At 46.3% G+C, this 144,179-nt stretch overlaps 1 protein-coding gene, 1 non-coding gene and 2 pseudogenes across 2 annotated transcripts; 3 read left to right on the plus strand and 1 right to left on the minus strand.

The window, feature by feature from the left end:
- Positions 1 to 1,123: 1,123 nt before the first annotated feature.
- LOC128043634 (aldo-keto reductase family 1 member B1-like) lies at positions 1,124 to 2,036 on the minus strand (annotated as a pseudogene).
- Positions 2,037 to 65,993: 63,957 nt separating this feature from the next.
- Positions 65,994 to 112,716, plus strand: STEAP3 (STEAP3 metalloreductase). The gene is made up of 5 exons (XM_052656625.1): positions 65,994 to 66,046; positions 90,359 to 90,858; positions 92,465 to 92,992; positions 101,594 to 101,758; positions 109,892 to 112,716. Exons 2-5 carry the CDS (start codon positions 90,379 to 90,381, stop codon positions 110,171 to 110,173), a joined length of 1,455 nt encoding a protein of 484 aa, XP_052512585.1. The 5' UTR covers positions 65,994 to 66,046; positions 90,359 to 90,378; the 3' UTR covers positions 110,174 to 112,716.
- Positions 78,806 to 78,884, plus strand: TRNAS-GGA (transfer RNA serine (anticodon GGA)). Its single transcript has one exon. It is a non-coding gene; the product is annotated as a tRNA-Ser (tRNA).
- Positions 112,717 to 114,694: 1,978 nt separating the features above from the next.
- LOC128043847 (ergosterol biosynthetic protein 28 homolog) lies at positions 114,695 to 115,118 on the plus strand (annotated as a pseudogene).
- The last annotated feature ends 29,061 nt before the right edge of the window (positions 115,119 to 144,179 follow it).

Consider the following 144,179-nt stretch of genomic DNA (forward strand, 5'->3'; position numbering starts at 1 on the left):
TGGCTGTAATCACCATCTGCAGTGATTTTGGAGCCCAAAAAAATAAAGTCTGACACTGTATCCACTGTTTCTCCATCTATTTCCCATGAAGTGATGGGACCGAATGCTATGATCTTAGTTTTCTGAATGTTGAGCTTTAAGCCAACTTTTTCGCTCTCTTCTTTCACTTTCATCAAGAGGCTCTTTAGTTCTTTTTCGCCTTCTGCCATAAGGGTGGTGTCATCTGCATATCTGAGGTTATTGATATTTCTCCTGGCAATCTTGATTCAAGCTTGTGTTTCTTCCAGTCCAGTGTTTCTCATGATGTACTCTGCATAGAAGTTAAATAAGCAGGGTGACAATATACAGCCTTGACATACTCCTTTTCCTATTTGGAACCAGTCTATTGTTCCTGTCCAGTTCTAACTGTAGCTTCTTGACCTGCATACAGATTTCCCAAAAGGCAGGTCAGGTGATCTGGTATTCCTGTCCCTTTCAGAATTTTCCACAGTTTATTGTGATCCACACAGTCAAAAGCTTTGGCATAGTCAAGAAAGCAGAAATAGATGTTTTTCTGGAACTCTCTTGCTTTTTCCATGATCCAGCAGATGTTGGCAATTTGATCTCTGGTTCCTCTGCCTTTTCTAAAACCAGCTTGAACATCTGGAAATTCATGGTTCATGGATTGCCAAAGCCTGGCTTGGAGAATTTTGAGCATTACTTTGCTAGCATGTGAGATGAGTGCAAATTATGCAATAGTTTGAGCATTCTTTGACATTGGCTTTCTTTGGGATTGGAATGAAAACTGACCTTTTCCAGTCCTGTGGCCACTGCTGAGTTTTCCAAATTTGCTGGCATATTGAGTGCAATACTTTCACAGCACACACAATTCAAATACTCTTATCTAAATTAGTATTTGGGTTGCGTGTTCCCCAACTGGACAAGAAGGGCAAAAGAAAACTATAGAGACTTCCAGTCTACTGATTCTGCTCTTTGGACCCAACACCAAGCTGGCTGAGCCCTCGCTGGTTTGTCTGGAAGTCGCTGACCCACCACTGAGGGATACGGGCCAAATTACCCTACACACAAGAAGAGTGAGGTGGGAGACAGCAGGACACTTGGGCAAGGGCAGGTGCCCACAGCTTCAAAACTCCTCGTGAAAGGGATAATCCCTGTGGGAGGCACAGCTCACCATGGCACAGGCCCTCCAGTTCCTGTTGTAGCTGAGCAAGGTGGTAATATCCTCCTTGCTCAGTTCAAAGTCAAAGATCTAGAAGTTCTCAGCAATGCATTCAAGTGTCACCAACTTGGGGATCACGATCAAGTTCCTCTGCATGGGGAATCAGATCAGCACCTGGCAGTGGCTTTGATCCTGGGATCCTCCAGTATGGAAGGGTCTTCCAGCTTGGCCCAAGGGCCTGTCGGGAGAGCCTAGGGGACTGTAGGCAGTCACCACAATCCCTTTGGAGTTGCAAGACTGGATTAACTTCTCCTGAGTGAGGTATGGGTGGCACTTGATCTGGTTAACCGCCGGCTTGTATTTTAAGCCAAGTTTGTTTAAGATCTTCTCCACTTGGAGATGGTTAAAGTTGGAGACTCCAATAGCTTTCACCAGCCCTTCGTCCACCAGCTCTTCCATGGCTGTCCAGGTATCCAAGAAATCTTTCTCACTGGGAATCACGTTGCAGTCCTCATCCAATGGGAAGAGTCTCTCCCAGGCTTGAAGCCCATGGGCCAGTGGATGAGGCAGAAGTCCAGGTAGTCCCGCTTCAGCTTCTGGCAGGCACCTTTCACAAGTCCTTGTTGTGAAATATGCACCACAGCTTGCTGACAATGAAAAAGTCCTCACACTTCATGACCTTCTCCTGGAGCTTCACCTGGAGGGCCAACCTCACCTTGTTCTCGTTCTGGTACATGTGGGCACAGTCAATGTGATGGTACCCAAGATCAACCGCCACCTTCACAGCCTCCACCACTTTGCCTGGAAGGGACTTCCAGGTGCCCAACCCCAAGATGGGCATCTTTGTGCCAGTGTAGAGCACAATGTGGTTGGCCATGACTGCTGAGATCCACTGACTGGGATCAGAGGACCATCGTACATATTTTTTAATAATTTTATTTATTTTGCTGTTGTTGTCTAGGTGCTCAGTCATATCTGATTCTTTGCAACCCCATGGACTGCAGCACACCACGCTTCCATGTCCTTCACCATCTCCAGAGCTTGCTCAAACTCATGTCCATTGAATCAGTGATGCCATCCAACCATCTTGTCCTCTGTCATCTCTTCTCCTCCTGCCTTCAATCTTTCCTAACATCAGGGTCTTTTCTAATGAGTCAGTTATTTGAATCAGGTGTCCAAAGTGCTGGTGCTTCAGCTTCAAGATCAGTCTTTCCAATGAATATTCAGGGTTGATTTCCTTTAGGATTGACTAGTTTGATCTCCTTGCTCATTTTGTCTGCTCTGGATCTTGGAAGCTGTGCAGGCTTTTCTCTAGTTGCAGTGCACAGGCTTCTCTTGTTGTGGAACACCGGCTCTAGAATGCAGGCCCAATAGTTGTGGGACAGGCGCTTTGTTGCTCTGTAGCATGTGGGCTCTTCCTGCAACAGGGGTCAAACCCAGTTCCGGCACTGGGAGGTGGATTCTTTACTACTGAGCCACCAGGGAAGCCCCTTTCTTATATATTTTTAAAGACTTTAATTTTTAGAGCAGTTTTAGGTTCCCAGTAAAATTGAGAGAAAGGTACAGAGGTTTCTCATGTGCCCCTGCCCCACATGTACACAGCTTCCCCCATTAGCAACATCCTGCACCAGAGTTGTGTGCTTCTTACCAATGATGAACCTGCACTGACACATCATTATCATCCAAAGTCCATGGTTTACATGAAGATGCAGTCTTGGTATTGTACATCTTATGAGTTTGGACAAACAGATAATGCCTATTATCCACCATCAGAGTAAAGACAGAATATTTTCACTGCCCTAGAATTTCTCTGTGCTCAGCCTCTGTTTTTCTTATGCTTAAAGATAGAAATAAAACAAGAGCTAGGAAGATCAAGTGACTTGCCTGGGGGTTACACAACTGGAAAGTGACAAATCCTACCTTGGATTCATCTCTTCTGACTCCATATCCAGTTTTGTTTTGTTTTTCCTCGAGCCATGTGGATAGGGGAGCAGGAGACAGGACATGCAGGAAGAAGAGAGAGGGCTGTTGGGGAGGGGGAAAGGGGTGGAAATTTCCAGAAAAGAGGCAAGGAAAATCAAGAGGGGCTGAGAATGAAGTAATAAGAGGGGCCGCAAATAATTACCCTAAAAAATGGTTGAAAATATTTTTAAAGTGACATTTGTTAAAGCAGTTCCTTGCGATCTTTTATATAATTATGAAACATTGGCACCATCTTAGTGTTGTTATCCAGGGAGATTTAGTCCATGACTGAAGACCCACTGGAGGGAGCCCTGTGCAAAATCACAATGGCCATCACAAAAATGACAGAGCAGCCTGGTGAGGGGCCAGGGTGAGGTCTGCTCTGGGGCTTCCCAGGTGGCACTAGCGGTAAAGAACCTGCCAATGTAGGAGATGATGATAGACACAGATTCAATCCCAGAGTTGGGAAGATCCCCTGAGGAGGGCAGAGCAACTCACTCCAGTATTCCTGCCTGGAGAATCCCATGGACAAAGGAGCCTGGCAGGCTACAGTCCATGGGGTTGCAAAGAGTCAGACACAACTGAAGTGACTTAGCACACACGCACATGGTCGGCTTGAGGCTGAGGGGTAAACAGAATACAAGAATTGTGTAATGAATTAAAACTCTTTAAAGACGTGCATGTGAACAAGAGCAGATAAGATGGGGAAAATAAAAGAAGTTGTTTTTAGAGTGATGATCTTAGATAGGTATGGTCCTTGCTCCACCAGTTTCCTTTCCTGCTGTGATAAGGCATCTTTGCATACCCTCAGCCCTGAGGTCTGGTCCAGGAACTGTAACCATCTCCCCCAGCCCAGGATCATCTCTCTGCAGTGTTTTCAGAGCCCAGACCAAGGATGGGGATGAGGGGCAAGGGAAAACCCTCCCATCTCTGAGGTTATCCTTGTCATGAGGGAAGTGAACATCTGACCTAGCTGGGCTGTCAGAGAACAGATCTGGGTAGCTAGGAGATGTCCTTCATGAATGGACCACCTCCCTCCCAACTGCCAGGTGATGACAGCTCCCTTCACTGAGAGAGGAACAAGGAAATCCAGTGACTGGAGGATAAATCCTGAAATGATGGGGGCAGGCTAACCCCAGGCCAATTGTCCTGGAAAGGAAAGGTGATAGGAGAGCAGGGCAAGATTCTTCTAGAAGTATCCTGATATTTGCATGTCCTTATAGCACTTGTACTAATGTTCACTTAACGTTTATATCAACTCCCTTTTAAAAATGTTTTGGTTAACCACAATGAGGTACCATCTCACACCAGTCAGAATGGCTGCTATCAAAAAGTCTACAAACAATAAATGCTGGAGATGGTGTGAAGAAAAGAGAACCCTCTTACACTTTTGGTGGGAATGCAAACTAGTACAGCCACTATAGAGAACAGTGTGGAGATTCCTTAAAAAACTAGAAATAGAACAGCCATATGACCCAGCAATCCCACTGCTGGGCATACATACCGAGGAAACCAATATTGAAAGAGACACATGTACCCCAATGTTCATCGCAGCACTGTTTATAATAGCCAGAACATGGAAGCAACCTAGATGTCCACTGGCAGACAAATGGATAAGAAAGCTGTGGTACATACACACAATGGAATATTACTCAGTCGTTAAAAAGAATGCATTTGAATCAGTTTTAATGAGATGGATGAAACTGGAGCCTATTATACACAGTGAAGTAAGTCAGAAAGAAAAACACCAATACAGTATACTAATGCATATATGTAGAATTTAGAAAGATGGTAACAATGACCTTATATGTGAGACAGCAAAAGAGACACAGATGTATAGAACAGTCTTTTGGACTCTGTGGGAGAAGGCGAGGGTGGGATGATTTGAGAGAATAGCATTGAAACATGTATATTATCATATGTGAAACAGATCACCAGTCCAGGTTCAATGCATGAGACAGGGTGCTCAGGGCTGGTGCACTGGGATGACCCTGAGGGATGGGATGGGGAGGGAGGTGGGAGGGGCGTTCAGGACGGGGAACACATGTACAACCATGGCTGATTCATGTCAGTGTATGGCAAAAACAACTACAATATTGTAAAGTAATTGGCTTCCAATTAAAATAAATAAATTAATTGAAAAATAAGTAAAAATGTTTTGGTTGTACTGGGTATTCATTGCTAGGCACAGGCTTTCTCTAGTTGCGATAAGTGAGGGCTCCTCTCTTGCCGCAGTGCACAGGCTTCTCATTGCGGTGGCCTCTCTTCTTGCCGAGCACAGGCTCTAGGCCCATGGGCTTTTGTAGTTGTGACACATGGGGTCTAGAGCATGGGCTCAGTAGTTGAGGCACATAGGCTTAGTTGCCCCACCACATGAGAAATCTTCCCAGACCAGGGAAGATTCTTAACCACTGGATGACCAGGGAAGTCCTCAACCCTTTTTAATTAAGTACTTTCACCTGTTCAAAAATACCTACCCTAAATGGAAAACCATAAAACTATTACTAATAAATGAAAAAAGAAAAAACACATTCTCCCATAATCTTCTCACTTACTTCCAGTGGCTTGGGCACCATGCTTTGGGAATGCTCATGAACCGAGAAGTACAGGGAAGAGCTCTGGAATTCAGCAGACTGGGGTTCACCATCAAGGAGCAGACGTTGACTCCTCCAGCCTCAGTTTCCACACCAGTAACAGAACACCTTCTTCTAAAGAGTCAGTGAAGCCACAAGAAAGTTCATGGCTCAAAATGGACCTTCTCAGCAAGAAGTCAAAATAAGACAAAGTTCCTTTCTATTCCTGAACCCAGAGCTCTTTGTATATGGAGAAAAGAAGACAAGATGAGTTGGTGGGGGTGGTGGCTCGTCTTCCCAGTCCAGGTCTAATGGGCCATCAGCATTTCTCTTGGACACTGAGAAAGGAGGAAAACTCAAAGCTCAATACAAGGCATGACATCTCAGACACTGCCAGCCTCCCCACAGGGGACAAACTTTATGTGCTTCAGTAGCCATCCACTTGTCACTTCCCCTCAAGCCTTCTTCAAGCCCACTTAAAGCTTCTTAGCTTCATGATCTAATCCTCTGGTTATCTGATGTAATTTCTGCTTTCTCTGATGTAATTTCCAAAACATGCCCAGTTTTTCTGCTGTCTGCTCACTTTCCATCCTGGGCAAGGACCCTTTGGGAGGCTTCTACCTGGCTGTCCTCTGCCGCCCCCAGATCAGTCCATATCTACCCCCCGCCTCCAGAGTGGTTAAGACTCTGCCTCACTCACCCAGTGCTATGGAGGGTCTCCTCACCTCCACCCTTGATGCGTGGAAATGGTTCCTATCACGGTCCCAGGACTTGTAAGTAAACCCAACCCATGCACACATCTAGACCCTCAAGTCTCTGGACAGTGCACCACCTTTCACATCGCAAGGCACATAGAGATCACAGGGCAAGCTGTTTTCACCTGGAGGTGATTTGCCCCTCCTCCAAGGTTAGAGGAAGCCAACATTTCCGCCCCCAGAGCCTCCCAGCACCTGGGGCTCAGGTGGGAAGCTCTGCTCTGCGGCATCCCAGATGCTCCCCTGCACCTCCCTTGAAAGTGCTTCTCTCCCAGAGGGTGGGGCCCTGCACTCCTTACCTATCTCCAGGAGGCAGAGCCAGGCTTACATGATTAGGGACAGCCCTCAACATACTGCTTACTTTTTTGTATATGGACTAGAGAGCCTGGTAGGCTGCAGTCCATGGGGTCGCTAAGAGTCGGACACGACTGAGCGACTTCACTTTCACTTTTCACTTTCATGCATTGGAGAAGGAAATGGCAACCCACTCCGGTGTTCTTGCCCGGAGAATCCCAGGGACGGGGGACCCTGGTGGGCTGCCATCTATGGGGTCGCACAGAGTCGGACACGACTGAAGCAACCTAGCAGCAGCAGACATTATAAAGCACATGCAAAAATTATGTTAAAGCGGAAGATGTGCTCAATCGTGTCCAGCTCTTTGCACCCCTAGGAACTGTAACTTAACAGGTTCCTCTGTCCATGGAATTTTCCAGGCAAGAATACTGGAGTGGGTAGCCATTCCCTTCTCCAGGGGATCTTCCTAATCCAGAGATTGAACTTAGGTCTCCCACATTGCAGGCAGATTCTTTACCATCTGATCCACCAGTGAAGCCCTGGTAAAGCATAAAAAGGCTTTATTTTCTCCATACTTGTCTTCAGTCAGACTCTGTCCCTGCAGGACATCTCAAGCAGATGTCCAGTCCTATTAAAAGCTTTAGTCTCATATTCACTTAGTGACTATTTCCTCTGCCCTTGGCCAGCCCAGGCCAGGCCTCTGGGCTCTGCAGAAAAATGAGCACAGAGGCTCTGCACTTCACGCCCATGCCTCTCTCCAGTAAGGCCTTTTCTCCCTCAGAGGTTGGCCTCCAGAGGAGGGTGAGGGAGAGGTGTGACCGTCACTTGCTGACCGGGTGCTATGCTACCCCCTCTCAGGCCATCTGTGTAACCAGGCACCTACCACATCTCAGACACTCTGCTCTGTGCTGGGGCAGTAGGAAGAGGAGGCAGCCCAGACAGATAGCAGCACATCCTTGCTCTTCACCAGCTCCTGGAATGTAGGAATATCTTCAAGCAGGGAGGCTAAGCCATGCTGTAGGGAGGCAGGCATCCACTCTCAGGGTTATTTCCTGCCACTCCACATACTGTCCCCACACCCCTCTGCCCCATTCTTCAGCCAACTGGAGGCTGCAGGCAGCTCTGTGAATACAGACTGATCACATACTGCCCCCCAAGATTCCTTTTGAGCAAAAACACATCATCACAGGCACCCACGCTGCAGGACCAGTGACCCACACCACCACCCATCAAGCCACATATGAAAGATTAGACTAAAAAGCTGAACACTCTCTCCTGGATTAGAAGACTCAATATTGTTACAATGCCCATACCAAAAATCCCAATGACACTTTTAACAGGGAAAAAAATACCCTAAAATTCATATGGAATCTCAGGGGATACCCCAAAGTCAAAACAATCCAGAAAAAGAACAAAGTTGGAGACCTCACGCTTCCTATACTACAAAGCAACAGTAATCAAAATGATATGGTACTGTCATAAGGAGAGACATGTAGACCAATGGAACAAAATAAAGAGCCCAGAGATAAACTCTTGCGTGGACAAATCATCTTCAACAAGGGTGTCAAAACCACACGATGGGGAAAGGAGAGTCTCTTCAATAAACGGTGTTGGGAAAACTGAATATCCTCATGAAAAAGAATGAAGTTAGACCCTTACCTTGTGCCATATATTGATAGAAAAATTAATTCAAAATGGATTAAACATCTAACTGTAAGACCTAAAACTGCAAAATTCTTAAAAGAAAAACACAGAGAAAAATTCTAGATTAGATTTGGCAGTGATTTCTTGGATTTGGCAACAAAAGCACAGGCAAAAAAAAATGTATATATATACAAGTGAGATCACATCAAAGTTAAAAACGTCTAACAGTAAAGGAAATGGTTGGCAAAAAGAAAAAGCAACCAGATTGGGATAAAATGTTTGCCAACCATGTATCTGATAAGGGGCTAATATGAAAATTATATAAAGAACTCGTAAAACTTAATACCAGAAACACCCCTAAACAATCTGATTTTAAAATGGGCAGGATCTCCCAGGAGGTATAGGGGATAAGAATCTACCTGTCCATGCAGGAGACACAGGTTTGATCTTTGGTCCTGGAAGATTCCACAACTAACCCTGTGCACCACAACTACCGATCCTGCCCTCTAATGCCTACAGGTCACAATTACTGAAGCACATGCACCTATCACCCATGCTCCACAAGAGAAACCACCACAGTGAGAAGCCCACACACCCCAACAGAGTAGCCCCCACTTGCCACAACTAGAGAAAGCCTGGGCATAGCAACGAAGACCCATTGGAGTACAGTTGATTCACAGTGTTGTGTTAGTTTCAGGCGCACCCAAAGTGATTCAGTTACACACACACGTATAATTCATCCTTTTTAAGATCCTTTTCACATATAGGTTACCCCAGAATACTGAGCAGAGTTCCTTGTGCTATGCAGAAGGTCCTTGTTGGTTATCCATCTTTTATACGGTAGTGTGCGTGTGTGTTCACCCCAAGCTCCTGATTTATCCCTTCCCTCACACATTTTGTTTGACTTTATTTAAAATGGAAGAATGTGGAGGGAGGCAGGAGGCCATGGAGATCTATAGAGGAGGAAACTGAGGTTCTGAGGGGTGAAGCAGCTCCATACCCAGGGCTCACACCATTGCCACCAGCCCTGGCCCCACCTCCGCAGACCCTCTGGATACCCCAGGTTAGGGTGGAGGTAGACACAGGACGATGTTGGTTCCAGGTTGCCTTGCCCTCCCAGCAACAGCATTGGCAATTTCCCCTCTTCCAAGAAACTATTTTCTTAAAAGAGCTGAACTTTCTTTCTTTCTTTTTTTTGGCTGTGCTGGCTCTTTGTTTCTAAGCACACTTTTTCTCTAGTTGTGGCAAACTAGGGCTCCTCTCTAGTTGCAGGGTGTGAGCTTCTCATGTGGCGGCACCTCCCGTTGCAGAGCACAGGCTCTAGGGTGTGTGGGCTTCAGCAGATGTGGGCGTGGGCTCAGTGGTTTTGGCTCCTGGGATCTAGAGCCCTGGCTCAGTAGTTGTGGTACACAGGCTTAGCTGGCCAGCAGCTTGTGGGATCTTCCTGAATCAGGGATTGAACCCATGTCTCCTGCATTGGCAGACAGATTCTTTACCACTGAGCCACCAGGGAAGCCCCTGAACTTTATTTCTATAAAGAGCATTACACGCTGAAATTTTGAAAGTAAAATGACAGCATAAGAAAATAAAAGTCAAATGGGTTGGAAAAAATTATTGACAAAGTTTTCCACTTTACTATGCCAAGAAGATGACTTCTCTAATTAGCCTTCAAGTAAGGAAATATCAAAGATAATTGCTGTCCTAATTCTATAATCACATAGCAGGGGGAAAAGGGAAAAGGGAAGAATTTACAACATATGATGATGCATTTGAAAAGGAAGTGGGTGTATGAGCATATATATTTGTATATGCATAGAATATTTCTAGAAGAATGCACAAAAAACTGGTGACATTCATTGCCTCTGGGAAAGTGGTGAACAGGCTGGTGGAAGGATCAGGGAGACAGGTAAAAAAGGACTGACTTCATTATAAACATTTTGTAATGTTTGGTTTTTCTGTCATGTGTATTATTACTTTTTTCCTTCGAAGGAGATTTTGGTTTAGTTTGTTCTCTTTTGTCTGAGAAGGTAAATATTATCAACAAAAGAAATGACAATGACTTAGTCATAGTCTCACATCATATCAGCAGATTTACTGGGAGTTTAAATGCAAATGAGAGGTGGCCCTAGACTTGGCTACTGAATGGCACAACTATATTACCAAAGACCAGGTCCTTTCTATCCTATTCTACTCTCTAAGTGTGTAGACTTAGTTCTCAGACTTCCTGTTCTTAAGAGCCAGGCTCTTTTATATGATAAAAGAAAACAATTCCCCAAGGTAGGAAAGATGCTATCTCTTCCTCTCATTAAAGTCCCTCAGCAGATGTACCCATATATCTCACTGGCCAAATTATGTCACATGTCCACACCCAAACTAGCCACTAGTTTGGCTTGGTTTTTGATGTATTGAATACATTTTGTATATATGTGATACAAATTCTTCATGTGAAACTATCTAAGCTCCTTCACCCACAGTCCTAGTGGTCACACAAAATTCAGAGCATTCAAGGGTTTGCGGGCTCTACAACAGGAAATCACTTTGACCAAAGGATATTCATAAGATGTCTCATTTCATCAAAGGTACTGTTGACCAAGAAGTTTCATTTCATCAAATGTACTGCTGACCAGCTTGTCAGTGTCCTCCATCAGCTTCTTTACATGATGAATTCTTCATCAACCCCTCTCCACTCTTTGATTGAAGGCCTTTTCTTCAACTTGTATAGCTTTTGGCCAGAGCGCTGGGGGCCCATGTTAACAAAGTGTTCCATGTCACTAGTCAGGAAAAGGGACCACCTCAGACATCTTAGACTTGGGCTTCCCTCATGGCTCAGTGAAAAAGAATCCGCCTGCCGATGCAGGAGACACGGGCTCGATCCCTGGTCTGGGAAGATCCCACAGGCCTCGGAGCGACTCAGCTCATGTGCCACAGCTGCTAAGCCTGTGCTCTAGAGTCCAGGAGCTGAAGCTGCTGAGCCCATGTGCCACAGCTACTGGAGCCTGTGCCCCCTAGAGCCCGTACTCTGCAGCTAGAGGAGCCACGGCAATGAGAAGCCTGCACGCTGCAACTAAAGTCCAAGCAGCAGTGAAGACCCAGCACAGCCAGAACTAAATAAGTAAAACATCTCGGACTCAACTAGCCCTTGTGACAACAATCCTTCTCATAACAAATGTTCTTCAATCCAGAAACAGAAGTTGTAGATAACAATTGTTATATGTACCTATATGTGTGTATATATTATATATGTAATATATAGATATATTTTGCTGCACCACCCTACTTGTAGGATCTCAAGTCCCCAACCAAGGACTGAACACAGGACAGCAGTGAAAGCCCAGAAACCTAACCACTAGGCCACCAGGGAACTCCTGCTAAATATGTATTTTTAAAGGGATTCAAAATGTTACTTGTAAAGAAGACATTAATAATTTACAACAAATTAATATGTCTCTTACTAAGCAAAGACACAGGCAGCAGTTTCATCAAGTAGGTTGTGATAGAGCAGTGAGATGCCGGCAGCTACACATAGAAATGCCAAGGCTGCAGACAGATGCAGGAGATGACTCAACTAGCACAAGGCCACTGCCATTTACAGCACGATTTTCTAACGTGGTGAACAACTCTTGATAACCTTTCAACAAAATACAATACAGCCATTCCTTGATTTATACAATAGTTACATTCCTAGGAATGTCAGGTTATGTTAAAAAAACATGCACAAACCAGGGAGGGGGGATGAAATGGGAGATCGGGATTGACATACATACATTTCGATGTATAAAATAGATAACTAATGAGAACCTAATGTACAGCACAGGGAATTCTACCCAGTGCTCTGTGGTGACCTAAATGGGAAGGAAATCCAAAAAGAGGGGGTACATGTATATGTATCACTGATTCACTTCGCTATACAGCAGAAACTGACATAACTTTGTACGTAACTATACTCCAACAAAAATTAATTTCAAAAACATGCAATGAGATATCTAGAGTAAGTTTATGTCAAATGGATGAAGTTTCAGTCTTAGAAATGGGTTTTTCACCTGCATCAATGTCTCTGCTGCTGCTGCTAAGTCACTTCAGTTGTGTCCGACTCTCTGCAACCCCATAGACAGCAGCCCACCAGGCTCCCCCGTCCCTGGGATTCTCCAGGCAAGAACACTGGAGTGGGTTGTCATTTCCTTCTCCAATGCAGAAAAGTGAAAATTGAAAGTGAAGTCACTCAGTCGTGTACAACTCTTAGCGACCCCATGGACTGCAGCCTACCAGGCTTCTCCATCTGTGGGATTTTCCAGGCAAGAGAACTGGAGTGGATTGCCATTGCCTTCTCCCACCAATGTCTCAGTTCAGTTCAGTTGCTCAGTCATGTCCAACTCTTTGCGACCCCATGAATCGCAGCACGCCAAGCCTCCCAGTCCATCACCAACTCCTGGAGTTTACTCAAACTCATGCCCATCGAGTCAGTGATGCCATCCAGCCATCTCATCCTCTGTCGTCCCCTTCTCCTCCTGCCCCCTATCCCTCCCAGCATCAGGATCTTTTCCAATGGGTCAGCTCTTCGCATGAGGTGGCCAAAGTTCTGGAGTTTCAGCTTCAACATCAGTCCTTCCAATGAACACTCAGGACTGATCTCCTTCAGAATGGACTGGTTGGATCTCCTTGCAGTCCAAGGGACTCTCAAGAGTCTTCTCCAACACCACAGTTCAAAAGCATCAATTCTTCGGTGCTCAGCTTTCTTCACAGTCCAACTCTCACATCCATACATGACTGCTGGAAAAACCATAGCCTTGAATAGACAGACCTTTGTTTGCAGAGTAATGTCGCTGCTTTTGAATATGCTGTCTAGGTTGGCCATAACTTTTCTTCCAAGGAGTAAGTGTCTTTTAAATTTTTGGCTGCAATCACTATCTGCAGTGATTTTGGAGCCCCCCAAAATAAAGTCTGACACTGTTTCCATTGTTTCCCCATCTATTTCCCATGAAGTGATGGGACCGGATGCCATGATCTTCGTTTTTTGAATGTTGAGCTTTAAGCCGACTTTTTCACTCTCTTCTTTCACTTTCATCAAGAGGCTTTTTAGTTCCTCTTCACTTTCTGCCATAAGGGTGGTGTCATGTGCATATCTGAGGTTATTGATATTTCTCCCGGCAATCTTGATTCCAGCTTGTGCTTCTTCCAGCCCAGCACTTCTCATGATGTACTCTGCATAGAAGTTAAATAAGCAGGGTGGCAATATACAGCCTTGATGTACTCCTTTTCTTATTTGGAACCAGTCTGTTGTTCCATGTCCAGTTCTAACTGTTGCTTCCTGACCTGCATACAGATTTCTCAAGAGGCAGGTCAGGTGGTCTGGTATTCCCATCTCTTTCAGAATTTTCCACAGTTCATTGTTATCCATGCAGTCAAATGCTTTGGCATAGTCAATAAAGCAGAAATAGATGTTTTTCTGGAACTCTCTTGCTTTTTCGATGACCCAGCAGATGTTGGAAATTTGATCTCTGGTTCCTCTGCCTTTTCTAAAACCAGCTCGAACATCAGGAAGTTCACGGTTCACATATTGCTGAAGCCTGACTTGGAGAATTTTGAGCATTACTTTACTAGCGTGTGAGATGAGTGTGATTGTGCGGTAACGTCTCATGGGGCATCAAAATATCACATGGAATACGGGGCCCTTCTCTCAAGGACTGTCCCGTACACTGTAAGATATTTGGCATTCCTAGACCCCTCTCATTCAATACCTACAGCAAGTCCCTCTTGCCCAACATAGAAGTCCCCGCTAATTTCCAGAACATACTTAGGGAATGATATTGCCTCCTTGGCTTAGACCAACCAGCTCTCCTGGTCCATGTGACTTCAGAGCTGGGTGATAAAAGAGCAAAATTAGGGTTCTGTAAGAAACACAGAAACACCAGGGCTTCCCTGGTGTCTCAGTGGTAAAGAATCTTCCTACCAATGCAGGAGATGCAGGTTCAATCCTTGGATCCGGAACACTCCCTGGAGAAGGAAATGGTAACCCACTCCAGTATTCTTGTCTGAGAAATCCTATGGACAGAGGAGCCTGGCGGGCTACAGTCCACGGGATTGCAAAAGAGTGGGACACAACTTAGCGACTAAACAATAGGAAACACAGAGGTTGAACAGGTAACGTGCAGTCTGCTAATCACAGGTAACATTTGGACAGAGTTGCTTCAGCATTGACCATATATAGGTACTTTTTCAGTGCAAATAAGAATACCTGATTTACTGAATGGGCAGAACTCAGTGGGCACAGAGGAAAACAGCTCTATGTTTTCTCCCAGTGCTGTATTTTCAGCTCTGCCCTGTCAGCGCTCTTTTCCTGGACCCACAGCTTTTCCGTCACACTGAGCTTCAGAGCTGAAGTAGTATCTTTAAGAACGAAAGTGCAGCCTTGTCTGCATCAGGACTCAGTGTGGTGTCAGCTTCTTCCCTCCACCAGCTCAAACCATTCTGTGGTACAGAACGAAGGATAGGCCCGCTCTCTCACATCTCTACCTCCCTCCCTCCCGACCCTGACGCTTCCAGGTTCAAGGTCAGGAAGAAGGAGGTGAGAGAAAGGGCCCAGGCTTAGAGTAGTGGTGGTGGGTGGGTGGTGGGTGATTTGTCCCCCAAATCAATGGGACTACCCTGGTGGCTCAGATGGTAGATAATCTGCGTGCAATGCAGGAGACCCAGGTTCAATCCCTGGGTTAGAAAGATCCCTTGGAGAAGGAAAAGGCTACCCACTCTGGTATTCTTGCCTGGAGAATTCCATGGACAAAGGAGCCTGGTGCTATAGTCCATGGGGGTCACTAAGAGTCAGACGTGACCACGTGACTGTCATTTCCCAAGTGGGTTTGGAGGAATCACCTCCTCAAAACACCCAGGGGATGTTTGTCCTCCATGAGGAGTTCATCAACGTGAACGATGTGCTCGCTGACTGATCTTTTGGTTCATGCTCACAGCTTTTTCCTGGAGAACCCCTCCCCACAGCAGGCCATACTCACAAGTGGGCTTTTTGAGGGCAGCTTAGCCCAGCTTCTGGGAGCTCCATCTAGCTCCTGAGAAACAGCAAATCTTTGCCTTCCCCAAGCGTGAAAGTACAGCTTCCCAGCACTGGCCCTCCCTGCTCACCATCACGGCTGCTCCAAGGCAGATCTCCGCTTAAGAATTCTCCACAACGGAAGCAAGAATCTACTCAGGTTTCATCCCAAACTCTCAGGCACCCTTGCCATGCCTTCCCTCAAATTTCTCATTGGTCAGTCACTCTGGTTCCCTGTGGGGATGATCATTCAGTTAAAAGGGACATACGCCATTCTCTCCTTATACACACCCCAGACTCCACAATTATTCTGAGCCCCTTGACTTGGCTTGGCTTGCTCCCTTTGCTTCCTTGTCCCACAGAAAGAGAAGGGGCAAACAAACAAATTCTGTCCATTAACTTCAGCACATTTCTTTTTAATCCTCTGTTTTTAAAGCTTGGGAGATAAAGAAAGGTTGGAAAATTACAGAAAAAACTCTCAGTCTAGATCGCGTTCCTCTGAAGTAGGTAAACAAAAATCCAACGCTTTTTTAGTAGGAATCTTGTATGTATGTACATAACACATGCTTATATACATATGTACATACACACATATTTGTGTAAATCCATTTAAAAGAATTTATTTTATGCCCAGAAAATATATCCTATTGTTTTGGTGGTTTTGTTATTTCCATAAATGGTATCTTGCTGTATATATTATTTTGCAACCTGGTTTTCCCATACAATGTGTTGAATATTTTTGAGTTTTTGAGGCCTCATCTCACATTGTCTTGGCCAGCCTTTTGTATAATAGTTGCTGTGGCAACCAGGGGCTCCCAGGTGTAGCCTGACAACTTCGCCTCAGCTGCACCTCACACGGCTTCCTTTCTGCCCCAGGTTTTCTGGTGCACTGGTTAACCCTCCCTTGAGCAATCCTTGACCAACGGGAGATGGGAGCCAATGGATCAATAATCCATACTTTCAGACCTCCGGCACATGATGATTTTATCGTATATCCTACTTGGTTTCTCAGGGGATCTCCAATTAACCTGAGCCTCAGTTGCCAACAGAAATCATCAACTTAATAACACACCCCTGTTCTTCTCAGTCCCCCAACTCCTAATCCCAGAAATCACTTCCCACAGTAAAGTACCTAAATGTAATCATTTGCTTCAGCTGTTTGGCAGAAACCAAGCTAAAACACTAAATTAAAAATACTGTTAAAAATAAGTCTATATTGATCTACTTGACATAGAACATTGACATTGAAGTTGCTCAGTCGTGTCCGACACTCTGTGACCCCATGGCCTACCAGGATCCTCCGTCCATGGAATTTTCCAGGCAAGAGTACTGGAGTGGGTTGCCATTTCCTTCTCCAGGAGATCTTCCCATCCCAGGGATCGAACCCGAGTCTCCCGCATTGTAGACAGACACTTTACCATCTGAGCCACCAGGGTACTTGACTGGTTCTCAAAATGTGGTCTGGGGACAAAGTTCCTGAGACCATTTCTGGAGGTCCCTAAGGTCAAACTCTTTCATAATCACACTAAGAATTTATTTGCCTTTTTCTACTCTTACTTCCTTACAAGTCTACAGTGGAGTTTTCAAGAAACTATATTATATATGAAAGTGCAATAGTCTGAATGCAGAAGCAGGTATAAGAATCCAGCTGTCTTCTAGTAAGCCAGAAGTTGAAGAGATTTGGGGGGAAAAAATGTAATATAAAGCAATACCACTCTTCTCACTACATTTTTTTTTGCTTTGAAAAATATATCTATTTTTCATTTAAATGTTGCTTATATTATTATAAATACTATGTTAACATTAAATAGGCTTATTTTTAATGAATTGATAAGTATTTTAAAGCTTTCCCAGCCTTATCATTTCCAATGCTGTAAATATTAGTAGATATAACCCACATAAGAGCTTCCCAGGGGGCACTAGTGGTAAAAAAATTGCCTGCCAATACAAGAGACAAAAGAGACACAAGTTCAGTCCCTGGGTCAGGAAGATCTCCTGGAGGAGGGCATGGCCACCCACTCCCATTCTTGCCTGGAGAACCCCATGGACAAAGGAGCCTGGAGGGCTACAGTCCATAGGGTCACAAAGAGTCAGACATGACTGAAGTGATTTAGCGCAACACAGCACACATAACCCACATAAAAGCTTTTTGCTGCTGCTGCTGCTGCTAAGCCGCTTCAGTTGTGTCCGACTCTGTGCGACCCCATAGATGGCAGCCCGCCAGGCTCCCCTGTCCCTGGGATTCTCCAGGAAAGAACACTGGAGTGGGTTGTCATTTCCTTCTCCAATGCATGAAAGTGAAAAGTGAAAGTGAAGTCGTGTCTGACTCTTAGAAACCCCATAGACCACAGCCTACCAGGCTCCTCTGTCCATGGGATTTTCCAAGCAAGAGTACTGGAGTGGGTTGCCATTGCCTTCTCCGAAAAGCTTCTCAGTAATTTTTAAAATGGCAAAGGGGTCTGGAGCCCGAAAGTTTAAGAGCCACTAATTTAGTTCACTACTTTTAACTTCTAAGTCCAATGAATGCATTCTACTAGTGTACGTGCCCTATTGACTTTATCCATTCACTTCCTGATGAACAGTTAGGTTACTTCAGTTTTCTTCTGTAACCAAGTGAAGTGAAAGTCACTCAGTCATGTCTGACTCTTTGCAGTCCCATGGACTATACAGTCAATGGAATTCTCCAGGCCAGAATACTGAAGTGGGTAGCCTTTCCCTTCTCCAGAGGATCTTCCCAACCCAGGGATTGAACCCAGGTCTCCCACATTGCAGGCAGATTCTTTATCAGCTGAGCCACAAGGGAAGCCCAAGAAGACTGGAATGGGTAGCCTATCCCTTCTCCAGTGGATCTTCCCGACCCAGGAATTGAACCGGGGTCTCCTTTCACCAAGGATGCTATATAGACACCTCTGGAGCTGCTCCTTATGTATGTGTACACCTTGGGCATGTTCCTCTGTGCTACAGTCTTAGAAATGGATTGCAGAATCACAGGTATGAGCATTTTTAGTTATTAAAATGAAATTGTCTTAAATGTTTGTACAATTTATGTTTACTATATGCTTAGTCGCTCAATTGTGTCCGACTCTTTGCAACCCCATGGACTATAGCCTGCCAGGCTCCTCTTTCCATGGGGATTCTCCAGGCAAGAACACTGGAGTGGGTTGCCATACCCTCCTCCAGGGGATCTTCCCAACCCAGGGATTAAACTCAGTTTTTCCATATTGCAGGTGGGTTCTTTACCATCTGAGCCACCAGTGAAGCATGCTATATCAGATATGTTTCCTATATCAGTACATGAAGAACCCATTTCTTTACACCTGCTCCCATCAACACTTCATACTGTCCAACTTCAATTTTAACTGATACAATGGCTGAAAATTTTTCTCTTCATCATTTTTCTTTGCATTTCCCTGATTACCAGTGAGGTTGGTCCTCTTAATGTAATTACTGGCCATTTGTACTTTCTATTTTTATGATTGCTTGTTTGTATCCATTGATCATTTTTCTATCAAATAGTGCTCTTTTTCTTCTTGGTTTGTGGTAGTCAGTCCTTCATATACTTTCTATGTTAAATCTTTATTGTGTCTGTTGCCAATATGCTCTTTCATTTTATTACTTATCTTTCAGCTTCGTGTTTTCTTTCAACTTGTCCAAGTTGTTTGTTATAATTTCAAATTTACCAGTTTATTCCTGTAAATCTTTTCTTCAAGTTTGAGTTTTGTTTAAAAGTCTTTCCTATCCCTAAACCATAAAAGTGTTTTCCTGTATTATTTTCTAATGCTTTTTATTGAGGTATCATTGACATATAACATTATGTTAGTTTCAGGTGTATGATATAATGATCCAGTATTTGTATATATTTCCAAATGATTATTATAATAATTCTAGTTAACATCTGTCACCATATATAGTTACAGAATTTTTTTTATTGTGATGAAAACTTTTGAGATTTACTCTATTTTTTTTAATTGGAGTATAGTTGCTTTACAATATTGTGTTGGTTTCTGCTGTACAACAAAATGAATCAGCTATCAGTTCAGTTCAGTTCAGTCACTCAGTCGTGTCTGACTCTTTGCGACCCCATGAATCGCAGCACACCAGGCCTCCGTTTCTGCTATACAACAAAATGAATCAGCTATTAGTTCAGTTCAGTTCAGTCGCTCAGTCGTGTCTGACTCTTTGCGACCCCATGAATTGCAGCACGCCAGGCCTCCCTGTCTATCACCAACTCCCGGAGTTCGCTCAAACTCATGTCCATCGAGTCGGTGATGCCATCCAGCCATCTCATCCTCGGTCGTCCCCTTTTCCTCCTGCCCCCAATCTCTCCCAGCATCAGAGTCTTTTCCAATGAGTCAACTCTTCGCATAAGGTGGCCAAAGTACTGGAGTTTCAGCTTTAGCATCATTCCTTCCAAAGAACACCCAGGACTGATCTCCTTCAGAATGGACTGGTTGGATCTCCTTGCAGTCCAAGGGACTCTCAAGAGTCTTCTTCAACACCACAGTTCAAAAGCATCAATTCTTCGGCGCTCAGCTTTCTTCACAGTCCAAGTCTATGTATACATATATCCCCTCCCTTAAAAAAAATCTACACTATTTAGCAACTATCAAATAAGCAGTACAGTATTATTATGTACTGTCATACTGTACATTATATCCCCAGGACTTGCTTATTTTATACCTGGAAATTTGTACCTTTTGACTCCCATATCCCATTTTACCATTTATAATATTTTTCAATATTATTATTTAACAAATTAAGTTTTTAATGAGCTTGGAATGTTTCATTTGTTTACAGTATAGATTAAAATCTAATTTAATTTTTTTCCATGTGGCTATTCAGTTATCCCAATATAATTTATTAAGAGCCTGTCTTTACCTCATTGATTTATGATGCCGAGCTCTAACATATAACAAATTCTCATGTATACATAGATTTTCTATCCTATTCCATTTATCCATTTGCCTAAAGCTGCTCAATATTATACTATTAGGGTTAAATAACTTTGTAACAGTTCTTTTTATTTTTTATTTTTAATTGGAGGATAATTGTTTTACAACGTGTGGGTATCTGCCATACATCAACATGAATCAGCCGTAGGAATACAATGTCCCTTCCCTCTTGAACCTCCGTCCCAGCTCCCACCCCTTCCCACCCCATCACACCTCTCTAGGCTGACACAGAGCACCAGGCACATGACACAGGAGGAGAAGGAAAGGGTGTAACAGGTGTTCTTATCTGATACATTCACTTTTCCTCATTATTCTTATTTTTCAGAATTCCCTTACTAGTTTTTGCCCACTCAACCTTTTAGATTAATTTTAAAGTCAATTTGCCAAGTGGTGTTAAAAATTTTGTTGGCAGTATCATTTAGGATCATATTAAATTTATAGATTAATTTGGGAATAATAATTTTTTACAATATTGAAACTTCTAAATCATTTATTTGAATCTTCTCTCAATTTCTTCAATAAACTTCAAAAAAATTTTACAGAAAGTTGTTACACGTTTTTGGCTAGGTTAATTTCAAGAACAGTTCAGCTCAGTTCAATCACTCAGTCGTGTCCGACTCTTTGTGACCCCATGGACAGCAGCACACCAGGCTTCCCTGTCCATCACCAACTCCCAGAGCCTACTCAAACTCATGTCCATAAAGTCAGTAATGCCATCCAACCATCCCATCCTCTGTCATCCCCTCCTCCTCCTGCCCTCAATCTTTCCCAGCATCAGGGTCTTTTCAAATGAATCAGCTCTTCGAATCAGGTGGCCAAAGGATTGGAGCTTCAGCTTCAGCACTGGTCCTTCCAGTGGATATTCAGAGTTGATTTCCTTTAGGATGGACTGGTTGGATCTCCTTGCAGTCCAAGGGACTCTCAAGAATCTTCTCCAACACCACAGTTCAAAAGTATCAGTTCTTTGGCGCTCAGGTTTCTTTATGGTTCAACTCTCACATCCATACATGACTACTGGAAAAACCATAGCTTTGACTAGATGGACCTTTGTTGGCGAAGTAATGTCTCTGATTTTTAATATGCTTCCTAAGTTTGTCATAACTTTTCTTCCAAGGAAAGCAACAATGTAACTCCAAAATAAATTACAGTTTGGGGGTTTTGCTTTTTGCTTTTTTTAAACCATAGTTTTGATTGTGTTTTTTCCTATTGTCTTATTAGTTGATTATACCTTGAATATAGAAATACTATTGGTTTCTCTATGTTGGTTTTATATCTAGTCCTTGTTTTAATCTTAAACTTCCCTTATATTTGTTGTGAATTCTCTGAAGATGATAAGATCACCTGTAGATCATAACACTTTGTCTTTTCTTTCCATGTCTTTATACCTGTATTCCTTTATTCTGTCTCATTGCATTTGTTAAACAACATTCATTAGTAGTGATTGAGCATGTTATTATCCTGATGGGAAGCAATGGTGGTCCAGACAGTGGAGAACTGAGTGCTTTCAACTTGGTCACTAGAGCTCCTCATGCCAATAGGGCTCCTCTATCAAGAGTAGACCGAGGGACGCCCCTGGAGGCCCCGTGACACAGACTCCGAGCTCCCAGTGCAGGGGGCCTAGGTTTGATCCCTGGTCAGGGAACTAGATCTCACATGCCGCAACTAAGACCCAGCACATCCAAATATCTATATAATTTTTGTTTTTTTTAAGAGTAGACCAAAAAAAAAAAGAGTAGAAGGAGAAGCAGAAATTTATTCTGAACAACACTGGGACCATTGCCTGGAACTATAGAGGAAGGAAGTAATGGGCATTTAGGGAGCTGTCACAGACACAGCCTACCTCTTAGAGACGTCTACTGTAGAGAAGCCTGAGAGGACCAGTGTGAGATTTGTTCTTACTTCACGAGCCAGGTCTCAGGAACAACAACCACAGGTGTTTATGGACTAAATTGCTGGATGTTTATCGGACTTTGTAAAGAAGATAGCTCACTGCCTTTGAAGACTAGGATAGATTTCAAACTATCTAGAGAGAATGAGGGCTTGGGGGCAGTTCTTGTCCTTTCTGTATCACCTAAGGTTTGTCTTCTTTCTGAGCCTTCTGCTGAGCTGGCTGTTCTCTGCTCAGCTCTTCTCCCTACCCTTGCTCCAGGATTCACCAGCATGTTCCACCACACCCCCTTGATGTTTAATTTTCCTGCGTCATCTCTCCTCAATGTTTCTTTTCCTGATTCTGATGAAGCTGGGTGAGAGGTTCTATTTCCGCCTCTCCTTTTTCCTCCTTCATCTTCTCCTTACTTCTATCTTGTCACATCTTTCCTCTGGTTTTTACTATCCTGCTTGCTCAAGGGTGTCTAGGACTAAGCTGGTACAGGGTCAAGTATAATGTGCAAAGATTAAAAGCAGGCTAGCACTAGTGGAAAGCCAGTTTGATCTAAAGGCAGCAAGGGGTTTAGAATCACAGAGAACTAAGTTCAAACTCCAACTCTGCCAGGTACTAGCTGGGGGACCTTATGCAAGCCACTTATCTTCACATTTAACATCTGTAAAACAGGGATAATAAGAATAACCTTGGACTTCCCTGGTGATCCAGTGGTTAAGAATCCATCTGCCAACGCAGAGGACACAGTCGATCCCTGGACTGGGAAGATTCCACATGCCTCAGAGCAACTAAATCCATGCATCATAACTACTGAGTCTGTGTTTTAGGGCCCACACCCCACGACTACTGAACCCAAGTGCAGCAACTACTGAAGCCCGCACACCCTACAGCCCATGCTCTGCAACAAGAGAAGCTAGTGCAACGAGAAGCCCATGCACCACAATGAGGAGAGGCCCCTGCTTGCTGCAGGTAGAGGAAGCCCACTCACAGCATCGAAGACCCAGTGCAACCAAAACAGAATAATTTTTAAAGTTAAAAAAAGAATAATGGTCTCATTCTAGGATTGAGTTAATCATGTGAAATGCTCAGAACAGTGCCTAGTGTAATTGTAAGTGATCAATAAATGTTAGCCATTGTTATTTCACTCTGCATGGGGCAGACTAGAACACTTCAGAAAAAGGAAGTCATCCCTCTATTAGTTTCCTAGGGCTGTCACAACAAAGTACCACAGACTGGATGGCTTAAACCAACAGAAACCTATTATCTTACAGTTCTGGAGGGTAGAAGTCCAAAATCAAAATTTTGGCAAAATCCTTGTTTGTTTCCTCCTAGTTTCTGGCTGTGGCCATCAGTCCTTGGCATTACTGACTTTCAGCCCCATCACGCCAATCTCTGCCCCCACTGTTACATGGCATTCTCCCTGTGCGTCTGTGTCCAAATTTCTCCCTTAATACAAGGACACAAGTTATGTTGGACTGCTGTTGTTTAGTCGCTTAGTCGTGTCCAACTCTTTGTGACCCCATGGACTCTAGTCTGCCAGGTTCCTCTGTCCACGGGATTGCCCAGCCAAGAATATTGGAGTGAGTAGCCGTTCCCTTCTCCAGGGGATCTTCCTGACCCAGGGATGGAACCTGTGTCTCCTGCGTTGGCAGGCAGATTCTTCACCACTGAGCCACTGCTGCTGCTGCTAAGTCGCTTCAGTTGTGTCCGACTCTGTGCGACCCCATAGACAGCAGCCCACCAGGCTCCCTGTCCCTGGGATTCTCCAGGCAAGAACACTGGAGTGGGTTGCAATTTCCTTCTCCAGTGCATGAAAGTGAAAAGTGAAAGTGAAGTTGCTCAGTCGTGTCTGACTCTAGGCACTAGGTAAGCCCTATATTGGATTAGGACTCATTCTAATGACCTCATCTGAAATACAGAAAACCCTATTTTTAAATAAGGTCACATTAACACATACCAGAGTTTACAGATTTAATGTATCTTTTGAGGAAATACAATTCAACTCATAACACTTTCCAAATGTTTTCATATTCATCTTCTTGGCACACAGGTTGCTACTACTAGGTGAATTGGGATGGAGGCCTGGACTGAGAAAGCAAACAACTCTTTCATTTTCAATTTTGGCATTCCCACCCACCCACCACCAATTCCTAGAAGGCTTCCAAAACTGCCCTGGGGAGTTCACCCATTTTTAAGGTTGCCACCTGCTTGCAATGACTCCAGTAATATCCATTTCCAGGACTGACATTATCTTGCAAATGTTGTCACTCAGATTTTAGATAAGATCAGATCCATTGAGGGCAGTATGGCCGTAAACAAGATATCAGAAGATAAAAGTCTTTCCCAATTGCTTCCTGTAGGCTTCCTTCTGAAGATTCCTCCTTCATCTCTACTTTTCCATGTCTAAAGCTAAACTCAGCATTCCCCTAGTCCTGGTTGTGCTCTATACCAGCCTCTCAGGACACAATCCTTCTAGACCAGGCATCTTGGAGTCATCCCTGACTCCTCCTTTATTATAATAGTTCCCAGTACTTACAGCTCCAAGACCCCAGTGAGGGAATGTCCACAAGTTTTATCTTCAACCTTTCAAGAAGCTAAATGGAGACCATGTCCATTATAAGTTTTCTAAATTAATCAGAGTTCAAGTTCTTTATTGGTGTCTGATAAAGTGTCAATTCTGGAAAATAACACAGCTATGGAATGATGATCAGAACCCCTGATTGGCTATATTTGAATCAGAGTTCAAGCAGAGTTCCCTGCTGTCTGTGTAGGTGGCAATGCTCCTGGTGGACAAAGGGTGTCACAGTTGCAGGACAAGACAAGAAGGCCAACTTCTTGTTGCTCAATTTCTTCAGCAAGCTGCTCAACTTCCAGCAGAGGAACTCTGGGACTCCAGGACCCGGGACTTTCTCCTCCACGACTCTGTCCCCCCAGCTACCCCCTCACACACATACATTCCTCATCAGTGAAATCTGCCCTTCAGTTCACTATGCTCAGATCTGATGATTCTCCCAGTCCTTTGTGAGTTTTTCAGTCTGCCCAGATTTCTCCAAGACAGCATCCAGGAATGGCCTAAGCCACTGAGACTCCCCAGCAGGCTTTGGACTCCAGGTTCCATCTGATTTTACCTTAACCTGTTCTCTGAGCCTCTAGGCTGGACTAGCCACACAGAGATGGTCCCAGTGGGGGCTGGCCAAGTGATTATAAGCTGTTCCCACCTGTTTCCTTCTCTGTCTTCCTTCTCACCCTCCCTCCCCACTTCCATTCATTCTCCTTGCCTAGATTCTCAACACCTTGATTATGCAAAAGGACTTGGATCCAGAGGCTCAGGCTGTCCTCACTTAAGGGGGTGAGTTCGAGATAAGATAAATTAGGATCCTCTATAAGGGGTCGCACAGAGTCAAACACGACTGAAGCGACTTAGCAACAGCAACAGCAAGGCAACTTAACTGAATTGCGGTGAGGCCAGGACTAACTGTCTTTCCTTCTCTGGATGTTTGGACCAGGAGATTTAGGTCTCTCCTAACCGACAGGCCATAGGGAACAGATCTGGGGCTTAGAGGTAGGAAGTATATGGAGTACTGAAGTCCTGATTTGTCCCTAGACTCAGGCTCTAGGCAGGGGGACAAGGCCCCAGAGGGAAGCTGCACTGAGCATACCTCCACTGTGCAGAGACCACAGGATGGCACTATGAGATGGAGCATTTCTGGTTGACACACTGTCCTGATGCCTCTGCCCAGCCCCAACCCTCTAGTAGTCCTGTCTTCTCACTTCCTCTTCAGCCCTTGAGCAGTGGTGGTTCACATGAAGGCCTTGTTAAAACTCACCTTGCTGGGCTCCACCCCCTGACCTCCTTATTTCTAGGTCTGACAGGTATCCAGGTGATTCCGATGTGGCTGGTCGTGGGAGCAATTCTGAGAACCACTGCTCCCGACAGAAAGCTGGAAGCTCAGAACCACCTGAGGGCCATCACTGAAGTGAATCAGGATGTGTGCTTCCTGTGGGCAGGGACCAAGACTGATGGCCCTCTGCACCAAGCACCTGGCCCTGAAGCTGCCATGTGACTATGGGACTGAAATGGCATGGGAGGTAGGCAGCAGATGGGCAGTAAAATGATTGGGAGAGGACTGCCAGGAGGGAGAGAGTCCCAGGTAGGTGGGCTCACCATAGAGTTCACCACAAACCATTGTTCTGAGTCTCCAAAAAATCTCTGACAAATATCTCAAGTTTCACAAAAGCAGCTCAAGGAAGAAGCCCCCTGCTATCTTCCTGCCTTATTCTTGGAAACAGGAGAAACAGGAGCCTGAAGTTGAGGGTCCTGGGGTCCTCAAAGAGTCAGGGCATTGTGGACATGTCCGCATGACTCACTCAGCTTTCCTCATGGATGTGCCAGCATACAGCTTTCTGCTCACAAGAGTGAAGTTACCACTGAAGATGGGGGTGAGCAGATTTCCCGGAGCCAAGCCCACCAGAACTAGTTCCCTCTCTCACTGGGCTCCTTACCAGCCCCCTTCCTCTCTGCTGGGCTCTCAGAGGCACAGAGGAAGGAAGGTTCAGACTCCTTGGCTGCTGAGATACAGTCCAAGCAAGCCAGGACAGAGTTCCAGAAAAGGCAGAGAGCAAGATCCCCTGGTTTCACAGAGAAAGGATTTGTGGTGGGGACTGTAGTCTCTCTGCAAGTTAAAATGTAAGGCCGGGGTGGGGTGGGAGGTGGAGGGAGGGAATGGGGTGGGTTGGGGGAAGGGATAGTTAGCGAGTTTGGGATGGACATGTACACACTGCTCTATTTAAATGGATAAACACAAGGACCTACTGTATAGCGCAGGGAGCTCTGCTCAATGTTATGTGGCAGCCTGGATGGGAGAGGAGCGTCAGGGACAAGGGATTCAAGTATACGTATGACCAGGTTTCTTTGCTCTCCACCTGAAACTGTCACAGCTTTGTCAATCAGCTATACTCCAATACAAAATAAAAAGTTAAAACAAAAAAAAAATGAGGAAGCAGCCGTCCTGACTGTTCTTTGTTCTCCTGGAGAGATGGCTGCTGAACTTCTGAGACAAACAGAAGCTGCCAGCAAGAAGGTTGAGGACAAGCTGGAGACTGGCTGAAATGGGACGTGAACTCAGGGGGCTGGGCTCTCAGAAAGCAAAGGGGTGACAGGCAAGGGCTGGACTGGGTATGGCTGCCTGAGGTCTTCCAGTCCAGGTCTGCCAGGAGAATTCACTCAGATGCCCCAATTCCAGGCGGAACAGTTTTCAACCCAGTCAGTGGCCATCTCGGTGAGACTCTCTCAGACCTTGAAGAAGGCCCGAATATGGAGACGTTGAAACAGGAACTTCAGAACAAGAGCAGAGCCTTCCTAGTCAATGAGATTTACCAGCTGATGTCAGTGGCATTGCAAGTTCTAGTGTTTCGAGTCTGCTCTGTGGGAAGCTGTTGATAGGGCCTCTCTGACTCAGGCTGGGTCTTGAGCTGCTGAAACTTTTTTTAAAGGCTAAAAACATCTGGAATTGGGAATGGTGAGGATAATGAGGTGAGTTCTATGGTGCCCTAGCTGGAGTGAGGCAATAGATGATGGACTTTCCTGGTGGCTCAGATGGTAAAGAACCTGCCTGCCAATGCAGGAGAAGTAGGAGACACAGGTTCGATCCCTGGCTCAGGGAGATGTCCTGGAGGAGAAAATGGCAACCCGCTCCAGTATCCTTGCCTGGGAGATCCCACGGACAGAGGAGCCCGGTGGGCTACAGTCCATGGGGCCACAAAAGAGTCAGTGACTAAATGAGTCAGCAACTAAACCATCAATAGATGATGCACACATTGTAATTATCAGACAGAGATTTTAAAGCAAGTGTAATAACAACACTGAGTGGTAAACTCACTTAAATTAATGGAAAAATGCTCATCAGAGAAATAGAGACTGTAAAAAAATTGAAATATGATATCAGGCATAAAACACTCATTGGACAAATTTCAATAAGCAAGATGGAAGTGACAAAGGAAGAAGTTAATGAAATTGAACATAAGCCAGTAAAAATTATACGAGCTGAAGAACTGAGATGGGGGAAAAATGATTGAAAAAATAAACAGAACCTTAGGAACCTGTGGGACAATAGTGAAGATCTAATGTTTGTGTCATTGAAATCCTAGAAAAAGAGGAGAAACATAGCAGTGCACCACAAATTTAGAGAAATAATGGTCAAAATGTCTCAAATTGGGAAAAGACATAAACGAAAAGAAGCACATAAACTGGATGAACTCAAAGAAAACCAGCCATATACATCAAACTGAAACTACTGACAAAGATTAAACAAAAAAACTCTTAAAAACGGTCAGAAAAAAATGACACATTACTTATAGAACATTTGAATGATCACAGAGGTCAAAGGATGATAAGACAGCCTCTGTAAAGTGCAAAGACCTTCCAACTCAGAATTCTACATTTGGTGAAACTATCCTTAAGGAATGAAGGCAAAATACAAATATTCTCAGATAGCAGAAAACTAAAAGAATTTATCACCAGCAGCCCTGCTATGAAGGAAATTATTTGGGCTGAAGGGAAATGATGCCAAAGAGAAACTGGGGACTTCAAGAATGAAGGAAGAGCAAAACAAACATAAATATCTATATCAATATGAAGTATTTTCCCCCTCTTATGTTCTTTAAAATATACATGAGTGCTCAATGCAGAAGTTATAATGGTTTCTGGAGGAGTTTTCATGTAAGACATGTAATACACATAGTAACTATACAACGGTAGAGGCTAAAGGACTTGTATAGTTACTTTACCTTTTATTTGAAATGGTGAAATATTTAACTCTAAATAGATTACAAAAGTTTATTTATTGCTATGGGTTGAACTGTGTCCCCCAAAATGTGTATGTTGAAACCCTCAGATGTGACCTTATTAAGAGATAAGCTCTTTATAGAAGTAATCAAGTTAAAATGTGGTCATTAGGGTGGGCCCTAATCTGATATGACTGTGAATTTAGAAGAAAGAAGAAGTGTGGACACAAAGATAGAGACGCAAGGAGAACGCCACGTAAAGGGTAGAGTTGTGCTGCCTCAAGCGCAGGAACTACCAGGCGAAGCGAGAGGCTGCAACAGACCCTCCGCGCTGCTTTCACAGGGAGCGCGGCCCCGCCCACACCTTGAGCTCGGACTTCAAGCCTCCACAACTGTGGGAACATAAATCTCTATCGTTAAAGCGACCCAGGTTGTGGTTATCTATTACAGAAGCTCCAGGAAACTGACACAGTTATATACTTTATATCCTCTAGAGCAATCACCAAAAAGGGGGAAAAAAAACAGAGATAAAAAGTCAATATGATAAAATCATATTGAACCTAAGGAGGTTCAAGAGAGAGGACATATGTATGGCTGATTCATACTGATGTATGGCAGAAACCAACACAATATTGTAAAGCAATTATCCTCCCATTAAAATTAAATAAATGTTTAAATATAAAAACAGGAGTTTCTGTCTCAGAAAAAATCAAATACTAAAAAATATTCACATAATCAAAAGAATGCAGAAAAAAACAGAGTAGGAAGGGGGAAAAAATAGAAAATAATAAAAAGGCAGAACTAAATCTAACCTTTATCAATAGTGATACTAAACATGAAGGATATAAATCCCAGTTAAATAGCAGAGATTATCAGATAGATTTTTTTTAAAGACCTGACTATATACTGTTCTCAAGAAAAAAAAAAATACTTTAGGTATAAAAACTTAAGTATGTTGAAAGTAAAAGGATAGAAAATCATACGGCAATCAAAAGAAAACTGGAATGATTACATTAATATCAAAGTAGTCTTCAGAACAAGGAATATTATGCATAAAGCATAACATAATATAATGATAAAAGGATCAATTAAACCTTAAATATGTATGTACCTAACTACAAAGTTTCAAAATACATGCAAGGAAAATTGGTTGGACTGAACAGAAAAATACACAATTACACTTGGAAACTTCACACTGCTCTCACATTAATTACTAGAAAAGATGGGCAGCTGGTTTGTAAGGACATAATTTGGCCACCTGATGAGAAGAACTGACTCACTGGTAAAGACCCTGATGCTGGGAAAAATTGAAGGCAGGAGGAAAAGGGGACGACAAAGGATGAGATGGTTGGATGCCATCACGGACTCAATGGACATGAGTTTGAGTAAGCTCTGGGAGCTGGTGAAGGACAGGGAGGCCTGGCGTGCTGCAGTCCATGGGGTCGCAAAGAGTCGAACGTGACTGAGTGGCTGAACTGTAGGACGTAGAAGACCTGAATAGCACTATTAACAAGCTTGGTTTAATTGACCCAGCGACAACAGAATTCTTTTTGCTTCCACAGGGAAAACCTACCACAATAAAACTTACTCTAGACTGTTTGGGAAGGGAGAGAAGCTTTTTTAAAGAACTGAGATTATACAAAATATGTTCTCTGAGCCAACTAATAAAATTAAATTAGAAATCAAAACAGAAGAATATCTGGGAAATTTCCAAATATTTGGAAAATAAACTATGCCCCTCTAAAGCAATTCATAGGTCATACATGATATCATTAGGCAAATTTGAATATATTTTTAATTGCATGAAAATATAATAAATCAAAAGTTATGAGATGCAGCTAAAGTAATGCCTCTGGTGAAATTTATAGCATTAAATGATTATATTAAAAAAAAATGAGGTCCCAAATCAATACTCTAAGCTTACACTTTAAGAAACTGCAAAAATTAAAGCAATTAAACTCATAGCCAATAGAGGAAAAAAAAATACAGATAAAACTAAAAACAATCAAATTGTTTCACTGAAACAACGAATTCAAAATAATAGAAATGATTAAACCAAAAACTGTTTCAAGAGGATCAATAAAATTAAATTTCTAGCCAAACTGACAAAGAGAATAAGACAGAAATTTCCAAAATCAGGAATGAAAAAATGAGCATAGATGCAAAAATCCTCCATGAAATATTAACAAATTGAATTAAACACAATATTGAAAGGATACCATATCATAATCACTTAAGATTTATACCAGAAATACAAGATTTTCTCAGCTTTCAAAAATAAAGTAATTAACTAAATCAAGAGACTAAAACAGAAAACATATATGATAATCAAAATAGATGCAGGACAAGCATGTAACAAATTTCAATATCCATTCATAATAAAGAGAAAACTCTCAGCAAACTAAGAACAGAAAGGGACATCCTTAACCTGATCAAGGGCATCTAGAAAAAAAGTAAACATCTTGCTTAATAATGAAAAACAGAAGGCTTTCCTCTGAGATCAAGAACAAGGAAAAGATGTCCACTTTCACCACTCTTACTTAATATCATTTGAAGTTCCTAGCCAGTGCAATAGGTGAGATAAAGAAACAGGCACAGAGATTGGAAAAGTTGAAATAGAACTTATATTCTTATTGTCAGATGACATGATTGTCTACATAGAAAATCTCAAGGAAAATGGAACAGAGGGCTACATATACCTAAAACTATAAAATTTCCATTAATAGAAAAAAGCACTAGAGAAATATTCATGGTTCTGGGTTAGCAAAGATTTCTTAACATGACAATCAAACCATGAGTCACCGAAAACAATTGATATATCAGACTTTATTAAAAATTAAGAACTTCTCGGTGAAAGACACTGTTCAGAGAATAAGAAAACAAATCCAGAATATGAGAAAATGTTTGCAAAACACATTTCATAAAAATAATTTGTTTCAGAATATAGAAAAAACTCAAAGCAATTCAATTTTATTTATTTATTATATGTACTTATTTCTTTATGCATTGACTTATTTGGGGCTGTGTCAGGGCTTCACTGTGGCATGTGGGATCTCTTGTTGCAGCTTGTGGGCTCCTCTCTAGTTGTGGCTCACAGGTTCCAGTGTGGGCTCAGCAGTTGTATCACTGAGGTTTTGTTGCCCTGTGGCATGCGGGATCTTAGTTCCCCGACCAGGAATCGAACTTGTGCCCCCTGCATTAGAAGGTGGATTCTTATCCACTGAACCACCAGGGAAGTCCCCCAGTTTTAAATAGGCAAAAGATTTGGACACTTCCTCAAATAAAATACATGGATGGCAAATAAGCATATAAAAATATGCCTAACATCATTAATCCTTCCATATTTAGTCACTCAGTCATGTCCAACTCTTTGCGACCCTATGGACGGTATCCCACCAGGCTCCTCTATCCATGGGACTCTCCGAGCAAGAATACTGGAGTGGGTTGCCATGCCCTCATCCATGGGATCTTCCCAACCGAGGGATCGAACCCAGGGATCTCTTATGTTTCCTACATTGGCAGGCAGGTTTTGACCACTAGTGCCATCTGGGAAGCCTTAGGGAAATGCGAATCAAGACCACAAAGAAAGACGACTCTGCCCTAATTAAAATATATATATATATATATATATATATATATATATATATATATATATATATATACAGCTGCTGAGGAGGAACTGGAGCTCTGATACATTGCTTGTGAATATAAACACACAAACACAAGTAAATGTATTATATACATACATACTTGTGAATATACACACATGCAAAAGAATGATTCTCTCAGTGCTTTTTGTGTGTATATATACAAATAAAAACGTATCTGTATATGTATACATTGTTCAGTCGCGAAGTCATATCTGACTCTGCAACCCCATGGCCTGCAGCATGCCAGGCTTCTGTGTCCTTCACCATCTCCCAGAGTTTGCTCAAACTCATATTTATTGAGTCAACAATGCCATCCAACTATCTCATCCTGTGTCACCCCCTTCTCCTCCTGCCCTCAATCTTTCCCAGCATCAGGGTCTTTTCCAATGACTTGGCATCAGGTGGCCAAAGTACTAGAGCTTCAGCTTCAGCTTCAGCATCAGTCCTTCCAAAGGATATTCAGGGTTGATTTCCTTTAGGATTGACTGGTTTGATCTCCTTGCTATACATACGTACAAACTCGTATGTTGCTTGTGTATACATACATACAAAATGGTATGGCCACTTTGGAAAAGTAATGGGCAGTTTCTTATAATATTAAACAAAAAATTTATTACATGACACAGCAATCCCACTTCTAGGTAACATATGAAATGGAACATATGTGTACACAAAAACTTGCACACAAGTGTTTACAATGATTGTATTTATAATCACCCAAAACTGGAAACAACCCAACACTTCTTTCAACCGACGAATGAATGAGCACATCATGTTCCATTCACACAGTGAAATACTATTCAGCAATAAAGAGAAATGAACAACCAATAGATTCAACAACATGATGAAATTCAATGCATTATGCTGAGTGAAAGAAGCCAGACTCGAAGGAGTGCACATTGTAGGATGCTGTGACAGTATGGAAAATATCGTGGACATTTATGACATTCTGGAAAGACCAAATTGTAGGAACAAATCAGTAATTATCAGGGGCTAGAGGCTAGGGGAGGAAATGACAAAGGGCCAGCATGAGGTCATCCTGAGAGGAATTGGAACCGTCCTGTATCTTGTATATGGGATGATTACATGACTATATTTTTTTGTCAATGTCCATATACCAACGAAGTATGAATTTTCCTCTAATTTAAAAAAGTGAGGCGGGGAGGGAAAGGGGGGATATGAAACCTGACTGCAGTGGGGCAGGAACTAACTAGGTCAGAGCTGTAGTGGGATTTGGAACAGGGGTTAGAGTGATGGTTAGGGATAATGTGATGGAGCAACCCTCAAAGGAACACTGGGGAGAGGGATGGGGGTGGACAAGGAACAGGTGGAGGACCCATGAGGGCTCCAACCAGCAAGGCAGTGGGGACTGAAACCCTGCCACACATCTCAGACATCTCCTCCGTGGCTTCTCCCACTCGATGTGTCTGACAATCATTTGGAGAACACATCAGACAAACAAGCCCCTGCTGGTGCTTTCCACATGCTCCCTGTTGAAAAATGGGTACCTCTTTTGGGAAGGCAGTTGAGAAGGGTCTGCACTGGCTATGTGCCCTGAGAAACCAAAGGATGGGGTCAGGACTGAGAACAACTTTCACATTAATGTGACAAGGGAAGGGTAGGATGCTTCTACGGTGAGGTTTTCAGAGAAGAGGCATGCATTACTCAGTAAAACCTTTCAGGAGCACAGATGCAGACTCAAAGGGCGATGCCAGACACAGCTCACACAGTCGTCTAGGGAGGGTGGACATAAGGTTGTGTGTTCCAGCAGCAGGCAGGAGGGGTCTACCACATCCTGATGACTCTACTCCAGTTTTCTCTCTCCTTCCATTTCCTTTATTGCATATTAAGCCGCTAATGCATGTGCACAAGTATATCACATTTTTATTTATTTGCTACATGGTCAATGATTCATTTTGATGGACATCAAATGGAGATGAATAAAAATGGATTTTGTAGAAATACTCCCTTTCTTCGTTACCGATTTGCTCATTCCACTTTTATCTTCTAGTAAATTAATTGTTATGCTGTCAGTGTTTAGCAACAACAAATACTTGTATATCTTATTTGGGGAATTTTCATACTTTCCATTTTTTGTAAAGCCAAGAAGTGTTTTCTAACTTTCTTGCATTTGGCCGTTTCTTGTAAGGCAATCTGCCTTTAGCTGGGGATACAACACTCTAAGTAGAGACTTCTCCCTTCAAGTCAAGTATGTGTGTGTGCTAAGTCACTTCAGTCATGTCTGACTCTTTATGACCCCATGAACTGTAGCCTGCCAGCCTCCTCTGTCCATGGGATTCTCCAGGCAAGGATACTGGAGTGAGTTGTCATGCCCTCCTTCAGGGATCTTCCCAACCGAGGGATCACACCTGAGTCTCATGTCTCCTGCCTTGGCAGGCATGTTCTTTACCCCTAGCACCACCTGGGAAACCCCAAGTCAAGTATCCAGGTTTCCAAATACAATTCTGATTCAGGGGTTCTGGGGCAAGGCCCAGGAATCTGTATTTTTAACAACTGTCAGAAGTGAAGCTGATGCTATGGAAGTCCACCAGCCTGTGGGAGATGCTCTTCTCATCCAGAGACGGGAAAACTGGGGTCCTGTCCTGTGTGCTTGACTGGAGTTGGGAAGCTCCTCGTGGGGCTGCTCCTGACTTGTTTTTGGAGGCAGAAAGAGAAAACAGCTACCTAAAACAGTGCTTCCTGCCCAGAAGGCACAACAGAAGGAGAAAGTATGGTTCTGCAATACTTTGGTGCCTTGGACAATGGACCTTGGGAGGGGTGAGTGGCATTCAGGGCCGTAAGCACCCGGGGGCGACGGCATGAGGGATGACCAGGTCTGAAGCCACAGAGAGGCACATCACAGTGGCATTTCCATACGATACTGTGGGTTCTTTGTAAAAGATTTGGGGGTATGGAAAAGGAGGGTTCCCCTCTATTCTCTTCACACTCGATCCACTGGAAAACTAGTTCTTCCTCCCAGGGCTCTCCTAGATACCAGTAACCCCACTTTTCTTCCCCCTAAAAGTCCAAGCAAGAGCTCTGGTTTGTGGAGTGTGCCAAGAGTCAGGTGTAAGGACATGAATTGCAGGGGCCAAGAGATGGATGAATTGACTTGCAGGCAAAAGCATGTGTTCCTCCTAAGCAGCCACCTTCTCCACCAAGCCTAGTGCACCCCCATCCCAGCACATGGACCCCTCCCCAGGTGGGACCGTGAGTCTTGCCCACCCAGGGAAGACACCACGGTGCCCCTTTAACATTTAACACCCTTCCCTCCCCCCCACCCCCAGGGAACACTCAAGGTCTTTCTTCCTCCTTCTGTTCAGGAGACAAAGGCTCTTCCACTGTCATGGGTAATTTCAGGCTCTGTTTAAGATAAAGTTTCTCATCACACCTAAGCCTGACATACTTACTTGCCTGGCTCTGCAGATTACTCAGAGAGTGGGGCACAGACAGCAGTAGCCCAGGGAAAAATTCCACTCCTTCCAGATCCATTTTCCAATTATTTCTTTATACCATTTACTTGATGGCCAAATCTAGTGTCAGCCCATATTTTATGGCCATAAGCAGACCCATGATAAGGGGAAATGGCATTGTGTCACTCTCAGTGAGGGCCCTGCCTCCTCTGAGCCTGGAGGGACTAAGGATGCTTCCACACTCCCCCCTCTCTGCCTCTGTGCACCTGCCACACCTCCAGGATCAGCTACCCTTGCCCACATTAGAAACGTCAGCTCTGTTCATTCCTGGCCCCATCCACACAGCAGCACACCCCACCCCCAGCCTTACAAAGCCTTTGCCACCCTGGCCCCCTCTCAAGCATATTCTCCTCTCTGCCCTCAAAGTTGTTAGTGACTGAAACTATCCATGGCGAAGCACTGTGCCAAGTGCTTTTCTAACCGTTGTGTCCTTTAGTCTTTGTAACAACCCCATTTTACAGATCTGTCCAACCAGTCCATTCTGAAGGAGATCAGCCCTGGGATTTCTTTGGAAGGAATGATGCTAAAGCTGAAACTCCAGTACTTTGGCCACCTTATGCGAAGAGTTGACTCATTGGAAAAGACTCTGATGCTGGGAGGGATTGGGGGCAGGAGGAGAAGGGGACGACAGAGGATGAGCATCACTGACTCGATGGACATGAGTCTGAGTGAACTCCAGGAGTTGGTGATGAACAGGGAGGCCTGGCGTGCTGCGATTCACGGGGTCGCAAAGAGTTGGACACGACTGAGTGACTGAACTAAATTGAACTGAGACATAGAAACCAGAGAGGCTAAGTGATTTGCTCAAGGTCACATAGGCAGGAAGTAAAGAAACTACAGCCTGAAGCCAGCTCTGATTCTAAAACCTGTGCTCTCAATCAGTGCCCTGACCAGCCTCTCATAGGCCACCAGGGGTCTCCCCAAACCAGCCCATGGCTTCCCTTGGCCTCAACCTCCCTGATATCCAAGTAACAACTGACCCCTCTGACTGCTGAGATCTCTTTGCCTCTCCTCAGTATTTCTTCCCTTCGACCCTCCCCTCTTGACCATCAGGGCACCATCCCTTCCTCCACCCCAGGTCAGATCTTTAGCCTTCTTCTCTTCCCCTTCCACTTTTACTAGTTGGCTTCAAGGTCCAACTCTTATTTCTACCCCATGTCTGTCCACCCTTTTTGAACAGCTCTCCGCAAACTTCTCCTCAGCTCTAGATGTGTGTTTGCAACGCTTCACCTTTCCTTCCCATACTGTCTTTGCAACCAGTGGGGCTGGAGATACCTGGGCCCCCCTCTTCCTGCCTGCATGGGCTGGAGAGTCCAGGGTCAGTTTGGCTTCCATCCCTCTTGCCGTACTCTACACTGATGGAATTGGTTGTTCACACTTCCCTCCCTGTGAATTCTCAGCCTTCATTCTGAGGCTTAGGTGTCACCTGGAGGCCACTGGGAGCTTGTAATCACCACTCTCTTCAGGAACCTGCAGCCTGGGGATGGGTACTAGTCCTGGAACCCCTCATTCGAGCCAAGACCTCTGCTCTTTGCTGGCCAGTCGAGTTGGCTCACAAAGGGCTAGTACTGGACTTGGCTCAGACGCCACCTCTGCCTGGAAGCCACCCATCTTAGCTGGGTATTTTCTGCTCTGGACTCTAATAGCACCTGCACTAATCTTAATGCATCATTGTTCTGTGCTACGTGCTGGGGACCCTGGTGTGGAGAACACATGGCCCCAGTTTTATTGGAGGAAATAAACAGACATGGAGAAAATGCACAGGGTGTGTCTTAGGTTTGCATGCAGAAGGTTGACACCTGTGAGGGAATGACGGAAGCAAGACTGGACAGAGGGCAGACTTATACTGAGTTGCAGTCACAATGGAGTCCTCAGCTAATTCTATGAGGAACGCTGAGCTGATGGCCTTTCAGAGCTGTCTCAAATGAGGCAAGAAGATTGGCCTTTACCCTGCTCCCAAGCCCTAGAGTGTGGGCCACTCCCAGCAAGAGTGTGGGCCTTAGGCAGAGCTTCTGGCTCCAGCTGAAGGCAATTGCCAGAATGGACTGCAGTGATCCTGCCATTGTAGCCAATACTTACTCCAGGCAGCTGGAGAGGCAAGTGACTCTGCCTAGAATGGGGGTCTGGGTAACACAGCACAGCATCCACTCCAGGGCACACACAAGGATGCCTAAAGAGGAGATGGCCGATTCTATTTTGCATAGACCTAGGAACTGAAATTTAGAAACTCTGGAAGTGCGGTCTCTGAGATGGCAGGAACCCACGCTTTCATCTGAACGCCTCCCCCAACAGATAACAGACCTTGTAGGGGAGGTCCCTAGGGAGGCTGATCTTACATCCTGAGGCTTCCCACCTTAGTAAAGACCTCCAACTTCAGTCCACACGGAGGCAGAGGAATCACTTCTGCTGGGATGGGAACTTAGAGGAGCCAGTGATACAGAAGAAATAAAAGGAGAAGAAATAAGAAGACAGTAGGAGATCCTATTTGGTCTGGGTCTTGGTATGCACATATAGGTCTTTGTTGAGTAGACCATCCAAACACCTTCAGTTCCGTTGGCTCTTCCTCATATAAACATGGCAATAATAGCTCATGTTATCTCTGCCTTTGCTATGGGTCAGGCCCTGTCCTAAGCTCTTCACCTGCTTAGTTCACCATTACAGCACCCTAGGAATTAAGTACTGTTGCTGCCCTCATCCTACACAAAAGGAAAGCCAGGCTTAAACAGGACAAACAACTTGGGCAAGATCACGCAGTAAGAAGGGGCTCCCTCTGCCTCAAATGCCTGCCCTTTCTCACTAGTGACCTCCCTTCATCCTTCAAAGCTCAATCTCCACTCATTCTATCAGGCCTTCTTCATGCCTTTAGGAACATCAGGGGTTTCCCAGGTGGCGCTAGTGGTAAAGAATCTGCCTGCCAGTGCAGGAGACATAAGAGACATTGGTTCGATCTCTGGGTCAGGAAGACCCCCTGGCGGAGGAAGTAGCAACCTGAGTGATTGAGCACTCAGGAACGTCAGGTCCCTGCACCTGGCCTGCAGACAATAAGCTGCCCCAGGGCCACACACCTTGGTTTGTAGCCCCTTCGCCATACAAGACAAGGTCACCTAGGAGACTCCATCCAGCTCTGTGGCTTTACTGGTTTAAGTGGGATTTCACGTCTCTTATTCTGGACTCTGGCTCTGCTCACACTGGGCAAAGGGGCTAAAAACCAAGGTGGTTAGGGTTATTCATCCAAGACAGCTGAGCTGCACTGGGGCCTGAGCTTGTAGTCTGCAGTTGAACATTATGCTGTTCTCACCTGCGCCCTGGGAAGCTGCCTTGCCTTGGCCTGTGCTGGTCATCTGGTCTACCCAACTGAGCCTAGTGAGACTGGGTAGGTTCAAGAGTCCCTTCTGCTGTGAAACTCTGCTCTGAAAGAACACATTCACTGCATTCCCAAGGGGCGCACCAGGAACAGTCCGTATCTGTGTTTTGTCCCCACTGGTTGTCGTGGGTCCATCCCTCAGAAGCAGGCCCTGAGATGGCAGGTCTTGAGACTGGCTAAGAGAGTGCTCCCAGGAGAAACCAGCAAGGGAGCAGGAGGAGCAGAACAGAGAAAAATGGAAGAAGACTGTGCTTTGGGCCAATTCTAGACTCAGCTCAATGTCAATTACACCACTTGAGGTAGGGTAGCCAGGCTTTCATGGAGCAGCACTAGTCTTGCACTCAGCCATCTGTGCATGTGTGCAGGCAGTGTGGCTTAAAAGCCTGAGGCTTCAGAGTCGCAGGTGCAGAGCCTTAGACAACATGCCCTTGTACCCCAGGATGGGCGCACAGGCACAGATAGACACATCTGAGGGGATCAGAGCCATGTCTTCTACACTGCGGTAGGGATGTTCGCCTCCCCATACAGCACAGGGACCAGGCCTCTGATTCCCTGTTGTGTGTTGCTCAGCCAGCTGAGATCAGAAGCTGCCCAGGAACCCAGGGAGATGATGCCCAGGAGGCTCTTGTTTTCATTGTCCATGCTCATCAAGTTGATCGAACTGATTTCGCTGGAAGGAAGGGACACTTCAGTTCAGCAAGATTGGAATCCAGGGAGAAGGGACGATTTCGTTTTCCCCAAGACCTAGGAATTGAAATTTAGAAACTCTGGAAGTGCGGTCTCTGAGATGGCAGGAACCCATGCTTTCATCTGAATGCCTCCCCCAACAGATAACAGACCTTGTAGGGGAGGTCCCTAGGGAGGCTGACCTTACATCCTGAGGCTTCCCACCTTAGTAAAGACCTCCAGCTTCAGTCCACACGGAGGCAGAGGAACCACTCCTGCTGGGATGGGAACTTAGAGGAACCGGTGATGCAGAAGACCAGAGTGCTGACCCCTGAACGCTCACCCCGGGGGGGGCCAGCCCACAACATGGCAGCTATGGATTTCTCCTCTATCCTGACACACGGGGGCTTGCAGCCAGTTTAACTGGCTTCCCAGGTGGCACTAGTGGTCAAGAACCCTCCTGTCAATGCAGGAGACATAATGAGATGCTGGTTCGATCCCTAGACCGGGGAGATCCCCTGGAGGAGGGCACGGCAACTGACTCCAGTGTTCTTGTCTAGAGAATCCCATGGACAGAAGCGCCTGGCAGGCTGCAATCTATAGGACTGCAAAGAGTCAGACACGACTAAAGTGACTTAGCATGCAAAGCAAATAAAATAATGTGACATTCTTTCGCCCCCAGCAAGAACAAATCCCTTCCTCAGTGCTCCTACATGTAGAGGGCATTTCCCTGATACTAGGTAATAGTGACTACCCTACCTCCCTGGGAGACCCTGATCTCCTTAGGGGAAGGAGATGGTTCCCTCCAGCGTCTCTGCACCCCGCATGCAGGGGCCCAGCACAGTGCAGCTCTGTGATAAGCGGATCTACTGTAACCAGCCTTCCTCTGCATCACAGTATTGTTGGGTGTTTGCATTTCTACATCCCTTCCCATCACCCTGTAGCTCTCTGAGCACACATAGCAATGCCTAACTCAGAGCAGGTACTCATAAATGTTTTATGAAAGAAGAGAGGGATTGATGGATAGATGGATGAATAGATAGCTGGATGGACAGAAGGACTGACAGATGCAGGCTAGTGAGCAAGTGAAGGAATGCTTGCTCCAGAGTGATGTATTTGGGCCGCTGCCATTTCCTGTTGGCTGAGCACTAAACTTGCCACAAGGCCAATCAGTTTGAAATGCAGGGGAGTGCCCTGCGGCCAGAGGAAAGTTCTGCTGTCTCTCCTTTACCGTGAAAGCCACCACGCCGAGGGCTAAGGGAGGCCCTTGAGACCAATTTTGCCATCAAAAGGGAAAAATCATGACAAAATGCTTTGCATTTGGAAAATGAACATTTATAACACACCCAGAGAACTATGAAAATATCTTCCCAGCCAAGTACCAGGCATTGCTATCTTGGTGGTTTCTGATGAGCAAACACGTCACCTCTCCTACCTCCCCACAGTCCAGATATCCTGAGGTATGGAACCAGAACCCATTGTCATACATTGCCCTTGGGAGTGCACACTGATACAGCCTCTACTCAGGCGCAATTTGGCAATATCTGATAACATTTTTAGTGTGCATACTAGTTAATCCGGGCATTCTACTCCTAGGAATTTCACCTCCAAATACAATCACGTGCACGTGCGCTTGCTCAGCCGCTCAGTCATCTCCAACTCTTTGCAATCCCATGGACTGTAGTTCCTCTGTCCCTGGAATTTTCCAGACAAGAATCCCAGAATGGGTTGCCATTTCCTACTCCAGGGGACCTTCCTGACCCAGGGATCGAACCTGGGTCTCCTGCATTGGCAGACGGATTCTTTACCACTGAGCCACCTGGGAAGCCCAAATACAGTCACATACACACACACACAAATAAAAACCTGTAAGAGCAAAGCATGGAAACCATCAAACTCTCCATCCGAAGCGGACTAGGTAAATAAATAAGGCATATATTCTGTAGCTATCACAAAGAATGAGACTTCTAGGTGCCCTGACATGGAGGGCCAGTATATCACCAAGATACACTGCCAAGGAAGAAAAACCAAGGTGCAGACCCATGTGCGTCACCTGTTGTGTGTGACAGGCTTATCTAGCATAGACAGGAGGGAGGTGACACCTCGTGTTGTCACTCCTTGAAAGCAGCTTGTGGAGGGAGAGGAGAGGGAGAAGAGTACGCTAATTCAGGTCCTCTTGTGGCCTTGGGATCCTCAACCGCTCACTTCAGAGGCTGGGGGTGGAGTGAGCACTCGCCACTTTGCAGAAGTGTCCTCTTCTGATCAAGTTCTCTTTGGTCCTGACATCTGTAGGATGTGTCAGAACACAGACGTCGGAATGCTCACGAAGATGCTCTCTGGAGATGCAGGGCACTACTGGGCCAGACTCCCCTCTCAGATATTCCTGGAATGCAAGAGATCAGCCCTGGGCCCAGCCTGGGGTTTTGGGAGGACTCAGTCTCAAGCTGCCTCCCCATGGGCCATGAGCTCTTTGCAGCTTGGGTCACACCCTACGTAGGGTGAGTGCAGGTAGGCCAGGAGAGGGCAGAACGCGGAGTAGGAGGGACCCAATATCTGGGTCTCTTCCCCATGTTTCAGGGAAGGGCCGCTGTGTGAGTCTTGGAGAAGGCTGGCCCTGCCTCCTCCAGGAGAGCTGAAAGGCCCTGACTTGTTCCCTTTAGCCTGGGCAGCCGATGGCTAGATGATGCCAAAAGTTCAGATGAAGGGATCTCCTATCAGGGATTTAGACTAGAGTGAGTGACACTTGGAAGCAGGGCTGGTCAGGTGGCTTGGGTGCAGCAGAAGCAACAGGCCCAGTAGTGGCATCTGGCGTCCATGCTGATGGCCACAGAGTCCTGTCACATGGCCTCAGCTGTCTTACTGGTGGCCTGTGGTTCCCGCTCATTTCCCTGGTGCCTCCCTCGACTCTGTAAGGACCCATATCTTGCTCCAGTCAGTCAGAGCACAGGTCTACTGTGGGCAGCCCAGAACCCTCACGGTCACAGAAGGGGAAGGAAGGACAGAGGCAGAGAGGGAGGGAAGAAAGACTATGAGGCTGCTAATGAGAAAATGGGAAGTTGCTGGGAGTTCAGCCTGGTGCTCTATGATGATCTAGAGGGGTGGAACTGGGGGTAGATGTGGGAGGAAGTTTTGATAAGAAGGGAATATAGGTATGCTTATGACTGATTCATGTTATTGTGCAGCAGAAACCAATACAACATTGTAAAGCAATTAACCTCCAATTAAAAATAAATTTTAAAAAATTGAAAATTAAAGAATATGATACTAACAGACACTTCTGTGGCATCTGGAGGAATGTAAGGCTTTTTCTAGCTCACTCCGCACCATCCACAGGAGCCTGGACAGATTTCATCACCCCTCTCATTGTGCTTATATTCCTGGCACACATCCCTGCTCTAATACTTGTCACCTTGTATTTATTAGTTACATGTCTGCCTTCATCACTTGCTTATAGGTGTTTGGCGGGCAATTCATGCTTTCTCTCCTGGGACCCAATTTCCCCATCTTTAAACAAGGTAAGATTATCTCCAAGGCTACTTTCTTGTTTGTTTGTGTTTTTTTAATTAATTTATTTATTTTAATTGGAGGCTAATTACTTTACAATATTATAGTGGTTTTTGCCATACATAGACATGAATCAGCCATGGGTGTACATGTGTTCCCCATCCTGAACCCCCCTCCCACCTCCCTCGCCATCCCATCCCTCAGGGTCATCCCAGCGCATTAGCCCTGAGCACCCTGTCTCATGCATCAAGCCTGGACTGGCGATCTGTTTCACGTATGATAATATACATGTTTCAATGCTATTCTCTCAAATCATCCCACCCTCGCCTTCTCCCACAGAGTCCAGAAGTCTGTTCTTTACATCTGTGTCTCTTTTGCTGTCTCGCATATAGGGTCATCGTTACCATCTTTCTAAACTCGACTGTTATGTGGGTTGGTTCATGCATTCAACAAAGCTTGCCTTTCTGGAAGACTCTGCTGCTGCTGCTGCTAAGTCGTTTCAGCCATGTCCGACTCTGTGCGACCCCATAGACGGCAGCCCACCAGGCTCCCCCGTCCCTGGGATTCTCCAGGCAAGAACACTGGAGTGGGTTGCCATTTCCTTCTCCAGTGTGTGAAAGTGAAGTCACTCAGTCGTGTCTGACTCTTAGCAACTCTAGCTGGGTTAAAAATATGGGGAAATTTAGGCTCAGAGAGAGGAAAGACGAACCGCTCAAGGTTAAACAGAACCAAAAATACAGACACAGTATCCATATTACTGTAGGACACCAAATTCTACATGAACTGATGCTTGTTCTTTAAAGAGTCCTCATCTCTTGTACTGGAGAGTTTATTTGTAGATCAATACCCATTAACGTTGAGGGAGGACGGCCAAGTCTCCAGCAAAGGCCAGGTCTTCCTTGATGTGTCCAGAATAACTGGGAATCACCCTCCAAGTGGTGCAGTAAGTCAGCAGAGGTGCTCCAAGCCCGCCCTGCCCACCCCCCACCCCGACCATCCCCCACCCCAGCCAGTCCTCTAGGACTTCCTGGTGAATCACCCAAAACATCGGCTGCCTTCTGAAGACAAGTAACTTCTCTTTCATTTTACTATAATAAAATGGGCATAGTTGTTGAACAAATGAATATATGAACCTCAATTTTCTCTGTAAGTGAGAAGGTTGGACTAGAATTAACAAGAGGCTCCTTGAAGCTTCTTCTAGCTCTGACATCGTCATCTGTTGCTCAGTGGGTGTGCAGCTGGGTTATGTAAGGTCCTGGCCTCACCAACTGTTTGGAAGAATCCTGTCTTTTTTCCCCAGCCAAACAATGATGGCCTGAAGGCAGGGGTTTTGCCAGTCCTCACCGCTGCTGTTGCTGCTAAGTTGCTTCAGTCGTGTCCGACTCTGTGCGACCCCATAGATGGCAGCCCACCAGGCTCCTCCGTCCCTGGGATTCTCCAGGCAAGAACACTGGAGTGGGTTGCCATTTCCTCCTCCAATGCATAAAAGTGAAAAGTGCAAGTGAAGTCGCTCAGTCGTGTCAGACTCTTCGCGACCCCATGGACTGCAGCCTACCAGGCTCCTCTGTCCATGGGATGTTCCAGGCAAGAGTACTGGAGTGGGGTGCCATTGCCTTCTCCACAATCCTCACCGGGTATGTGTCAGTGTCTGCTGATGGTGTGGTGGGAGTCTCAGCACTGGCCCACTGGGTCTGTCCCTTGCTCTAGTGCCCCATCTCCCTACTCCCTCCATCTCCCCTCTGACTACAGCAAAGCCTAGTCTGCTCCCAGCTCAAAAGCACAGGACCACTAAGGAGCCTTGGAGCAGTCCTCCATGGCCATAAGGCTGGAGGGTCTGCAGAAACACATAAACTCCCCAGAAGCTTCTAGCAGGATGTAGACATATCAAGCAATGTACCCTTGATTTGGCTCCCCCCTCTCCATTTCACTTCCCCAGCCCCACACTCAGCTCCCTGAGCTCTCCCTGCAAATACACCACATGCACACTGGCCTGAGGCTCTGCCCAAAAATGTCTCCAGATGTTGTCGAGTCCTCTGCTGCAGTGGGGCAGCGGGGTGTGGGGGTGGAGGGGAGGATAATTGGCACAGATGAGAACCACTGGGTTAATCAGAAATCATTCAAGAAACATACTGTAGTTTGAGAGCTATTCACAGGATAGAGGTTATGCCTATGGAAGCTCTGAGTGCCTCAGTTCCCTCATCTATAAAATGGGGGTGATAGTCACAGAGCCCACTTCATGGGTTGACCATAAGACAATGAAATCATATATGTCAGACCATATATAGGACAGAGCCTGGTACTGTAAGCGCCGTGTGAGTGTGACGGCCCTCGTCACTTGTTTCTTAAGATGAAAGGACACTAGAGCAAAATAGGACAGTAGGTGATTCTTCTAGGGGATCTTGATTTTTCCTTACTGATTTCCTAGCCTAAAGGAAAATAATGTAGGCAGTAGTTAACAAACATTCAGCAAAGGACAAGAGGGGGTTGGCAAAAGGCATGATCATTCTGCAGAGCTGGCTAGAGTGAGGGCCTTGAAACCCAGTGGTGGACCACCCAAATGTTCTGGAATCCAAGCTTCTTGAATGTGCGGGGGCTCATGTTTTCTTAGTCAGTCCACACAGTGGTCTGCTCCCAGCCAACAGTGGAGCAAACACAGCTCCAGTTCCATGTCCTAGGTGCCTGTCTTGGACTCAGCCTGCTCCCCTGCCCACAGGCCCCAGAGCATGCTAACCACAAGCAGGTGTTCAGACAGTCACTCACAAAAGTCTGAGAACTCGACTGACGTGGGGCTGGAAAACTCCCAGGGGATGTCCCACAGCACACTTTCTAACAAGAAGCTCCTAGATTCCACCCTGTTTCAGGAACCCTTTGCTCTTTAGATCTTCCTTTGGCCTGACTTTGAGCTCTGGCTCCTCACCCTCTCTCCCAAGTGGCAAGTGGCGTGAAATGCAAAATTCCTGTTATTTAAAATACAAGAAAATTTGGACTTGCCTGGTGGTGCAGTGGTTTAAAATCTGCCTTCCAATGCAGGGGATATGGGTTCAATCCCTGATCAGGAAGATCCACGTGCTGCAAAGCAACTAAGACCATGCTTCACAACTACTGAGCCCGTGTTCCACAACAAGAGAAGCCACAGCAATGAGAAACCCACACACCACAGCAAGGAGCAACCCCCGCTCACCACAGCTGGAGAAAGCCAGCACGCAGCAACAAAGACCCAGTGCCAGTGCAGCCAAATAAATAAAAATACTTTTTAACAAAGGAAAAGGAAAATGTATCTTCCGTTAGTCTGATGCCTGTGCTCCCAGGTGTGAGGTGAAGGATTAAAAAGGAGTTTGACTTTCACGGCCAGGGTGGAGTCCCAAAGGGGCAGACCTCTTTCTCTTTCCCTCTCTGAGATGAATTCTGCTTTCCTCCTGGCCCAGGGCACTCAGACTGTAGCCTGTGTTTAAGAATAATACAATTCTTCATATTAAAGAAACATCCAACACAAAGATGAAGCTGCCCACTAAGTGGTGAAGAACTCTGAGAACAGGGCGAGCTGGTATGAAGCTGGGCTAGGGTGTCTGGGTGCGTAATTATGACTACATTCTTGCATTCCAAATGCTAGGAGGTATGGAGGCTCCCACTAAAGAGGGGAATGACAGGTCCGTGGCTCCCCACCTGCGATGCTTCCTGAGTGCCCAGAGCAATAACAGAAGGTCTCAAGTCTTGCTGCCTGCCACCCCTACCCAGTCCCACTCCCTGCTCCTGCAGTGCTCCCAGCCCCACTCAGCCTCTGGTGGCTGGCCCCTCAGTGGGCAGGGTTTTATAGAAAGTCAAGTTCAAGTTGGAGCCATCCCAGAATGGTCAAGCTAGGACAGCCCATGGGCATTATCAGCTATCACCTTTTCAGTGCTCCGATAAGAAGCTGAGAGCAGAGAGAGTGACTAAGTCCAAAGGCACCCAGCTAGGTTAGGGAATCTGGGTCCCTCTGAGATGCAGGGTGGATGCCTCAGACCCCAGGCACTCCCTGCGGTATAGGCTTGAGACACTTGTGGGTGGACAGTCTCCCATCTGTTTCTCACACAGGCCCCAGTGTACAGACCCCCAAAGGCCACAACCCACCACCACACCATAGCAACCACAGCACACTGGTGGCACCGCTTCCTGACCAGTTGCACGTGGCCACCAGCCAGTGTTGGCAAACTTCAGTTTACATCTTTATTAGAGGACTAGGTCAAAAAGCTTTTTCTTTAATGAAGTGGAAGAGAATAAAAGTTTAAATATCAGATCTTGCCATACTTGGTGAGGATATGTTTTGTCTCCTCACACTATTGTTTCAGGTATGGATACATATAAGTAGGTATGTATTGGGCCAGATTGTATGACTCCAAGAAAAAGCCTGAAAGCCCTGGCTTTATACCCATTTGACAAACCAACCATCCATCAAAAGCTTTCAAATATGATGTGGTGATGGGTTAATCACTGTCGTGTACAACCCTTGTGACCCCACGGACAGTAGCCCGCCAGGCTCCACTGTCTAAGGGATTTTCCAAGCAAAAATACTGGAGTGGGCTGCCATTTTCTTTTCCAGGGGATCTTCTTGAGCCAAGGATCATATCTATTGCATTGCAGGTGGTATGGACATTTTTCAGTTGAACTTGAGCCTGGCAGAAACCTGTGGCTAAGGTGCTACCTCCCTCAGCAAGGGGACAGGGTTGAAGACACATTCAAGATCCATGCTGCACTGAGCTGGCCTGGTTGAAGCACTGCCTGCCACATGGCTTTCTCATCTCTCACTGCTGGGCGATCTGTGTCCTTGTCTGAGAAATGGGCAGATGGTAAGGACCATCTTGGAAGGGTACTGAAGACATTAGAAATAATGGAAGTGGGGCAGCTGGCACATGTACAGGAAAGCCAGCTGGCGGGCAAGGGTACCCCATGCCAAGCAGAGGGAGCATCAGCTGCTCTCCTGCCCCAGCTCAAGTGAGCTCTCTGCCCAGGAGTGTTTACAACCAACTGGACTTCTGCCGCAAGGAAACACGTTTGGGGGCTGACTGGAGAAGGTGGGCCTGCTTCAGAGCATGTGCCACAGGGTGGGGGGACATCCTCGAGCTGAGAGATCAGAGCCTTGAAAGAGGTCAAGAAAGTCTTCCCAGATCTGAGGCTCAATGGGGGCCGTGAAAGAGAAGCCCCAGCCCTTGGGGTCACTCCCTCAACCACACTACTGAGGAAGGCTGCTATGGAGGCAAACCCCATATCTTTCCACTCTCTTTTCTTTTCCAAAAGCTCCGCCCACAGCGGCCAGCCTCTCAGGCCGAGGTCCTGCATTTGAGCCTCTGAGGAGATTTTTCCTCTTCAAAGCGCATTACCCCTGCCTGTGGTTAATTTTTCAACAGTCACTTGCCTTGCTAATGGTCTAGGAAATGGACTGGGCCTCCAACTCTGCCTAAGTGCTCAGGCACCCCCACCTCTGCCCTGATTGGACAAGAAGCCTGCGCTGCCCCTGCAGCCCAGCTCACCACACTGCCAGTCACTGCGGTTTGCCCTCTGCCAAGAACTTGAGCCTCTGCTTTGGGGTTTGGCATGTTATTTTACCAGTAATTGTACCTGGTCCCTACATGAAATGGGGTTTCTCTGGTGGTTCAGATGGTAAAGAATTTGCCTGCAATGCAGGAGACTGGGGTTCGATTCCTGGGTTGGGAAGATCCCCTGGAGAAGGAAATGGCAACCCACTCCAGTATTCTTGCCTGGAGAATCCCATGGACAGAAGGGCCTGGCGGGCAACAGTCCATGGGGTTGCAAAGAGGCAGACACAACTTAGAGACTAACACTTTCACTTTTCACTGCGTGAAAAGCCTGGAGAAGTGAAAAGTTGTGTCTTAGTTAGGGAACCAAATTCTTTTCAATTGCTTCATTGCTGCGTGGCTTTTCTCTAGTTGCTTCAGGAAGGGGCCACTCTCTAGTTGCAGTGCGTGGGTTTCTCATTGTTTTGGAGCACCGGCTCTAGAGTGTAGGCTGAGTAGTTGTGGTGCAGGGGCTTAGCTGTCCCATGGCATGTGGGATCTTTGAAGATCAGGGATCAAACTCATGTCTCCTGCACTGGCAGGCAGATTCTTTACCGCTGAGCCAACAGGGAAGCCCCAGTCAAATTCTGAAGTAAATGCTGCTTGGGAGGAAATCTCAGTGCTCTGAGGTTGGCAGTAAAGGGAGACTGGATGCTGGGCCCAGGGACCCCACACCTGCCATCAGTTCTGCCTGGATTCCCCAGCCCCTGCCAGTTCTGCCCATTCCTCTGTCACCACCATACCAGCCTTAGGGCATTCTTCCACCCCATGCTTGACTAGTCCACAGGCCAGACACCAGGGTGGGATATATGGGTTTCTGAGCCCATTAGCCTGTGATCCCAAAAGAAAGTGCCCTTGCTTTTTAGGCTGAAGTCTTTGTAATACAAGTTCCTACCACCATCTACCCAAAAGGTTAGCCCCTCTCAAAGTACACCTGCCACTGCCCTCCATTATTTCTGAGTATTTCCCAGAAATAAAGAAGACTAAGTGCCAAAGAACTGATACTTTTGAATTGTGGTGCTCTAGAAGACTCTTGTTGGAGAAGGTCATGGCAACCCACTCCAGTGTTCTTGCCTGGAGAATCCCAGGGACGGGGGAGCCTGGTGGGCTGCCGTCTTATGGGGTCGCACAGGGTCGGACACGACTGCAGCGACTTAGCAGTAGCAGCAGCAGCAGAAGACTCTTGAGAGTCCCTTGGACAGCAAGGAGATCAAACCAGTCAATCCTAAAGGAAATCAGCCCTGGATATTCACTGGAAGGACTGATGCTGAAGTTGAAGCTCCAATACTTTGGTCACGTGATGAGAAGAGACAACTGATTGGAAAACACCCTGGTGTTGGTGTCAACTACAAATTGGCACTTTCCCAGAGCACTGTCAACAACTGAACAACAAGGGCATTTGCCATCTGCCTCTGTGGAGACTGAACCCTGTGCTACTGCAGCTGCTGACCTTCAACACTCACTCAGGAGTTCAGGGTGGAGTGAAGCACCCTGTGCTCCAGGGAACCTGGTGGGACAGGTCTTTAGATAGCTAGACATTTTCAGAAACAGATTTTATGATCCCAATCCTTTTCATTGTTCAGCAGCTCAATTGTGTCCAACTCTTTGCAACCCCATGGACTGCAGCACACCAGGCTTCCCTGTCCTTCACCATCACCCAGAGCTTGCTCAAACTCATGTCCATTGAGTCGGTGATGCCATCCAACCATCTCATCCTGTCGTCCCCTTCTCCTCCTGCCCTCAATCTTTCACAGTATCAGGATTTTTTCCAATGAGTCAGCCCTTTGCATCAGGTTGCATAAGATTGACTGGTTTGATCCTCTTTTAGTCCAAGGGACTCTCAAGAGTCTTCTCCAACGCCAAAGTTCAAAAGCCTCAATTCTTCAGCTCTCAGCCTTCTTTATGGTCCAACTCTCACATCCACACATGACTACTGGAGAAACCATAGCTTCAGACCTTTGTCAGCAAAGTAATGCCTATGTTTTTTAATATGCTGCTTAGGTTTGTCATAGCTTTTCTTCCAAGGAGCAACCATCTTTTAATTTCATGGCTGCAGTCACCATCTGCAGTGATTTTGGAGCCCCCAAAATAAAGTCTGTCACTGTTCCCATTATTTCCCCATCTGTATGCCATGAATTGATGGGACCAGATGCCATGATCTTCATTTTTTGAATGTTGAGTTTTAAGCCAGCTTTTTCACTCTCCTCTTTCACCTTCAAGAGGCTCTTTAGTTCCTCTTAGCTTTCTGCCATAAGGGTGGTGTCATCTGCTTATCTGAGGTTATTGATATTTCTCCTGGCAATCTTGATTCCAGCTTATGCTTCATCTAATCCAGCATTTCTCATGATGTACTCTGCATATAAGTTAAATAAGCAGGGTGACAATATACAGCCTTGACGTACTCCTTTTCCTATTTGGGACCAGTCTGTTGTTCCATGTCCAGTTCTAACTGTTGCTTCTTGACCTGCACACAGATTTCTCAGGAGGCAGGTCAGGTGGTCTGGTATTCCCATCTCTTGAAGAATTTTCCACAGTTTGTTGTTATCCACAGAGTCAAACGCTTTAGCATAGTCAATAAGGCAGAAGTAGGTGTTTTTCTGGAATTATCTTGCTTTTTCTATGATCCAACGGATGTTGGCAATTTGGTCTCTGGTTCCTCTGCCTTTTCTAAATCTAGCTTGTACATCTGAAAGTTCTTGGTTCACGTACTATTGAAGCCTAGCTTGAAGAATTTTGAGCATGGTCTTGCTAGCATGTGAGATGAATGCAACTGTGCAGTAGTTTGAACGTTCTTTGGCATTGCCCTTCTTTGGGATTGAAATGAAAACTGACCTTTTCCAGTCCACTAGCCACTCTGAGCAAATTCCATGAGTGCAGTACTTTCACAGCATCTTCTTTTAGAATTTGAAATTCCATCAGCTGGAATTCCATCACTTCCATTAGCTTTGCCCACAGTGATGCTTCCTAAGGCCTGCTTGACTTTGCATTCCAGGATGCCTGGCTCTAGGTGAGTGATCACACGATTGTGGTTATCTGGGTCATGAAGATCTTTTTTGTATAGTTCTGTTTCTGTCCTTTATTGTGCCTATTCTTCTTATCTAGAAAGGCACTAAATCCCTTCATGATGACATCAGATCCTCACAACTAGCAGAAAATCTCTTGTAAAGTAAACACTTGATGGCATTGAACTCCCCCTTCACCAAAATCTTATATATTGACCTTCCCCCACTGCCTCTTTGGAGCAGTCTCTCAGAACTAACTGGAGTGCTATCTCCTGGGCTGCAGTCCTCATTTTGCCCCAAATAAAACTCAACTCACAACTCTCACACTGTACATCTTTTTTAGTCAACACTGGGAAAGATTGAGGGCAAGAGGAGAAAGGGCACCAGAGGATGAGACGGTTGCATGGTGCCACTGACTCAGTGGACATGAGTTTGAACAAACTCCAGGAGATGGTGAAAGACAGGGAAGCCTGGCGTGCTGCAGCCCATGAGGTCACAAAGAGTCAGACACGACCTAGTGACTGAACAAAGACAGACTTCCCAGAAAACTGCTACCAAGGGCTCTTGCATGAGGCCCTTTCTCTAGCCTCTGGTCTGACCCCCACATTTGCCAATGGCCATATGAGATGGTCACATGTGAACTCATGCGGGCACAGCCCTCTCCATTGGGGACCACTGATGACCCCACTGGCTTTGGAGAAGGAATGGGATTGCTTATTGCCTCAACTAGGCCCCAGCATGACTCTGAGCAAAACGTCCCTCAAAGTCTGAAGATAACCTAAGTCCAGCACTCCTGGCTCACGCAAACGTTATGGCTCACACTCACTTCATGATCCTGCAACTTACTGACCTTACAACTCCACTCAATCCTCAGCTGTGCCCACGTGATCCTAGAAGTGAAACTGGAACAGGAAAGGCTGGAGACAGGAAAAAGGAAGTTGCACCTCAATCCCCGCTGGCTGGAACTCTTGCTTCTCCTTACCTGAACACTCAGATCAGCACTCTCTGGCCCAGTGGGGAACCTCCTTGACCAATTCTAAGGCCCCCTGCTTTCCCACCCCCAGATTAGCTCTTTTCCCCATGACTTGACCCGCTGATTGAAATCTATTCTCTGAAACAAGAAAACGAACACATCCCTAGCCATCTACATGTTGTAGTTATCGCAGTGAAAAAGAAAAAGAAAAAAAAAATGAGTTTTTTTCGTTCCCTTTCCTGAGAACAAAGAAGGTATAGAGAACAGTGAGCAGGCCAGAACATTCCCAGTTTTTTTTTACTTTAACTGCTTCTAACTCTGCATGTCTCGAAGTTTGCTTTTCTGCCCCCTAACTCTAAATTCTTAAAGTGATGGGAATACCAGACCACCTGACCTGCCTCTTGAGAAATCTGTATGCAGGTCAAGAAGCAACAGTTACAACTGGACATGGAACAACAAACTGGTTCCAAACTGGGAAAGGAGTACATCAAGGCTATATATTGTCACCCTGCTTATTCAACTTATATGCAGAGTACATCATGAGAAATGCTGGACTAGATGAGACACAAGCTGGGATCAAGATTGCCAGGAGAAATATCAATAACCTCAGATAAGCAGATGACACCACTCTTATGACAGAAAGCAAAGAAGAACTAAATAGCCTCTTGATGAAAGTGAAAGAGAAAAGTGAAAAAGTGGGCTTAAAACTCAACATTCAGAAAACTAAGATTAGGGCATCTGGTCCGATCACTTCATGGCAAATAGATGGGGAAATAATGGAAACAGTGACAGACTTTATTTTGGGGGGCTCCAAAATCACTGCAGATGGTGACTGCAGCCATGAAATTAAAAGACACTTGCTCCTTGAAAGAAAAGGTATAACCAACCTAGACAGTGTATTAAAAAGCAGAGGCAATACCTTGCCAACAAAGGTCCATCTAGTCAAAGCTATGGTTTTTCCAGTAGCCATGTATAGATGTGAGGGTTGGACTATAAAGAAAGCTGAGCACTGAATGCTTCTGAACTGTGGTGTTGGAGAAGACTCTTGAGAGTCCCTTGAACTGCAAGGAGATCCAACCAGTCCATCCTAAAGAAAATCAGTCCTGAATATTCATTGGAAGAACTGATGCTGAAGCTGAAACTCCAATATTTTAGCTACCTGATGCGAAGAAATGACTCATTTAAAAAGACCTTTATGTTGGGAAAGATTGAGGACAGGAGGAGAAGAGGGTGACAGAGGATGAGATGGTTGGATGGCATTACCAACTCAATGGATGTGAGTTTGAGCAAACTCCAGGAGATAGTGAAGGACACGGAAGCCTGGTGTGCTGCAGTCCATGGGGTTGCAAAGAGCTGGACATGACTTAGCAACTGAACAACAACCACCTGCTTCCCACCTTTGATGAATGAGGGTTTCTGGAATGTCAGGAAAGGTTGTAAGGGGAGAGCTGAGGGAAGACTGGGCCTCGCAGCCACAAAGTTCAGGTCTTCCAGCCAGGGCTGGGCCAGGTCCAATGGGCAGCATGTACCCAGGGTCCTAGCATCCTCCCTCCATCCCTCCAGGCTCCGGAATCCAGGGGATTGATTGTGGCCAAGAAGGACAACAAACCAAGGAATATAGGTGAGGGCAGATTGGGGAATTAATGTGTGTTCAAGGACTAATTTTACCATCTGCATGTAGTTTACTCCCCTTCTGTCATCAGCTCCATTTTACAGATAAGAAAACTGAGGCTCAGGATTCAACTTCAAAAGCCTTGTCACATCAAAAGCCTTGTTCTCTCCAGATGTCAAAGGCAGTGGGTGGGCCATAGGTCCTCAGTCACTTCCCTTCCTGGATTCCAGAAAGCAAGAGATTTGATTTTGGCTAAATGACCATTTTGAATGCCCTTTTTAGCCCTGGCCAGACGACTGCTTGGGCAGTTGCTTTGAACTCTGATTAAACATGCAGCCCTTAGCCCTGAGTGAGGAGCTCTGAACGCACAAGATTTACTAGACTTATTTTGTCCCCTAAGTACACTTCACCCCCTCCCAGCCCCTCATGTGCCTTTTATGATCCACCCCCAACGGCTTCCAAGAGACAGAAAGGAAGTGGTAGGGAGTGGGCACCAAAATACACCCATCGGCTTTCAATCCCAGCTCCACCACTTTCTGAGCTATTTCACATCAAGTAGGTGATGTAGGGACGTCCCTCTAGCTCAGATGGTAAAGAATCTGCTTCCAATGCAGAATATCTGGGTTTGATCCCTGGGTCAGGAAGATCCCCTGGAGAACGAAATGGCAACCCACTCCAGTACTCTTGCCTGGAGAGTCCCATGGACAGAGGAGCCTGGTAGGCTACAGTCTGTGGGGTCGCAAAGAGTTGGATACAACTGAGACTAACAATACAATGCAATAGATGACGTGACCTCCCCATACCTGTCTCCTATTTGAAAATGGGGGGAATGTTCTATGAAGATTGTTGGGGTGTACCCTGTGGATCTGCATGCCTTGTAGTTTCCCAGCCCCAAGATCAAAGAAAGAACCCGGAGACAGTGACAGAGACAGCAGTGGTTTATTGGACAGGGGATCTTTCGCAGAGGGTCCTGGGGAGACCCCCCACTATGTGTGACAGATGGTAAGTGAGACATGACAGCAGTTTTTGCTACTCAGAGGAAAAGGAGGCTACTATTTGACGTCAGGTGGGCTCATCAGTTACCAGGGACTAATTAAGCTCAGTAATTAAAAGGATTAGGTAGTTATGTGAATGAAGCAAGGTCTGGTTGAAGAGGGGATATACAGAGAGTAAGAGAACAGCCATTTCGAACGACCTGCTGTTGACTGGTAAAGATGCATAACTTGAGAGTTGAGTTAAGCTTGATTTGGGGCAAAATGAGGACTGCAGCCCAGGAGACAGCATTTCAGATAGCTCTGAGCGGCTGCTTCAAAGAGGTAGTGGGGGAAGGTCAATCCATAAATAATGGTGAAGGGGGAGTTCAATGCCATCAGTGCTTACTTCACAAGAGGTTTTCTGCTTGTTGCCAGGATCTGATGTCATCATGAAGGGATTTAGTGCTTTTCTGGATATGAGGAGATGCAAGGATTGGGATCATAAAATCTGTTCCTTAAAATACCCTCCTATTTAAAGACCTGCCCCACCAGGTTCCCTGGAGCTCAGGGTGCCTCACTCCATCCTGAACTCCCCTCAGGGAGTGTTGAAGGTGAACACCTGCAGCACAGGGTTCGATCTCCACAGAGGCGGGTGGCAAATGCCCTTGTTCTTCAGTCACTGGCAATACTCTGGGCAAGTGCCCATTTGTAGTTGACATTGCCCATACACGGATTACATGAGCTAACACAGTTAACACGCTAGGAACAGGGCCTGGTATATAGCATGCCTCAGAAACTCTTAGCTATTATTATCACACACACTCATGCCTCTTCAAATCCTCCTGGGCCCCCCCAGCTAGCAGGATAAAGCCTCGATAATCACCCAAAGGCAAACCAGGCCTCTCTTCATCTGTCCCCTTTGTCCCCAGCCCTATCTGCTGCAGCAGCTTTCAGGGACCCCCAGATCATGCACAGGGCAAGCCCTGTTCACAGGACTCACAAGGCATTGGGGGAAGTTTCAGACACCTTGAGCTGGCAGGGGCAGGGAACTGGGCAAGAAGTTTCTACAGTCAGCCTGGAAGCTGACTAGAGGGCCCACAGTGCCCACTGATCACTATGACAGGAGGGTGGAGTGTGGAAACTGGCATTCACTGGGGATCTTTGACATGAATTGAGAGGAGAGCTAGTTCCCTGAGGGCTTCTCAGAGACAGGAAGAGTTTAGATCAGGACGCAGAAGGAAGACTTTTCCAGTGGGGAGAAGAGAGGCCTGCTAGGAAGTGCCTTTCTTACGGAAATGACTTTTTTCAGTGGTCTGCCCACTTCACTCTTCCTTTTCCTCTTAATTGATTGACTACCTTTTAATGAACACCTGCTATGTGCCAGGCATTTTCCTGGCAGTTTATCACTTCATTCTTACAATCATCTGAAGGAGATATATGCTCTCATTTTGCAGCTGAGGAAACCAAGTTTGAATCCTGGCTTCAGTCTGAAGCCAGGTCAGTATGTCGCTTTGTTCTGCAAATGCCTCTAAAGACCAATCCCCGGTCCCTCTTCCCCCTGGAGTCCCCAGGATCTAGCCGACTGTGGCCTTGGTTCTTGGAATATATACCAGGACTTGGGCCACTATCTCCTTTATTTGTCTTGCAGGGACCTAGCTTCTCACGTGCTGCCAGGGAATAGCAAATGTTTACATGACTCTGAGGATGACGGCCCACTTGTGCACATCGCTGGAATCAGGCAGTACACTGGAAACAACCAGACTCTTGAAAACCTACCTGGCATTTCACAGACCTGCCTCTGGGCTATGCAGATCTCATCGGTGGAGCCTCACCTCTGAGAGGCTAGGGCGGCTCACAGGACTCCGCGTAGGAGGGGCAGAGCTGCAAGTGTTTCCCCATCCAGATTCATCTTCCCTCTGGCCACACTACGTGGACTACTCCTGCTCTGCCCCTGACTAGGCTGGCCCCAGCCCTTAGCACAGAGGCGTGCTGGCCGCCGCCCACAGGAGCCGCGCACCTGCTGAGGCAGCAGGAGCAGAAAGACCTGTGGTTGAGGCAGACCTGGTTCAAGTCCCAGCTCTGCTTCCTCACTGCATGATGCTTTCCTCATCTGAAAGTGTGGCTCGCTCTATTCACCTCACTAGGTCTTGATGGGGCTTCAAGCACATGATTTAAATGTGGCACAGTCCTTGCCTCAAGGTAGTTGTTGTTCAGTTGCTCAGCCTTGTCAGACGCTTTGTGACCTCATGGACTGCAGCACACCAGGCTTCCCTGTCCATCACCATCTCCCAGAGCTTGCTCAAACTCACGTCCATTGAGTCAGAGATGCTGAGATGGGAATCTGAGTTCTTGTCTACAGAGCTGAAGAATGGAATCCACGAACACGCAAACACTCACGGTAGCAAGTGAATAGGATTTATTAAAGAGAAGGAAAGTACTAAGCTCTCAGCATAGACACTGAGAGTGGGTAAACAGTACCCACAAGGTGGGACTTAAAGCAGTTTTTATATCCTTCCTCAAATTATTTCTAACCAATTATTATAATAACCAATAATAACCATTATTTCTAACCAATCAACTTAAAGTTAATTTAAACCAATCAATTTAAGTCAAGATACTTAAAATCTTTATGGTTTCTCTTTATCCTTGGATTAAGTCACCACCCTTTTTCATGCCCTCTGGCCATTTTACCAGATGTATGGGTTTAAGATTAATGATCTTTAAGAATTTTCCACAGTTTGTTGTGATCTGCACAGTCAAAGGCTACCAGACCACCTGCCTCCTGTGAAATCTGTACGCAGGTCAAGAAGCAAGTTAGAACTGGGCATGGAACAACAGACTGGTTTCAAATCGGGAAGGGAGTACATCAAGGCTGTATATTGTCACTCTGCTTATTTAACTTATATGCAGAATACATCATGAGAAATGCTGAACTGGATGAAGCACAAGCTGGAATCAAGATTGCCGGGAGAAATATCAATAATGATATGAAGATGACACCACACTTATGGCAGAAAGCAAAGAAGAACTAAAGAGCCTCTTGATGAAAGAGAATAGTGAAAAAGTGGGCTTAAAACTCAACATTCAGAAAACTAAGATCATGGCATCTGGTCCTATCACTTCGTGGCAAATAGATGGGGAAACAGTGGAAACAGTGACAGACTTTTTGGGGGGCTCAAAAATCACTGCAGATGGTGACTGCAGCCATGAAATTGAAAGATGCTTGCTCCTTGGAATGAAAGGTATGACCAACCTAGACAGCATATTTAAAAAGCAGAGACATTACTTTGCAAACAAAGGTCCATCTAGTCAAAGCTATGGTTTTTCCATGTATGAATGTGAGAGTTGAACTATAAAGAAAGCTGAGCGCCGAAGAATTGATGCTTTTGAACTGTGGTGTTGGAGAAAATTCTTGAGAGTCCCTTGGACTAAAAGAAGATCAAACCAGTCAATCTTAAAGGAAATCAGTCCCAAATATTCATTGGAAGGACTGATGCTGAAGCTGAAACTCCAATACTTTGGCCACTTGATGCAAAGAACTGACTCATTTGAAAAGACCCTGATGCTGAGAAAGATTGAGGGCAGGAGGAGAAGGGGATGACAGAGGATAAGATGGTTGGATGGCATCACCGACTCGATGGACATGAGTTTGAGTAAACTCGGAGTTGGTGATGGACAGGAAAGGCTGTTGTGCTGCAGTCCATAGGGTCACAAAGAGTTGGACACTGAGCGACTGAACTGAACTGAAGATTAATAATCACCAGTTGCTTTTCCCCCAAGCATGTGGAACAGAATCCAATTACTTCCATTCCCTGGATCTGAGTGCTGATCATTTATCATACTAAAGAGACATTCCAGGAATTCAGGACAATGGAGTGGATGTTTACTGAAAACAAGACCAAGGTCTCAGAGTTCTACACTGACTAGTAATTTCTACTTCAATGCTAATCCAATCATCTCGTCCTCCATCATCCCCTTCTGCTCCTGACTTCAGTACTTCCCAGCATGAAGGTCTTTTCCAATGAGTCGGCTTTTCACATCAGGTGGCCAAAGTTTTGGAGCTTCAGCTTCAGCATCAGTCCTTCCAATGAATATTCAGGACTGATTTCCTTTAGGATTGACTGATTTGATCTCCTTGCTGTCCAAGGGACTCTTAAGAGTCTTCTCCAACACCACAGTTCAACAGCATCAGTTCTTTGGTGCCCAGCCTTCTTTACGGTCCAAATCTTTTACCCATACATGACTACTAGAAAAACCATAGCTTTGACTATACAGACATTTGTTTGCAAAGTAATGTCTCTGCTTTTAAACATGCTGTCTAGGTTTGTCATAGCTTTTCTTCCAAGGAGCAAATGTCTTTTAATTTCATGGCTGCCGTCACCATTTGCAGTGATTTTGGAGCCCAAGAAAATGAAGTCTGTCACTGTTCCATTGTTTCCCCATCTATTTGCCATGAAGTGATGGGACCGGATGCCATAATCTTTGTTTTTTGAATGTTGAGTTTTAAGCCAGCTTTTTCACTCTCTTCTTTCACCATCAAGAGGCTCCTTAGTTCCTCTTCACTTTCTGCCATAAGGGTGATATTATCTTCATATCTGAAATTATTGATATTTCTCCTGGCAATCTTGATTCCAGCTTGTGCTTTATCCAGTCTGGCATTTCACACGATGTACTCTGCATATAAGTTAAATAGGTGGTGGAACTTCAAAAATGTCACTTCCTTACCCTCCTCCCTTTGGGAGTCAATACCCAGGAAGCAGAGAATTAGGCAGGATGAAAACATCCCCAGGCCTGGAAGGAAGCCTTATCTAGCTACTGACCACAGTGCATGTACAGATAACCTTGAGGTCAGTGACCCCACCTGGGCCAGGAGAGGCTCTGACACTGCTGCGCTTGAGCAGTCTGGGCTGACTCCACACTCCGCCCACACTGAGCTGAGTGCGCTGAGTGAGCCCTGGCCACCAGGCTCAGGCCCAGGGCAGAAGCAGCAGCACATGAAGAGTGGGCAGCTGGCGAGCAGAGCCCCTGCTCCAGGCTGCGGTAAGTCCCTTGACATGGAGGACAGCCCCTTGCACCCCCAATCAGGTGAGCTGGGTACGGAGGCGCAGGGAGAAAGCGGGAGGAGCATAGTATGGGTGTCACCTAGCTGGTCGAGCTTTCTTTTCTTAGTAACTTCGGGCAGAGTCATCCGTCTCCCAATCCTTCCACCTTCTCAAAAATCCAGCAGAGGATGGGAATGGAAGGGTAATGTTTGCCCAGGGAGAAATGAATTTGCTGTTGTAACACACAAATGTTACCTATTTATTTTTCTTAAACAATCGGCTTTTTCCAAAAGCAATTTAGAACAGCTTATAAAGAAGAGCTTCACAATAAGGTTAATAGTAAATAAGACTTGGGAAATCATGGGCTGGGGTAAAAATAAAGTAGAACTTAAAGGAGCTCAGCTGGTAAACAGTCCGCCTGCAGTGCAGGAGACCCCATTTCAATTCCTGGGTTGGGAAGATCTGATGGAGAAGGACTAGGCTAGCCACTCCAGTATTCTTGCCTGGAGAATTCCATGGACTGTATAGTCCATGGGGTTGCAGAGTCAGACACAACTGAGCGACTTGCATTAAATATATTTAGTAAAGATAAGATAATCATGAATATCGGTCTGAGTATCCTAGTCTCCAGGGTAAAAAGGGAAATAGGATCTGCAACTGGAAAGGAAGATGCATACTAGTTTTATATTTTTTTCCTAGCGCTTTATATAATAGGCATTAAGCACTGTGAGAAACAGGTTATTTACTTAATATTTCTAAAAAATCAGAAGCAGATGAAATCAGGCTATTTGGCTCACAAGAGCCTTTGAGAAATCAAAGGGAATGGTATTAAAGTACCACCCCATTAGGGTGAATGCATTCCAGTACAGGTTTCTGATGGTCAGATGGGCCTGGGTGTTCAGCGAGTTGTCCCTTTCCTCATCTGTGTTGCAGACCTGCATTTCTCAAACTTTAATATGCATGCAATCTCTGGCAAGTCTTTTAAAAATGCCTTTCTGATTTAGATCTGGGGTAGGCAGTTCTGAAAAACTCCCAGGGTACCACGTGTACCATACTTGGAGCAAGGAGCTAAAAGCCTAGACTTCTCTAGCTGTGCACCTAGGCGGTTTCCCCCAACTGAAGGTAATGCAGTGCTGCCATAGTTCCCACTGACCACTGATGTCAGTCCCAAGCCATGATTCCCGACTCACACAGAGACTGACTAAGTGCCTACCATGTGTCCGAGTGCCCTTAGCAAAATGGCTGTTCCTGCCCACCCTTCCCCTAGTCTTGGATGTGCCCACCACTCCCCCTAAAAGCACCTGCCTCTAGAACCTTGTTCATGCTCTTGTGCTGCCACAGTTAAATCTCTTGTGGATACAGTCTCATTCCACTGAACTCAGAGAGCTTTTCCTTTGGAGAGAGCTCATGTTGCAATAGAGGACTAGAAGGAGGGCAAGACTTACACCAGAGTGCCAAGCCCTGGGTGCAGGGACAGAGGGTTGAGGGCCCTGTTAGTCACACCTTATAACACCTTACAATGTTGGCTTGAAATAATCCATGACATGAAAGAGACTGTAAGCTTAAACACTGAGCCCTGAGCACACTTCTGCAGCGTGCCTCCCCTTCCAGCGCCTGTCCCCCACAGCCCACCCCATGCCTGTGACCACTGCCTCACCTCTGGCTGGTTTCAACAAGGCTTTATCCACAGGGTCATCACAGAAGAAGACACAACCCACCCGTTTTCCCTTGAAATCGCTTCCCCAAGGTGCACAGAAGGAAGCAGTTCCCTGTGCCCAGAGGCTTGGTGTGGGGAGTCTCACCTTGCCTGGGCCTGGCAGTGGAGGGCAGGGCACCTTTCCTGGGGCCGCAGCCCAGCCTGAGCACATCTAGGTCCAGGTGGCCTGGCTCCCAGCCAGGCTGTCAGAATACACCTGGCACACGGCTTCTAGTGACCATCTTGATTTAGTAGTCAATTAGAGTATTTATTTTGTGAAATGGATGTGTTCTGTCTGAGCTTATAAGTGCTGGATCAATCCAAGAAGCTGAGTCTGAACTATGTCCTTCTCCTCTCTGGGCCAAGCAGAAGATAAACCTAGATTCTCTTCCCAGGTACTCTCATCTTCTAAGCCAAAGGAGTAGCCTTGTCTGCAGGAAAAAGGGAAATCTCAGGACACTGACATGCAGGGGCTCCATATCCAGATATCCACCAGCGCACGTACTGAGCACCTCCTGTGTGCCTGCCGCGCTAGCTCTGGGGCAAGCAAAGGAGGAGACCAGATGTCAGGGGAGCACTGGGCGAAGCTTCCCAGAGATGCTGGGAGGTGTGGAAGGTTGAGAATGGCCAAGCATTCATTCAACAACTGTTTACAGAGCACCGACTATGTGCCAGGCTCTGATCCAGGCACTGGGAATACAGAAGTGAAAGAGGCAGATAAAACTCCCTGCCCTGAAGGAGCTTACATTTCTGTGGGAACAGAACATTAATGAACAGCAAACAGAGAAGGCGTGTCTTATAGTGTGTTAGAAGGAGAAAAAAGGGCTTTCCTGGTGGCTCAGTGGTAAAGAATCTGCCTGCCAATGCAGGAGACATGGGTTCAATCCCTGGGTTGGGAAGATCCCCTGGAGTAGAAAATGGCATGGGATTATTCTTGCCTGAATAATCCCATGAACAGAGGAGCCTGGCGGGCTACAGTCCATGAGGTCGCAAAGAGACACGACTGTGTGACTAACACACACCAGAAGGAGAAAAAGGCTAAGTGAAAAGAAATAGGGCAGGGTACCCAGATGAGGGATGCAGATAATTGGGTGAGTCTCACAGAGGTGATGTTATTTCTCAAGGATCCAAAGGAAGGAGGGAGAAGGCCCGCGTGGCAGGGCTGAGTGAGAGCAGAGAGAAGGGAGCCGAAGACAAGGTCCTGCTGGGCCTGGTCGCCATAGAAAGGACTTTGGTTTGACTTTCAGAGACCAGGGAGCCAGGGGCAAGTTTTGAGCCAAGGAGTAACATGGTCTGACAAATGTCTCCGAAGGATGGCTCCAGCCACTGCCCTTGGCCTGGCCGTGGACACGGGTCTGGCAGAGGAGGTGCTCAACCAGCGTCAGGGCACCATCCTCCCCCCCAGCTCAGGAGGTGGCACGTCTGCTTCCGGGAGCTGGGCTCCAGGAAACACTGATTCAGCTCTCAGCCACACTAGGCCTGACATCAGGTGAGACAGACAGGCCAAGCATCAAAGGCCAATAGCGTGCATGGTGCTCTTTCCACCAAGGTGCTTGGCCTCAGCAGGGTGTTCACCTCTCTCCCTCCCTGTGCCTTTCAGGCCCCTCGTTGTTCTCTTGCACAAGTTCATGATCCACTAGGACATTCCTCTGTGTATCTCTGCTGCTCCAGCCTTTGCCCCCTCTCCAACTCATGGGGAGCCCCTCAGAGCCCTACCAGGTCTCTTTGGAAGGATGCTAGACAGATCCTTTGAGAATATTGGAAGACTTCTCGGCGTCCCTATTTCCCAAGCTGCATCTCCTTGTGCTCCAACTCCCTGGAGTAACAGGAAGGGTGCTCAGAGACCCTCATCAGAGAAGATCTTGAAAGAGCACCTACTGTGTGCAGGGCACCATGTGAGGGGCACCAAAGAAGGCTACATGCTCGTTCCTGTTTCCCCAAAGTCACTGCAGAGGCAACCTGCCATCCGAGGGCCAGAACCAGGCATGGGGCAACTGTGTCCCCAGCACTTGGAACATTGCGATATGGTGCGGCTCCCTGAGTGTGGAATGCACAAAGGACCTATGAGAACTGCTCCAGAGCTCAGAGAGGATGTTTTCCTGGGGCAGGGTGGCACAGGAGATGGGAGAGAAGCTGGGCCTCAGGGTCTGGCAGAGTGGAGAGCTGGGGCGGGTGGGTATTTTATGCAAGAGGAAACCTATGGAAGTGAGGAAGCACAAGATGCTGGTGAAGTGAGAGGACAAAGAAAAGGACTCTCACTCCACCACCTGGCCAGAGTTCTGCCCCTCCCCATCACTGCGCTCCCTGAGGTCTAGTTGTGGGGCCATTCTTGAAGCCCAGCCGCCTGCCTTTCTGGTCTCCGGGTTCAGATAGCCCCTCCCTAGGACTTATCTCCCCAGAACAGCTTGGGATCCTGGAGTAATTTGAAGCTCTTTATCAAGGGCTAGCAGAATATGTCCTAGAGGACTAATCCAGAGAGAGTCCCAGGGGCCAGGCAACCCCCAGTCAGCCTCCCAGAAGATGTGTGACATTGGTGCCCCACAGCGATCAGAGCCCCGGTGTCCTCACCTGTGGAAGGAGAGGAACGGTGGTCAGCAGCACGTGATGAGACTGCAGGTGAGAAAGGGCTTCAGATGACGGCGCAAACCTCTAGAAAGGTACCTGAAAGATATCCTCACCTTATACCTGACTCACGGCTGTGCTGGGAGGCCACCGTCATGGGGGAGTGGAGGACAGCGCCCAGGGCTGGAGGCCATCTGTCTCTGGGCAGGGTGGTAGTTTCAAGCCTAGGAAGTCTAGATGAGGAGACTAGGGCCCTCCCAAGGGCCCTCCCCCAGTTCCCAGGCCCTGGAAGTGAGGACTCTGAAGAAGGGTCAGAGGTCTGCGCTAAGGGTAGACCAGGGACAGAGGAGCAACGGAAGCAACTGAGGCCTGGATGCAGCCTAGTGGAGGAGGGGGCCTCTGCTGCTGCGCCCCTTGCAGGATGGAAGGAAGCCAGGTTGAACTGGTGCCTTGGCATCTACCCACCCGTGTGAACTTGGCCTGCCACTTAACCTGGCATTACGAAATGGACGTGGATTTGAGGTGTCCCTCGGATGAGGGGAGCCAGCCGGTTCCAGAAGTTACTGCGGACTCCAGACGCCCTGCTTGTCCGGGTTAAGAGTTGTCCACTTTAATGAGGGAGATGGAGGTGTAGTTCTAGAAGTTTAGGAACATTAGGCCGGGGGAGGGGAGGGTCGTTTGTCCCTGCCGCCCACCACCACTGCTGGAGCTGCAGGACCAGGCGGGGATCGAGGACCCTGCAGCTCCCCGATTGCGGTCCCAGGGGAGGTGGCCAAGCCGGATAAGCAGCAGCCGCCGGCAGGAGGGCGGCCTCCTCCCCCGCAGGTCCGGCCCCACAGGCGGGCGGGGCACCGGGAGAGGAGGAGCCTCCGGGCCGGGCCACCGCCTCCGCCGCCGCGGACCTTCTGCTGCCGCCGCTCCGAGCAGCGGCGGGCCTGAAAGGTGAGTGGCCCCTCGCCCAGGTCGCCGCGGGGCTGCGCCCTGCCAGGGACCCCGGCCCCGGAGGCTGCCCCGTAGCCTCCTGCGCCTGGGCCGCCCCACGCATGCAGGAAACCTGGGCGACTGGGACCCAGCCACGTGTGCCCGGCGGCAGCGAACCCAGGTCCTGGGTCCTCCACTCCCTGTATACCTTCCTTCCCAACCTCGTGCGCCACCCGAGGTGGGCAGGGCCGGGCGCGCGCAGCGCCGGGGTCGGGACTGAAGGGACCTAGCTAATTCCCCGGGATGCTGCGTCCCGCGCCCCACCCCGCGGACCCGCCGAGTCCACCGGTCCCGCGTTCCCCGCTGCTCCCGCCCGCGGTCACAGGGGAGCGCCGGAGCGCTGGGCGGGATCTTCTCGCCAGGCCTCCCAGCCCTGTGCCTGCCCCGGGCGGGGCAGGCGGCAGGGGCGGGGGCTCCCGACCTTGACCGGGAAGAGGCTGGGCTGACCAGTGTCCTCTGCCCGCGGAGCTCTTGCCTGGCAAACTTACCGGTTTCCGCGAAATTGGGGGCAGGCTGCCCAGAGAGGCGTGGTTGGAACTTTGCTCACTCTGGGTTAGATGAAGGGGAGGGTACGACGAGTTAGTATGTCCTTTGAGGACCAGGAGGCTGGGTCCTCAGGGAAAATGCCGACAGGTCTTGGAGCCCCGGCAGAGGACTCTGGGGAGAGGCCTCAGAGGTTTCCAAGGCCGCCTCTGAGACACAGGCTGCAGATAGGGATCCTGGAAATACAGGGAAGTATTTCTGTCCATCAGAGTCCAGTGATGATATGATTAATAGCAGACATTTATTGTGCATTATCTACACCAGAATTCTTGCTTTGCTCACAGTATTCCAGTTAATCCTCAGTATGGAAAGGCACCATTATTATCTCATTTAAGATGGGGAAACTGAGCCTCTGACAGCATGGGTATTTTATAAGGATACACGAGTACTAAGTTGCAAAAGTAGGATTTGTACACAGATTTATCTAACTGGAGAGCCGAGAGGATGCTACTACTGGAAGAGACAGGTCATGCTCTCAGAGGACTGTGGCAGCCTGAGGAATCCCAGGCGAGGGGCCCGAAAATCCACAAGACCAAAGAGTCTTACCTGGGCATGACCCTCGGTCACCTGCATGGTTTCTTAAAAATACAGATACCTATGTCTTCCTTGTTGGCTCAGTGGTAAAGAATCCACCTGCCAATGCAAGAGACATGGGTTCCATCCCTGGGTTGGGAAGACCCCCTGAAGAAGGAAATGGCAACCCACTCCAGTATTCTTGCCTGAGAAATCCCATGGACAGAGAAGCCTGGCAGGCTACAGTCCATGGGGTTGCAAAAGAGTCAGACATGACTAAGTGACGAAACAACAACAAGGTCCTACCCACAGCTGGCCGAGTCCAACTTTGCAGAGTGAACCCCCCTAGCATCTAGTCAGGAGGGCCTGGAGGGCGCTCTACCGTCATCTGTATCCCCAGTGGCCTCCAGAGGGGCCAGCTTGGAACAGGTGCTTTTGTTACCAAGTACAAGTTCACTCTGCTCTCCACACAGTATGCCAGTTAACCGTGAGACAAGGTGTTGAGGCAAGGAACAGACTTTATTTGGAAAGCTGGCTGACCGAGAAGATGGCAGACTAATATCTCCAAAAAACCATCTTGTGGGGTCTGGGTGCTAGGTTCTTTTATAGAACCAGAGAGAGACGCAGTGAGGAACTAAGGCCAAAATGCAGAATAGAGGCAATGAGGAAGTAAAGTAAAAAAGGCCATCAGTCTTGCGAAACATCTCTGGGAATGGCCAGCCTTGGGAAAGGGATATGCTCTTCTCATCTTTCTTACAGCCATTCGCTGGTGGACAGGGTCCGATTATCTCCCTAGGAGCTGAATAAGGGCGCTCTAGATTAACAGTCAGGCAGAGGGACAGGGTTCTCTGAGGCAGGCCCTAACGTATGATTATAACAAAAGCAATGAAAAGCAAGTCAAAGAAATAGATCCAACATGGAGTCAATTGACTTTCCGCTACAACACTTAAGCAATGTCTGATGCATGAATGGACTTCGTGGGTCAGGGGCTATCACTGGGACAGAAAAGTTTTCCTGAAAGAGGCCTCGAATGATGGACAAGTGACCTCAGCCAGGCCTGGGGGAGGAAGGCCTGGATTTGGCATGTGGTGACCGTGGCCTCAGAGTTTGCAGGGAGCTTGGGCCAGGCCATTTGTTCATTGGAGGGTTGGACAGACAGCCTCAAGCTTGTTGAGCTCCCCAGGACCAGGCCTGGTCACACTGGGACCATAGGTATGCCCTCTTTGGCCTAGAGATGCCAAACAGATGAACTCCTCTCTCCTCCAAGTTTTCTGTCCTTAACTCTGGGCCCTTAACTCTGGGCCCTTCCCTTGCAGGATGTATCAGAGTTGTTGGGCAGGGCTTCAGATAGTTAAAAGGGGAAATGTAAGGACTAAAGTCCATAGCTGCAAACCTGAACAGTGGAGTGGCTGACTGCAGAGGAGGGTGCCTGCCTTCATCACAGCCCTTTACCGTGTGGCCTAAAGCACGGCCTCCATTCTCTGAACCTGTTTCATCTATAAGAACTGCTAAGGGCTTGGGACCTTATATTCCTATAAAACAGGAACAATAGTGCCTGCTGGGGGAGGATGCACTGTGTGATAATGCTGAGGTTCAGGAGTACAGTAAATATCAGACCCCTTCCCATTCTCCCAGGGTTTGAGTGAAAAGCAGCTGGGAACCTTACAGGCTCATTGCTCCTCTTGTCTGAACCCCTCAGCTCACTAGGGCGTGGCCTCCATGGTCCCCTTCTCTGTTGCAGACCTGGTCTTGAGCCCAGCCCAGGCCCCAATTTAGTTTGGGTTACAGAACTTGGAGGTGGGAAGGCAAGGGGTGGGGACAAGGCACACTAGGTGGTTTTCAAACATTTGGCTACAGAAGGCTCACTTCCTCCTATCTGTGCCCCAGAGCTGGGCCCACCTACCTGTCCAACCTGATCTGCCATTCCCAGGCCTCTGCATGTCAGCCATTCATGCCCTTGGCATGCAGTGAGCACCACTTCATAACTGAAATGCAATCGTCATCATCAGTGAATAGTCAGCTCCCCACGTGCCAAGCATGTTATAGGTGTGAGCACACTTGAACCTTCCAACTGTCCTATGAAATAGACAATGCTGTTCTCTCAGCCCTGTGACTTTCCCAAGAACACATGAGACTCCGTTCTTCTGACAGCATTTTTGTTCTCCTAACCACTGACTATAACTACTTGTCCAAATTTTGCCTAATTGTTTCTTCATTCAACATTTACTGAGCCCTAACGTGGTATCAGGCACTCAGGAACTGGTTTGAGTCCTACTTCTAGCAGGATGAGTGTAGGCTGTCATTTATAATCACACGAAAGCCAACACCCTCCACTTATTTCTGAATGTGAGTGGGAGAACTGAAGCCCAGGTTCCACAGCTAATGCGAGGGAGCCAGGATTCAAAACCAGAGATGGCTCCTTCCTGAGCTGGAGGTATTGACCACGGCCCTGGCGGGATCAGTGGCTGCAAATTTATGCAGAATCATAAACCCCTGCATTGTCTCTTCAACCCAGAGCAAAAGATTTCCCCCGTCCTCAGGTACGGAACGCTGTCACGGGAGAATTACCTGATGCTCAACTCTTTCCAATCAGTCTGTCCTCATCAGTCACCATTGTCATCTGGCAAACGGGCAACAGGTGAGCCCTAATTGGTCTGCAATCAGGCAGTAACTTCTTACTCCAGCTTCAGTTTAATGAGATCCAGGTGGGGTCGAAGCACACAGCACATTTTTAAGCCTTTTAGAGCTATCCAATTAGATTAAACTGTGAAAAATGCAGTCTCAAGACTATCAAATCAGTCCAGGTAAATGTAAAGGAGTTTATGGACGGGTGAATGGGCCTCCTAAGTCTTCCCTGGGGAGTAGGCTGTCTTGGTTCAAGTGCAGACGGCATGTTTCCCAGAGCCTGTGTGCCGTCTGTGATGGGAAGACCCAGGACTGTAGCAGCCAATGCTTCTGGTGGCTGTCAGGCTGTGGAAAGGGGAGGCCTGTGACTTGACTGGTGGGCTTGGGGAGGTGACAGCATGCCCTGCTGTTGGGATGAAGGTCTCTCTGAAGGTGAATCATTCAGTGCTGACAGCTAAGGATATTAAGGGGCTTCAGGTATCCCTGTGAGATGGGCCCTCCAGGTAGATTTTGTGAAAGATAGGCTGGCCAAATACTGTGCCTGTGGAGTCACCCCAATGGGCCTTTTGAATCAAACAGGTCTGTGCCAAGCCCAGGTGCCCAGCCAGACGTGCACATGGGTCAGTATTGCATAGATACAGTGGGGTGGGGGTCTGGCAAATGAGCCATGACCTGATGTGGGGCCGAGCCCCTCCTGGAGGTCGAGCAGGCCCTTTGTGGCTGTCTATAGAGATGGCTCCACACTGGCTGGAAATCAGGTGGTGCCTGGAATTTTTAGGGAAGAAATAAAACGTGCTGAGCCAGGTGGCCAAGGGTTGTGATAAGAGTTCAGGGGGTTCGATCTGGGAAAGCCCTGCCCTCCTGGTGTTCCTAGATTAGAAGGCTGGAGGCTGGAGATCTGACTGCTCTGTGAGTTCTGGCTTGGCGGCCTTTGTCCTCTCGTAATTTTGCTGTGGATTTCCCTTGTGGCTCAAATGGTAAAGAATCTGCCTGCAATGCAGGAGATGGGGGTTTACCCCTGGGTCAGAAAGATCCCCTGGAGAAGGAAATGATAACCTGCTCCAGTATTCTTGCCTGGGAAATCTCATAGACAGAGGAACCTGGCAGGCTACAGTCCATGGAGTCACAAAGAGTCAGACATGACAGAGTGACTAATCAACAACAAAGTTTTGCTACAGCTCTTCTAGAACATTCTGATCTGGCATGGCTCTGTGTGACATGTGAAGGGAGGGGGAATCACAAGATTGGGGGAGCTCAGGACACAACTAGGGGCTTGGGGAGAACCCCAGGGGGCAGGGCATCACAGCTGGAACCATGGGGGTGCTGCTCTTGCCTGGAGGGTTTGCTTTCAGAAGGCAGTGTGGTTTCCTGGCAGGGCAGCTTCTCCAAGGGGCTGTGTAGGTACACAGGAGTGGAGAGCCCTCAGGGAACTTACAGTCAACTGGGAAGCCAAATGAGGATACAAAATGCTCCTAGGCAGCGGAAGGGAAAGAGTCCAAGGCTGCATGTGGCCGGTGGCCTACAGCGGAACACAGGCCATGGGTACGAACTAGCAGTTGTAAGATGTAGGTCTGGGAGCTTTCATGCTTACTGTCTTACTTAACCATCAGAACAGAGAAGGAAAGTAGCCTGCCCAAGGTCACATAGCTGGTGCACAGTCAAACCTGAATTCACACCTAGATCTGTCTAACTAGATCCCGCATGAGGACAGCTGCTTCTGTATTCAGAATGAGGGAGAAGAGTGGGGGGCTGGGGGGGGGGGGGGTTGCTGGAGGTGCCTTGCATGCCCAAGGGCTCAGGCTAGATCTTCAGGGAAGAGGGGTGTCAATGGACAGAAGGAAGTCAAGACTTCAGGTGGAGGTGACGGCTCTGGGAGAAGAGGGGAGCGGCGGGGACTGGAAGGAGGGGTGGCAGATGAGTTGAGCAGGGGAAAGTCAGTCTGTGCATTGCTGGTCTAGGCTGGACTCTGGAGACATTCCACAATGCCCCTCCCTGCCCACAGGGTGAGACAGAGGAGCCTTAGCAGGGAACCATTCAGGCCCTGACCTGTTGCTGGTAATGAGTAAACCTGTCTGGAGAACAGGGTGTGTATTCTGGTCATCAAAGGCCCAGATGCCCATGGTTCCTCAGAGCTAGTTTCTCAAAATCACCAGTTTTCCAACAAGTTGAAAACAATCAAAAGTACTTGTCATAAGACTGAACTTGGCATAGTTTACTTCAATGAAACAAAAGCTTCCACACCTCTGGCCTCCCCTGTGCTGCTGGTGCGGCCTGGCCTCCAGGGTCACTGCGCAGGCAGGCCTTCCCCGTCCAGGCTATGTCCTCTGGACAGTATTGTCTTTCTGTTTGTCCTTCTGTCTGTCTCTCTGTCTGTCTCCCTACCGGAGAGAGGCACCAACTAGCTAGTAAAGATGACTGTGAAGCCTTGCTGGCACCGAATGTAGAGAGAATTATCACTAAGCCAATGACAACCACAGTGATTGCAATAAATTACCCCCTGCAGCAATTGGTAAATTGCCATTTTCTGCAGCCATTACGTTTGGCTTTGTATCTGAGAAGTAAAGGCATCTCTCTCTCTCACACACACACACACACACACTCCTGTGGTGAGGCAGTCTGCCCTGCGTTGGATGACATTTATTCATTTTATGTATCCTGGGTTCTGCTGGCTGTCCTGCCTCAGTTCCTGTAGCAAAGAGACTTGTGTCTGAGCCACTAATTATCACCAGTGAGGTTTCCTCCCTTAACAGGAAGTATCAGGCCAGAGCCACTCGCTCGCAGTGCACTCTGAAACCAAGCATCACTCACTACCCTGTTCACTCCCTGCAGCCGGGAACCAGAGTGCAGGCTGAGGCGGTGGCAGCCCGGCTGTCCAAGCCCCTGGCAGTCCCACACCTTCTGAGCATCCGCCTGAGTTCTGTGTTCCAAGCCAAAGTCAGGCAGCTTACAGGTCAGGGGGAGACCCCAGGGAGAACGGGTGGCCAGATCACAGTGGGGCTGTCAAGGGACGCATGCGTCAGACCCTCGCATCGGCTTGTTGTGGGTGAGTCTGGTTATAGGGTGCAGACCCACATGGCCTGGGCAGCATGTGGGGCCCTCTCTCCAGCCCCTCCAATCCTGGTCTGCTTGAGTGTACCCCAGCATCTCGGGGAGCCCCTGTTTTAGAACTGGCACCAAAGAGCACCATCTGGTGATGTTCTTGCCAAAATAGGAAATCTTATCATCAGCACATTAAGTCAGAAACCTTTTCAAAGTAAAGGGTTCAAGGATTTATCACACACAGTGCCTTCAGTTAATGTGAGCACTGGCTTTGTGGGTTCTGGTGTGTTAAAAAAAAAAAAAAGGTTAATGTTTATGATATATTTCTGTGGAAGGCAGGTCCATTTGGGAATTGTAAATTTTACTTATTAGTAACCACTTCGGGGTTGGTTTATCAGAGAACTGCTGCTGTAAATAGTCAAACTGGATTTTTTTAGAATGTTTCAACAATCTAAATGTTTGTAAAAAGCCCTATAAATTTTTCATTCACTTCTGTTTTGCAGGCGGTGTGGTGATAAACCTCTCTTTTCTGTCCAACCAAACTGGCATATGTGTGTCTTTGTGTGGGTACAGCGTTGTGTGTGTATGCATGTGCACGCACCCCTGCTTTCTGTTGTTCTCTTCCGTAGGAACTTCTCAGCCTTCCTTTTAAAAATATAATGATTTTTTAATGATGTCTAAATAATGATTCCAGGCAGTATTACAAGAAATATAACAGTAAAATGTTTGTTAGAGTCCATCAGAAAGGGAAAATGCCCGCAGAAAAAAAATAGAAATGCACCAATTAGATGTGTGCGTCTGTGACCCAGCTTTTAAACCTGTGCTTGAGATGGCATCTTCTATGCTGTCTGCTGTCAGGTGAGCTGTGGGGGTTTGTGGGGGAGCAACTGGACACAGGTAGCACCTCCTTCTTGCCCCCTGGGCCCCTCAACCTGATATCAGGGAGGGAGGGCCAGTGCTGCTGTGGTTTAGAATCTAGGACAGAGAGCAGCCCTGGATTTGCAGAAACAATTTGAGAATGAGAGATTGGAAAGTATGAGTTTGGGCAGCTCAGCTGGGCAGAGGGAGAGTGGAGAGGAAGCCAAGACCACCTCAGAGCCCCATGTAGACCAGATGACTGGCTGTTACTCATATCCATGTGCATGAGCAGGACTGGATGGGGCTAGGGCAAGAGCCATCCAGGGGCCTTCGGGAAGCCCTGACTTGACCTCGGTTTTCTCATCTGTGGAATGGAAGCAGTGATACCCTGAGTATACAAGTCCACAGTTAAAGTCTCTCCACTGTGTGAGTCAGACCCCACCTCATCGTCTCTTCTTTGACTCCTGATTGTTGCTGACGAGGCATGTGCCAGACACTTGCTGGGTACTGGGCTATGACTTCCCAGCTGCATCTCAGTAGGGAAGGGCTGGCAGACCTCATAGCCCTGGGAAGACCAGGATTTCTACATGACGTGGCTTTAGGGGCAGTCATGTGGAGGGAAGGAGGAACTAGGGGACTTCCCTGAAAACCGTATCTATTTGCATAACAAGTAGCCGGCTTGGTACTTAGATTGTCTCTTTCAGATTTATAAAATGGGAAAGATTTTGTAGGAGCTGTATTCACTTTACCAGACTGGGAAATGTGAATTATTCATATCAAAGTGTATTCATTTTAATATTAACATTAGCACATGGGGAAGGGCGATGGAGATTTAAGGAGGCTGGGAACTCCACCACCATCCACCCCTTGGGCCTCTCAAAGAAAGTTCCTACCATTATATGCTGGTTCCATCCTGTTAGCATGCTACAGGGAGCCAAGGGGACCAGGGGAGGGAAGTTAATCCTGCCTCGAAGAGGAGGCAGGGTGAGGGCTTCACAGAGGAATGGCCTTTCTGCTGGACCTTGAATTTTGTCATTTGGAAGGAAAAGACTTTTCAGGCACAGAGATTAAGTCTATGACTTGATCAGGAAAAAGCATAAGGAAGGATGTCCGAGTCAAGACCATTGGCCAGGTGGGTCTTGATTGGGAAAAGCCAAGGAATTCATCTAAGGGCTTCCCTGGTGGCTCAGAGGTTAAAGCGTCTGCCTGCATTGCAGGAGACCTGGGTTTGATCCCTGGGTCAGGAAGATCCCCTGGAGAAGGAAATGGCAACCCACTCCAATATTCTTGCCTGGAGAATCCCATGGACGGAGGAGCCTGGTGGGCTACAGTCCATGGGGTCGCAAAGAGTCGGACACAACTGAGCGACTTCACTTTCACTTTCAAGGAATTCATCTGCCAGAAGCCACAGCTGTGCCTCACCTGTCCCAGGTACTGTTCCCTGATGGAGAGGGCAGATCGCTCTGAAAGGTTGCTTCCTCCCTGCTGAGATTCATGGACCCTGGAGCCATTGGCCCAGCATCCCTGAAGCCTTTTTCCCTGGGTTTGTCCTTACCAGGCTGCACCCTGCTGTGCCTCAGATGTGGTGTTTGATTTCCTACTTTGGCCAGAGTTGCACGAGCTGAACTGCATCATTCTGTCTCTTTGCAGTGTGTGAGTGCAGCTATGCATTGGTCTTCTATGTTACTAAGTTCATCAAACAGTGAAATCTCTGGCCAGTTCTAACAGTATAAGCAAGCTGCAGTAGGACTTCAAAACTCATCATGTGATTTAATCCCCTCTGGGTAGAGGAGGACCCCAGCTAGGTGCTGGGATGAACAGCCAGGGCTCATTCCCAAGCACACTCTGCCCTCGGGCACAGAATCTAGCAGTTAAGTCATCCAAACGGCAAACACTGATTGAGCACCTACATGGTGCTAGGCCCCAGACCAGATCTAGGGACACAGACATGAGTCCAAAGTGGCCCCTAGTCTGGCGGGGTGATGAACGAGCAAGCCGGTATGTGTGGTCCATGCAATGTGACAGGAGTGCAGGCTGAGGCACAGAGCACAAGGCGCCCCTGTCCTTCAGGGCCCAGGAGGAAGCCAGAAGGTGCTCCCAGGACCGCTCGGACCAGTTATTTGAGCTCTCAGAGACGTCTAACGAAAGTCAGAGTTCTGTGTGGAGCTGGCCTGGGGCAGGTGGTTGGGATGGAGTGGCGTGACAACCATCCCCACACAGAGCAGTTGGAGAGTGGAGGCTGAGTCCCACTGTCCCTAAGAGTTCAGAGGAAGAGGCCCCCGAGGGTCAGGGTCAGGCACTCCAGAGGCTTCCTGGAGAATGTGGCCCATCAGCTGGGCAAAGCCAGGAAACTTGCACCCCAAACCCAAGAATCTGGCCATGTGAGGCAGGCTGAGCTGCTTGGCGAAAGTCTGGGGACCTGCCCTTTCCATTCCTTTATCCTCCCCAGGGGCAGGGGAGCCCCCAGGGCCAGGTGGGCCCATTTCTGGATGTGCAAATGCACATCATGGCAAGGGGAAAGGGTGGAGGCAGCAACCAGCCACAAGACCCATCTGGCCCCACGAGTTGCAGCACCAAGTGTCCCTGGAAAGCGAGAAGCCATCCAAGCCCCATCGCTGAGGCGGCAGATTCAGTTGCCCCTGCCTGACAGCCTCCAACCTGGCTGGCTTAACCAGTCCATAGGGAGCTGGCTGCCTCCACATGCCAACACCCTGACCTCACCGGGCAGAGGCAAGCGTTCCTCCCTGGCTCCCACAGTGCTGGGCATGCCCTCATTCAAGTACTTTTCTCCTGGCCGCAGGGTGTAGCCAAGCTTTCCTCTAAGAGCCTCAAGCGGACACCTGCCAGAACACCTGGAGAAGGAAATGGCAACCCACTCCAGTATTCTTGCCTAGAGAATCCCATGGACAGGGGAGCCTGGTGGGCTGCTGTCCATGGGGTTGCACAGAGTCAGACATGACTGAAGCGACTTAGCAGCAGCAGCAGCCAGAACACCTGCTAGGTATGCGGTGGATATTCAGACCAGGGTTGGCAGGACCAACCTTTACGTAAAACCACACAGGATGTGCACTGCACAACTCCAGAGGGCACTGTTCACATGGATCACAATGTAAATGGTGCCCCTGGGGTTGTGAGCACAGGGCCCCTTGCTAGCATCTTCCCTGTTTCACGCCACTGGCCTTGGTGCTGACCACCGGGACTTCCTCCCTCCCCCTTGCAAGCAGCACTGACCACCCTCCTGCCTCTGTGCTGATGGTGGGTAGTGATGAACTGTGCAAGCGAGCATTTCCTCCGGGCCTGGCAGTGAGAATACATGGATATGGATATGACTTCAGGCCATCTGAATTCTTGGTCCTTCAGGAAACTAAGTCTTCTGGGGAGATCACCCCAGTGGATGTGTTGGGGGCCCCTGGGTCCACAGGCTCTGTGTGGTCTCCTGGTTTCACTACTCTCTTCTCCCTCAGTGGGAGAGGTGACCCCCTGCAGTAGACCTGGTGACCCGCGCACAGGACGGGGAGGGGGCCATGGGAACAGGTTGCCTGGAGAGTTTGCCTCATTGGCCGAGTGGGCAATGCCACCATAGCCTTGACCGCCTTCTCTTTACCAGAAAGAGCCAGCTTTGGGAGGCCAAAGTGTGTGCAGGGGTGGGGTGCACCTGGGCCTCAAGACTGAGAGGAGGATAAGAAGAGTTATTGATACCAGGGGTCCCAGGGGTCAGGGAGGCTTTATGAAGGAGTGGCCTAAAGGCTAGGCCTGACTAGAAGAATTCAAGGAAGAAGACAGAGCAGGAGTGGTTCTTACATGCGAGTGATTTATCAGTTCACTCGCCCCTCACACAGACCTTTTGTGAGCATCTGCTGCAGTGTTTTTAGCCTGTGGTCCTAGGACCAGTAGCATCAAAAGTCCTGGGGATGCAGCCCAGCAGTAGGTTTTTGTCTTTGCTTTCGTTTTTGGCTGCGCGGCACTTGGGATCATTTGTTGCGGAGCACAGGGTCTCTAATTATGGTGTGCAGGCTCAGTGGTTGCAGCTCCTGGCCTTAGTTCCTCCGTGGCATGTGGGATCTTAGTTCCCCTGACCAGGGATTGAACTCGTGTCCTCTGCTTTGAAAGACTGATTCTTAACCACTGGACCACCAGAGAAGTGCTGCCCAGCAGTATGGTTGTTTTTTTAATACATTTAGTTTTATTTATTTATTTATCTTTGACCATGCTAGGTCTTCGTTGTTTCGCTGGCTTTCCCGTAGTTGTGGTGCACGGGCTTCTCATTGCAGTGGCTTCTCACTGAGGAGCGCGGGCTCTAGGACTCAGGCTTCAGTAATTGCAGCACGTGGGCTCAGAAGTTGTAGTAGAATATGGGCTTATTTGCTCCACGGCATGTGGGATCTTCCTGGATCAGGGGTTGAAACCCATGTTCCCTGCCTTGGCAGGCAGACTCTTCACCACCAGGGAAGTCCCACCTAGCAGTATGTTTTACCAAGCCCTGCAGATGACTCAAGTGTAGCTCAGGATTGACCTAATACATGCTAGGCACTGGGCTAAGTACTGGGATTGCAGAAGTGAATTTGACTGTTCTTGCCCTTGGAGTCTGGGGAGGACAAAGGCAGGAAAGAGAGATCCTGTCAGTGCAAAGGGGCTGTTCTCAAAGACCATGAAGGCAGAGTGGCTGCTGGTGGGGTTTGATCTAGGAGCTAGGGTAGCTGGTAAGTGTTGCTGGTGGCCTGTCAACACCAGTGACTTGAGCTCCATCCCTGGAAGGGAGCCTGGTGCTGAGACTAGCAAAGCCTGGTCCCAGACCACCCTTGGTGCCCTTCCCCTGACCACCAGCCTGTCTCCACTGTACCCCTCCCTGTTCGACCACCCCCTGTTACCTCTTCCTGAGCCCCAAAGAGCAGCACGACTTCCTCCAATTGTCTTAGAAGTGTGTGCAGATATCCAGACCATTATCTCAGAGCGTATTTTTAGACAACTTTGGAGTAAAATTTTCCGTTCAGCAGAGAACACCATTTATTGATTTAGGTGCATTTATTTCTGCTTTACACAGATCAAAGGCTTTTAAAAATCCTAGGCAGAGAGGAACAACATGAAGCTCATATGAGTTTTAACAGGCTCAGATCGTGGCACTTTGCTACCTCCTATAATCCTTCCTGGGGCCAAACTGGCTCAGAGGTTAAAGCGTCTGCCTGGAATGCAGGAGACCCGGGTTCGATCCCTGGGTTGGGAAGATCCCCTGGAGAAGGAAATGGCAACCCACTCCAGTACTCTTGCCTGGAGAATCCCATGGAGGGAGGAGCCTGGTAGGCTACAGTCCATGGGATTGCAAAGAGTCGGACACAACTGAGCGACTTCACTCCGTCACTCACTCATAATCCTTACTATGTTTCATTAAAGTAAGTGACATCACTCCATTGTACAGATGAAGAAACTGAGGCTCAGGGAGGTAAAGTGACTTGCCAAAGCCACCCAGCTGGTAAGTGGTGCAGCTGAAATATGACCCCATAATTGCCTGTGTTTTTGCTGGCCCACTTTGCATTTTCCTAAGGTGACTGATCCTGAGTAAAACCAGATGTTTTACGAGACCACACTCTGCTAGGCAACCTCCCAATGACCACTGATGCCTCTCAGGGGCCGATCTTCTGCCTAATTAAGGAAAGGATGAGTTTGGTGGGGAATGATGAATGTATTGGACCTAATGCAGGCAGATTGGCAACTGTGTGCTAGTTTCCAGCTGTAGGTCTTTATATAAACCCTCAGCCACTTGGTGAGGAGCAGATGACGCCTGCCTGTCCCCTCTCACTAGAACACACATGCACTATTCGCTGACCCATCCCAGGAGCTGGTAGGTGAGCCTCAGGCCTCAGCGCCCTTCCTTGCAGGCCATCCACTGTGGCTCTGGAACAGCTGTCTGCTGACATGGGGTGGAATGCAGAGAAGTAGCTGTGTGGGCAAAAGCTGCAAGGCCCATTCAGAAGCCAAGAGGACTGTTTAGCCCGTGGTACCATCTGCCTTTGGGGCTTCCAAGGTGGCTGAGTGGTAAAGAATCCGCCTGCAATGCAGGAGACATGGGTTCTATCCCTGGGTCAGGAAGATCCCTGGAGAAGGAAATGGCAACTCAGTTCAGTATTCTTGCCCAGGAAATTCCATGGACAGAGGAGCCTGGTGGGCTACAACCCGTGGGGACGCAAAGAGTCAGACACAACTGAGCAACTAAACAGCAGCAACCATCTCCGCTACAGCAGTAGTTAATAGTGTTGACTACATAAGCCTCACTTTTCTAGATGTCTTGGGGCTTAGAAACCTCAAATTTTGGATGGAGGAGCCTGGTAGGCTACAGTCCATGGGGTCGCTAAGAGTCAGACATGACTGAAGCGACTTAGCAGCAGCAGCAGCAGCAGAAGAAGATAACTTGGGAAGGTTGCAGAATCACCAACACTGATGTCACAAAATCCATGTATTAACTCATGCTGCTGCTGCTGCTGCTAAGTCGCTTCAGTCGGGAGGAGTCCTTAAACTCTCACCAAAGCATGTTTGTTCTTAGTTTATACATAGTAACAGGCTGTATAGTGTCTCGGGGTTTTTTGTAACAACTTTATTGAGCTATAATTCGTGTACTATGTAATTCATCTATTTAAAGTAAGCCACCCAGTGGTTTTTTAGTATATGCACAGAGCTGTACACCCATCACCACAATCAATTTTAGAACATTTTCATCACTCCAGAAAGAAACCCTGTACCAGTGAGCAGTCACTCTTGATTTTGCCCAACCCCTTACCCCCCGCCCCCATCCTTAGTTCCTGGCAGCCTCTCATCTACTTTCTGTCTCTGTAGACTTGCCTGTTTCTAGACATTTCATATAAATGGAATCATACAACATGTGGCCTTTTGAGACTGGTTCCTTTCATTTAACATAATATTCTCCAAGTTCACAGTGTTGTCGTGTGTATTAGTACTTCATTCCTTTTCATTATGAACGTCATTCCACTGTGTGCATGAACCACGTTTTGTTTACGCATTCATGAGTGGTGGTCATTGGGTTTTTTCCTCTGGGGTTATTGTGAATGTGCTACTGGGAACACTGGTGCACACATTTTTGTGTGTATATATGCTTTCATTTTTCTAGGGTATCTGTGTTCCTAGAAGTGGGATCGCTGGAATACATAGAAACTCTATGTTGAAATTTCTGAGGAACTTCCAGACTCTTTTCTCCAGTGGCTGTACCATTTTACTTTCCCAATAGCAGTGGATGCGGGTTTTGATTTCTCTATATCCCCACCAACAATTTGTATCTTTGTCTCTCTCTCTCTTTTTTTTTTTTTTTTTTTGATTAAGCCATCCTAGTAGGTATAAAGTGATACCTCATGGTTTTCTTCATAATTTGCTTTTCCTTGGGGGCTGATCATGTTGGGCATCTTTTTATGTGTTTCTTGAAAACCAGGAAATCTTCTTTGGAGAAATGTCTACTCAAATCCTTTGCCCAATTTTATATAGGTTGTCTTTTTAATATTGAGCTGTACGAGTTCTTTATATATTTAGAAACAAGTCCCTCATCAGCTATATGGCTTCCAAAACTGCTCTCTCATTCTGTGGGTTGTCCTTTCACTTTCTTGATCGTGTGTTATCTGTATTTCTTGTCCACAGCCAATTAACAGGATCTGGGAGGGCCTTAATTAAGAGGAAAGCAGGCTGACAGCTGTGATAAATGTCCTGCCAGTGAGGGAGGAGATAAGCCTATAACACAGTTCTAAAAAGGCAAGATGAGACTCAGGAACATCCCTTCTTGCAGCTCAGGTTGATCTCTGGGTTCTGGGTGAGGATGTGCTTGCCTTCTCTTGAAACAGGCACTGCATTTTGGAAGGATTTCTGCCCCCAAAGGACAAATAGAGTAAGTTTTGAAGCTGGAAGCTTCTGTGACATGTATCTCTAGTCACAAATATGCATGGAACATCTGCAATGTGTCAGGCACAAGGTTGGGTTTTAGAAGTCGGGCCATGGAACAAGCATGGTGATCTCTACCTTCCCAAAGTTGACTGGGGCAAGGCATGGGGACGCCAACAGACAAGGGCCTAGAGAAGCCCACTAGGTCCCTAACCACAGGCAAAGTCCCAGGTGTGCACCGGGCTCAACTACCCCATGCCCACTGAGGGAAGCCAGGCGGTCTTCCACCATTTCACAAATAAGGAAACTGAAGGAGCTTGTCCAGTGTCTACTGGTGAGGAAATTGTCAGGATGAAACCTAGAGTTTCAGCCTCTGAGAGCCATGCTCTTCATCTCTATGCTTTTTTAGTTTATTTGTGTGTGTGTGTGTGTGTGTTTTAAGTTCTGGGTAAGAATTTGCATTTTCATTTATGACTTGCCAGCTCCTAGGTGCTGGCTGTGGGTGCATACACCCTTTGCCCCAGGGCCACGAGCTATCTGTGGATCCCTGCTCTTCAGCTCCTGGGCCTTTTCTCACACAGGCTCATCTTTCTAGAAGGCTTTTCTGAGCTCACTTGCACATCTTTCAAGGCTCAGCTCAGGCCCACCTCCTGCAGGAAGCTGCCCAGCTGCCCTGTCTGTTGGCAGGGTCCTTTCCCAGGGGACCGTGTTCAGTTGCATCTTGTGCCTGTCACTCTGTGGGGACCCCAGTATCTGGAGGGTACAAACTTCCCCAGGGGTTGTCAGGGATCATCCCTGGGAGTGGGAAGAAAACTTAGAGCTTCTGTTTGTGTTTAAATTTTTAGCCTTATCTCTTTACATTTATGTGTGTTTATATATTACTTATTCTGTGTATAACATTAGAGTGTACAAATCATACTAAAATATACTTAATTTATAAATAAATAGAGCAGTTCTGGTTTGATCCCTGGGTTGGGAAGATCCCCTGGAGGAGGGCATGGCAACCCACTCCAGTATTCTTGCCTAGAGAATCCCATGGGCAGAGGGGCCTGGCAGGCTACAATCCATGGGGTCACAAAGAATCAGACATGACTGAAGTGACTTAGCACAGCACATACATAGAATTACAGGAATGTGTGCCCCCCAGATTTAATGTTAAAATTTAAAAATAAAGCTTGAACACAACTGTGGGCCACTTGAGGGCAAGAACTGTGCCATATTCCTCTTGCAGTCCATGAGGCCAGAAATGTTAGTTAAGTTAGCCTCTGCCCTGGGGGTGGAAGGGGTGGCATCCCAGGTGGCCTGCAGACCCTCCAGCTGCAGGGTGCCAAGCTGGCACCCCCACCCCCACCCACATCCAGCCCCAAAGCAGCGCCTTCGTGGCTGCAGCCTGCTCCAGCCCCTGGGGTCTGACGGGCGTGTGCCACCCGTGTAGAAGGGGCTGCAGCGCTGTCCATGCCCTGAGTGCCCACCTCTGAAGGCCTGTCCAAGAGCAGACAGAAGCTGGCAGGCAGGCCTGTGGGCCAGGCCTGGCTCCCAGCCACAAACAACCCATGTTGTGGCCCTGCCAGGAAGGAAGAGAGGCCCATCAAGCAGGGCAGGGACCCAGAGGGGACTGGAAACTGTGGTTTGTGCCAATTTCTGCACAACCAGGCCTACATGTTGTTCTGTCCACAGTCTGAGAAGGGGAGGTGGGAACGTGAGTCTGTGCAGGCAGCAGGCCCCAGCTGCCCCAACCCAGCTGCAATTTGATCCCCTCCCTTCCACCTCCCCCAGATCTGTAAACAGAATAGCAGGGGAGCCAGGGCCCAGGCAGGGTTAGGCCCTCTCACCTTTGGGTCACACGGACAGGCAACAGGGGCTCCGCTAGGCCCTTGGGGCCTCCAGGATCCTACCCCATGTCCCGCCCTTGCCAGCATCATGCCAGCTGCAGGCTCATGCTGGGCAGCGGGAGGGCTGAAGAGTTTTGAAAGGCCCATGAAGCGCTTCAGAGGATAGTGCACATAGATACACACACACCCACATGTACATGTACACATAGCACCAGTCAGAAAAGGTGGCTCTGAGTTCTTGTTAGCTAATTTCACCCTCGCAACAGTCGTTGGAGGAAGATGCAATTTGTGTTCCCATTTTAAAGGTGAGAGGACTAAAGTGCAGAAGCACCTGGGTGGTGAGCAATGGGCATGGCTATGATCAGAACCTAGCACCTCTGCCCAGGTGGCTGGCCTTTTCCTGTCCCAAGGACCACATTTTGGTAGCAAGAAGCACTTTGGAGGTGTTTCATGTTTAGTTTCCATTTACCCTGAGGCTCAAAGCAGGGCCCCTGAGGACAATAAGTCTGGGATGTTTAATAGGTCCCTAGATGTTCCAATGTCTCAGGGTCAGTTCAGGGCAAAACTGGGACCAGCCCCAGGTCTCTGGGGCTGTGGCTTCCCTCAGCTTCAGCTGCGTCACCTCAGATCCCTGACGGGAAGCAAATACGAATGAGGTTCTGAGCAGTGAAGCTTGAGTCCCAGCCCTGAACACTTCCTCCCACCTCGTGATGCTAAGTCTGGGGATAAACACAGACAGGATTCCAAGTCCAGGTCTCACTGACTTCTCTTTGGGCTGGTTCATGTTTACTGTGAGGCTGTAGATCACTCAGGGCTCTTCAAGGACCAGCAGAGGCTGTGTGTGCCGTGAAGTTGTCGTTGGCTGCCCCTTTGGAAGCCCTATCCCTTCTTTTACTGCATCACCCAACACGCACACACAGACACATGCAATTATAAACCACTGGAGAGTGGGGAGCATTTCTTATTCATCTTTATCCTCCCAAGAGGGTTCAGCATGTGGTAACTGCTCAGGAGATGAGAAGGAGAAGGGGAGACCAAAGCCAGAGGAGAGGCTTCTATTCATGAGGGGACCTGCTTGGGATCCTCCAAATCATTAGCAAACATGAAGGTGACCTGGAAAGCTCAGTGTGGTGACTCCCCCCCTGAAGGAACAAAGCCTGCTCTGGCACTGGTATCTCCAGGTGGCTGGGGCAGGGACTGGGGAGACCCCAGGGTACCTGTCCAAGCCCCGACTGGCCATAGGGAAAGCTGGAGTCCCTAGGGAGGGATGTACAGTTATCTTGGCCCAAATCCCTGATGCTAGCCTGGGAATCCAAGGCCACCTGCAAAGCCCCTGTCACCACTCACCCCTCTCCCCAGGTGCACAGGCACTGGCAGGGTCTCTGCATCCTTCCATCACCTCACCCCTGCTGCTGGGACAGTGCTGGCACCCAGGGTCTGCTTCATCACCAGAGCCGCCATCCACCCAGTGCTGGCTTAACTGCTGAGAGAGTACTGTTCATATTGGTTTCTTCATTCCTACAACCCCCCCATAATGTGCGCCATTATCAGCTGTAGTCACCGTAATGTTCATTAGATCTCCCAAACATACTCATAACTGAAAGTCTCTACCCTTTGACCAATATCTCCCCATTTCTCCTGATCACCAGTCTACTCTCTACTTCTAAGTTGGGGTTTTTCAGAACCACATATAAGTGGGGTCATGCAGTATTTGTCTTCTGTATTTGGTTTATTCCACTTAGCATAATGTCCCATGGGTTCATCATGTTGATGCAAATATCAAGATTTCCTTCTTTTTTTAAGGTTGAATAATATTCCCTTGTACTCATATACCATATTTTCATTATCCATTCATCCATGGACAGACACTGAGGTTGTTTCCATATCTTGTCTACTATGAATTATGCTACAATAAACATGGGGTACAGATCTCTCCAAGAGAGTGATTTTATTTCCTTTGGTAAATATTCAGTAGTCATTTGCTGGATGATATAGTAGTTCTATTTTTAATATTTTGAGGAGTCACTGTGCTGTTTTCCACAATGGCTATACGAATTTACATTCCCACTAGCAGTGCGTCAGTTCAGTTCAGTCCAGTTCAGTCGCTCAGTCGTGTCTGACTCTTTGCAACCCCATGAACTGCAGCACGCCAGGCCTCCCTGTCCATCACCAACTCCCAGAAGGGTTCTCTTTTCTCTACATGTGTGCCAAGGACTTACTATCTTTTGACTTTTTGACACTAGTCATCCTAACAGGTATGAGGTTTTGATTTACATTTTCCTGATTAGTGATGTTAAGTATCTTTTTATATATTTGTTGACCATTTGTATGTCTTCCTCAGCAAAATGTCTGTTAATTCCTTTGCATTTTTAATTGGATTACTTGGAGTTTTACTATTGAGTTGTATGATTTCCTTAAATATTTTAGAAATCAACCCCTTATTGAATATATGATTTACAAATATTTTCTTCCATTCCACATATTACCTTTTCATGTTGTTGACTGTTGATTTTTCCTTTGCTGTGTGAAAACTTTTTAGTTTGATGTAGTCAAACTGAACTTGTTTGTTTTTACTTTTGATCTTTGTCCTTTTGGTGTCAAATCTAAAGGAGGCCATTGAGAAGACCAATGTCAGGGAGCTTTTTCCCAAGTTTTTTTCTAGGACAGTAATACAGTTTCAGGTCTTGTTTGTTTTGTTTTGTTTTGTTTTGTTTTTTGAGTGTGATTCTTTAATCCATTTTGAGTTGATTTTTCTGTATGATATGAGATATGGGTCCACTTTCATTCTGTCTGGTTTTTCCAATGCCATTTATTGAAGAGATTGTCCTTTCCCTATTGTATATTCTTGACCATATATGCATGGGTTTATTTCTGGGTTGGCTATTTTGGTTTATGTCTGTTTTATGTCAGTAATATATTGTTTTGATTACTAAAGCTTTGTAATATAATTTGAAATCAGGAAATACAATGCTTCTAGCTTTGTTCTTCTTGCTCAAGATTGCTCTAGTTATTTGGGATCTTTTGTGGTTCTGTATGAATCCTAGTATTTTTTTTTCTATATCTGAAAAAGGTCATTGGAATTTTTGTATAGATTGCTATGAATCTGAAAGTGTTTTAATTTCTTAGCATCTTCATCAATTTCTTTCATCAGTGTTCCATAGTTTTAAGTGTACAGATCTTTCCCCTCCTTGGTTAAATTAATTCCAAAGTATTTTATTCTTTAAAAAATACTTATTTATTTGTTTTATTTGGCTGCTTTGGGTCTTAGTTGCAGCACACATGGGATCTTTTGTTGTGGCAAATGGGCTTAGTTGCCCCAAGCCATGTGGGATCTTAGTTCTCTGACCAGGGATCAAACCAGCACTCCCTGCATTGGGAGGCAGATTCCTAACCACTGGACCACCAGGGAAGGGACTGTGAAGAAGGCTGAGCGCCGAAGAACTGATGCTTTTGAACTGTGGTGTTGGAGAAGACTCTTGAGAGTCCCTTGGACTGCAAGGAGATCCAACCAGTCCATCCTAAAGGAGATCAGTCCTGGGTGTTCATTGGAAGGACTGATGCTGAAGCTGAAACTCCAATACTTTGGCCACCTCATGTGAAGAGTTGACTCATTGGAAAAGACCCTGATGCTGGGAGGGATTGGGGGCAGGAGGAGAAGGGGACGACAGAGGATGAGATGACTGGATGGCATCACCGACTCGATGGACATGAGTTTGAGTAAACTCCGGGAGTTGGTGATGGACAGGGAGGCCTGGCGTGCTGCGATTCATGGGGTCACAAAAAGTCGGACACGATTGAGCGACTGAACTAAACTGAACTGAACTGATGGGACTGTTTAGTGAATTTCTTTTTCAGATAGTTCATTGTTGGTATATATACAGCTTATTTTTGCATGTTGAGTTTGTATCCTGCAGCTTCACTGGATCAGTTTCTTAGTTTTAATAGTTTTTTGGTGGTGTCTTTAGAGTTTTCTATATATAAGATCATGTCAACTCCAAAGAAAGACAATTTTACTTTTTCCTTACCAATCTGGATGTCTTTTGTTCTTTTTCTTGTCTGATTGCTCTACGTAGAACTTCCACTACTATGTTGAATAGAAGTGGCCAGGAGTGGGCATCCTTGTATTGTTCCTAATCTCAGAGGAAAAGCTTTCACCTTCTCACCATTGAGTATGATATTACGTGTGAGCTTGTCATATATGGCCTTTATTATACTGAAGTACATTCCTAATTCTGTATCTAACTTGTTGAGAGTTTTTATCATGAAAGAATGTTCAATTTTGTTTTTTCTGCATCTATTGAGATGATCATATTAATTTCATCCCTCATTCTTTCATTATGGTATATCACATTTAAAGGTTTACCTATGTTGAACCACCCTGGCATCCCAGGGATAAATCCCACTTTGATCATGGTGTAGGATCCTTTTAATGTGCTGCTGAATTCAGTTTCTTAGTGTTTCATTGAGGATTTTTGCATCTATGTTCATCAGGGATATTGGCCTATAATTTCCTTTTCTTGTAATGTCCTTATCTGGCTTTGGTATCAGAGTAATGATAGCATCATAAAATGAGCTTAGAAGTGTTCCATTCTCTTCAGTTTTTTGTTTTTTTTTTTTAAGAGTGAGGAAAGGATTAGCATTAACTTGTCAGGAAATCTCTGGAAGAATTCACCAGTGAAGCCATCCAGTCCTGGCCTTTCTCTTTTGGGAGAGGCTTTGGGGTTTTTTTGTTTGTTTGTTTGTTTGCTTGCTTATTAATTTATTTTAAAATAGTCACAATAAATCCACTTTATTTTAAAATAGATATTTTCATGAAAATGATATTTTCCAAAACAAAAAGTAATGCGAACAGAGGCATTGTTTTATATTTTTTTAATATCTCCTTAAGGGCTGGCTTAATATGAAAGAGCTGAATTCTCACTTTTCTGCATTCAGTGTGGGGCAATATTTGATTGAAATGTGTGAAGAAAATCCAGCGTCACAGAGACATGTAGTTAGGAAAGGGGAGAGTGTCTTAGTAACTTCTTTATCATTATAGATATTCTTCTTTGAGTCAACATCTATCTAGTCAGCTAAGTCAGAGAGTTTTTTAAATTACTGATTCAATCTCCTTACTCATTACTGGCCTGTTCAGATTTTTCATTTCATCATGAGTCAGTCTTGGTAGATAGTATGTTTTTAGGAATTTATCCATTTCATTGGTGTTGTCCAATTTGTTGTCATGTAATTGTCCATAATAGTCTCTTATAATCTTTTGTATTTCCGTGATGTCAGTTATAATGTCTCTTTCTTTTGTATTTTATTTGAATCTTTTTTTTTTCTTAGTGAATCTAGCTAAAGGTTTGTCAATTTTATCTTTTCAGAACACCAGGTCTTCATTGATTTTTTTCTGTTGTTTTTCTAGCTTTTATTTCAATTAGCTCCACTCTGATCTCTATTATTTCCTTCCTTCTGTTAACTTGGACTTTGTTGTTCTTTTTCTAGTTCCTTGAGATGTAAATTAAGTTGTTTTGAGATCTTTCTTTTTTCTTCATTTTGGCATTAGGCTATACTTTCCTCTTAGAGCTGCTTTTGCTTCACTTCATACTTTTTGGTATGTTATATTTCCATTTTTGCTTGCTTCAGATATATATTTTTTTTTAATTTCTCTTTTGATTTCTTCTTTGGTTTATTGGTCATTCAGGAGTATGTTACTTTCCACATATTTGTGGATTTTCTAATTTTTCTCCTGTTACTGATTTCTAGTTTCATACCGTTGTGGTTGGAAAAATACTTGATGTGATTTCAGCTTTTTTAAATTGTTAAGATGTGTTTTATGACCTAACATATATACTCTATCCTGGAGGATGTTCTGTGACATGTGAGGAGAATATCTATTGTACTGCTGTTGAATAGAATGTTCTCTATATATTTGTTGGGTTCATTTGGTCTAAAGTATAGTTCAAGTTCAATGTTTCCATGCTGACTTTTTTTTCCTGTCTGATCCATCTATTACTGAAAGTGGGTTAGTAAAGTCCCCTACTGTTATTGTTGCTGTTTTCCCTTCGGGTATATTAACATTTGCTTTATGTATTTAGGTGTTCTATCTACCATAATTTTAAATTCATGATGAGTTTGAATCATATTTGGAGAGCTCTTTCACAATTAAACTTGTGACATTGGTCATTATTGGTGACAAAGCTGCAGATAGGCCAATACTACTGTGTTGCTGCTTACATTCATACTGAAGAAAATAGCAACTTACAGCTAGAAGTTGGTGACAATTAAAACAAATAACTTTCCCACCCAAGTTTACTGTAAATTTGTAGCCCAAATGCAGGGGCCCAATCTTAGGTCCCATTCACTGTCAAGTCCCACTCCAGTCCTACCCTCAGAGAGTAGAATTCTGGTGTTCGTTCGTTCATTCAGTAAGCACTGAACACCAGCTCTGTGCCAGGCCTTGTGATAATTGGTGAGATCCACAGTCAAATAACATGAGGTCTCTACCTTTAAGCTGCTAATTGTCTACTTAAGGAAGAGCATCAGAGATACCATTCCTAAATGCAGAGTGTAAACAAACACAGGAACGCATCATCTACCCTTCCTGGTAATCCAATAAACCCAATGATGCTAAGGTCGGGGTCACTCCCGGATAGTAACACTGGATATTACATAATGCTTTTGAAAAGACATGCATAGCATTGATCATAGAAATTCCATACCCTTCTTTCTCAGCACACTCACTCTCACAAATTTGTACCAAGCAAATAATTCAGGACAGAGGACAGAGTAGAACACAGAGGTCCTTCCCTCTCCTTTTATGGAATCTGTGAGCTCCTGAGGAAGGGACTGGGACTTATTCAACTTGTGCTCCCATGTTGGCACATGTTAACATTGAAAGGCCTGTTGAGTGAATGTTGGACCGTCATGCAGTTCTGATGGACAGAGAGGGAGCTGGTAGGAGGGGCAGTCCACAAGCCCTCTGCTGACCAACTTCCTGTTTCTCTTCTAGCCACCAGAACATCAGGAAAGATGGACAAGCCACTCATCAGCCACCACCTGGTGGACAGTGATGGCAGCCTTGCTGAGGCCCCCAGTGAGGTTCCCAAAGTGGGCATCCTGGGCAGCGGGGACTTTGCCCGCTCCCTGGCCACCCGCCTGGTGGGCTCCGGCTTCAGTGTGGTGGTGGGGAGCCGCAACCCCAAACGCATGGCTGGGCTGTTTCCCTCAGCAGCGCAAGTGACTTTCCAAGAGGAGGCGGTGGGCTCCCCGGAGGTCATCTTCGTGGCTATGTTCCGGGAACACTACTCCACACTGTGTGGCCTCAGTGACCAGCTGTCTGGCAAGATCCTGGTGGACGTGAGCAATCCCACAGAGCAGGAGCACCTTCAGCACCATGAGTCCAATGCTGAGTACCTGGCCTCCCTTTTCCCCACCTGCGCAGTGGTCAAGGCCTTCAATGTCATCTCTGCCTGGACCCTGCAGTCTGGTCCAAGGGATGGAAATAGGCAGGTAAGTGCTGGAGGAATGCAGTCATCATAATCAATGTAAATGGCTAACTTTCACTGAAGGCCCTTGATGAACCAGGCTCTTCGTGTACGTTATCTCAGCTCATCTCACATGACTGCAAAGTTCCATTTCACAGAGTAGGGCAGTGTGGTGCAGAGTTGTTAATGAGCTTAGTTACACCAGGTCCCATAGCTTGGTGAGCTGGGGTTTCAACTGGAAATCCATGTTCTTCTATGGTAATTTGATTTCCAAGAAAATAAGGAGGAAAAGATTGATGGCTTTCTTTTTACTATCTGGAGTCAAGAAGAGAGATTTTGCTTTTAGGATTGGACTTAGAAAGAAGAACCTGTGCCAGATCCTGAGGAAGGAGGCAAGTCCCAAACTTTATCTCATTTATTCCAAGGGTTTCCAAGAACTGAGCAGATTTCTCAGAATAGTTAATAGCAGGTTTTTCTGGAGGTGGAAAATGGCTCCAGAAAACAGCCATTGCTGCATACAGTTGTTGGCAAGAGGGGCTCTAACCAGGGCAAGATGGTTTTTAATGTCAAGAGGCCACCTGCACTTTCCTGAAGGAAGAATGCTAACACATGTGTATGAGACCCTCTTCCAATGAATCCAGCTCAGATGGCTTCTCTGCCAACTCCATGCCAGGCTGTGGGAGAGCCCGCCGGTACCCAGCCCCTCTAACTGGAGGGTCCTCTTTACAGCCTGCGTCTTGGGGCTCTCATATGTGGACAGGCAAGGGACAGTGGCTGAATGTAGGATAGCAGGGCCTAGAGGAAGCAGAACCAGCAGCTGGCTGGGGAAGCCTTTGAAGTCAGCTTTGGCCTTGGCCCAACCTCATGTTATCAGGCACAGAAAGGGCATTCCTTCTGTGGCACAGAGGTGAGAATTGATGTTCCCAAACTTCAGTTTCCTCACCTGAAAAATGTGGACAGTAGTACCTACTTTCAGGCTTGTGGCAACACTGAGGGATCACACGTGTTAAGCCTGGCACATAGTAGGTCCTGAGTCAGTGTTGGTAGAGCAGCTGACCACAGCAGTGTCAGCAAGACACACAGAGTGTTTGGGGTCAGAGGATACCAGTGGACCTGCCTGGGGGCTCACAGAGGGGAGCAGTGGGCTACAAGGCAGGGGCTGGCTTGTGGAATGCCTCATATGTTGGCTGAGAGCCGTAAGGGGCAAGAGGACACTTGTGGACTGAGGGATGGAGCTGCAGCCACAGCAGCATGTTCTAAGCCATACGCAAAGCCCAGTTGCTGAGCAACCCTCAGGGCAGGCCAGAGTCCTCGAGGCACCTATTCCAAGGGCTCCTGGGGGCTGCCTAGATGGGTGTTCTGCTTGTGGATGCTGATGGCTATGAGCTGGGTGAGATGCTCACTGTTGAATGAATGTTGGCCATTATCCTTGAGTAGTGGGCACTGCTGGGTCAGAGACTGGGAGACCACAGGGAGGAAACGCCTCTGGCCTGGGAGTCAGGGTCACCTTCTGCTCCAGCTGTACCTTACCTGGCAGTTTCCTTGGCTATTTAGTGAGGAGTTTGACCAGGAGACTCTCTGAGGCCCCACCCAGGGACCCCATCTGACGCCTCCCACCTCCCTCCCCACAGGTGCCCATCTGCAGTGACCAGCCGGAAGCCAAGCGCACTGTCTTGGAGATGGTAAGGGCCATGGGCTTCACCCCTGTGGACATGGGGTCCCTGGCCTCAGCCCGGGAGGTGGAGGCCATGCCCCTGCGCCTCTTCCCCGGCTGGAAGGTGCCCGCTCTCCTGGCCCTGGGGCTCTTCATCTTCTTCTACACCTACAACTTTGTCCGGGATGTGCTGGAGCCCTACGTGCAGGAGGGCAAGAACAAGTTCTACAAGCTCCCTGTGCTCGTGGTCAACACAACACTGCCCTGCGTGGCCTACGTGCTGCTGTCACTGGTGTATCTGCCCGGCGTGCTGGCAGCTGCCCTGCAGTTGCGCCGCGGCACCAAGTACCAACGCTTCCCCGACTGGCTGGACCACTGGCTGCAGCACCGCAAGCAGATGGGCCTGCTCAGTTTCTTCTGCGCTGCCCTGCACGCGGTCTACAGTCTCTGCTTGCCGCTGCGCCGCTCCCACCGCTACGAGCTGGTCAACCTGGCCATCAAGCAGGTACGGCCCTCATGAGTTGTCTCCTGCCAGTCATGGTACTGGGTGTCCCATAGGTACAACCCTCCACTTGCCATCTGCCAATTCTTCCCAGTGGCACAGCTGTAAAGAATCTGCCTGCCGATGCAGGAGATGTGGGTTGGAAAGGAGATGTGGGTTGATCCCTGGGTTGGAAAGATCCCCTGAAGTGGGGAACGGCACCCTATTCCAGGATTCTTACCTGGAGAATCCCACGGACAGAGGAGTGTGGTGGGCTATGTACATGGGGTCGCAAAAAGTCGGATATAACTGAGCAAACATGCCTAGCGCTAAGGAAGAAAAGAAAACCACGGAGAATGGTGGGGTGCAATTTTAAAGGGTGGTGTAGGAGGCCTTGCTCAGAGAAGGCAATGGCACCCCACTCCAGTACTCTTGCTTGGAAAATCCCATGGTTGGAGGAGCCTGGTAGGCTGCAGTCCATGGGATAGTGGAGAGTTGGACATGACTGAGCGACTTCACTTTCACTTTTCACTTTTCATGCATTGGAGAAGGAAATGGCAACCCACTCCAGTGTTCTTGCCTGGAGAATCCCAGGGACGGGGCAGCCTGGTGGGCTGCCATCTATGGGGTCGCACAGAGTCGGACACAACTGAAGTGACTTAGCAGCAGCAGCAGCAGGAGGCCTTGCTGAGTAGGTGATATGTGAGCACAGGTTGGAAGGAGAAGAGTTGCCTGGCACCTTTGAGAAATAGCAAGGAGGACCTCTTGGTGGAGCCCAGGGAGGCAGTGGTGGGTGAGGCCTGGGAGGCTGAAGCCACACCAGAGAGGCCTTGAAGGCCAAGGAAGGGCTTTGGCCTTAGACCCTAAGCCAATGAAAGGTTTTGAGTAGAGGATTGATGATCCATCTGGAGTTTTAATTGGCTCACTCTGCTGCCAGGTGGAGAAGATAGACGACCTTCTAACTTGATCAGATGAAGATGCTGGGAAACCAGTTAGGAGGCTGTGCAGGAACCCTGGTGAGAGGCGGTGGAGGCTTGGAATGGGGTGGGGACAGCAGAGGGGCAAGAAGGTATTGAAGGCATGTTTTGAAGCCCAAGTACACAGGATTGCTACAATAGACTTGGGATAGATGAGATGCTCAGGTTCTCAGCCTGAGTACCGAGGCGGGTGGAGTTACCATCATCTGAGATGGGGAAGGCTGCTGGGGAAGAAATATGGTTGGGGAGAGGGGGGCACAGTAATTATGCATTTAGGAAAGCCAGATGGTGCTCTTTTGCCATCAGGATTCCTGGGAATGCAAGGCCTTCAGGCCAAACCAAATAGCACCACAGGCAGCCTCCCCTGGCACCTGTACCCACAGAAATAGGCCCCCTAGATGCTTCCTCATGGTTTACAAACTCACAGGGCCTGATTCTGACTCCAAAGCGCAGGTCTGCAAGCAACACTGCTTTTCTTTATTTTCGCTAACCTGCTTGATTCTACCTCTAGCCCTCAGCCTCTGGCCTGGTGTGTGGGTCCTACACACTCCAGGACACTTAAGTCATCCAATGAGACCCTTCTCATCTGCCCCTGGTTCCAGCTGCAGTTTTGTTCTTGCTTGGAAAGCAGGGATCCTACTGAGGCTGTGCCCTCCCCAGGCACATCTGCCATGCAGCCATCCCCTCAGAGGCCTGGCCACTTCCCAGAGCAGGACTGTGGGGGCAAGGTGGGGCCGCTTCCTGGGAACCACAGACCTCAGCCCCTACTCACCTGGGTTCCTGCTTCCCTGCTCGCAGCTTCTCAAATGCCCCTGTCCTTCCCCACCCATGGACACCTGGCATCATTGCATCTGTAGGCTTGGGCCTTCATAAAAGAAAATTGGAACCCAGACTTCAGACTTCTCATTGCTGGCAATGAGAGAGAAAGGGAAAAATAATGGTCACATACTCTTTAAAAAGAGCTTACTCTTAGCATTCTAAGAGCTTTACATACCCAGCGTGAATTCATTTAGCCCTTGTCTCTATAAGGCAGATGCTGTAATACCCTTATTTGACAGGTGATAAAACAGGCACAGAGAGTTTAAGTTACTTGGCCAGAGTCACACAGCCAGTAAGGGGCTGAGGTGGGATGCAGATCCAGCCATTCTCTTCCAGATCCATGTTCATGCCCATGTAATTTCTACGGGGAAAACAAGTCCAGATTACCAGTTGAATAGGTGATCCCAGAGCTCATTCATTCACTGAGTTCTACTCTACCAGGCCCTAAGGCCACAGGATGAAGTAAGACAGTCTCGTCCTCCCCTTAGCTGGCATGGGGTGGCGTGCAGGCCTGCAGGCCAGAACCCTGGACTCTTGTCCTCTAGCATCACTGACGAGAACAAAGAGCTTAACCTTGAGCAAGTCATAGCCCCTCCCTGGTTCTCAGCGCCCTGATGTCGATGGAGGTCTTACCCAATGCAAGTGGGTTTGATGCTCTCCAATATTCTCTCACTGGGCAGGAGGCCCTGCATAGCTTCTCAGGGTACGGCACAGTACTTGCTGCCCAGGAGGTGGCAGATCTGGGTGGCAGGCATTTCAGGCAGCAGGTAAGGAAGAAGGTGATGCCACCTTCCCACCAGAGCATGAGGCAAACCCCTGGCTGCCCCTTCCCCTGCTCACCCTCTGACTGCCACTCTCCAGATTCTCCACCCTGCAAAGGCTGTTTCTGTTTTTGTTTTTAATTCAACCATTTATTTATTTTTGGCTGTGCTGGGTCTTTGTTGTTGCGTGGGCTTTCTCTAGGTGGGGCAAGCGGGGGCTACTCTGCTGCCGTGTCCGGAGTTCTCATTGCAGAGGCTTCCCTGTTGATGAGCACGTGCCCTAGGCGCACGGGCTCAGCAGTTGCGGCGTGCGGGCTCTAGGGCACTCCGTTTTCAGTAGTTGTCACTCATGGGCTTCAGGAGTGGCCTGCAGGCTCTAGAGTGTGGGCTCGGGAGCTATGGTACATGTGCTTCTTTGCTCTGCAGCATGTGGAGTCTACCGGACCAGGGATCAAACCCCTCTCCCCTGTCTCGCAGGCAGAGTCTTATCCACTGCGCCACCAGGGAAGTCCCCAAGGCTCTTCTTGATATTATGTTAATATAGTTTTGCCATGATGCAAACACCAAGGCACAGAGGGGCAAGGGCAAGGTCACTTTCCCTGAGTTTCAAAGCCCTGTAACGCTGCAGGCCCCAGTGGAGGTTGCCAGGCAACCATCACTCCCACAGGATGGGATCAGAGATAGATAGCAAAGTCAAGCGAAGGGGCCGAACCTTGTTCTGCAGTGTTCTGTAGGGCAGAGCCAGGGCTGCTGTGGGTATGTCGGGGGTGGGGGCAGTTAACAGCAGAGCAGCCCAGAAGTAGGATGCACACCCAAGAAGTGATGAGTTGCCTGAACCTGGAGGTTTAGAGACTGGATAGTATGCAGGTCAACCATGCCCACAGGCTCCAAGACTGGGCATCTGAGGTTGTCCTGCATTCAGCCTCTAGCAGCAGGGCTCTGGGAGCAGTTTGTGACCTGTGACTTTCCCAGTCTGCCCTCGGGCTGCCCTCTCAGGACCCACCTTGGCTGCCTGACTGGAGGGAAGGGAGCATGCTAGCCTGGGCACAGGAAACACAGGTTTCCTTTAACCCCAAGTCCACAGAATTGGAGACGCACCAGCTGCAGAGAAGACCTCTGAGACCATGTTTATCGATATTGTTAATAGGATTACCAGTGGTAACTAGTACTTTCTGATTTACATCTATGGTAAGTCATATTTTATTTACTAGTGTTTTCTGATTTACTTCAATGGTGCCTTAGAAATACATTTTAAGGTCAAAATTAATATCAAAGAAAATGTTTTATGCACACACTGTCTTCTCCTTCCTCTCACCCCAAATCTAGTCTAAGCTGTCAGAGAGAACCATCTAGATCTCACATCTGACCGTGTCACTGCTGAAAAGCATTTGGTGACTCAGGATAAGGACAGACCCTTCCCAATGCATCTGGGATCTGTCCCCAGCCTCATCTCCCCAATGCTTCTTTGACACATCACACTCAGGGCCCATACTGTCCTCGGAATGGGCAGAGCTCATTCCTCCAGCTTGGACACCCCAACCTGGGACACCTTGGCAGTCTGACAAACTCCTATTCCTCCTTCAAAACCCAACCTCTATTAAGCCTCTCCAGCCACTCTCCCGTTCCCCATTGCCACCTCTGTTATCTGTTGTGTTTGGTCCACATTTCTATGGGATTTCTTTTGCATCACTGTGTAATCACTCATCTACATGTCTGCCCAGCCTAGATTTCCATGACTGGGTGGGTCTTCCACCCCTTGAGGTCCATGGTTCCTAACACAGAGTCCCAGTGCGTATTCACTGAGTGACTGGTAACTTGGCCACCATGAAGCTAACACCAGGCATCTCTTAAGAGAAGTCTGGGTAGAGCCTGGGGAAAGAACTAATCTAACTTTCCAGCTGCCATTAAGACGAACAGCACCAGCCATTTATTATATTAATCATCTACTATGTGCCAGTCACATGCTTCTCACTTCACAAACATCACCCATTTAGTCTTTGCAAGAAGACAGAGAGGTGCTGGTACTCTGGAAAGCGACTGCCTGGATCTCATGACTGACCCCCAGCAGCAGACCCGGCACTGAACCCAGGCCTTGGGACAGCGAGGCCATTCTCACCAGCACCCTAGACTGACCCTCTCCTGCTTTACCATAGTCTCTGGGTTTGGCTGGAGGTCAGCATCACCCTCTTGCCAACTACCACCCACTCTTGGGACATGGTGAGGCTTCTGGGTCTCCTGTCCCTGAACCCTTCTGCCTCTAAGCTGAAACCTACAGGGAAAGGAAATGTCATGCGTGGATGCCAGCATTCCATCTCTTGTTGATGAGCACTGTCCTCATCATGTCAAGGTGGCCAGCCTGATTAGCTCTGAACATGGGAGAATCCCTGCGGGAGTGGAGAGCTATTGAATCTATGTCCCGGTTAGCCGGGTGTGACCCTGGTCGCTGGGAGTCCTGAGAACAGCACTTTGGTTGGATGAGACCCCCACGGCCTAATATCCAGATGCTCACACAGGTTCCTCACCACCCATTACTCCCTTGCCAGCCTCACCCAACCCCTTCCCAGCATCACTGCTGAATGGAAATATTAGGAAAAAAACAAGACATTTTGCAAGCAAACGCGGTGCGTGTCATCATCCAGATTCTTGACTTGTGACATTAACTGCCTAATCTTACCAAAAGGCAGAAGGGAATGACTAGTGAAGAATATCTGAAGAACAAACAGCTCAGAACATGGGGATGACTTACAAGCAGCAGTTGTTAGCCCTGGGAAGGTGTGAGTAAGCCTCCACCAGACTCAGGTCGGAGGGAGACCTCCCAGCCCCCTGCAGGGTAATATCCGGCCCCGCCTTCCCTAGCTGGTGATGACATTTGTTTGGTAAGGGAGCAAAATTCTAGGATTTTAGACACGAGCTCTTCCTGCTCTGTCAGTGGAGAAACAGAGGCCCAGAGCTGGAGTTGCCCAGCGTCTCACAGGACTTGTGGTCAGGGTGAGAACCTGGGTCTCCAGACTCCTGGTCCTTTTGTGGCTTAATGGCACCAGCAAGAGCCAGCCTGCCCTGAAATAGAACAGAGTCCATCGTTTTTCACAAATTGCATGAAAAGTACTCAATGGATGGCATTTGCTCAGTTTCTTTCAACCTTTTCTCATAAGCTTTTCAACCATTTTTGCTCAGCCCACTAGATTCATTTTTATTATTACATCTTCTACCTGTACTTGGGTTATTTTTTTTCCCTCTGCTGAAATAGTTTCTTAAAAACCTGACTGACTCTGTTTTGCAAAGTGGAGACGTGCCTGCTAAAGCCTGGTCATATTTCCTAAGGGAAATGCTGTTCCTTGTCCTGTGGGTAGAATTGAAGCACCAGCATTTGCCAGTGTTCTGAGAGAACACCTTGACTTCCAGGAACTCTGCTACCTGGTCTAGTTGGGAAATCGTAGTTTTAATAGAAGGATCTGTCAGCCCAGCTTGGAGGGGGCTCAGGTGCAAGGGCACTCCCCGTGGGGAGGAACGAAGTAGACACCTCTGGGCCTGCAGTGGCTCATCAGTGGGTGCATCCCTGGAGCTCAGTGGGGGATCCGGAACCCTGTGAGGTCAGGTGTCTTTGTTCTCTGTGGCCCAGGGCCTAGCACACAGTTCAGTTCAGTTCAGTTCATTCTCTCAGTCATATCTGACTCTTTGCGACCCCATGGACTGCAGCACGCCAGGCTTCCCTGTCCATCACCAACTCCCAGAGCTTACTCAAACTCATGTCCATCAAGTCAGTGATGCCATCCAATCATCTCATCCTCTGTCATCCCATTCTCCTCCCGCCTTCAGTCTTTCCCAGCATCAGGGTCTTTTCCAATGAGTCAGTTCTTCACATTAAGTGGCCAAAGTATTGGAGTTTCAGCTTCAGCATCAGTCCTTCCAATGAATATTCAATACTGATTTCCTTTAGAATTGGCTGATTGGATCTCCTTGCAGTCCAAGGGACTCTCAAGAGTCTTTTCCAACACCACAGTACGAAAGCATCAATTCTTCAGCGCTCAGCCTTCTTTATGGTCGAACTCTCACATCCATACATGACTACTGGAAAAACCATAGCTTTGACTAGATGGACGTTTATTGGCAATGTACTGTCTCCACTTTTTAATATGCTGTCTAGGTTGATCATAGCCTTTCTTCCAAGGAGCAAGCGTCTTTTAATTTCATGGCTGCAATCACCATCTACAGTGATTTTGGAGCCCAAGAAAATAAAGTTTTGTCACTGTTTCCATTGTTTCTCCATCTATTTGCCATGAAGAGATGGGACCAGAGGCCATGATCTTGGTTTTCTGAATATTGAGCTTTAAGCCAGCTTTTTCACTCTCCTCTTTCACTTTCATCAAGAGGCTCTTTAATTCTTATTCACTTTCTGCCATAAGGATGGTGCCATCTGCATATCTGAGGTTATTGATATTTCTCCTGGCAATCTTGATTCCAACTTATGCTTCATCCAGCCTGGCATTTCTCATGATGTACTCTACATATAAGTTAAGTAAGCAGGGTGACAATATACAGCCTCGACGTACTTCTTTCCTGATTTGGAACCAATATTGTTCTATGTACAGTTCTAACTCTTGCTGCTTGACATGCATACAGATTTCTCAGGAGGCAGGTCAGGTGGTCTGGTATTCCCCATCTCTTGAAGAATTTTCCAATTTGTTGTGATCCACACAGTCAAAGGCTTTGGCGTAGTCAATAAAGCAGAAATAGATGTTTTTCTGGAACTCTCTTGCTTTCTTGATGATCCAACAGATGTTGGCACAGTAGGTGCTTCTTAAGTGCTCATGGGCCTGCTTGGTGAGTGGATCTTGGCCTCTGCTGTGTAGCAGTGCTTGATGTCCTGGCATTCTGAGTGCAGGTTGGAAAAGAACTTCCAGACACAGAGCATTTCAGATGGGAGTGAGCTTATTAAGAACAAAGAGTTGAGGTAATGTGAGGGCTGTGAGCACAGTAGGCCAACCTCCTGACAGACCAGGGAGAGCTGACGGGACGCTGTTAGAACAGCTGGCCAGCTCAAGGGAGAGCTGATGCTTTACATGGGTTGGTAGCCAATTTTTATGGCCTCAAGACAAAGAAAATTTCTGCTTGAAGGGTGGCATTAGGTGACTGGTTTGGGCGCAATAGGGTGAGTACCAGGGGGGAAGGTTTGGGAGGAGGGGCATTTTTGCCTAATTTGGAGTCAGGAGTCTGGCCAGTAAGGATCAGGGCGGTTTTGGCAATGGTTACAATGAGGCTCCGACAGTTCCAGAGGTGACCTTGGATCTGGGCTCTGCATCAAAGGCCTCACACTTGTGACCTCATATGGGGCTCCACAGTTGAGTCAAAGCTGTATTCCTCAGACAGAAATGAGGAGCTGGGTGGGAAGATGGGAGCTGGGGGCTAGTTAGGAAATGTTGAGGGGTTTGGTGTCCGTGTGTGTCTGGAATATGAACCAGTGATGGGGGCAGCTTGGGGGACCATGGGTCAAAGGTGAGACAGGCTGGGAGGGGAGGTGGGCAGCAGGGGCAGCAGCCCACCTAGCTGATGGGATTCTGAGCTTGGAGAGCTCCTCCCTCCTCTGGGGGACTTGGGCACCCGAAAACCTTGAGAGATGGCCATGTTTGGAGGTTCTTTGTGTCTTATCAAATTCTCTGCTCCTTACTCTTGGGTCATGTGGCTGCTCTGGTTGACTGGCCCCAGGCCAATTGTGAAAGGCGTGGGGAGGGAGCCATGTCTTCAGAGCCCGCTGCCTGGCTCCTAGTCTCAGCTCTGCCATCTCCTGAGGTGTGTGTGACCACGGCGAGGTAACTTGTTCTCTGTGCCTCATTTCCCTCATCTGAAAAATGGGGACAGTAATGAACTCTCTCTCACAGGGTCGGTCTAAGGATCAGGTGAGCTGATACTTGAAAAGCGCTTCAAACAGAGCTAGACACACATTACATGAGGTGGAAAGTAGAAATGTTGGTTGTTCCTGTGTTTCTCCCATCCCAAACTCCTCACTGGCCCAAATCCCAGGGCATCGACCTTGGCCACAGTGTTCATGGTTTTCCTTCCTTCTATACCAGGTCTTGACCAATAAGAGTCACATCTGGAACGAGGAGGAAGTGTGGCGGATGGAGATCTACCTGTCCCTGGGAGTGCTGGCCCTTGGCATGCTGTCCCTGCTGGCTGTCACCTCATTGCCATCCATTGCGAATTCACTCAACTGGAGGGAGTTCAGCTTTGTCCAGGTAAGGTAGCCTGGGCCCTGCCTCTCCCATGCAGGTGCCTTCCCATCCACATGCTGCCTGGGCTTTCATAATCTGTGCAACAGAACCTCTCAGTCCACTGTCCCAGGAGCCTGGCAGGCTCACCCAGGTCTCCTGAGAAAGGGGCTGCCTGGGACCAGCTCATCCTCACAACATCTGGGGAAGCCAGATTTAGGCACGTGAAAAAATCAGATGGCAGAACACTGAACCCTGGACTACACGTTCTCAGTTTCTATAATTCTTGGGCTTCTGAAACAAAATCCTGTAACGTGGAGTCACTGGACATGTCGCTGATCTGGCTAGGCAGTCAGTGAGCCCTTGAGTGAATCTAGTGGCCACCCAGCACCCTCAGATCAACCGGACCCTGTTATTCCCTTTGACCTCTTGATTCATGCAGCGTGGATGGGAGGTGGGCATGAGGGCCTCCAATTTATAGGAAATAAACCACAGCATTTCCCAAAGGACACCACTCCTATGCAAAAGGACATGTGGGGTCAAATACATTTGGGAAAAGAGCTGCTGCCCCCTGAGTTAGTCACAATGCACTTTGGCACATCAAATTAATGTCTGCCACAAGCAAATCTTGTTCAGCTGACTTATTTGAGTCGTAGCACCCTCCCTACCCCACTTCCCCCACCACCACCACCCACATAACAGCTATCTACACTCTACAGAACACACTTAGGAAGCTGCTACTAGTGGCAAAGGTTCTTCATGCATTTATTCACTGTTTATTGAATGCATACTCTGCACCCAGCATTGTGCTAGACCTGTGAACAAGCCAGGCATGCATGTGTGCATGTCCGGTTGCTCAGTCGTGTCTGACTCTTTGTGACCCTATGGACTGTAGCCCTCCCAGGCTCCTGTGCCTGTGGGATTTCCCAGGCAAGAACGCTGGAGTGAGTTGCTATTTTGTCCTCTAAAGCCAGGCATACCCATGTTTTAATTTTAAGGACAACTGGGAAGGGACATTTGCATTCCTCTGGCATCGCCCACTGTTCTCTATACAGAGCACGTGGTCAACCCCCCGGTACTGACACACTAACTCACCCACTCCAGTGATGAGTGCTGACTAATACTGGGTTCTACCATCGACGTGGTATCAGGGCAGGGAACAGCTATCACTTCCACCCCCACTGCCAACAAACATCTGTTGCATATCTTCTCTGTGCAGCAAGGACACAGCATGAGATTCCAGCAGGGACACCAGTGGTGTGGTACTCTTATATAATCCCAATTTATTGTTCCTAACTGGGGACACGTGCACACCCTAGAACGAGACAGAGTTGTGGTGTTTTATGTCAGTTTCTGACTCTCACTGGCTCTGCTCATCTTGGAAGGTCTCTGGAGGAATGCTCAGGCCTGACTACATGCTGGCAAAAGAGGGGAAGAAAGAATCTTATTTATCTGCCACTAATCCTCATGTGTCAAACACACAAATCTGGGATTTTCCAGGTCCTGCCTGGAGTCTGCCAGGGTGCATGGTTTATCCACAATTAAAACAGACTGCAGTTTGCTCCCCTCACCAGAAAGTTGCTTCCTTAAGCAGCCATAGATTACAAGCCCCGGCTCCTGCTGCCAGAGAAAGCCGGGGGATTTGGTTTTGTTAGCAAAAGCTGACAGGGACCTCAGCAGCCTCTCTGCTTTACATACTGAAGAGTTGAAATACAAATAGGAAAATCCTGCTGATGCTGCAGGAAGAGGGGGGTGGAAGGCCAAGAGAGGGGTGGAAAGGCAGGGTTTTACTTGTGGAAATCCAGTGCCCACATTCTGTCCTCAAATGCTTTATCTCCAAGAGTGCCGACATGGGGCAGGAACAGACTTGTTGCAGCTCTGGAACCACGGGCAGATCATGTGCACTCCCTAAGCCTTACCTTACACGCGTGTGAAGTGGAGTGAATTCCCTCCAGAGGTGCTGCAACTCATTGTGCAAGATTATGTGTAAAACACAAATACAAAGTGATTTGCCATTATTCTTAGGGCATGTGGCCGCATTTCCCTGATCACTAAGCGACCAGTTGCCCATTTCTGAGCCCAGCAGAAAGCAGCAAGAGACTGAACTCTTGAGTCACTCAGCGCTCAGGGGAGGCCAAAAGACTCCCCTGAGGGCCTTAGAACAGTCCAAGGCAGGGTTTGCAAACTGCAGTGGACACTCATTGATGGGTCATGAAATCAATTTTGGGGCTACAACAAGCTTTTCAAATAGAGTAGAGTGTCTCCCAAAATGTCAGGGCACTTTACATGTTCTGAGCACAGACACCTCTTTTTCAGTTGTATCAGTAGTTATACATATGTGTATAGACATCATTGTGTCCTGCCTGGGTGGTAATGAAAATGCGATTCTTATGGTGAGCTGACATCAAAAAGTTAGACGTCACAGAGCTCTTGGAGAAGTGCAGATACCCAGGACTACCCTGATCTAGGGGTTGGCTCTAGAATCTGTCTTTATAAGCTCTTTGAGTGACTTAAGTGCGTGCCATGCGGTGTGTGACAGTCTCTGAGATGGCGGAGCCAGCAGACCTGGGTTTCAGTCCCAAGACCACTACTGACCAGCCCTGCCCCACTAGACAGTTTCTTAGCCTCTCCGAGCATCCTGACTGTGGCCTGACTTGTCTGTGTCCGCCTCCTGTGTTGAGGACGTGTGTAGTGCATGACACGTGCACCCAGGGGTGGCTGTATACTTTCTGAGGTGAGCTTCTCCGTAAGGTAAGCACTGCTCTAGAACGAGGAGTACCCTGACTGCCTTTCCTTCCCCAGCCAAGAAAGACCGCAGCAGGTCACCAGGGCGTAGAAACTGACTGTGGAGAAAATGTGGTTCCCAGTGCGCCTGGCCTGACCCCTGGGTCTGCAATGATTTACTGAGCTGCTGCTGCTAAGTCACTTCAGTCGTGTCCGACTCTGTGCAGCCCCATAGACGGCAGCCCACCAGGCTCCCCCATCCCTGGGATTCTCCAGGCAAAAACAATAGAGTGGGTTGCCATTTCCTTCTCCAATGCATGAAAGTGAAAAGTGAAAGTGAAGTAGCTCAGTCGTGTCCGACTCTTAGCGACCCCATGGACTGCAGCCTACCAGGCTTTCCCGTCCATGGGATTTTCCAGGCAAGAGTACTGGAGTGGGTTGCCATTGCCTTCTCCATCTTGATGCCTTCAAGCCATCAAAACAGTGTGTTGATTCAACAAGTTGACCTGTGCTTACGTTCCTGAGGCTGTTTTCAAAGTTTTTAATTTGGGGTTTTGTTTGTCTGGGTGTTTTTGTTGCTGTTGTTTTGGGCTGTGCCAACTGCTCCTAATGAAGCCAGTTAAACATTGTCAGATTGCAGAATACCCAGGTCAGTGCAGCTCAATTTGAAGAGAAATTAGGGTTCAGTTCTTAGCACCTCAGTTCTGCTCCATAGTTACAGGAGCTGCCTGTGGCCTTGCCCACTCTAGCCACTTGCCTGAAATAGTAGCAGAGGCCTGCTTTGATCCCAGCCTTGTAAGCAATGGTCCAAAGCCCCTTCCCACCACAGTAGCTGAGCACCGGCAGGAGCCAGCAACAACCGGTGGTTTCTTTCTCACTAACAAGCCTACATATAACAGAAATGGCCTTAGCTTGTTGTGGGGGTCATTAATTACCCCAAGCATGCCTCCCTTTGGCTGTTCTGAGATTTTTAAATTGTTCCCAAGGAGAGTGAGTTTTAGGGAAACAAACTTGCTGGAGTCATCCAGGCTTCTTGTTGGGATTGGAAAGTCAAAAAGCCCTTTGTCACTGGCTGGTCTTTGGCTGTCAGCCCTCTCTGTGAGCCATCAGCCCAAGGCTGGGGCCTCCTGCCACCCGTCACCATGGGATCCTGGATGGTGAAGGGAAGAGGACGTCTGAACGGGAGCAGATCTTTATTGTCTCCCGGGGCATGTCTTGTTTTGGGAGCAGGTCCTTATTGCCTCCCAGGGCATGTCTCATTTGCCCAGCACAGTCCATCACTCTCCAGATCAGGGCCAGGGACAGTGGAGAGCATGGGCAAAACACTGGAGCCCCAGGACATGTCACCACGGGAGGTGTTTAGGCCTCACTGGGGCTGCCAGGACTCGTTCCTGGGCCAGGGTGGGTTCTCACTGCTGTAGCATCTGGGAAGGTATCACAGTGCAGAGTGTGAGCCCATTCAGGCCATGCGTGGGTCTTTGTCGAAGCAACAGAAAGGACTGAGTCCACCCTCATCAAACAGCCTGAGCAGAGGGGCCACGAAGATGTCTCAGCCTGAAGCTAGAAAGTCTCAGGTGAGGAGAATCTCCCAAATTGGTGATTCTTAGTCCTGTCTGCCAGAGAAGGCAATGGCAACCCACTCCAGTACACTTGCCTGGAAAATCCCATGGGTGGAGGAGCCTGGTAAGCCCCAGTCCATGGGGTCGCTAAGAGTCAGACACCTGGTAACTTCACTTTCACTTTTTACTTTCATGCATTGGAGAAGGAAATGGCAACCCACTCCAGTGTTCCCTGGATGAATCCCAGGGATGGCAGAGCCTGGTGGGCTACCGTCTATGGGGTTGCACAGAGTCGGACACGACTGTAGCAACTTAGCAGCAGCAGCAGCAGCAGTCCTGTCTGCAAACAGCATCATTGCTGAACTTGTAAAAACTACCAATGTCTCAGCCCCATCCCAAACCAATTTAATCTGAATTCCTAGGACCGGCGCTTGGGCATTAAGATGTTCCCCAAGCTCCCCAAGTGATGTTACTATGCAGCCAGATTTGAAAACACAGTCTCCGGCTATGAAAAGGCACATCCCAGCCATCTCAGCAAAACCCAGTAAATTCATCTGAGTAAGGAGAGCAGTAGTTTGGGCCTTGAAAGTTGTTTGGGAAATAGGGGGGTGGTTGGAAGGCTAGTTGAAGATTTATTCCTGATGGAGAATTACTCTGTGGTCAGATGAGGACTCTGTGCTTATAGTTAGCACTCTTTAAGACCCTACTTTCAGTTACTTGGGATATATACCAGAAGTGGAATTGCCAAAGCACGTGGTGACTGTTTTTTAATTCACTGGGGAATCACCATACCATCTTCTGTTGTAGCCACACTTTTTCCACTCCCACTAGCAGCAAGTGCTCCAATTTCTCCACATCCTCACCAACACTTTTCTTGTTTTGCTTTGTTTTTAATAGTAGCCCTCCTAATGGATGTGGAGTGGTTTTGATTTATATTTTCCTGATGTTGGGCATCTCTTCATGTGTTTACTGACCATTTCTATATCTTCTTTGGAGAAATTTCTATTCAAGTCCTTTACCTATTTTTGAATCAGGTTTGTTTTTGTTGTTGTTGAGTTTAAGAGTTCTCTATATATCCTGGATATTAATCCCAAATATTTTCTCAATGCTGGGAACTTCTTTAACCCGAGTCTTCATTATCAATAGATTAGAACTTAGAAAAAGTTACTCTGGTTCAGAAGTTGCTAGGAGATTTGGAATTCTTGACGGGTCTGGAAGTGACTCTGGTTACATGTGACTCACAGTCAAGAAGCCTCCCATTTGGGGGCCAACCATTTTCATAAGATACCTGAAGTAGCTGTGGGTAGCACAGAGCCAACCATGGCCTTTCCCAACAGGCTGTACTGAGCCAAGAAGTTGTTAAGGATGTGATAAAAAGATCCTTGAGGTGGTCACAAAGCCAAGAAGGACCAGAGATGGCTAAGGAAGGATAGAGACCAGATCTTTTGGCAGCTAGTATTTTTTTTCTTGTTCAGTCACTAAGTCATATCCAACTCTTTGCAACCTCATGGACTGTAGTCCGCCAGGCTCCTCTGTCCATGGGATTTTCCCAGGCAAGAATACTGGAGTGGGTTGCCATTTCCTTCTCCAGGGGAATCTTCCCGACCCAGGGATCGAGGTCGGTAGTTGCGGCTCCTGGGCTCCAGAATACAGGCTCAGTAATTGCTGGGCATGAGCAGAGTTGCTCTGAGGCTTGTGGGATCTTCCCCAGTCAGGATCGAACCCACATCTCCTGCACTGGCAAGTGGGTTCTTTACCACTGAGCCACAAGGCGAACCCAGCTAGTATTTTACTTAGGGTTAAAATGTTATATTTGTGAACCTATTTATGAACTTGTATGTACAGCCATTAGAAAATATTTATTATTACTATTTTTAGTAAAAGCATTACAGGCAATTCTACTGAACCAGTTACTGAGGTTCACCGTCCTGGGTTTACACCGGGGCGGGTATAAGCAAAGCACCACCCATGCTAGTGAGGAGTAAGCATGAGGTACGGTAGTAAAATCAGACCCACTTAGAGCTGTGTCTGAGGGGAGTGAAAACAAGACAGCATCTCTCAGCCAAGCCCCTGGATTGATGCTGACAAGCTGGGCCGGAAGGAGATCCAGGAGGCCAATTGCAGCTTCTCCGTGGAAAGCTCAAAACCAACCTGTAAAAAGCACCCTCAGGTACCATGAGGTGTGTCCTTAGAGAAAATGCATGTGTGTTCATTGCTTGATGGGTCATTGCATATTCCTTATGCAGGGCACACAGGTCTCTCCCACCAGGACTCTCTCAGTGCCCTGTACCCCCTCCCCAACCTCTACAAAGCCCTAACCCTAGGTGCCCTCTGCTCTGCACTGTTGCCTGCCAGGTCTGGGGGCTGCAGAATGCTGCATCAGTACAGCGCTTTCCCCACAATTCTGACTTCAGCTTTTTTATCACTTCCTTTTCCCTGAGGCTAATGAAGTGACTTGCCGAGGGTCACAGTGCCAGTTGAGGCTAGCACCAACAGTAAATCTGGAAGACGTCATTTGTAGTTTGCTAGAAACCCTGCCTGCAAAAAGATTCCCAGAGGCTGGAGTTATAGATCAGTACTTCTTGGCTATTTTCACATTGTGGTCCCCATAGAAAGTCGTGTTTGTATAGCACTTGGGGTGATGAGCTGCTCGTGGCTGGAAGTGACCCACAAAAGCCCACACCTGGCTCAAGGGTGGGATGCTCTGCTGTAAGATGGCCTGGACTGTGTCCATTCAGATTTGTGATGATCTTGATCTCCTTAGCATCACTAATCTCCTTCCAGGCAGGAGAGTAATCCTGGTAGGGTTTGTACCCAGGGTGTTTGTAGCTCAGAGCACGGGCAGGAAGTAAGGGACCAGTACCCACAGGCAGCATCTCTGTGGTGCTATGGGCTTTGTATACAGCGTGAAGACACCTAGCCTAGAGGCCCCTGAGAGCCATCTTCACTGTTGGTGCCGAGGGAACTTTTTGCATTGTGTTTTATCTTTTCTTTTTTTGGGCCATACCCCACCCAACAGCCGGAGAAGGCAATGGCAACCCACTCCAGTACTCTTGCTTGGAAAATCCCACGGACGGAGGAGCCTGGTAGGCTACAGTCCATGGGGTCTCAAAGAGCCGGACACAACTGAGCAACTTCACTTTCACTTTTCACTTTCATGCATTGGAGAAGGAAATGGCAACCCACTCCAGTGTTCTTGCCTGGAGAATCCCAGGGATGGAGGAGCCTGGTGGGCTGCTGTCTATGGGGTTACACAGAGTTGGACACGACTGAAGCAACTTAGCAGCAGCAGCACCCAATAGCATGTGGTATCTCAGTTCCCCAACCAGGGATGGAGCCAGCGTCCCCTGCATTGCAAGGCAGATTCTTAACCACTGGACCACCAGGGAAGTCCCTGTGTTTATCTTTAAATCAACTTAAAATCTACTTGTTTTTTTCTTGGCTTTATGCCAAATATTATCTGTGAAATTATGATTTTGATATGCTAGCAGACACTTATTACTCTATATGCATGAATATATACACAAAACTACTAACGTGTTTTTAAACTTCTTTGAATTTAATTCCATTTTAAGTCCTTTGGCAGCCACTAGAGGTATGAATAATACAGTTTGGGGAAAAGCATTGTTGTTTTATTGAATCCTTATGAATCAATCAATTCTTACACACATTGGCATATAAGCATTGTTCCTGTTTTTCTGTTGGGAAAACTGAGGTTCAGAGAGTTTGGGTAGTAATAAGATCATGTAGAGAGTGAGTGATGGTGCTGGGATTTGAACCCAGAGCCCCACTAAAGCCACCCTGCTTCTTTCCCCTGTCATTGGCGGGATCGCTATGTCCATCCTCACCCTTACTGCAGCCTTCTTTTCCCCCGCAGTCCACTCTGGGCTTTGTGGCTCTGGTACTGAGCACCCTGCACACGCTCACCTATGGCTGGACCCGTGCCTTCGAGGAGAGCCGCTACAAGTTCTTCCTGCCCCCCACCTTCACCCTCACCCTGCTGGTGCCCTGTGTTATCATCCTGGCCAAAGGCCTATTTCTCCTGCCGTGCGTCAGCCGCAGACTCACCAAGATCCGGAGGGGCTGGGAGAAGGATGGCTCCGTCAGGTTCACACTGCCAGTGGACCACGCCCTGGCCCAGAAGACAAGCCACGTGTGACAGGCCTGCACCCAGCTCCGGGGAACCAGACACAGGCAGGACAGTGCCCGGAGTTTGCCAGGACTTCTCGATCATGCAGGACAGCAGAATTACACACAAGTTGGTGGGCCGAGGTCTGGATTCCTGGGATGTGTGTGCAGTAATATTCAAAATGACATGCTTGTGTGTGATATATATATATATATATATATATATATATGTCCACATGTATTTCATATAGATAACAGGATTTACAATTACACTTATTAGCTCAAAAGTTGAGTCCCTGAGATTTCAACCTGTAGATTTCAAAGCCAGTGCCAGATGTTAGGAGAAGGGCAGCTCACACTTGCAACATCTGCGGAGAGCTGAGCAAACTTGGCACAGAAAAGGCAATGAGAGGCTGGTACTTTGATGATTGCATCCATGTGTGCGCGCCCCTGCCCCCTGCCCATTTTGCTACTTTCCCTAGGCGTTTGCAGAGCTGAGGCTCTCGGGTAGCAGGGCAGACAAGAGCTCGGCCTGGAGCCCAATCCAGGTGCACAGGGCTGACCAGTCACAAGGGAGCAGAGTGCCGCCCTTCCTTTGGCTGCAGCAGGAGGCCAGGCGGGGTTGAGGGCACTGGGGGTGAGCCCAGGTCTGTGCCCAGGGAACCACCTGAAGGTTCATCCTTTGCCAGGTTAGGAGGTGGGAAGGGGGAACAATTGGGGCTGAGGCTGCTACCCCTAATCCTCCCTGAGCTGGGGAGATTTTTTTTCCTAAAAGTTAGAAATCACCCCGCCAGCTGCAAATTGGTCCTCCTGTGGGAGTGTGAAATCACCTCCTTATCGGAGCCACTAATGAACCCTGTCTTGAGAACAAGTGTACTTTTTTTCTTTCTTTAAGTTGGTGATGACTGTTCTTTAAACCACTGTGCCTTCTCACCTTGTAAATCATTAGTTTGAACGTCTCCCCGAGAGCAGACCCTCTAAAAGTTGGTTCAAGGGGGAGGGGAAAACAATGCCTGCTTTTCTCGGGGCCCCAGCCAGAGGGCTGAAGGATGGATAGTCCTCACTGAATTGTCCTGTGGAAGAACGCTGGGGACTTTTCAAATTTCCTGCTGCCGCCAGGCAGAGAACCTGCCTTCTGAACACCCCAAAGCTACACTGGCTCCAAGTTCTTCCTAATGCAGGGTTATGTTTCAAAATAGCTGTGGGGGGTAAGGTGGGAAGCTTTTCCACCAAAACCACAAACGGGAAACACTGCTGCCCCAAAGCACAAGAGAGGCCACAGGCCATGTGTCCTTGGATTGTATGCTGTCCCTCACTGATTCATACTGAAACTTTTTATTTCCCCTGTGGAGAGAAACAGCTGTTCTCAGCTAAGCCCCCAGCCCCTGGCAGCATCGGGATGATGTGTCATCTCTGAACGCAAAGCGGCGCGGTCTGCTGGAAGACATCAGTGAGATGTACCCTGAAAGGGGACGTTGGTCATGCTTATATTCTTAGGTCGCCCAGGCCAGGGGGCATCGTGTTGTTCTATCACAAAGTCTGACTCTTTGCGACCCTGTGGACTGCAGCTCTCCAGGCTCCCCTGTCCTTCACTATCTCCCAGAGTTTGTTCAGATTCACATCCATGAGTTGGTGATATTAGCTAACCATCTCATGAAATAAAGAGAGTCAGCTGGCAAAAGCTGACCCAGGAGTGCCACAGAAGAAATGCTCCTGCCTCCCCATGGAGACTGCATGAGTCATGTCTGTGGAGCGCATTAGGGTCCTTGAGTAAAAAGGAAAAAAAAAAAAAGGAGCCAAGTGCAAGCATATCTCATTAGGCCAGGGACTGATGGAGGGAAAGCAGTGCAGACAGAACTGCCTACTTCCTGCGGATGTTTCTGTCTGCTGCTCGAGAGCCGAGCGGCGTGAGCTTGCCTCCCAGATGGGCCCTGATGGAGCGGCAGCCTTGGCCTCAGAGAAGCTCACTGGAAAGGCGGTGGGCGAAGCAGAGATTTCAGCATTTGCTTGACAAAAATGCCCATCAGTTTCTTGCTGACAGGAAGCAGGGAGAACATGGGCAGCTGGGACTCACCAAGGATTGTCAGCCCCACTCAGTATTAGCTGCCCTGTTCCTCCGGCCCTCCCTGGGCCTGGGATGTTTCCTTACACCAAAGATGCTGACACAGAGCCAAGTCGAATACGCTCCCTCCCCTTCCCTGCCCACCTTCTGCTACAGGTGCTCCTCAGGGGGGCAGGTGCAGCAGAGGACCTGAGCACACCCCAGCTGGACAACCTGCTCATGAAAGGCAGGGTGGGCTGTGTGTTTGGCCTTGACCTGGTGTCATCTGCTGCTCTTCCGTACCTCACCAGGCAGCTGACAACAGCACCCCCATGAGAATAAGTCACTCCCTTCCCGCCTGGGAAATTCTCTGTGCCTCTGGGTACAAAAGTGCCTGAACCAAAATGCTCTGGAAACCTGAAATGCCATGGTATGAGGTTGAACGTTTAAAATCTATGCTATTGAAACTGCGTGTTTTGTTTTTACCTTGAGGAGCTTGTCTGAGAAGCAGCAAAAATAAACACCTAGCCTTCCATGAATTTCAGGCTGTTATTTTTGTCTCATTGATCACCTGCCCATTCATTGGTTCACTGGCCCAGTGGGCCTTCTGATTAGAATATGCTCTGAATCAGGTCATCTGCAAGGTGAGCACAGAATGGCCTGGGTTAGCACTGAGGAAGGGACATGCAGACCTGCAGCAACAAGGCCAGTGAGGACACAGAGGAGACCCAGGTGACAGAGAGCTGGGGTATTGAAAGGAGCACCAGGAAGACTTCCTGGAGGGAGCAGTGTCTGTGCTGTGGTCTGATTAGAGCTGCAGTGCTCCTCAAGCCATAATGTGCACAGGAGTTACATCAGGATCTTGTCCACACCTCGATTTGGATCCATGGGTCAGGAATGAGGACTGTGCATCTTAATAAGTTCCCAAGTGCCACTCACGATGCTGATCCTTGGACGGAGTGACATGGGCTTCGATGGCTTTCTTAGTGTCTGCTGTGCCACAGTCTGCAGCCCACAGCCAGTGCTTGTCTGCCCCAGTAAAGCTTCCCCTGGACTCTGGTTCCCTGGCTGCCCTGGTTAGATACTGCTGATGCTGCTGCAAACCCTGTTCTCTTAAAAGTAGACGGAGAAAACACCCCACCGGCCACAGTCTTGCCCTCTGTGTGCTCCATGTAGGATGCTCCCAGGCGGTCCCGCACATCGGCTCTGGGTCCATCCAGAAAACAGGAACTCTTCACAGAACACCCACCTGTCATGCAGTCAAGCTTTTCTCCTGAAGCAACCAGAATTGTCTCGTACCAGGAAATAAAAAAGAAACCCATGTGCAGAAAGCAATCTAGTGGTTGAAAACCATTTCTTGGGAACAATAACTAAAAGATGGCCTTGCCATTTTGAGCCTGTGAAAAGAGTTTTCCAAAATAAGAACCACAGCCAGAAAAAAACTTCACTACAAATAATTTTCAATAGAAAAACAAAATCTTGTACTTGGAGGTTTGCAAGCAAGCATCCTCCCATGCATAAGGCTGGCAGAGGTAAGTTTAAAAAGAAGGGATAAAGTAGATGAAAAAATATCCATTATTTTGGTAGCTCACATAAGAACTAAGGAACAACCAAAATAACTCATATTAGTTAAAGAGAATTATCATTCAGCTATTTGAGAAGCTGAATTTGTTTCAAAAGTAATGAAGGGGGACACTGGGAAGTGCAGAAGCTCACTTGCACTGGATCTCTTTAGAAAGAGGAAATTAGCACTGCTACAGCAGAAACTCTCAATCTCCCCAGACTAGCACAAACTTTTTCTAACAAATATGCTGAAAACTCCTTTCTATGAATGAAATTCAGAAATAATATAAACTACTATATGTAGTTTTTTTCCCAACCCAGGGATCATACCCAGGTTTCCTGCATTGCAGGCAGATTCTTTACCATCTGAGTCACCAGGGAAGCCCTTTAAATCAACATAAGGTCTTAATTGAAATATGAAGTAGAAACAAATCCAAAGTAATTTACACTAACATATTAAACCAGTCAATCCTAAAGGAAATCAGTCCTGAGTATTCATTGGAAGGACTGATGCTGATGCTTCTCCTGATGCGAAGACCCTAATGCTGGGAAAGATTGAAGGCAGGAGGAGAAGGGGGTGAATGGATGAGATGGTTGGATGGCATCATCAACTTGATGGACATGAGTTTGGGCAAGCTTTGGGAGTTGGTGATGGACAGGGAAGCGTGGCATGCTGCAGTCCATGGGGTCGCAGAGTAGGACACAACTGAGCAACTGAACTGATATATGTGTGTGTGTGTGTATAATACTAATAATGAGTACAAATTATTATAAGTAATGATCTTACAGTAAGTTGGTATTGAGAGAAACACAATGATATTCAACTAAACACTGTTGACCCTCTTTAAAACTAATGTTTTAAAATAAAGGCTAGAGTTCCTTTGCTGCTGCTGCTGTGCTGAGAGTGCTGTCGCCGGGCAAAAAGCCCTCTCAGGTTGGAGGGGAGCCATGAGCCGATTCCTGAATGTGTTACGAAGCTGGCTGGTGATGATATCCATCCTAGCTGCGGGGAACTCACTTACAGAGCTTCCGAGACCACACCTTCCTCTATGAAAAGCTCTAGACCGGCAAGCCAGACCTGGGGAATGGCCTCCAAGCTCGGACCTATGGAACCTGGACACTGCTCTCGTCAGTGGTTCGCTGCCTCTGCGCCATCGACATTCGCAGCAAAGAGCTCTACTGCATCACGCTGTGGGCCTTCTTCCTCACATTGGGACACTTCCTCTCCGAGTTGTTTGTATCTGGGACCGTGGCTCCCACGATTGGCATCATGGCATCCCTCACGGTGGCAAGTATCTCAATCCTGGGCATGCTGGTGGGGCTCCAGCACCTAGAAGCAGAACCAGGATCCAGACAGAAGAAGAGAAACTGAGGCCAACATCCCCACGTCCAAGATGTCATCTCCCGCCTTTGCTCGCCTCTTCCTTCTCTATGCTCTTCAGTTTCATTTCTGCTCCATCATCCACTTATAGCCTTTCACATTTGGGGTTTCTTTTCTTTAATTAAAAATGTTTAAAGATATTACATGCATACGGAAAGTCAGTGCCATTTAAATGTATGTAAAGAATCAGATTCTCCAAGCCAGGCTTCAGCAATACATGAACCATGAACTTCCAGATGTTCAAGCTGGTTTTAGAAAAGGCAGAGGAACCAGAGATCAAATTGACAACATCCGCTGGATCATGGAAAAAGCAAGAGAGTTCCAGAAAAACATCTATTTCTGCTTTCTTGACTATGCCAAAGCTTTTGACTGTGTGGATCACAATAAACTGTGGAAAATTCTGAAAGAGATGGGAATACCAGACCACCTGACCTGCCTCTTGAGAAATCTGTGTGCAGGTCAGGAAGCAACAGTTAGAACTGGACATGGAACAACAGACTGGTTCCAAATAGGAAAAGGAGTACATCAAGGCTGTATATTGTCACCCTGCTTATTTAACTTCTATGCAGAGTACATCATGAGAAACTCTGGGCTGGAGGAAGCACAAGCTGAGATTGCCGGGAGAAATATCAATAACCTCAGATATGCAGATGACACCACCCTTATGGCAGAAAGTGAAGAAGAACTAAAGAGCCTCTTGATGAAAGTGAAAGAGGAAAGTGAAAAAGTTGGCTTAAAGCTCAACATTCAGAAAACTAAGATCATGGCATCTGGTTCCATCACGTCATGGCAAATAGATGGGGAAACGGTGTCAGACTTTATTTTGGGGGGCTCCAAAATCACTGCAGGTGGTGATTGCAGCCATGAAGTTGAATGACACTTGCTCTTTGGAGGGAAGGTGTGGCCAGCCTGGACAGCATATTCAAAGGCAGAGAAATCCGTCTAGTCAAGGCTGTGGTTTTTCCAGTGATCATGTATGGATGTGAGGGTTGGACTGTGAAGGGGGCTGAGTGCCGAAGAGTTGATGCTTTTGAACTGTGGTGTTGGAGAGGACTCTTGGGGGTCCCTTGGACTGCGGGGAGATCCAACCAGTCCATCCTGAAGGAGGTCATTCCTGGGTGTTCATTGGAAGGATGGATGCTGAGGCTGAGGCTCCAATACTTCGGCCACCTGATGCGAAGAGCTGACTCATTTGAAAAGAACCTGATGCTGGGAAGGATTGGGGGCGGGGGGAGAAGGGGACAACAGAGGATGAGATGGTTGGATGGCATCACAGACACAATGGACATGGGTTTGAGTGGACTCCGGGAGTTGGTGGTGGACGGGGGTGCCTGGTGTGCTGCGGTTCATGGGGTCAGAGAGAGTCGGACACGACTGAGCGACTGAACTGAACTAAACTGAAAGAATCATTTTAGAATGGCGTACGTCTGTCCAAGTCAAGGAACTGCCAATATATCTGAAGCCCACTGTGTGCCCTTCCCGCACCCACAGCCTCTTCCAGCACTGCTTTTCCAGCCTTCTCCGTTTTTCATTTTATTTTTAACTGTTGACTTGACTTGTTTGGTTGGAAGATGCAAACTGTGAAACTTCAGGTTGCTAATTTGCCCAGAGCATTGCCACCAAGGACTGCTTTGAGGGGTTGTCCATCCAGGTTGGGTTTCTCTTTGCTGCTGGACCCCAAGACTCTGAACCATCTGAGAGACAAGCAGTTCTTCCAAGAAGGGCTCCCTGGCCAGTGAGTGTGGCCCCTGTCCTTGCGCCTACAGGTGGATCAGGGTTGGAAGGGTCTTTTAGACCTTCCAGTCAGCTGTATTTGTGTAATGAGACTTGTAATAAATAGAGAAAACTTCTGCTCTGATCTGTCCTGGTACTTTGGCTGCCTTTAAGCCTAGAGTGCTCCTGCCCTCCTCTGAGGCCTAGCAGAGGAAGATCCCAGCTTTCTGCAGATCAAATACACCATAATGAGTAGGACAGCGCAAGACCCAGGTAAACTTGGCTGCCTTTCGTCTCCTGTTCATTTCTAATGAAGTCAAATCTTCCTCCTCTCTGTCCCCACCTTCCAAATTCTGAGCACACAACTGAACAGCCAGAACCCTCTCTTGTTTTCTTCACAAAGAAGAAACAGGTTCTTGAGGAAGCAGAACCGGACAACATGGAAGAAACAGCTGTATGAGCATGAAAAGCACACTGGAGCCCAAGGACAAGGCACTGGAGCAGACGGCTGCCATCCAGACACAACCCTGAGCACCTCCACACTGGCGGAACCCTCACCCACAGTGTATAGATGCGAGAACCCATTCGCAACTTCAGCGAGTGTTTACTGAACACTTACTCCATGCCAGACACTTGGGAAGGAAAAATGAATGACCCAGGCAATGTCCCTGTAGTCAAGAAACAGACTGTCAAGCCCACACCTGAAAGAACAACCCCAGGCAGTGCTAAGACTCTAGAAAACCAGGTACTGTGATTTGGAAGAGGAGGGAGGTACAGAACCTAGAGGGTGGGATGGGGTGGGAGATGAGGGGGAGTTTCAAAAGGGATGTGAGGTATGTATACCTATGGCTGATTCATGTTGAAGCTTAACAGAAGAAAACAAAATTCTGTAAAGCAATTATCCTTCAAAAAAAATTAAAAAATTAAATAAAGGCTAAAGAAGTGTGTGAGAGAGAGTGTGTGTGTGTGTGAAACACAATGAGATTCAACTAAACACTTTTGACCCTCTTTAAAACTAATGTTTTAAAATAAGGGCTAAAGAAGTGTAAGAGAGAGTGTATGTCTGTGTGTGTGTGTGCGTGTGCTCATGTGAATGTTGGAAACAGTGTTGAATACTATGGAGAAGTCAAGTAGGGTAAAAACCAGTAAATGTCCACTGAATCTGGAAATATGGAAATTTTAGGGTGAGAATTTCAATGGAATGTTGGGGATAAAGTAAAGACTGGGAATGAGAGAGAAGTAAGGAAATTGAGGCTAGTTCTAGATACTATTTTAAGATTTGGCTGTGAAGTAGGGGAGAGAAAGGGTTGGAGAAATGGGGGATTAGAAGGATAGTTGGTTATTTTTTCCCATGGTTCTGACCTGAACATGTTTTAAATGTTTCTGGAAAAGAACAAAATGAACTGGAGTCTTTCAAGAAGAGAGAGAAAGAGGTCCAAGTTCTAGAGGGTATAGGAAGAGATAAGGTCTAGAGCACAGGTGGCTTTAGTGCATATATTTGAGAAAACCTACCCCCGAAAATTGGGCTTCCCCAGCGGCTCAGTGGTAAAGAATCTGCCTGCAATGCAGGAGCCACAGGTGACACAGGTTTGATCCCTAGGTTGGGAGGATCCCCTGAAGGAGGGCATGGCAACCCACTCCAGTATTCTTGCCTGGAGAATCCTATAGAGAGAGGAGCCTGGTGGGCTACAGTCCATAGGGTCGCACAGAGTCAGAAATGACTGAAGCGACTTAGCAAGCACACACACACCCCAAAATTGGTAACAAAGGCACAAGTAGGCAGTCTTTGAACAAAGACCACCCTCTTCCCTCTTCCAGCTCAGCGAAGACTCCAGACTTCTGCAGCCAAGGACATAGGGCTCCCTCTCCTCAAGCTACCATTGGAAGGGCTCTATTCCTAGGAGAGGCAGAACTTCAGTGTTTCACATCCTATCCCTAGCTGCCTATCAATTCATTCCCTCAGTCATGTCTGACTCTTTGCAACCCTGTGGACTGCAGCATGCCAGGCTTCTCTGTCCATCACCAGCTCCTGAAGCTTGTCCATCAAGTAGATGATGCCATCCAACCATCTCATCCTTTCACCCCTTTCTCCTCCTGGCTTCAATCTTTCCCAGCATCAAGGTCTTTTGCAATGAGTCAGTTCTTCAAATCAGGTGGCCTGATTAGTTTGTAGGACAATTTATGCCCTAGGGCATTATTAGAACCAATAGAGCAATAAGCTTGCAATTAGTGGGGTTTAACAACTGAGTGTTGTCAGGGAAAGAAAGAGTACTTACCAATACCACTATCATCCCAAAGTGATTATGGAAGTATCCAAGTTGGGTCTTCTGAGGCCGAAAACTCAGCCTCTGTGCACTGGTGCCAAATAAAATCTTGGAGACAGAGTTGGGGTGAATTAGAAAAGAAGAGCTTTATTGCTTTTCCAGGCAAAGGAGACACAGCAGGCTCCTGCCCTTGAAAACAGTCCAAACCTGGGAGGATTTGGTGAGGAGTTTTACAGCAATAGTTCAAGAGTGGGGTTGCTGATAAGGATCAGGGTGTGTGCAGGGCCTGCACTCCTTTAATCTGCTCTCAGGTAATCTCTTGATGAGCTTCTCTGGTTCCTTTAATCTGACTTCAGAAGGGCTTCTCTAGAATGAAGGACTGCTGACACCTTGCATTTCTTGGGGGTTTTAGTTCTATAGGACTTCCCTGGTGGCTCAAATGGTAAAGCATCTGCCTACAATGCAAAGAGTCAGACACGACTGAGCGACTTCACTTTTTCACTTTAGTTCTATAAAGAGCTTAAAGATATTGCTATGCCATCTGGAGGTAGAAACAGGACCCTCCTCCAAGGCGGCACTGTTGTTTCTTGGTTGTGTTTTCTTTGTCTCTGAATCTCCTCCCTTCCTTGATTAGCAACTGTTTGAATCTGCCCTTTGGGACACAGGGAAGGTCATGGAGGTTGGGGTCTGTTCCCTACAAACAAGGAATGGGGACACAGAAATGCTTCTATACCCAGGAGCCCCAGAGGGTCTTGCTTGGTTTCACTCCCTGAGGAACAGCACCAGAGACTTCACACTTTATAGGATGGAGAAAATAAATATTGCTAAAGTAATCCAGTCACTAAAAAACAGGCAAACAAAAATAACAGATCTTGGCTGGGGAAGAAGCGAGATGAGTACCCAGAGTCCTACAATATATCATCTCAAATGTCCAGTTTCTAACAAAAAATTACGAGGCATGCAAGCAACAGGAAAATGTAACCCACACACCTTGGGAATAAAAGAACAACAAAAGCTGCCTCTGGAAACAACCAGACACCAAATTTCACAGAAAGGACCTCAAAGTGCCCATTATAAATGTGTTCAAATATGAAAGAAAAATGAAGATATTCACAGATAAAAACTGATATAATTCATCACTAGTGAACCAACCCTACAAGATATGCTAAGGGGGTTTTTTCTTTGGGGGGGACTGAATTAAAAGAACACTAGACAGTAACTCAAACTCAGATGAAAAGTAAAGAACACCAATAAAGATAACAACAGAGGTAAGCGTATAAATGCACTTCTTATTTGTAATTTTCTGATTTAAAAGACAACACATAAAACAATAATTATAACCTGAGTTGACAGGCACACAGTGTATAATGGTGCAATTTGTACAACAATAAACAACACAAAGGAGAGAGGATGGAATTGAATATATATATAGGGGCAACATTTTGTATAATACTGAAATTAAGTTGGTATTAACCCAAACTTAAATTGTTATAAATTAATATGTTAACTATAATTTCAAACACAACCAGTAAGAAAATAATATATAGTAAAAGAAATGACAAGGGAATTAAAATGGTACACTACAAAATGCCTATTTAACACAAAAAAATAAATAATGGGGAAATTGAGGCACAAAAGAGAAGATATATAGAAAACAAATGGCAAGATGGGAGACATAAGTCCTACCTTATAAATAATTAGATTATATGTAAAAAGATCAAACACTCCATTTAAAAGGCAAAATGGATTGTTTTAATGAGTCAACTATCTATTGGCTACAAGAGAAACACTTCAGATTCAAGGTCACAAATAGGTTGAAAGTAAAAGGATAGAAAAAGATACTCTATGCAAACAACAACCAAAAGAGAACTGTCATGACTATATGAAAAAAGACAAATAGACTTAAGACAAAATAATTTAATGGAGTCAGAATCTTAAAATAAGAAAAAAGTCAATATATCAGGAATATAAAACAGTTATAAAGATAAATGTTCTAACAAACCCCCAATACAAGAAGTAAAACTGTCAAAACTGAAGAGAGACCTAGACAATTCAAAAATAATAGCAGAGGAGCCTGGTGGGCTGCAGTCCATGGGTCGCTAAGGGTCAGACACGACTGAGCAACTTCACTTGCACTTTTCACTTTCATGCATTGGAGAAGGAAATGGCAACCCACTCCAGTGTTCTTGCCTGGAGAATCCCAGGGACGGGGGAGCCTTGGTGGGCTGCCGTCTATGGGATCGCACAGAGTCGGACATGCTGAAGCGACTTAGCAGCAGCAGCAGCCTTCAATAGCCCATTTTCAGGGATGGGTAGAAAACCTGACAAAAGACAATAAGAAAATCCAAGATTTGAACACTATAAACCAATCAGACTTACACATATCTATAGAACACTCCAAAAACAGCAGTGCATACCTTCTTCTCAACCACACATGGAATATTCCCCGGGACAGACTATACATTAGTTCCAATAAAATGTACCAGTTCCAATAAATTTTAAAAGACTAAAATCACACAAAGTATGTTCTTCACAATGGAAAGAAATTAGAAATCAATAACAAAAATACATTTTATGAATTCAAAATATCTGGAAATTAAACAACATAGCAATGGATCAAAGAAGAAATAACAAAGAAAATTAGAAAATATTTTGAGATGAATGAAAACAGAAACATACCAAAGCTTATGGTGGTTTAGTCGCTAAGTTATGTCTGACTTTTGTAATCCCGTGGACTGTAGCCTGCCAGGCTCCTTGTCCATGGGATTCTCCAGGAGAGAATACTGGAGTGGGTTGCCATTTCCTTCTTCCAAGCTTAGGATATAACTAAAGAAATGGTTGGAGGAAAGTTATAGCAGTAAATACTTATATTTAAAAAGACTAAAGACCTCAGATCAATAATCTGAATAAACTAGAAAAGCAAGAGCAAACAAAAATCCCAATAAAAAAGCAGAAGAAATTAAATTATAAAGACTGATGTGAAAATAAATGAACTAGAGAATAGAAAAACAATAGAATCAACAAAACCAAAAAATTGGCTCTTTTAAAAAATTAACAAATCGACAAGACTGATCAAGAAAAACAGAAGCCTTAAATCAGTAAAATCACAAATGAAGTGGGGACATTACTACCGACCTTACAGAAATGAAACAGACTATAAGGGAATACTATGAGCAACTATATGCCAACAAATTTGATAGTCTTCTAGGGCAAATTCCTAGAAAGTCACAAGCTATTGACACCAAATCAAGAAGAAACAAAATCTGAAGAGATCTATAAATTTATTAATAATCTATAAAGTAAAAACAATGAATTAATAATCAAAATTGTTTTGATTACTTCCTACCCAAAAAAAGGCCATGACAAGCAGGCTTCACTAAATGAATACTACCTAATGTTTAAAGAAAATTAACAATAATCCTTCACAAACTCTTTCCAGATATTAAAAAAAAAGTATGTGTACACTTACTATTATGGGTTGAACTGAGTACCCCCCGAAATTCACATGTTGAATTTCTAACCCCTAGGACCTGAAAATATAACCTTACCAGGAGAGTGTATCTTTACTGAGGTAATTAATTAAACTGAGGTTATTAGGGTGGACCCTAATCCAATATGTGTGTATCACATATTATAGTTATGTGTAACATATTAGGCAGAGGAACCAAAAATCAAATTGCCATCATCTGTTGGATCAAAGAAAAACCAAAGGAATTCCAGAAAAACATCTACTTCTGCTTTATTGACTACAGTAAAGCCTTTGACTGTGTGGATCACAATAAACTGGAAAATTCTGAAAGAGATGGGAATACCAGACCACCTTACCTGTCTTCTAAGAAACATGTATGCAGGTCAAGAAGCAACAGTTAGAATTGGACATGGAACAACAGACTGGTTCCAAATTGGGAAAACAAGTACATCAAGGCTGTATATTGTCACTCTGCTTATTTAACTTACATGCAGAGTACATCATGAGAAATACTGGGCTGGATGAATCACAAGCTGGAATCAAGATAGCCAGGAGAAATATCAACAACCTCAGATTTGCAGATGATACCATCCTAATGGCAGAAAGCAAAGAGGAACTAAAGACCCTCTTGATGAAAGTGAAACAGGAAAGTGAAAAAAAAAAAATGGCTTAAAACTCACCATTCAGAAAACTAAGATGATGGCACCTGGTCCCATCACTTCATCGCAAATAGATGAGAAAACAATGGAAACAGTGACAGACTTTATTTTCTTGGGCTGCAGCCAAGATGGTGACTGCAGGCATGAAATTAAAGATGCTTGCTCCTTGGAAGAAAAGGTATGACCAACCTAGACAGCATATTAAAAAGCAGAGACATTACTTTGCAAACAAAGGTCCATCTAGTCAAAGCTACAGTTTTTCCATTACTCATGTATAGATGTGAGAGCTGGTCTATAAAGAAAGGTGAGCACCAAAGAACTAATGCTTTTGAACTATGATGTTGGAGAAGACTCTTGAGAGTCCCTTGGACTGCAAGGAGATCCAACCAGTCCATCCTAAAGGAAATCAGTCCTGAATATTCATTGGAAGGACTGATGGGGAAGCTGAAACTCCAATCATTTGGCCACCTGATGTGAAGAACTGACTCATTGGAAAAGACCCTGATGCTGGGAAGTATTGAAGGCAGGAGGAGAAGGGAATGACAGAAGATGATGTGGTTGGATGGGATCACCAATTCAATGGACATGAGTTTGAGCAAGCTTCAGGAGCTGGTGATGGCAGGGAGGCCTGGCGTGCTGCAGTCCATGGGGTCACAGAGCTGGACAGGACTGAGCAACTGAACTGAACTGAAGATAGACATGCAGACATAGAGAACAGTTTGTGAACACAGTGGGGAAAGGTGAAGGAGGGATGAATTGAAAAAGTCATGCTGAAATATACACACTACCATATATAAAATAGACAGCCAGTGGGAATTTGCTGTATGAAGCAGGGAGCTCAAAGTCGGTGCTATGTGACAACGTAGAGGGGTGGGATGGGGTGGGAGGTGGGACGGAGGTTCAAGAGGGAGGAGATACATGTATACCTATGACTGATTCATGCTGATGTATGGCAGAAACTAACACAATGGTTAAACAATTATTCTCCTATTAAAAATTAAAAAACACAACTGATTAAGAATAGAAGGGAACTTATTCACCCTGATAAAGGGCATCTATGAAAAATCCATAGCTAATGTAGTGGTCAAAGATTGCTTGATTTTCTCCTGAGATCAGGAAGAAAATAAGTATATCCACTATTCCCAACACTGTACTGGAGTTCTGTCCAGGGCAGTTAGGCAGGAAAAGAAATTAGAAGGCATTCATATTAGAAAGGAAGTGAAACTATCTCAGTTTAGAGATGACATTATCTTATATATACGAAATCCTAAGGAATCCACTAAAAAATTGGAACTAATAAACCAATCCAGCAAGGTTATAGGATACAAGATCAATATGTAAAAATCAGTTGTGCTCTATGTCCTAGCAATAAACAATACAAAAATTAAATAATTCCATTAATAATACCACCAAAAAGATTAACCTACTTAAGAATAAACTTAACAAAAAGGTGTGAATACACTTAAGTACACAGAAAACTATAAAACATTACTGAAAGAAATTAAATAAGCACTAAGTAAGCAAAAAGACATTCTATCTTCATGGATTAAAAGACTTAATGTTGTTAAGATGACAGTATTCCCCAAATTGATCTACAGATTCAGTCAATCTCCATCTGGCTTTTGTGGGCTTTTTTTTTTTTTCAATAATTAATAAGCAGATCCTAAAACTCATATAGAATTTCAGAAGACACAGAACAACCAAAACAATTTTGAAAAGAACAAATATTGGATGTCTTACACTCCCCAATTTCAAAACTTACTACAAAGCTATAGGAAATAAGACCTATCAACATATAGGTCAATGAAACAGAATTTGGAGTCAAGAAATAAACCCATATACCTATGGTCAATTGACTTTAAACAAGGGTGCCAATTGATGGTGAAAGAATATCTTTTCAAGAAATGGTGTGACAACTGGATAGTCACCCACTAAAGAAAGAAATTAGACCTCTCCCTCACACCACATGTAAAAATTAACACAAATGGATCAAAGACCTAAACATAAGAGCTAAAATGATAAAACTCTTGGAATAAAACATAGATATGAATCTTCATGACCACGGATTAGACAATGGTTTCTTTAATATGACATACAGAGCATAGAAACACAAGACAAAATAGATGAATTGGAATTAAAAACTTCTATACTTCAAACAACATCACCAAGAAGTGAAAAAACAACCCACAGTATGGGCAATAATATTTGCAAATTGATAATATTGAGTCCAAGCTCTGCAACAAGAGAAGCCACTGCAATGAGAAGCGAGAACGCCACAACTAGAAAGTGGTCCCCACTGGCCACAACCAGAGAAAAGCCTGCCTGGCAATGAAGACCCTGCACAGCCAAAAGCACAAAAATAAATTATTTTTAAAAATTGCAACTGAGGAGGAACTGCCAGAAATAGAATCCACAGGGAGCGGATCAGGGAAATGGAGTAAAGGGAGTGGGAAGAAGAGCCTGATAAAAGGAATCTGGAGATAGCAGGAAGTGAGGTGCCAGAGTTCTTTAATACTTAACAAAGACTACAGAAGAGGATGCTCTAAAATTGTAAAAGCAGAACAACTCTGAAATTATACCTCCTTCCTGTAAGTTCAGGAAACCTAATATCATGTATGCATAAGTAAGGGAAAAGGATTGAAGTCAAATCCTATACAGTTATTCAAAGAAAAATGAGGAGCAGAATAACATCCCTATAGATAATAAAAGCATGCCAGAGAAATGCACCGATGAAAACAAAAGCCTAATAGTTCAAAATGGCAAGAGGAGGGAGAGGAAATGGAATGGGGGCTTACAGATGGAAGGAGAGCTAGAAAAGACATTTTAAGAAAGAAGAGATAAACAGGCAAAGCTAAACTGTAGTGCTTAGGAATGGTGAGAGTGCAGCAAAGAAAAGTACAGAGGTGATTAACACAAAGTCCAACTGAAGGAGGGCACGGTGCCTATTGCGGGCTTTGAGGTCAGAGTAAGTTGTCTTGCCACAGGTGTATTTAAAGGTGTTCGGTTTTTAATACATGAACTTTTCATTTCTTATGCTATATATACATGTATATATGTATATACTGTTATTTTAACAACCAAAACAATTTTTTTAAAGAATGTTCATAGCCGTACTGTTCACAATTGCCCCAAACTAGAAATAACCCAAATTCCATTGACAGGTAAATTCATGACTAAATTGTGCTATTCAGATGATGGCCTGTTTATTATTCAGCACTGAAAATAAACTACCTGTTGCTCCAGTGAAGCTTAGAAACATAATATGGAGTGAAAAAAAAATAGTAAAAAACCATAAGCTATATGATAGCATTTTTTATAAACTTCAGAAACCAAGCAAAAACTAAACAACACTCTGATTAGGGTTACATACATATGTGATTTTTAGAACAAGCTTAAGGAAGCAAAGGTGGTAAACATAAGATTTAGGATGGAATACATATATGGGATTTTTTAACTACTCTTTTAAAAAGCAACAAAATGAGAAACCCAAAATTCAGGGTGGTTTTTATTTAGAAGGAAGCAGGAAGGATGGGATAGGAAAGGTACTCACAAGCTTTTTTCTTAAGCTCAGTAGTGGGTTAATAGTATACTTTCCCATTATTGTTTCATAATTTACAAATATGTTTATATTAAGAGTTTATCAGCTCTGGACACAAAGAATAAGAAATTTTAAATGCAATTATCTCTTTCATCCACCATTCATTCATTCATTCAGTTACTTAACTCATGTTTACTGTGCACCCACTCTATGCCAAGCACTGTGCTAAGTTCTAGGATGGAGCAGTGAAAAAACAGACACTGCTATTCCCCTCTCATAGCTCACCACTTCCTAGGATTTATCATGTTCACTGGAGATGGTAATGATTGTGAAGGAGCTTTTTAAAAATCTACAGAACTAACAGCCAGTACAATCCATAATCAGAGCAACTAATTTCAGGATAACTGGGAGATACCTTCTTAGCATCATTTGAAGGAGGTCATTTTAAAAGTAACCAGCCAATATATCCAGAAAAGATGAAAACTCCAACTTGAAAATATACGTATACACCAATGTTCATAGCAGCACATTTATAATAGCCAGGACGTGGAAGTCACCTAACTGTTCATTGACAAACAAATGGGTTTTAAAAAGTGTGGTGCATATATAGAATGGAATATTACTCAGCCATTACAAAGAATGAAATAATATCATTTGCAGTACCATGGATGGACCTAGAGATTATCATGGGCTTCCAAGGTGGCGCTAGTGGTGAAGAACGTACTTGCCAATGCAGGAGATATAAGAGACACAAGTCCCATCCCTGGGTCAGGAAGATCCTCTGGAGAAGGAAACAGCAACCCAGTCCAGTATTCTTGCCCGGAGAATCCCATGGACAGAGAAGCCTGGTGAGCTACAGTCCATAGGGTCACACAGAGTTGGACATGACTGAAGCAACTAAGCTACTAAGTGAAGTAAGTCAGACAATGACAAATATCATGATATCATGATATTTTTTGTGGAATTTAAAAAAATGATACAAATGAACTTATTTACAAGACAGAAACACTCACAGACACAGAAAACAAACTTATTGGAGTCCCCTGGTGGTGTAGTAGGTAAGAATCCACCTGCCTGTGTCGGGGACATGAGTTCCATCCCTGGTCCAGGAAGATTCCACATGCTGGAAAGCAACTAGGCCCATGCTCTAGAGCCTGGTGGTGATCCCACGCACCACAACTACCGAGCCCACATGCCCTAGAGCCCACAAGCTGAAACTACTGAGCCCGCATGCTTCAACCACCGAGCCCGCATGCTTCAACCACTGAGCCCGCATGCTTCAACCACCGAGCCCGCATGCTTCAACCACCAAGCCCGCATGCTTCTGCTTCAACTACCGAGCCTGCATGCTTCAACTACTGAGCCTGCATGCTTCAACCACTGAGCCTGCATGCTTCAACTACTGAGCCTGCATGCTTCAACTACTGAAGCCCGTGCACCTAGAGTCTGTGCTCTGCAACAAGAGAAGTCACTGCAATGAGAAGCCTGCACACCACAACTAGAGAGTCGCCTCCACTCTCTGCAGCCAGAGAAAGCCCGTGTGCAGCAATGAAGACTCAGTGCAGCCAAAATGAATAAATAAAAGAGAAAACAAATTTACGGTTACCAAAGGGAAAGGAGTGGGAAGGGATAAATTGGTAGTTTGGGGTCAATATATACACATTACTTATATAAAATAGATTAAAAAAAAACAAGGTCCTACTGTATAGTACAACTATATTCAATATCTTATAATAACCTATCATGGGAAAGGATCTGAAAAAGAAAAGATACACACACACACATATACACATATGTATAACAAATTACTTTGCTGTATGCCTGATACTAACACATTATAAATATTTCAATTTAAAAAATTATCTAATTACCAGCCAACAGATGACAGCAGAAACACTAGGCAGGAATTCTTAAGACAGTGGTTCCCCAGTACTCCCAACTTGGCTCCATGAAGAAGCTTCCATTTGTCTTAAAAACATGCTGTACACGTTTGTGCACATGCACGTACACGCACACAGATTATTCCAAGCTTATGTCCTCCCTATGTTTCTTTGTTGTGATCTCCTTTCATTTGTGTATTGACAATGTTAAAGAAGCATTGTTGAACTTTGCAACTACTTAGGGAAGTAATGTGTTTACCTGATGAAATAAAGAGCTGACGAATGTAATCAATCTCTAAGATTTAAGTTATTTATTATTTAAATGCCAGAGTCTGAGACTTATGGTCAAGAGTTATGGTCAGACCCAACATTTTTTTTTCTGAAAGAGAATGTAGGAAGACTGAGTTCACCTTTAAGGAATAAGTAACCGAGAGTGTAATGTCATGGCTGAGACCTTGCTGGGTTTTAGGAGCAGCCTGGCCTGGTCTCCCAGCCCAGGTCCACCCCTGTCAGCAGGGTGGCCTGGATATGTTCTATAGAATAGCCCAGACTCAGCTTCCTCATCCTGGGATGAAGATGAAACCCACCACAGAGGCTGCTGTGAAAATTTAAAGAGATAATACAGGTTAAAGAAAATAAGATGAATGAATGAAGATGTGGTACACAGACACAGTGGAATATTGTGAAAATGAAAGTGTTAGTAGCTCAGTCTTGTCCAACTCTTTGTGACTCCATGGACTGTAGCCCACCAGGCTCCTCTGTCCATGGAATTCTCCAGGCAAGAATACTGGAGTAGGTTGCCATTCCCTCCTCCAGGGGATATTACTCAGCCATAAAGAAGAATGAAACATTGCCATCTGCAGCAATGTGAATAATAGAGATTATTATACTAAGTGAAGTAAGCCAGAGAAAGACAAATATCATATTCTACTTACTTGTGGAATCTAAAAGAAAAAAAATGTTTCAAATGAACTTGTTTACAAAACAGAAACAGACTCACAGACAAAGAAAACAAATTTATGGTGACCAAATGGGCAAAGGGTGGGGAGGGATGAAATGGGAGTTTGGGATTAACATATACGCACCACTGTATATAGGACAACAAAGTCCTACAATATCGCACAGGGAACTGTATTCAACATCTTACAATAACCTATAACGACAAAGAATCTCAAAAAGAATACACACACACACACACATAAAGCTGAATCACTTTGCTCTATGCCAGAAACTAATATTTTTGTTTGTTTTGTTTTGCCTTTGTAACACAACATTGTAAACAACTACACTTCCATTAAGAAAGAAAAGAAGGAATGGTGCTGACCAAGCTGTGCGGCTCCGTTCCTGGTCGACAGCAGTGAAGATGGCAGTGTGCACACACATGTACGAGTGCATGTACCTGTGCATTCATGTACATATTATTACAATACATCTTCCACGGCAGCAGGAGGTCTCTACAGCACAATCAACCTGCAAGAAGTTTTATCTGCAGCTCCAGGGATCCTCCAGGTGCAGTGCATTGTGTCTGAGGCGGAGTGCTTAGCCAGTCACTTCCTCATCCTGCAGGCCCAGGGGAGCTACCAGCGACGCTCATTTTAGTTCACCGTCACCATTTTTGCCATTTACAAATAGTACGTGAACCTCATTTTCTTTGTATCATGTTTTTTGACCAGCTCATTTTTTTTCTCCTTGAATATATCAGTTTTTAAAGCATTCCTTCTGGAGAGGCAGCAGTGCACAGAGGTTAAGAACACAGTCTGGAGTCAAGCTGCCCTGATTTCAACACTGCTTCTGCCACTTCCAAACCTGATTTAACCCCTTATGCCTCAGTTTCCCCATCTATGTGATGAGGGTGGGCTTCCCAGATGGTGCTAGTGGTAGAGAACCTGCTCATCAACACAGGAGACGTAAGAGACCTGGGTTTGATCCCTGGGTCGGGAAGATCCCCTGGAGGAGGGTATGGCAACCCACTCCAGTACTCTTTCCGGGAGAATCCCACGGGCAGAGGAGCCTGGCGGGCTGTGGTACACAGGGTCGCAAAGAGTCAGACATGACTGAAGTGACTTAGCATGGACACAAGCATGATGAGGGTGATTATAATTCTTATCACAGAGGTTTACAATCAGGTTGTGAGAAACAAAGGGCTGTCTCTTTATAAAGTGTTTGAAACAGGCCTTCCACAGAATAAAAGCTATATGAGTGTTTGCTAAATAAATGCCTCTAATGTAAATGGAAAGCCAGTACTACCTTCCATAAAATCTTAAAACAAATAAATCTTAGAAACAAAAGAGGGTTTACTAAGTCTAGCTAGATATTTACCTGCTAAAATGCTTAGTGGACTGGCCCTGGTATCTTTAAAAATAGAAAACAAGCAAGAAGGAATCAGGCGAGGGAAGTCGTCAGCACCAGAGTGAAGCCTCTTCTCCACTCAACCAGAAGATCAGCAGGGCAGCTAAAACAAGAGTCACTTTCTCAGTGCACCACCACCAGAAATCATCCCCAGACACACTAGGAGTCGGCTGGATGTGCTCTGGAAAGTTCTAGAAAGGCCATTAAGATGGGAAAGTGAGAGGTGCTCCAAGGAGCACATGTAAATGAAAAGTGACACCAGGCATTCCTGTGTTGATCTGTTTATCACAAATATCCCTGTATTCAGAGTAAAATATTTTATACTGATAGATTAGCTCCAAGGCAGAGAATCGGTTTTCACTTTGAACTGTAGCTTCCTTGTACGTGAGTCTGTCACTCAAGCCTCCTCTCCATCCTTCATCTAGAGGTGACTCAGCACTTCCCAGTAGGTGATTCCAGGTGACAGCCTATGGCCAGCTTGCCTTCTGTTTTCTTTTGCAGGCAGAGTGGGCTTAATTTTCATGTATTTATTCTTTCAACCACCAGCGTCACCTGAGATGGATGGCTAGAGGGGTAGCAATAGATTTGGGATCTTGGCACCTCTGAACCTCCTGTTCTGTGTGGCCCAGGTTACAAGGGCCTGTAACCTGTCAGTCTCAACGGGTCCTGATGGATGGGGTGAGCACCTTATACAGCCTCCTTCCATAAGAAGATTAAAGGTGATGTTTAGAAAGCACAGCTCCATCCCTGGAGGGAGGATGCCAAGAGATATCAACACACAGTTCTGCATAATCAGTTCAACACCAACACAACAAAAATGAGAAAGGAAGATTAAAAACTAATCCACATTTCATAGCACTGAGGGGTGTGATGAAATGGGGAATAGAGTAAAAGCATGAAGCCCAGAATCACAAAATGCTCTCATTTCACTCTTTTAAAACCTTAAGACTGAGGTAGGAGATGATTCCAGCCCTTAGGAGAATTCTTCCAAGGTCCTAGGAAAGAGTATCCAATTCAGAGTTTCTCTCCTTGTGGATGAGCACAGGAAGGGCTGAAGAGTTGGCTACGTTAGGTGAGTGTCTTGAATAATTAAGGGGCCATTCATAGTTGAGTGATTCCCAACCTGGGAAATCTCTCTTAGGGGCCCTTGATGGAGAGGAGGGGGCTCCAGAGAGATGCTGGTGACCACCTCCCTTGAGGTGTCAGGCAGGATGCCCCTGGAGGCACCAAAGGGCAGCAGGGGCAAGTGGAGGATACAAGGGTCAGCCCTTAGCCGCCTCTGTGGGCATCATCCTGGACTCCCAGTCTTTGGTTTACATAATGTGTTCACTCAATCCAGTGCAGCAACCCCCTCTCCCAACATTCCTGGGTATCCAGCTCTGGGTTAGCCCTGGTCCTGCCTTTCTCCTCCCTCTGTCCTTTCTGTACTCCTCCCACCTGCTCCCCTTTCTCTTTGCCATGTCCCATATCTAATTTACAATGTTTAAAGATTACACTGGAGGGTTTTCCCACTTCTAGGTTCCATATTATCAAATTCACAAAATCAGAAGTTGGGCTTTGCTGATAGGACTGAATCTTGGAAACTGAGACTTCTCAGGAAGTAGAGAATACAAGCTCTATTTGCACAATGAAATGACTACAGACATTTGGGAGCACAACTAAGACATCCAGGGGTAGTTTCTTGATAGAATCTGGGCTTTCCGCTCACCCATGATATGAATATGGCTTCAAACATCAAGCTCATTTCTCTTCTAAGTGACACCTTTTCTCCCTCCTGGAGTTCCTAGAAGCCTTCCGCAATCACCCAGCAGCCAACCTCAGTTTCTCCATGACCTGTCAATCTGCATAATCAGAAGAGAGCACCTCATTAACCAGTGAGAAGGAGAGTGTACTTCTAGCCAGTGACAAGAGCTATGTACTCCTTGAAAGAGGAGAGTAAAAAAGGTGGCTTAAAACTCAACATTCAAAAAACTAAACTCATGGCATCCAGTCCAATCACTTCATGGCAAGTAGATGGGAAAACAATGGAAACAGTGGCAGATTTAATTTTCTTGGGCTCCAAAATCACTGCAGACAGTGACTTGCATCCACAAAATCCAAAGAAAAGCTATTACAAACCTAGATAGCATGTTAAAAAGCATAGACATCTCTTTACCAACAAAGGTCCATATCGTCAAAGCTATGATTTTTCTAGCAGTCATGTACAGACGTGAGAGAGCCCTGAAGAACTGATGCTTTCAAACTGTGATGCTGAAGAAGACTCTTGAGAGAAACTTGGACAGCAAGGAGATCAAACCAGTCGATCCTAAAGGAAATCAACCCTGAATATTCATTGGAAGGACTAATGCTGAAGCTGAAGCTCCAATACTTTGGCCACCTGATGTGAAGAGTGGATTCTGTAAAAGATCCTGATGCTGGTGTTGACTAAAAAAAGATGTACAATTGAGAGCTGCAAGTTAAGTTTTATTTGGGGCACAATGAGGACTGCAGCCCGGGAGGCAGCATCTCAGATAGCTCTGAGAGACTGCTCCAAAGCGGCAGTGGGGGAAAGTCAGTATATAAGATTTCAATGAAGGGGGAGTTCAATACCATGAAGCACTTGATTTACAAAAGGTTTTTGTAAGTCATGAGAATCTGATGTCACCATGAAGGGATTTATTGCTTCTCTAGATATGAGGAGATGCCAAGGATAGATATCATAAAATCTGTTCCTAAAACACATCCAACTATCTAAAGACCTGTCCCACCAGATTCCCTGGAGCACAGAGAGCCTCATTCCACCCTGAACTCCCTCAGGGGCTGTTGAAGGTCAACAGCTGTAGCAGCATGGGGTTCAGTCTCTGTAGAGGCCTACGGCAAAGGCCTTTGTTGTTCAGTCATTGGCAATGCTCTTGGTAAGTGCCAGTGTAGTTGATGCTGGGAAAGATTGAGGGCAGGAGAAGAAGGGGACAACAGAGGATGAGATGGGTGGATGGCATCACTGAATCAATGGACATGAGCTTGAGCAAGCTCCGGGAGACGGTAAAGGACAGGGAAGCCTGGCGTGCTACAGCCCATGGGGTCACAAAGAATGGTACATGACTGAGCAACTCAACAACAGCAACCCCTTGCTATGTCACACCACAAACAAGCACTAGACAGACATCTGACGTTTAATCCTAATGACACCTCATTTGGTAGGCACCATTAGCCTAATGCTACAAATGAGGAAAATGGGGCTCAAAGTAAGTTTCCCAGAGTCATGTGGACCCCAGGGCCTCTGCTCTTAACTATTATGTTACTGTATCTTACAGAATCCCCAAAGAGGCCTCAGTGAGTCTCTGGATTTGTATACTGTTGATTTAGGTATATTCTGTCAAATTATCTCCACCGCAAAATACTGCTCCAGGTTTCCTCAGGCTTTTACCTGAGAAAATATATTTATATGGAAATGCTGATATACAGCAGCCCACATTCATTTTGTATACTATGCATTTACTTTTGCAGCCTAGTGGCTAAAATAGTTTTCATATTTGAAACTTAAAAATATATACATGGAAAAATGTACTGTACAACACAGGGAATATAGCCAATGCTTTGTAATAACTGTAAATGGAAAGTAATCTATAAAATTATTTTAAAATTTTAATTAAATTTTTAAAAACATATACATGGATAAAAATATAAATAAATAAATACACATGAGTATAGCCAACAGAATCTTATAGTTGTCAATTTTCTAACAGATTTAACCCAGAATTTCACATGACTGAATTTAGAATTAACTATTTATAGATGGTACATGATAGTGTCTGTAGAGATCTCCAGCCAGTTAATTAGCTTTGGTTTTTCCGTCTGTGAATAGGTGATTTAAAATCATTGTGCCAGGATCGTAGAAAAGATCAGACAAGGGCATTCATATCCAAAACACCCAACACAGCTTTCACTCAACATTAGTACTGTTGCAATTTCCTTATTAGGATTCTTTAAATAAGATATACACATTTGTTTGCATATTCTTACTGAATTCTTAAAAATCAACAGTCAAATCCAATTCACCTATAATAAAACCATCTACTGTGCATAAAATCATTTGAAAAGAATGACACAATAACTATCAACTGACATTTTATTTAACATGATAGAGTGCCATAGTCTCAGTACAAAGTGACCTTAACTGCTTAGAAATTCCTTCCTTATTTTTACTGCAACAAATCATATGATGAAGGAAGACCTTCATCAGGGTCATGCAATCAGAATGGCTTCTTTGGGGATACATGCAGGCACCTTTGGGGACTTGGCAGGAAATTCTTAGTAATTTTTTTTTTCAAGAGAATATGTTTTTATTTATTTGTTTATTATTCGAAGGACTGTCCTATATAAGGGATTTAAAACAGTATTTTTGGCTGTGCTGGGTCTTCCCTACTGGATGTGGGCTTCCTCTAGTTGTGGGAAGCAGGGACTACTCCCCTTTTTTGTTTGGCTATGCTGGGTCTTCCCTCCTGAATATGGCCTTCCTCTAGTTGTGGGAGGCAGGGACTGCTCCCCATCTTTGTTTGGCTGTGCTGGGTCTTCTCTCCTGGACGTGGCCTTCCCGTAGTTGTGGGAGGCAGGGACTGCTCCCCATCTTTGTTTGGCTGTGCTGGGTCTTCCCTCCTGGACGTGGCCTTCCCCTAGTTGTGGGAGGCAGGGACTGCTCCCCATCTTTGTTTGGCTGTGCTGGGTCTTCCCTCCTGGACGTGGCCTTCCCCTAGTTGTGGGAGGCAGGGACTGCTCCCCATCTTTGTTTGGCTGTGCTGGGTCTTCCCTCCTGGACGTGGCCTTCCCCTAGTTGTGGGAGGCAGGGACTGCTCCCCATCTTTGTTTGGCTGTGCTGGGTCTTCCCTCCTGGAAGTGGCCTTCCCCTAGTTGTGGGAGGTAAGGACTGCTCTCCTGTTGTGGTGCCTGTGCTTCTCATGGCGGTGGCTTCTCACTGCAGAGCACAGGCTCTAGGGCGCAGGCTCAGTAGTTTCAGTGCACAAGCCTAACTGCCCCGAAGCAGGTGGAAGCTTCCAGGACCAGGAACTGAACCCATGTCCCCTGCAATGGCAGGTGGATTCTAAACCACGGGAGCACCAGGGACATCATTAGCGATTGGCTTTTCCCCCACAGGATGTGTCCTGTCTCCCCTTTTATGTGTCAGGTCCTCAATAGCAGGAGCCCTATTTTTTCTGTCTTTTGTCTCCCAACTCCCCAACTTAAATCAACAGATAATTTAAACAAGTAATGCATGTCCAACACTGTGTCAGATCATGGGGAGAACACAGAAAAGCAGCAGAAATTGAAGTTCTAGCTGAGAGGCACAGATAATCTCAACAGGCAATTTTGGCACTGGCTGAGCTAACCAGATATTATTGCTGGTATCTAAATTTCTTAATGTAAGTTCCAGAAAGCCAAGTAACTTTTAGAAAATTATATGATGCAATAGGGAAAGCAAATCCATCCATTCATGTATAAATAAATAGAACTATACCTTTATTAAGTCCTGATATGTGCCAGGCAAGGGAACCCCAACAGTGAATTAGACTTGATCCTCAAACTTGGGAAGAGCCCTGTCTTGTGAGGAAGATGAACATATAAAAAAGCAAGACCATGGTGTGTTGTTATAAGCTCTATAAAAACTGGCCAGGACCTGGTGAGGACCCAAAGGAGAGCACAATCTAGGCTACTGGCCATGAGGTGGTGGGAGGGGTGGGTCAGACAAGATCTCAGAGATGAGGTGATCCTTGGCCTTAGCAGTGTCTCCCAAGGTGAATGCCTGCCTGGTGGAGGAGGGGTGGAGCATTCCAGAGAAGCCACGGCAGCATGGCACATGCAGAGAAACAGACGCTGGGGACAAAGGAGGGCTGTAGGCGAGGGGAAGGCCATGCCCGCTCACATAGCAAGAGAAAGGTTGGAGATATGCCTTGAGATTAAACCAAAAAGTCCCCAGCACCACACTAGAGCATGTACTTCATGCTGAATGAAACAGGAGCCCATCATCAGCTGTTTTTAAGCAGACAGGAACATAGTCAGACTTGATTTTTTTTAAATTACTTTTAATTGGAAAACAACTGCTTTACAATGTTGTGTTAGTTTCTACTGACAAATTAGCGATATGTATACATATATCCCCTCCCGCAGGGGCTTCCCTGGTGGCTCAGCAGTAAAGAATCTGCCTGCAGTGCAGGAGATGTAGGAGACAAGAGTTCAATCCCTGAGTCAGGAAGATCCCCTGGAGGAGGGCATGGCAACCCATTCCAGTATTCTTGCCTGGGAAATCCCATAGACAGAGGGGCCTGGAGGGCTATAGTCCATGCGGTTGCAAAGAGTCAGACAGGACTTAGCTACTAAACAACAAATCCCCTCCCCCTTGAGCATCCCTCCCACACCCACCTCCACTCCACCTCTCTATGTCATCACAGAGCATGGGGCTGGGCTCCCTGTGCTTTCCACTAGCTATTTTACACATGGTAGTGTATATATGACAATGCTACTCTCTCAATTCCTCCTTCCCTCTCCTTACCCCCACCATATCTACAAGTCTGTTCGTTTTATCTGCACTCTATTTCTGCCCTGAGAATAGGTTCATCTGTATCATTTTTCTACTTTCCATATATAGGCATTAATATATGATATTTGTTTTTCTCTTTCTGACTTACATTTCTAAGAGATTATTCTGGTAATATGCATGACAGATGGACACACTGGATGAGAGTCTGCAGGAGAGTCTCCTGCAGACAGAATGGTGTCTCAATGATCAAGATGAAAAATAATGAAGGCCCAAAGCAAGGCAGTGGAAGTGGAAAGAGAAAGGGAAGGCAGTCTTATAAGATGTCAATTCCAAAAATTTTGAGCTGTCTCATCTTGAGGAGGAATCAGAAAGCAGTGAAAGGCAAAGAAGGATATCATTTGCTCCAGTTACAATTAGCAAATATTCTGCAGTGTAGCTGGTGATTCTAAGGATCCTCCCTCTTAACCTTAGAGTCCCTCCTGCCTTCCATACAAAGACAGTGTGATAGCTGGTCCCGAGCATACTCTAAACCCTAGCTCCATCTCTTTTTAGCAGGGTAACCAAGTGCATAAATCTATTAATATTAGTAGCTGCACTCAGTAAATGCTAGCTGCTCTTGGACCTGGCTGGGTCTCTCTTCTGAGGGCTTAGCTTGTCCTGGAGAGGTTGCTAACTCTTTTTGTGGAAAAAACACTCAGACTTAGCATTTTAAAAATATGACTTTTGTCATTTGTGGACGGTCTATATGAAGGGAGCAACCACCAGGCAGAAGCCAGGCAATTAGCACACCCTGGTCCTTATCATGTCAGTATCACAGATCCCCCTATATACACAGTGCCAATCAAGATCCACCCTCCCCGCCACCCCTGCCATGACAGCCTTGTGCCCACAAGTGCACAGACATCAGAAGGTATTTGAAAGGACGGCTAAGCACATATCCACCTAAAAATAAGGGGGATCTCGGTTTTTGTTCGGAAGCACCTGGGGAGTATGACCTTGAAGACATGGAAAGAGGACATGATGTCTGTTCAAAGATATTAAGGATCATTTTGGACTCCTTGAGTTTTTAACTAAATATGTGATATGACATTCTGGTGGTTATGGAGGAAACTGATTTTCTTAAAATCTTTTCGAGGTAACAATAAACCTCTCTTCACTCCTGAAGAAGGACACTAGATTGGACAAAATTTGGTGTGGTTTTTTTTCTTAATAAAACAGAATTGCTGTCACTTAAATTTCAATTTCTTATAATAATAGAGCTATTCTTCAGTTGGGTAAGCTGGGAGGATGATTTGTACCATATAAATACTTCCCTCAAATATTCAAAAATTAGAATCCCAAATTCATTGACAGACAGAAATCACAACAGTGGCTTTTAATGGTGGAAAAGAGGGGAGGGACCTGAAAAGGGGCATGAAGGAAATATCTGGGGGGATGGGCACATTCTGTAAAGATACTGATAGGGATGTAAGTTGCACATTTGTCATAACTCATGGAACTGTCCACTTAAGGTCTTTGCATTTTACTGTATGTAAATTATACTTCAATTTTTAAAAAGGAAACAGAGGAAGAAGCATGCATGCAGATTTCCAGTTAAACATGATAGACTGAACATATTCATTGTATCATCTCCTCTGGCTGCTGCTAACTCACTTCAGCCGTGTCCGACTCTGTGAGACCCCATAGACGGCAGCCCACCAGGCTCTGCTGTCCCTGGGATTCTCCAGGCAAGAGCACTGGAGTGGATTGCCATTGCCTTCTCCAATGCATGAAAGGGAAAAGTGAAAGTGAAGTAGCTCAGTCGTGTCCGACTCTTAGCGACCCCATGGACTGAAGCCTACCAGGCTCCTACGTCCATGGGATTTTCCAGGCAAGGGTACAGGAGTGGGTTGCCATTGCCTTCTCCAGAAACTCCACTAAAATGAGGACAAATGGACCGGATAGGTATAAGCCCATAAAAACAAAGAGATTACGATAGTTCATCCCATTTTTGAAGATGAAAAGTTTATAGAGGAGTAGGAATTGCCAGAGTTAAGATGCTCCTAGTAAAGTGCCCACAAAAAGTGATAAGAAGCTGACTTATTCACCTTTCTGCATCCTCAGAACCTGAGGCCATTCCCAGACAGGAGACTGGAGATTTATCCTCCGGACACTGGGCCCTGGAGCACCATTCAGCAGGTCCCACCCAACCACAGAGCACTTTGAAGAAGTTGTTTGTAATGTAACTTCAAGCTTATAAGCTTTAAACTTCAAGCTTAGTGTAAATGGACAGACATTGTCATAAATACCTCTATCACACAAGAAACTGAGAAAAGGAACCCAGAGGAAACAGAAACAATGTAAGCAACAGAATAAGACATTTCAATGAAACTACAAGCAACATCTTTAGATCACAAGCGGGAATTAAGATTGCTGGGAGAAAGATCAATAATCTCAGATATTCAGATGACACCATCCTTATGGCAGAAAGGGAAGAGAAACTAAAGAGCCTCTTGATGAAGGTGAAAGAAGAGAGTGAAAAAGCTGGCTTAAAACTCAACATTCATATTCAAATATCATATTCTAATGCATATATACAGAATGTAGAAAGATGGTACTGAAGAATCTATTTACAGGGCAGCAACGGAGAAGCAGACATAGAGAACAGACCTATGGACGTGGGGAGGGGGGAGGAGAGGGTGAGATGTATGGAAAGAGTAACAGAGAAATTTGCATTACAGCCAACGAGAATTTGCTGTATGACTCAGGAAACTCGAACAAGGGCTCTATATCAACCTAGGGGGGTAGGATGGAGAGGGAGATGGGAGGGAAGTTCAAAAGGGAGGGGCATATATATATATATATATATATACTTATGGCTGATTCATGTTGAGGTTTGACAGAAAACAACAAAATTCTGTAAGGCAATTATCCTTCAATTTAAAAATAAATTTAAAAAAAATTCAATGAAAATAAAGCAATGTCAATAATAATAATAATAATAAACCCTCAACATTCAAAAAATGAAGATCATGGCATCGGGTCCCATCACTTCATGGCAAATAGATGGAGAAACAATAAAAACAGTGACAGACTTTATTTTCTTGGGCTCCAAAATCACTGCAGATGGTGACGACAGTCATGAAATTCAAAGATGCCTGCTCCTTGGAAGAAAAGCTATGACAAACCTAGACAGCATGTTAAAAAGCAGAGACATTACTTTGCAAACAAAGGTCTATATAGTCAAAGCTATGGCTTTTCTAGTAGTCATGTATGGATGTTTGAGTTGGACCATAAAGAAGGCTGAGCACTGAAGAATTGATGCTTTTGCACTGTGGTGTTGGAGAAGACTCTTGAGAGTCCCTTGGACAACAAGGAGATCAAACCAGTCAATCCTAAAGGAAATCAACCCTGAATATTCATTGGAAGGACTGATGCTGAAGCTGAAGCTCCAATAATCTGATGTGAAGAACTGACTCATTAGAAAAGACCCTGATGCTGGGAAAGATTGAAGGTGGGAGGAGAAGGGGGTGACAGAGAATGAGATGGTTGGATGGCATCAACAATTCAATGAATATGAGTTAGAGCAAGCTCAGGGAGATGGTGAAGGACAGGGAAGCCTGGCATGCTGCAGTCCATGGGGTCACAAAGAGTCGTACATTACTGAGCCACTGAACAACAAAAAATAAGGCACTAGTCCTCTCAACAGCTTCCTATAAGCTAAAAGCAGATGGCACCTCAAAATTCTAAGCATCAGTGTGTCAGTCTAGATTTTAATACCTACCAGTGTGTGAAGACTGTGTGAATCACAATAAACTGTGGAAAATTCTGAAAGAGATGGGAATACCAGACCACCTAACCCGCCTCTTGAGAAATCTGTATGCAGGTCAGGAAGCAACAGTTAGAACTGGACATGGAACAACAGACTGGTTCCAAATAGGAAAAGGAGTACCTCGAGGCTGTATATTGTCACCCTGCTTATTTAACTGATATGCAGAGTACATCATGAGAAACACTGGACTGGAGCAAACACAAGCTTGAATCAAGATTGCCGGGAGAAACATCAATAACCTCAGATATGCAGATGACACCACCCTTATGGCAGAAAGTGAAGAGGAGCTAAAAAGCCTCTTGATGAAAGTGAAAGTGGAGAGTGAAAAAGTTGGCTTAAAGCTCAACATTCAGAAAACAAAGATCCTGGCATCTGGTCCCATCACTTCATGGGAAATAGATAGGGAAACAGTAGAAACAGTGTCAGACTTTATTTTTTTGGGCTCCAAAATCACTGCAGATGGTGACTGCAGCCATGAAATTAAAAGACACTTACTCCTTGGAAGAAAAGTTATGACCAACCTAAATAGTATATTCAAAAGCAGAGACATTACTTTGCAGACTAAGGTCCGTCTAGTCAAGGCTATGGTTTTTCCTGTGGTCATGTATGGATGTGAGAGTTGGACTGTGAAGAAGGCTGAGCGCTGAAGAATTGATGCTTTTGAACTGTGGTGTTAGAGAAGACTCTTGAGGGTCCCTTGGACTGCAAGGAGATCCAACCAGTTGATTCTGAAGGAGATCAACTCTGGGATTTCTTTGGAATGAATGATGCTAAAGCTGAAACTCCAGTACTTTGGCCACCTCATGCGAAGAGTTGACTCATTGGAAAAGACTCTGATGCTGGGAGAGATTGGGGGCAGGAGGAGAAGGGGATGACAGAGGATGAGATGGCTGGATGGCATCATGGACTTGATGGACATGAGTCTGAGTGAACTCTGGGAGATGGTGATTGACAGGGAGGCCTGGGGTGCTGCATTTCATGTGGTTGCAAAGAGTTGGACACAACTGAGTGACTGAACTGAACTGAACTGAGTGTCTGAAGAAAAAATAAAACAGCCATTTTCAAACATTTCAAAACACAGACCTTCTATGTGCCCATTTTGTAAAGAAACTGAAAGTGAAAGTTGCTCAGCCATGTCCGACTCTCTGTGACCTCATGGACTATACAGTCCATGGATTTCTCCAGGTCAGAATACTGGAGTGGGTAGCCATTCCCTTCTCCAGGGGATCTTCCCAACCCAGGGATCCAGCCCAGGTCTCTGGCATTGTAGGCAGATTCTTTGCCAGCTGAGCCACCAGGGAAGCCCAAGAATACTGGAATGGGTAGCCAATCCCTTCTCCAGTGGATCTTCCTGACCCAGGAATTGAACTGGGGTCTCCTGCATTGCAGCTGGATTCTTTACCAGTTGAGCTACCAGGCAACCCATTTTGGGGAAGCTACTATTAGGTTGGTGCAAAAGTAACTGAGGTTTCAGATCCTGAATTTTAAATTTTTATAACTAGGCTTAAACACATGCTTATTAATCAAAATAGGAATCTTTACAATCAACACATTTTGCCAAAAGAAATAAGTTTGTTTATTCCTGTAGCCTAAGAGTCCATGCTTCAAGATTCAACAAACTCTTGGAAAACATTTTCCGGTTCTACTGGTTTTAGAAGCATTTTCCCTGCAAAAATTGTTGAGATGCTTGAAGAAGTGGTACTCAGTTGATGAGAAGTTAGGTGAATATGGCAGATGAGACAAAACTTTGTAGCCCAATTTGTTCAACTTTTGAAGTGTTGGTTGTGTGCTGTGTGGGCAGGTGTTGTTGTGGAGAATTGGGCCCTTTCTGTTGACTAATGTTGTCTGCAGGCATTGCAGTTTTCAGTGCATCTCATTGATTTTCTGAGCTTTCTTCTCAGATGTAATGGTTTTGCCGGGATTCAGAATGCTGTAGTGGATCAGACTAGCAGCAGACCCTTTGACCATGTGACCATAGCACCAGTGACCATGACCCTTTTTTGGTACAAATTTGACCATTGCTGGTTGTCGTATAAAATTCACTTCTGTCATATGTCACAATCCAGTCAAGAAATGGTTCATTGTTGTGTAGAACAAGAGAAGACAACACTTCAAAACAACAATTTTTTTAAATTGCAGTCACCTCATGAGGCACCCACTTATCAAGCCTTTTCACCTTTCCTATTTGCTTCAAATGCCAAACGACTGTAGAATGGTCAACATTGAGTTTTGGGGAAACCTTTCATGTAGTTGCAAGAGGATCAGCTTCGATGATCCTCTAAGTTGGTCACTGTCAACTTCCAGTGGTCAGCCACTACACTCCCCATCTTCAAGGGTCTCATCTCCTTTGCAAAACTTCTTGAACCACCACTGCACTATATGTTTGTTAGCAGTTCCTGGGCCACATGTGTTGTTGATGTTGTGAGTTGTCTCTGCTGCTTTATGACCCATTTTGAACTCAAATAAGAAAACTGCTCAAATTTTCTTTTTATCTAACATCATTTCCATAGTCTAAAATGAACATAAATAGCAAGTAATAAGTCATTAGCAAAAAACATAAAGCAAAAAGTGAGCACTGAAGTGATGTATAACAATCACATTTATTTAAGAATGTATTCCAATATCAAAATGCAAAGTTCAACAATGCAAAACGGCAACTACTTTTGCACCAACCTAATAGAAGCTGTGAAGTGAAGAAGAAGCGCAAGAAGTGAGACAAAAAACAATAAAGCATTCAGGAACCAAGAAGACAGGAGAACAAGGAAGGGAGCCCCAGATGATGGCAATGGGAAGCCCCCTGTAATATTTTTACAGCAGACCCAAGGAGCACACCATCCGGCCACAGCAGGACAGAGGAC

The sequence above is a fragment of the Budorcas taxicolor genome, chromosome 2 (genome assembly GCF_023091745.1).
Source record: "Budorcas taxicolor isolate Tak-1 chromosome 2, Takin1.1, whole genome shotgun sequence".
Taxonomy (NCBI): Eukaryota; Metazoa; Chordata; class Mammalia; order Artiodactyla; family Bovidae; genus Budorcas; species Budorcas taxicolor.

Bases quoted from the DNA above. Each gene is read 5' to 3' on its own strand.
- STEAP3 (XM_052656625.1), top strand. From the start codon at position 90,379: ATGGACAAGCCACTCATCAGCCACCACCTGGTGGACAGTGATGGCAGC. The intron at 92,993-101,593 runs GTACGGCCCTCA...CTTCTATACCAG, and splicing joins TCAACCTGGCCATCAAGCAG to GTCTTGACCAATAAGAGTCA. The intron at 101,759-109,891 runs GTAAGGTAGCCT...TTTCCCCCGCAG, and splicing joins GGGAGTTCAGCTTTGTCCAG to TCCACTCTGGGCTTTGTGGC.